Source organism: Lissotriton vulgaris, chromosome 5, assembly GCF_964263255.1.
Source record: "Lissotriton vulgaris chromosome 5, aLisVul1.2, whole genome shotgun sequence".
Lineage (NCBI taxonomy): Eukaryota > Metazoa > Chordata > Amphibia > Caudata > Salamandridae > Lissotriton > Lissotriton vulgaris.
Genome location: NC_141693.1, coordinates 386891182 through 387035360, shown reverse-complemented (window position 1 = coordinate 387035360; position 144179 = coordinate 386891182).

The following is a 144179-nucleotide window of genomic DNA, read 5'->3' as shown; positions in this document are numbered from 1 at the left end:
TACTAAAGGTACACCTCACAGGTGAAGTAGTGCCGTGGCAGATTCTTTCTGGAGGTTAACTAGTCACTCTTCGGTTGCAGATGCCCGTTTTCAGGTATTAAAGTAGTACTGAAGAGGTGAATTGTTTGTCCATACATTGCTATTTTCACCATCTGAAAGAGTAGGTTATGGTCTATTGATGGTGACATGAAAAAATCCTGACATGTTTAATGGTGATTCTAACATTAGTCAAACCAATTCATGTAAATCCTCAAGCGCTATTCTTTGTGAAATGGAGTAGAGTGCATGGTGTAGCGTAGAGTGAAGAAAAGTGTCATGGAATGTAGTGGTGTCTCATGTAGTAGAGTGGCACTGAGTGTGGTAATGTGGAGTGGCATAGCAAACATTTGAGTAAAGTGGCATGCCGTACAGTAGAGTGGAATGTTGTTTCGTATAGCGTTGAAATGTGTCACACATAAAGTGTTGTGGAGTGGCATACAGTGGAGTAGAGTGTTGTAGATTGGAGTGGCACGCAGTAGAGTAGAGTGTCATAGAGTGTAGTACAGTGGAGTGGCATAGACTGTCATAGAGATGAATGGCTTCCACAGAGTGGCGTGTAGTGGAGTATATAAACCAATGACATAAAATATCTTTTACAAAACATTTAAAATAAATTAAAAAAGTAAACAGCATACATTTCTTACAATTTTATAACAATATTTGACACATTGAAAACATTAATGATAAATATTAGAAATATTACAATTTCAAACAAAAAAACATAATTATATAAAGTGCAACAATATAAAATAAGCTATATAATTTTACATCTAATACATACACTATTCCCACTACAATTTAAATACAAGTAAACACATTTTTCAACTAAAGATGTATAAACTTTACTAATTCCTCTTCATGCAACACAACATTAGGAAAACTGTTACATCACACAGGGGTAAAATGTACTGTGCCCGCTCCAGTCAAGGGAAAATGGTGGATTGCGTATAGGTCAAATTTTCTATTCCCATTACTGTCAGTACAACACTAGGGAAATATGTTGGATTGCGGAGGGGTCAAATTTACTATTGCCACTCCAGTCAATGCAACAGTAGGGAAAGTGTTGGATAGAAGAGGGGTAAAATGTACTATTGCTACTCCAATCAGTGCAACAGTTGGGAAAGTATTGGATTGCATAGGGGTCAAATTTACTATACCCACACAAATGTATGTAAAAGTAGGGAAAGTCTTCGATTGTGGAGGGGTAAAATATACTATTCCCACTTCCGTCAGTGCAACAGTAGGGAAAGTGTTAGATTGTGGAGGGGTGAAGTTTACTATTGCCACTCCAGTCAGTGCAACAGTAGGGAAAGAGTTGCATTGTGGAGGGATAAGGTTTACTATACCAAATGCAATACCTTCAACAGTAGGGAAAATGTTGGATCATAGATGGGGTAACATTAACTATTCCTACTCCAGTCAGTGGAACAGTAGGATAATTGTTGGATTGCAGAGGGGTTACATTTTCTATTCCCACTGCATTGAGTGTAACAGTAAGGAAGGTGTTGGATTGTGGAGAGGAAACATTTACTATTACCACTCCAGTCAGTGGAACAGTAAGGAAAGTGTTGGATTGCAGTGGGGTAAAATGTACTATTCCCACTCCAGTCAGTGCAACAGTAGGAAATTTGTTGGATTGCGGAGGGGGGAAATGTACCATTCCCACTCCAGTCAGTGCAACATTAGAAACGAACAAATTCTCTTCAACGCAATATAATAATAATTACAAAAACATGGTAAACAAATAGTACATATGACAATGATAAATACATATAATAAATAGCTACAAATAGTATAATAAGTATAATAAAAAATAATTTCAAAAATAATTGCATTTAAAAAATATTTATTAACAAAAAAGATGTATTAAATAATTATCTTTTATTTACTTCCCACCCTATACCCCTCCAAAAACTCACAAACCACATCTAAAACACGACTTTAAAAAACAAATTATTTACACTAATAACATAAATGTATATCAATAAACTCATTATCATTAATTCAAAAATAATTATGCTTGTCTTCACTTCACCTCTGCTTAAGCAGCTTTAGAGTATGAATCGGGGGCCCCTTCCCCTAATTTTGTACTATATGGCAGCTGGTAAGACTTTCAATATGGAGGTCCGTCTTCAACAGTATGACTTGGCTAGCCTCATTTGAAAGATTTTGATTGATGAGGGTGTCCTGCCATCCTTTGCAACTGCACATCCAGGTCCAACAAGGAAATATTTGGTGCAATGAATAGTGACGATGATTGGAGAGAATTGATCCCTTGCACTTTCCCTTGCTAATCTAAAGGGGCCCATATTAAGGTTTTCCCATGAAATTGGAAGAAACCTTTCTACTTTGCTTGTGAGGATCCTATTGCCAGACTGAAAAACTGTTTAGTACCAAGCCCAGCTGAGTTCCTTGGGTGCTGTGGATGACAACCTGGGGGGCTTGCTGCTGTGCTTCTTTGGCACGAGATGTTGCACCAGTCTAGATTTATAAGTGAGGCAAGGCTTTGAGGAGGAGGGAAAAGGGCAGCTTTTTTACATACCACAATCGACCTGGTTTCAGCCAAGAATGGCATGTAAGTGTATTCAACACACCCTAACTAAGAAATATCTAGTGGATAGTCTCCTTACATTGAAGGTAACATTACGGGACAAATTTGCAACTTATTCAAAACCGCATTACATTTCTCGATATCGAGTTATTTGTGGATGACAACAGACTATGTAGTAAGATGTTTAGAAAAGTGACAAGTTGTAATGCACTACTACATGCGACAAGTTGCCATCCAAACAGTCAAATCAATGTCATACCATACGTTGAAATGGTACATGCCAGGAGAAATTGCACGCATGATCATGATTTTAAAAATTATTTGACAGATATGTCACGTAGATTTATGGCGAGGGGTTACGAGAAGAGTGTGATTAATAAGGCTGTGACACGAGCGACAAACTTGAAGCGTGAGAAAACTGTAGAAATTAAGACACCTGGTACAAAGGGTTGAGAGGAGGGTACTGTATGACTACTTACCAACTACAGTTCTGACAGCGAGAAATTGTACTCTATTCTTAAGAAACACTGGTGTTTGTTGAGAACAGACAATGACCTTTTGCCTTGCATTACTGAAAATCCCAGTTTGACATTCAGGAGGGGTATGACACTGGCGAACTATGTTAGCCCTAGCTATCCGACCAAACCAGAGCAAGTAACATGGTTAATGAATACATTGAAGGGCTTTTATAAATGTGGGAGATGTAGTGCATGCAGATGGGCTATGAATAAGGTGACTACTTTTAATTATAATGACACAGGAAATCATGCTATCAACATGTTTATTAATTGTGATACAATGTATGTTATATATGTAATAGTTTGTTCCTGTAAGATTATCTATGTAGGAAGTACGATCAGAAGACTTAAAGACAGAATGTTGGAACATTTTAGAGGTCTTAAAAATGGGGATACACGATATCCTATTGCGTACCATGCTATACGGAATCATGAGGACCGTAATCAACATGTATTTAGTTTTCATGGCATTGATCATGTGAAGCAAGACTCCAGAGGAGGCAATAGGCAACTTAGATTGAGGAGGAGGGAAGTACCCTGGCTGATGAAACTTAAAGCTGTGGAACTCGGAATGAATATGGATAACGAATTTCAGTACTTTTTAGGTCAGGACTGAAATTAATCTCGTGGTTATTCACTGATTTGCTGTATTCTGTACTATGTGTGAGCAACTGTTGTCACTACGCCCTGAAATGAATTGTGTATGTGTATAGAAGTGTTAAATAGATATGTATAGGACAGTTTAAGTTGTCTATGCGATTTATTAACCCCTTCCATGCTGGGCCGATTTTCCTCGTGTGCTAGGCTTTTAAAGAATCAATGGCTTTATGACGGCCCCCAGCCGTCATCAGCACACGAGCACTGTAATGCATGACGGATGGGGGCCGTCATCAGCATGGAAGGGGTTAAATGTGAGAATGTGAATCTGTATAACAATGTTTGATCACAATGAGTACTTGTAACTGAAGGTATAAATAGGCAGGTAGTAATATTAACAGGTATTGAAACTGACCAACTTTTACCTTCTCATAATCCTTTTCCTTTCTTTTTGTTGGCTGTCCTTTCCGTATCACCCTCTCAATCTGGACTACTCTTTTAACTTAGATACAACTGATATGGGATTGGTTGTATTATTGTTTAGGTAAGAATATGGAAGGATTCATAGTTAAATACATGATACATTATATACATGTGACCCAACTGAATACGTCTCGAAAAGTGTATAAGATCGCATTATGATGTGATGGTTGTGTGTACGTGATTGTAACTATTACCCACCTCAATAACGTCTTTAAGAGATTATTTTTATTGTAATTAATTTTGTGAGTTTTTGTGACTTGAGAATCGTTTACTGTATTCGCAATTTATTATTATTGACTTTGATTTAAGAACAGATCGATTAAGGGAATATGTGGTTTAATTTGGGCGTCTTTACCTTATTGCGAAAATACGGGAGTATCGGGGCAATTTGACATAATTAGCCAGACTGGATGGCTAGGTTTAGGTCGCGTCTTGTGCAATCCGAGACTCACTTTAGTTTACTTTGAATTTGCATAAGGGAAACTTATGAGGTTAATCAATATTTAGTAGTTCAGTGAATGAACTACAGGATGAGACGTGATTTGAGGCAACACTGGGCATTGCGATATCTCGTCAGACGAACAGTAATTTTCGTTATATAGAAGATTACTGTTGGCTGCGGGTATTACTTGAGAATAGATTTAGTTATTATATATTTAGATTGTGAGAGCTATCGAGGGACAGTTTATGTAACTTGTTTTATATTTGTACAGTAAGGAACTAGGTTAAGATGGCGCCCATGGTTTGACTCTGTAAAAAGTGGGTCTAAGATGGTGCGAGAGGAGCACCCCGGTGCCAGTATGCAGGGAAGGTGCTAAGGATACTTGGTAAGTCAAGCGAACTCGGGACGTACAAGAATACAGATTAATAGAAAGGGTTTGGTAGACTGAACCTAATACAAATCATTTGTAAATTTCAGATAACGTACTTGTGCTTCTCTTGTTGCTTGTTGTGGATAAAGATTGTTACATGGATAATAAGAAGGTACTGCATAGCGGACATTACTGAAGGTGAGTGGGGTAATTGACTTTGTTGGTATAGATGTGTATGTTTTACAGTAGTGTGCAATAGATATAATATTGTCGCACTTTTGGTTTATTATAGGAGACGTGTTATTTCAGACTAGACGGGGATTGTGGAGATTTTACGATTTATGCTATTGAATGGGACAATAAACAGGTGAGCAAACAATGTATCTGTGGAATATTGCTCTTTGGTCCCAAGTCATGATGAACTGTGCCAGACATTAATATGACTGGCAAATAGTTGGCTCATATATTAAGGATTGGATGAGAGTATGTAACAGATGGTGGCACATGATTAATATGTTTATAGACTGATGTGGTGTTACTTTGGATTTATGAGGATGGATTACCTATGGTGATATGAGGAGAATTATTTTATTTTTTATTATTTTATTTTTTACAGGGACCTCTCTATTTACTTTGTATGGGAGGAATTAATTCTGGACTTGGATTGAGTACATAATGTCAAGGAAAATAGTATTGATGATCAGTAACTAAATAAGGTTGGTAGTAGCCCGTGTTATTAGAGGTCTACTAATGATGACCAGAGATGCTTTGGATGACACATACTTTGGGTGATATCTTGTTGGGAACTTGGTTCTATCTTTCTTTCCTTTCTGTAACACGGTTTTGTGGCTTGAGGTTGCTTTACTTTATGGAGTTCTGATTTGTAAAAGTATTTACAGAAATGTGCTAATGGAAAAGTTTTAGTTATTCTTATGCATTGTTATTTTGGGTTGCAGCCCTGAAGAAGTCAAATGCTTAATTTAAGCAAGACGAAACACGTGTTGGCTGCCATAATTTTGAATTGAAGCAGTTTTCTTTGGATTATCAAATTGGAACTATTAATAAATTACTTTGGAAGAATAATAAGTACCTGACTGTGGCGACTGAACTTTTACATATGAAACAGAAAGAATCATTTGGACAATCCATTACAGATAATTGAGTGCTCGGAGGAACCCATTTGTAACTTGCACAAGTTATTGACAAAAGCCTAGCTGATCTGAGAGCTGACCGGGGCTTCAAAAGGCAAGACTTACCTACAGACGTAGATTCTGTTGGGCAATGCATCCTGGATGCTAAGGCCAGACTGGATACCTTGGATAGCAGCAAGTGGCTTCCTCTTCAAGTACTGCCTTGATAGATCAACAACTAAAGTCCACTTTGGACAAGCTAGAAGGCCTGGAAAATCATTTCCGCAGGGAAAATATGAGGGTTCCCTGCTGAAGGGAATAGGTTCCATACACCAATCTAGATACAATTGCGACCCCCATATTCTCAGAGTTTTTGGGAGATGGTCACACACCAAGGTGCGCCTTAAGAGGATCCATAGGGCTACACCTTACAGGCCTGGTCAAGAGACCTCCTAGTCAAATTTCACAAATGCTCAGAAAATGAAGTGGTTCTGAAAAAAGTAAGAGAATCGGGAAACATCTATTTCAAGATCATATATGCTCTATTTATCAAGACGTTGCACAGGTGACCCTCCATCTAAGAGCAGAATTCTGAATGATCAATCATTTGTTGAGAGTGGATGGCATCAAATATTGCTGGATATACTCATTAGGTCTTAAATTTGAAGTAAGTGGCAAATGTCATCATGTTACAGAGCAGGCACAAGCACTTTCTGATCTCGATAACCCTTTGGAGACTTACGGCCAAATGAAGATCATGGTCAGTTATCGGGGAGGTCTGATGAAGATGGCCGGAGTTGTCTGACAGGCAAAGCACATTTTGTACGGGGCTCAGGGGATCAAGAACAACTCTGGACAGTGATATGCAATGGCCCAGACTGCTTCACGGAGGAGTAGCCTCTTGTTTGGACTGAAGATCATCTCCTTTTAGCCATGCTTCACCTCCCCTCATGCTCCCAATCCTAACAATGGGGATATCAGGAGTTGCTTTGTAGTGAATGGCTTATCATCGTATTGGGAAGTCAGTGACTGTGACAAAAGGCATAATATGCATATTTGACTTTTATTCCATCTTTTTGAGGGAGCCATTTATTTGTGATGACATTGGCCAACATATCGATGAGAACATTCAACAAACGAGAGTTGGGGGAACCCATGAGGAGTGTTTGGGATGCTTTTAGCTGATTATAAATAAGTGATTCACAGCCACCTCATATCTGCTGCTATAAACAATCAGCATCACCTCAAATTGGAAGTCCAGAAATTTGAGCAGGAGGTTCAAGAGCTGGAACTGAAGACATAGGGCAGTTGCATAGGCACTATACTAATAAAGCTGAGTTTGCCAACCTACCTGTATGGAAGAGTTCCTTCAATAGCGAGGATAATGATGGCATGCAACTAGCCAGGCAATTATGAGTGAGGCAAATGGAAAGGGGCGACCACTCGGTCCCCCCGAACGTATGGTCGGGTGCCCCGATCCCCCCGGGAAGCCGTTTTGGGCGGGAGGCGTGTCACGGCTGGTATGCCCGAAGCGGCGTAGCCGGGGCGTGCCTTTTCCCGCCCAAGAGGGGTTGTCCTAGACACCTACACCGTTGGCCATGCCCTGTAGGCGGTCGGAGGAGGGTCCACGCCCTCCCGGAGAAGAATAAAAGGAGCAGCAATCCAAGGAAGCATCCTCTTGTTCCTGTGCTTGGAAGCTGCACCTCTTCGTCGCACTTGAGCCCTTGACGGAACAAGAGACAATTTTGAGAACTTTTAATTTTGTGTTTCTTCTTTCAGCGATTTCGAAGCTTCTTGACCTAGGACCTCGAGGAATATCCGTGAACGATGCCTGGCAAGAAGGTCGGAAAGAAGGTTGGAACCGACCAGATGCTTCGTATGCTGGTGAAGGACATGGCGGACATGAAGAAGCAGATGGCGGCAATGAATGGTGCGGGTGGACCAAAGAGAGTCATCGGACCAGCATTGCCGGGAGTAATCCCTAAAGGGAGAGGTAGAAGGGCCAGGAAGGGGGCATCAGGTGGGGAGGCTCCGGTTCCCGAATCACCTCCAGCGAGCCCGGTCACTCCGATCGAGGCCCCAGTTCCGGTCCCGAACGCGGGACAACCGATCCCTGTGGTGGTCACTCCTGTGAACGAGGGGGATATGCCTCCTGAGCTGGCTGCCCAGTTGGCGGCATGGTTGGGCAGAGAGAACGAGGGGGCCACGGCTGATGAAGCCAGGTCGATAATGAAGCAGTTGCGGCAATCGAAAGATGCTGCGAAGGCACCTTGTCCTCTTGTTTCCCCGCAGAGCAACCAGTATCGGGCGTTGGTTCGGCAGCGACAACGGTCACAGCTACTGGTTCGGGTAAGCAGCCATTGCCGATGGCGGGGGAGGGGTCGTTACCCTCAAGGAGGGAAAAAGTTGTGCGACATATCCCGATGGATGTGAAAGAAAGGATTTGGGCAGATAAATATGTGAACATGTTTTCCTTGTTGACCGATCACTATGAGATTGAGCATGTGAAAAATCAGAAAGAGTTGTTGCATCCTAGTGTATGGCGTGCAAAGATGGCGGGTTTCAGAGTAGATGAAACGATCGCCAATTGGGCCAGGGCATTTGGAATGTTCACTGCAATTATGGGGGAACGTAGGCCCGAATTATTGTTGGAACTAGCCGTTTATCAGACACGTATCATGGAATTCTATGAATCGTACGGGGACAATAAATGGTGTTGTTATGATAGCACATTTCGTAAGTCCAAGGAGCACGACTCATCCCTGACGTGGGATTGTTTCGACTCCCTTTCCTGGCAGAAACTTGAGAGGTCGAACATAGCGAAGTCGCCTTCTTTGGGCGGGAACAAGGTTGAGCCTTCTCGCCATTCTTTGGGGGCGCCCTTTCGAGCGGGCACAAGCAGTGATCAGAACGCGAAGAACAATGGGAACTCGGGTAGGAAAGGGGTCTGTTGGAACTTTAACAGAGGCAATTGCACTAGGCCACAGTGGACATGCAAGTTCAGGCATGAGTGTGCAGGGTGCGGACAGTCCTCACACCCCGAGAGTTCGTGCAGAGCCAAGAATGCTGATACAGGAGGTAGAGGAGGCGCCAAACAGGTCTAAAATCGACCGAGGGGCACCATTACCTACTCCTGTTGATATTATGGCACTGATCCCTTGGCTGAACGAATACCCTGATCATATCTCCGCCGGGGTGCTGCGAGACGGTTTTTCATATGGTTTCCGCATCCCGGCGGGGGATTTTCGGGGGGAGGCACAATGTAAGAACCAACTATCGGTTCAACAAAATACGGCGGTGGTGGAGGCAAAGATTGGGAAGGAAGTGGCCCGTGGTCGAGTTGCTGGACCACATGGCATGCCACCAGTTGGCGATTTTGTTTGTTCACCGTTGGGAGTGGTCCCCAAGAAGGACCCAGGTGAGTTCAGGTTAATACACAATTTGTCAGCTCCTAGGGGTCTTTCGGTGAACGATGCGATTGACCCGGGAGTTTGTTCGGTGCGGTACGCATCCTTTGATGAGGCCGTCGCCATTTTGAATCGCCTGGGGCCTGGGGCCCGGAGCGCTGATGGCTAAATCAGACATCGAGTCAGCGTTCCGGTTGCTCCCGGTACACCCAGATGATCAGCGTCTCCTAGGTTTTATGTTTCAAGGACGCTATTACATGGATAAATGTATGCCAATGGGTTGCTCCATCTCTTGTGCGTATTTTGAGAAATTCAGTAGTTTTTTACAATGGGCTTTCACAAGAGCCACGGGCTTTACACAGGTTATGCATTACCTTGATGATTTTCTGTTTCTGGGGGCAGCCGGGGACACCGAATGTGCACAGGCTTTGAGGGAATTCTGTACTCTTATGAAGAAATTTGGCGTGCCACTGGCACCAGGTAAGACGGTAGGGCCATCTACTACACTCGAGTTTCAGGGAATTGAGCTCGATTCTGTAGAGGGGTGCTTCCGCTTGCCCAAAGAGAAGGTAATGAAATTCAGGGCCTCGCTCGAAATGTGTCTCGGTGAGAGAAAAGTAACTCTCCATCAGTTACAACAGGCTGTGGGTCAGCTTAACTTTGCCCTGAGAGTAATACCGATGGCTCGCCCCTTTTCCCGTTCTATCGCACAAGCCATGGTGGGCCTCAAGGAAGGGCACCACCGCATAAGACTGTCAGCAGAGGTTCGCCAGGATATGCGCATATGGCTGGCATTTCTGGCGGATTTCAACGGTCGTGTCGTGTGGACCGAGCCACCAGTTTCCTCTGAAGAACTGGGGTTGTGGACCGACTCGGCAGGGAGTGTAGGTTTTGGTGCCATATTTGGCAATCAATGGTCGGCACGAACCTGGCCTGTGTGGTGGCACGATAATGGACTCACTGGGAACATTGGGTTTCTGGAGCTGTTCCCCATTCTAGTGGCCTTGAAAACTTGGCCAGAGAGGTTTCGTGATCGCTCTGTGGTGTTCTGGTCTGATAATATGACCGTGGTTGAGTGTATCAATAATCAGGCAGCACGCTGCAAATGGATTTTGAGATTGCTGAAGGAAATTGTCCTGCTATGTATGAGACTAAACGTCCACTTTAGGGCAAGACACGTGCCAGGGGTACTAAACCAGGCAGTTGATGCACTCTTTCGTTCCCATATGCAGGCCTTCCGGGGTTTTCTGCCCTCAGCGGACTCAGTGGCGGCACCATTTCCCGAAGCTCTCTGGTCTCTCGGTGCCCCGGATTACAAAACCTCGTGGGAGAGATTCTAGCACCCAGGACAAGGAAGGCATATGAAGGGGCGTTCCGTTCCTATTGGTCCTTTTTGGGTTCAGCTAGGGGGGAGCACTGGGGGCAGGAGGAGTATGTCCTGAAATTTCTGGTATCACTACATCAGGCAGGCAGATCAGTGGCTACGGCCAATAGGCACCGGGCCGCCATTTCCTTCATGGCGCGGGCTCATGGCATCCAGGACCCCACATCGTCCTTTCTGGTACAGAAGGCGCTGCGTGGGTGGCAACGCCATGAGGGTCGTAGAGTGGATGAGAGGCACCCGATAGGTTTGGAAAGATTGTCCCTTTTAATGTCCTTACTTCCTGCGACATGTTCATCTCAATCCGAGACGGTGCTGTTCCGGGCCGCTTTTGCATTAGCATTCCATGGGGCTATGCGGGTAAGCGAACTGGTAGCGAGGAACAAGCAGGACACGGGGGGAGGATTGTGTCGAGAACACATTCAAATTAAGGGCGAGACAATGGTGATCTCGATAGCCAGGTCCAAAACCGATCAGGGAGCAATCGGGGACAGTGTGGTAGTCCAGCGGATTCCGGGATCTCCCATGTGCCCGGTTAAATGCGTTGAAGAGTACTTAGCGCTGAGGTCGGCAGCATGGGGGGGAAGCTTGCTGAGGCACACCGATGCCACCCCACTGACGAGGTTTCAGTTTCAGCGGGTGTTAACAATGGCAATCGCGGCGGCGGGCTTGAACCCGAGCGATTTTGGGACCCATTCCTTCCGGATAGGGGCTGCTACAGAGGCTACAGCCAGGGGTCTGAGTGTTGAAAAAGTGAAGCGGTTGGGGCGTTGGTCCTCAAACTGTTATAAAAGGTATGTGCGTTTGCACATGTTGTGAAGCTAATGTCATGCACTCACGCTTCTTGTTTTCTGTTTGGTTTACAGTTTCGCGAGCAGGCTTTGCGGGGCGGACTGTGCAGTTGACCCGACACCTGGGGACCAGCGGTCAAAGATCACCGGCTGAGGAAAGAGTAGTGTGGGTCGTTGGCCACTCATACGTGAGGCGCGCCGCAGACGTATTCAAAGCAGGTGACATGATTCACGTGGCTGGGGAATACGGGTACAGGGTGACCTTCCACGGAAGGGGCGGGCTCTGTATTGACCAGTTTCAAAGCTTCATTGAGGGACTGTTAGGGCGGACGAGGTCACCGCCATCTGTAATCATAGTGCATCTTGGGGGCAATGATTTGGTGACCATTGGTCGACGAGTGCTTCTCGAGTTAATATTGTCCACAGTAAGTTGGTTGGCAAGAAGGGTTTCGGGGTGCACAATCGCATGGTCACACATGATTCCTCGGAAGGTGTGGCGGGAGGGCCTCTCTGTGCCAGCTTTGAACCAGTCAGTAAAGAAGGTTAATAACAAATTGAGTAGGTTGTTCCGTACAGGTAAATTGCAGTGTATTCCACACGGGTGTATCCGGGGGGACCATATGTATTTGGCGGATGGGGTCCATTTGTCCCGGGAGGGGAATGTCTTACTCATAGGAGACTTCTTAGCTTGGTTAAAGAGTTTACGTAATCATGACCTTTAGTAGGAGCTTTGTGGGGGGTCCGGATAGCCGGTCAACTATCCGGCCTGTGGCGGTAAGGTCATGATCGGTGAGCAGTAATTGGAAGATCCCTAGAGGTGGGGCGCCACCCATTATGGATGGGAGCGCCCGGGGGGAGGCGGCCATTGGCCCCTCACACGGGGAGGCGGTACCCTTCTAAGGATGGGACCGCCGAAAGGGAAGGCGGTCAAGACCCCTCCCTGGGGAGGAGGGGCTACGGGTCCCCTCCTTGGAATTTCCCGGGGCCAGGACATCCACGACGGCGGATGTGGTAAGCAGTGTGGGGTGGGAGGGGGGTCTACGCTACCTTCTAGACACCTCACACGAGTCCTCGGACGACCACCAAGATGGCGTCGAGTAAATTTGGGCCCCCGTTAAGACAAGGGAAATTGGAAGTTGGCACAGAGGTACAGTCCTCTGTGCGCCCGCCCCTCACAAGTAAGGGGGGGAGTTCTGGTATTAGGGATCTGACACCGGTTACGACCTTGCCGTTGGCCCGTAATGTTAGGATGTACAATCTGAATTTTTAGAAATGCATTTACAGGATGTTTTAGAATCGGCTAGGAGAACCTTTGTATTAGAGATATGTTAAGGTTAGCCAATAAACATCGTAATGTATAAATGAAATTGTACATGATATGAAACTGTTATTTTAATGTTTTAGTTTTGTTTCATATTTTTAATAAATACGGCCGGGAGGGTAACTCCCTCCCGCCTTCCAAAAGCTCAAGAACTGTATCCGTCTTCCCATTCTTGGGGATTGTGTTGGGAGGGGGTGACGGGTATCCAGGCCATATGGAAAGGGGCGACCACTCGGTCCCCCCGAACGTATGGTCGGGTGCCCCGATCCCCCCGGGAAGCCATTTTGGGCGGGAGGCGTGTCACGGCTGGTATGCCCGAAGCGGCGTAGCCGGGGCGCGCCTTTTCCCGCCCAAGAGGGGTTGTCCTAGACACCTACACTGTTGGCCACGCCCTGTAGGCGGTCGGAGGAGGGTCCACGCCCTCCCGGAGAAGAATAAAAGGAGCAGCAATCCAAGGAAGCATCCTCTTGTTCCTGTGCTTGGAAGCTGCACCTCTTCGTCGCACGTGAGCCCTTGACGGAACAAGAGCCAATTTTGACCCACAGACCAGCCCCTGATGACAGCGTTTTGTTTTGCAATAAAGTCGATTGATGATGATATTATCTCTTTTTCAGGTTGTTTTTTAATAAAGTTTGATGTTTTGATATACAATAAATGGTTGCTCTTTTAGCATGAACTCAGGCGAGTATCGCAGCTGTGATGAAAGAAGTGTATTGTAGAGATAAAAGTTTATACTTGAAATGCTAGTATAACTGTTTATTTCGTTCTCATTAGATTAAACAATGTCGTATTTATTTTTTGGTCGGGCGGTAAGGTCATGATCGGTGAGCAGTAATTGGAAGGTCCCTAGAGGTGGGGCGCCACCCATTATGGATGGGAGCGCCCGGGGGGAGGCGGCCATTGGCCCCTCACACGGGGAGGCGGTACCCTTCTAAGGATGGGACCGCCGAAAGGGAAGGCGGTCAAGACCCCTCCCTGGGGAGGAGGGGCTACGGGTCCCCTCCTTGAAATTTCCCGGGGCCAGGACATCCACGACGGCGGATGTGGTAAGCAGTGTGGGGTGGGAGGGGGGTCTACGCTACCTTCTAGACACCTCACACGAGTCCTCGGACGACCACCAAGATGGCGTCGAGTAAATATGGGCCCCCGTTAAGACAAGGGAAATTGGAAGTTGGCACAGAGGTACAGTCCTCTGTGCGCCCGCCCCTCACAAATAAGGGGGGGAGTTCTGGTATTAGGGATCTGACACCGGTTACGACCTTGCCGTTGGCCCGTAATGTTAGGATGTACAATTTGAATTTTGAGAAATGCATTTACAGGATGTTTTAGAATCGGCTAGGAGAACCTTTGTATTAGAGATATGTTAAGGTTAGCCAATAAACATCGTAATGTATAAATGAAATTGTACATGATATGAAACTGTTATTTTAATGTTTTAATTTTGTTTCATATTTTTAATAAATACGGCCGGGAGGGTAACTCCCTCCTGCCTTCCAAAAGCTCAAGAACTGTATCCGTCTTCCCATTCTTGGGGATTGTGTTGGGAGGGGGTGACGGGTATCCAGGCCATACAGGGAAAATAATGTTAGGAATATACTTACGCCTTCTAGTTATAGGTTACTGGAAGACACAGAGAAATTGGAACGAATTTGACTTTCTTTACTTCTTTACTCAGACTCGAGGGATGTTGGTTTAGAGTACCAGTATGTAGTTTACCTTAAATATTTCTGCTCCCCAGAATAACTATTGCCCAGAGGGAGGCCTTTGACTTCCCCATACAGATTGAAAAAGTGAAGCGTGCGATAAAGGCACTTAAGTTTAACAGAGCCTCCATTCCAGATGTTTTCACCACCCTATTTATGAGACATTTTCAAGCAGGCTGGCACCTAAGTTAGTGTTGTTGCTCAATCATTGTGCAGAGTCTGTTTCCACAACCCCTGCAAAGCCGGGCAAGAACATGCAGAATCTTGTGATTTAAAACACCATTACGCTCGTGAACATTTATTCAAAATCGTATATAAAAGTTTGGCGACCCATTTAAACAAAATTCTCCCCTTCCTGGTGTCCCCAGACCAGAACAAAGTAATCTAGGGCTGTCAGACACATTATACTATCAGAACTACCATCTACATGGATGAAAAAACATCACTTAAAATAATTCTCAGAGATTCTGCTGTCACTAGAGACGGAAAAAGCTTTCGACCAGGTGGACTGGTCCTTCCTGTGCATTGTACTCCAGTGAATAGGAATCTTCCCTCTTTTTTTAGATAGGATTTTCTCTAAACATACGAGCCCCATGTCTAGGGTAACACTCAATGGCAGAATTTGACAAACCTTTAAGCAGTACAGGGTCACCAGGCAAGGCTGCCCCTTGTTCCCTGTTTATTTGTACTTTTCATAAAAACCTTTGTCTGCCGGATCTGCTAATTGGAAGAAATAGTAGGAGTTAAACGTAGATGACATGCTGCTGTTCCTCTGACCCTGCGATATTGACTTTTCCCTATTTTTTTAAATCATTTTGCAGCTACAAAATTAGTGATGAAAAATGTAAAGACCTGAACTCGACCTTACAGATGTCGAGGAGTCTTCCTTATGCCGCAATTTCTCCTTCATATGGGTGAAGAAATCCATTGGCAGCTTGGTTGTGCAAGTCCAGGAGATCTATTTCCATCTAATTTTCGTCCACTAATGTCTGCAATTCAACGGGACTTGGAATCCTAGGGAAACCTAATATTATCATGCATGGGAAGGATCAATGTTACCAAAATGAGCGTTCTTTCCTACCTGTTATATTTGTTCTGGGTTCTTCCTTTACATGCTTCTAGACGTTATTTACAACAAATACAACAACAACTAATGTGGTTTATCTGGTGGGGGAAAACACCCAGGACCTCATTTACAAGCCCATTGTACCGCTGGTGCGTCTCTTTTTCTGACAAACCAGTGGCGGATTGGGCTTGCCCATATTTACTAGGCCATGTAAAGTCACCCTGCATGACTTTCCATGGCCTTGTAAATCTGGCCCCCTTTCATGCATTACTGTGCATGAATGGGATGTTCAATGGGTGTTGCTGTGGGTGTTCCCACAAACCATCCATGGAACCTAACACATTCCCAGATTCACAATGTTTTGTAAAGCTGGGAACATATTAGAATCCCACTTCTCCCCAGGGGAGGTAAGATTGGCACGACAAGGAGAAATACATTTCTTTCTCCTCGTTTTTTCCTCTTTCTATGCTTGCTGCATTCTGCAGTATGCATAGAAAGTGGGAAATGCCATCAATTATTTTTTTTGTTCAGGATGGTGGCCCTTCATACACATTAACAATATGCACCACAACGCAGACACCCTTCCAACTTGACAAACGGGTATCTGTTGGCACATAGCTGCGTTTGTGCACCCGTGCAGGGGAGAAACACAGGAATGTTTAGTATCTTGTAGATACAGCGCATTCCTGCCCTTTTATTTTTATCCACAGCAGTGCAGTAGGAAGGCTTTCTCTGCTTCTGTGACCTAAAATATAGGAACTTAGGCCCGAGGGTATAATAGAAGCTCCTTGTGCAAAGCAGTTGGGCGTTTAACTTGGCATTGCCTAACATCCCCATATATATTGCAGCATCCCAATTTCAGTGGAATGGTACATGGAGGATGGTGAGAAAATTGGAGACTTATGAATCATGCCATCGTCTACAGACCCCTATAGGCCTTGGTTAACCTAACTAAGCACCCCAATGAGTATGGCGCTGTGAATTTGAGGCACCTTTGTGGACGCTCATTGGCTGGTATTTTGCCCTTCACCTTACACTTCAAGTTACTATAATAAAGATATCACTCCTGCTGCAGCGGGTCAAGCATTTCAGGAATGGAGGGATGAGGGTTGCAAGATAAATTCATATATGTTCAGCTCCTCTATTGTTAAGACATCTTTGCAATGTAGAGTTCCATCTCTCAGAGAGGGAGCAATTACATTTAGAGCAACGTTGGCACTGGCTCACCTGTAATGTGCTCTGCGGTCATCAGAGACAAGCACACCAGAGTCTCACTTCCCTCTGCTTTTGGAAAATACAGGGGCCTCATTTATGAGGCCTTGCGTCAGTTTTGCGCTGCGGATGCGTCACTTTTTGTGACGCATCGGCAGCGTAAAACATGCGCCTTGTTGCGCCATATTTAAAAAGTGACGCATCTAGGTAGATGCGTCACTTTTTAAACCCCTGCGCCACATTATACCTGCGTCAGGTATAATGTATGCAGAGGGGGCGTTCCCCCGCAAAAAGCCTCGTAATAGTGACGCAGTGAAATCTATGAGATTTCACTGCGTCACTTTTAGGATGCGGTTGCGTCAAAATCTTGCGCCTGCCTCACAGCAGGCGTAAGACTGACGCAAGACCTTTCACATGGGGCTTTTCCCATGTGAAAGGACGCATTGCTGGAGTTGCGTCACTTTTGTGACACACTCCAGCAATGCGTCACTTTTGCGCTTACAGATGCGTCAGAAATACTGACGTATCTGTAAGTCCTTGCGACATGATGCGTCATACATTAAATATGACGCATCATTGGTGTCGCAAGGAGTGCGCAGTGAAAAGTGACGCATCGCTGTTTTCACGCAGCGATACGTCACTTTTCATAAATGAGGCCCCCTGTATCTTATCTTATATAGTTGTGGTGCTACTGGCAACGTGACCACATAACGAGAAATGGGAAAAGGCCCTAGATGTGCAGATCTCATAGAAATAATGGTATTGGCTGGGCAGAGATGTACATGCTTCTCCGAGGTACGTCCTGGGCAGGGAAATTCAGTAAAAAGTATGTGATTCAGCAAAGAGCTTCACTTATGCCTGTCATAGCGCGATAAATGCTTCAGCACATGTTTTAAACTCACCACTTGATTTTAAAATACTTTTTCTGAATCACGCAGCACCGCATTATTTGCTGTTTAAATTGAACTTACCCTGCCTGCCACCACTAGGTTACCCGCGTTCTCCCCGGTCCACCACAGATGCTTCCGGTTGTGTGGAGAGAGGCATATGCAAAGCGGGAAGTGGCTCCCAGGCGCCAGTACTACGGGCAGCAGTCTAGTTGCGTGCCGGCCAGTACTAAAGCCATGCATTTTCTAACGCGCAGCGTATTTGCGCAGCAGGCGCGCCACAGGCGTGCTAAAGATAAGCCCGTCTGGGCCCATCCGCGCTGGGACCCGGCCCAGGGCCGAGAACCCTGGCCAAAACCTCTTAGGCAATTCCAGGAATTCATACTCCAGCAACCAACTAAAAACGATCGGCCTCGACCCATCCTTCTAAAGTTGCACTCAGCCTCACTCACTCTCATTAGATAACCACGCCACTATCAGCTGCACCTCATGCCACTTCACAGTAACCATTCCCATTAAAGAGTGCCTATTTAGACATCGACTGCCCAACCCTAAGAAGGTTATCACCCACATAGCTCTCTTAAACACCAGGTCACTCCCTAAGCACAGAGATGAAATAGCGGACTTCATCACTTCATACAAACTAGACCTGATGTTCACTATGGAAACATGGGGCGACCCAGCCTTCAGCCTGGATTTTGGCATCGCCACCCCGAAGGGTACTCTGTAGTGAGACAAGACCGAGTCCTCAAACGAGGAGGCGGACTGGCCATTATACATTGCGACAACTACCTTGTAAGGACAGAACCCATCCTCACATCCACATGCGAAGCCTTTGCTTTTACAATAAAACTAAGTCACTTGCATTCCTTTAAAGGAATCCTCTTATATCGCCGCCCCCCCCAGGTTCACACTCAGAGTTCACTTCCTCTCTAGGCAGCCTACTAGAACTGGCGGCCGGTGAATCGGACTATACAATTCTGGGACACTTCAATTTCCGTCTGGAGAACTCCCAAGACTCTGACACTGCCACGCTGACATCAGAACTCGAATCCATTAATTTCCACCAAATGGTCGTCGGTCCCTCACATAAAGCTGCCACACCCTAGACGGACTTTTCACGAACAATGCTAAGCTAACACTAAGCAATACCCTACCCCTCACCTGGACAGACCACCAGGCAGTCCTCTTCACCCTTCAAGCCACCACGGCCCCCTCTCCACCTCCCAGCAACTGCACCTCCCAATTCAAACACTGGGGCTCAATAGATCAGGAGAATCTTAAATCTCAGTTACAAGCATCTACCTACCCCCCTAACCCAGATCCATTGCTAGCCTCTGCCAACTACACAGAGTGGCTAAGCAATGCTTTAGACTCATTGGTGCCCATATTAAATCTCTCCAAGAACAGAACCACAGCATCAGCCCCTTGGTTTGCAGAATTCTTAAGGTTGGAAAAGCAACGATGCAGAAACATCGAGAGACAATGGCGCAGAAACTATCTTCCAAATGACAAAGCTCGTTATAAATCGGCACTGTTACAATACAAACTCCTCATCACATCAGAAAAAAGTAAATACTACACAAATCAAATCAAACAAGCTCAAGACTCTGTGTAACTCTTTAGCCAGGGCATTTCAATTCAATTCAATTCAATTACTATTTATTATGATTCAGAATTCCGAAAAATTCCACATAAAATACATACATAAAACATCATTCATTATATACAAGAATGCAAAATAAACTACAGGTACAATTTTATACTAAGATACCAAATATTAAAAGAGAACACATTTTCCTTCAGTAGACTAAGCTATATGCTGGGCAACATCATAACAATGCAAAAAGACTTCTTTCAGTTAAAACACACTATGGGCTGTCAGGAAAACCTAATTTAGAAAAAAGGTACACAGGAGAGTTAATAACAGTTAAGATCGGGATTTAGGGAAAAGGGAAAAATTTAACAAGAGCTCCCCTAAGTGCAAGTGCTCTATGCAATTTTTTGAGGCAAATGCTTCCAACCCTCCCCTAGCAGCAGTATAGATGACTTAACATCGAGATATCATAAATTCTTGAGTCAAACAAAGGTACACAGATGAATAATTACCAATTGAAATCTGGATTTAGGGAAAATGAAGGCACTACCTTATCATACAAAAGTGCAAGTGCTCTGTGCAATCTTTGGAGGAGTCTTTACCAGAACTCCCCTAGCAACTATAATCTAACCCAAAAGTATTAAAAAGACCATTTACATGTCATACAAAAAGTGCAAGTGCTCTGTGCAATTTCTTAAAACAAATATTTCCCACCCTCCCCTAGCAGCAGTATAGATAATTTATCATCGAGATAATATAAGTTCTTGAGTCACTTAAAAATGTTCCAATCCTAATAAATATTTAAAAACTATTTGAAATACCAAAAATATTTAAAACACATCTGTTCGGATGGGGGGGACAGTAGACAATTACATGCCTGTTCAGCTGTTGCGAAATTATATTTAAAAAAAGCAGTCCTTAAATAGCTTCGTCGTATTGAGTGGAGTGCAGGACATACAATCAAAACATGGTTCAGATCTTGTATACCACCATTACACAGAGGACAGTATCTTTCATTTTTGGGAATACCCTCCCAGGCACCTGTTACAATTCTTAGGGGTAATACATTTATTCTTAACAACAAAATCACCCTACGAACTCCGTGTTCCAGGTTCCAAAGAACATACTGCTGGGGGTTTTTAACAATAGAGCTCTCAACAATCCAGTCCATCCTTCCATTCAATGAACATAGTGTCAGATCTCTTTTGCGAGAAACCAAATATATTGACTTCTTATTTATATGCTTTAACGAGGTTTTACATAAAGCTGCTGCCCCTTCCTTATCTCAACCGAACATACTTAAGGCCTTTATGTAATTTCTAAAAATACCACTTTCCCCCATCATATTTACAAATATTTCCCTGTGTAATGCAGCCCTCAATAAATTATCGGGGCCATTTATCAAAGCATTACACCACCTTAAGCAGGCCGCCATTGATAGCACGTGTGTTGAGGGAAGACCAAATTCGAGCCTAAGTGCCGCGATAGGCGCAGTATAATTCAAATTACATATTTGGCGCCAAATCTTTCCTTCCACCTTCTCAAATTTGGCCCATTCACACTCATCTACTGTTTCACTAGCATAATTCAAAGCCGGCGGGATTTTTATTTTATAAACCGAAATGATGTGGGAAAGGTGTCTTTTCCCACATTGCAAATACAGGCGATTAATAACCGAGGCTTGTGAAATTGCTTTCCCTTTACAATGGTCCATATGTCTGCTAGCAGAACACCTGTTTGAGAATATTTTTCCTAAATATGGATAAAATTTCACAACTTCCAGTTTTTCCCTTTCCAGAAACAATCTAACCTTGCACCCTTGATAACAAAAAAAAACATAACTTTGCTCTTCAAAATGTTTATTTTTAAAAACATGTTCTTCTGTGTACCAAACCAACTCTCTCAGTCTTCTTTGCAGCCCAATTGGTGTTAAATCCATTATTATTGCATCATTTGCATACAACAGACAACTTAGTTTAAGAGTACCTAATTGGGGAGGGTCGCCTTTACTCCGTCCTACCCGACTCAACAGATCATTAATATAGATAGAAAAGAGTAATGGGGCCAAAAGGCATCCCTGCTTCAGCCCGTTGTGTGTACATATTTTCCTTGATAGGCCTTGCGATCCCCCCAACAAATCTTTTGTCCACGTCAAGGAATGGAGTGCGATTATTAATCTTAAAAGGTTCCCTGGGATCCCCATTGTAACCAATTTCCTCCACAGCGTCCCCCTATCAACCCTATCGAACGCTGTGGAGAAATCTATAAAGGCAGTATACAACGGGACCCCACGGCCCACAGGATATTTTTCAATTAACGTTTGTAGGATGTAACTGTTATCCAGAGTGCCACTATTCTTACGGAATCCTGTTTGTTCCAGAGGTATGTGATTATTTCTGAATGCCCGCTCTTGCAGGTGGCCAAGGATACTCTTTGCAAACAGTTTCCCCGTTGCGTCTAAAAGGGAGATTTGTCTGAAACTGGCCGGGGAATTTCTTGGGCCCTTCTTATATAACGGGACCAATATACTTCCCTTCCAGGAATACGGGATGTTCCCAGTGTCATAACAGTGAGCAAACAACGGATATAAAAATGTTGCCCAACATCTGGTCCCACTGCCCCAGAGGATCTTGACCCCTTAAAATAACCTACAATTTCCGATTCTGTTGATTCTCCTACGTCAACCCCCAATTCTGAGTTCTAAGGAACCCCCTCAAACTGATTTGCTAATTGATTAGGAGCATACAGTTCAGAAATATAAGTGGACCATTCAGATTTGGAGATTAAAGTGGGTTGTAATTTTTCTCTACCATCGCAAAACTTCGCTATCAATGCCCAATACTTTCTAGTATCCCCGGATAAGGCCACTTCGCGAAGGGTTGCCCATTTTTCATCTTCAGCTTTCCTCCGCTCTGATACTATTTTTCTTTTTCGTACCTGTTTTAGTCTATATATCTCTCTGATTTTTTAAACTAGGAACTCTAAATTGGAGTCTGATCAATCTATTAATCTCCATATTCAGTTTTTTGATTTCCCATGGAATTAATGCTATAGGGAGGTTCTCATAACTTGTTTATTTCTTCCCAATTTTCTAATGGCTGCCAAAACTCTCTCGTACCTCACAACCGCCATCTCCGGACTTGGCCTAAATGCGATGTTCTTAAAAATCCTCTGGAAGTTCGGAAGTGCCTTATATGACCAACAAGTACGGCCATTATTTCGAGAATAGGTGACATTTTCCTTCCTCTGATTCCAGAGTTCAGGCTTCTCGATATTTATAACCATCGTTACTAAGCATGGGCGGAAAATCCGTTCCGCTCGCGCATTTTGCAGATTTTCGGCAAAAACGCAATCCGCGAGATTCGCGAATTTCCCGCAAAATCCGCGAGCGGAACGGATCGGGTCAGAAGGTGAAGCTGACTTGTGTAACTATTTTAGAATGGCGCCGGCAAGCTGCCAGCAAGCTGCCAGAGCCATTCTAAAATAGTTACAAAAGTCAGCTTCAACAGGAAGCACTAATAGATAAAGTAAAGCAGGTGCTCGAGTTGAAGCTCAAATTCAGTTACACAATTATTAATCACCACAAACTTGGGGTGATTAATGATTGTGTAACTTAATTTGACCTGGGGCAGAGGGCAGAAGAGCACAAAAATGAGTGGGACAGAAGGCAGAAACGAGTGAAGCAGAGGGCAGAAGACCACAAAAATGAGTTGGGCAGAGGGCAGAAGAGCACAAAAACGAGTGGGGCAGAGGCAAAAGGGCACAAACACGAGTGGGGCAGAAAAAATAAAAAAAATCCGCAAATTCGCACAAATTCGCGAATTTCGCGGATCGCGAATTCCCAATCTGCAAATTCACGAATTGCAAATTCGCAAAATTCGCCCATGCTTAATCGTTACCACTAAAATGTCATGGTTACTCATCTTAGAAGGGAGTACCTTAAACTGTGTACACGCACTGAACAATTGAATGGAAACTGCCATGTAATCAATAAGGGTCTGACCATAAGTTCCGTTAAAAGTACAAGATGCATGTGAGTCCTCAGGAAATCTACTATTTAAAAGTACTAGGTCAAGATTCCTAAGATTTTGCAAGAGGGAAAGGCCGCTTTTATCAGATTTTAGCTGAGCCGGAAGTACAGACTCTGGAATAGCCAACACCTGCTCCAGATCCATATTAGAGAAGGACATAACAGCACTAATATTTAACTTAGCGTTAAAATCCCCTACCATCAATATATACGTGCATTACCACATTCCGAATCCAACCGTTCCCACCACGTTTTAGTTCTTATTGGTTCCTACTACGCCTGTGCTTTTTAGCGGTTTTCACCTGCTCCCGTGCCTGTGATTCAGTGGCTTCGTGTCTCAAAAGGCTCCACAGGCTCCTCAGACGCCTGCCACACTTAGGTCACACTTAGGTCTTTCAAAGGCCCCCTGCTCTGAGCCACGGCTGCCACAACAGCCACGGCTTCCCGCACAATTATCAAACTGTAGTTCAATTGTAGTTCATTTGTTTATGAGCGCTGCTCCAGCTACAACCACAGCACATCTTTACCTTTAGTTCTTGGTTCTTGGTGGAGGGGCCCAAAACTCAAGACTCATGGATCACCCTCACTGCCCGCTTCCTCCTCGCCTCTTGCACGGGCTGGGACAGGGGGGCAGCACCTCTGCCACCTTGCTTCCTAGCTTCGCCGCCGACTCGTCCCACCTCAAGCACTCTTCGTATGCTGAGTGCACAACTAAGCAACTGAGCACCACACATGGCACCCTCGCTGCCCGCCGCCTCTTCTCCACAACTGAGGAAAGGCAGGTCTGGGGGAGCAGCCGCTTACTGCAGCTGCCGCCCGTTGCCGCCCGTTTTTCCAGGCGCCTCCAGCCTAATCGGACCTAGTCAGATTAGCCTGGGCCGCCCCCCGGGCTCTTTACTTGCCAGCTGCCTCTAACGGTGGCCGCGCTTGTGCTACCTTTCCGGGCCTCGCCCTGTACTCGGCCGGCCTCTTTCCCTTTGGTCCCCCCTGAAATCCCTGAGTAGTGAGGGAGAGGCAACAAGTATGAGAGGAGTGGGGAGCTATGATCAGCAGCAGTGGTGAATGATGGCTGAGTTGCTCTGCCGCTGCTTGCTCACCACTCGCCTGCCCCCTGCTAGACGCTGGACACTGGACACCGAGCACCAAACACCGCTCCTCCGCTCCACAACACTCCTTTGCGGCTCCAAGTAGGCAGGTAGGCAGGCAGGCACGTCCGTATGTTGAAGGTTCTCCGCCCGCTGGGGGGGGGGGGCTGTGTGGGCCATGTAGGGGGGCAACTCACAGCTCCTGCCGTGAATTGGGATTGAAAATTTTCGAAGAAAATGTTCGAGAGACACTGCCCACTGGGGGAGCTCTGCCCGCTGCAGGGGCTGTCCTGCTCCTGCTCCTCCCACGACGCGAGGGTTTGCTCGCGGCTCCTCCGCTGTTTAATTGATTATTTGTTTGAGGGCTGCATGCAGCTCTCGACTCTCTACTCTCTGTCGCGTCTCAAGCGATTTTACCGCTGTACCGCTGTGCCGCAGTGAGCTGTGCAGCTCCTTAGGGCGCCCTGCAGTGTTGGAGCTGTGTTGGAGCCTCACCGGGCTCACAGGGCTCGTGGGGCTCATGGGGCTTACAGGAAGGGGTCCCAGTACTCTGCCCAGTTCTCCAGTGCTCCGGACCCTGCCCGGTTCTCCGCCTGGATTGCTTCTGGCGTACTGGCCCCCGCGCCACCCTGCTGCTCTGCTCCATACTCTGCTCCGTACTCTGCTCCATGCTCAGGTGCAGCCGATCTCGATCATTGTCCTCTCTTACTCTCAGCAGTCTGTACAAGGGCATTTCGAACTAAGGTCAGGTCCATATACGATAATTTTGCTTCCCTACCAAAGCCCACCTCGCTCTCTCCGGTCATCACTGGGAACACTACCCCCTCCTTTACGCAGTTCAATCAAGTTGCTGTTTTGCAAGTTCACAACCTCATCCTCACCATCAAGTCAGGCTCCCCCACTAACCCTTGTCCCACTTCCAAACTCATCCCAAACCTCATAGTGCCCAAACTCACGGAAATTTGCAATACTATGTTTAACACAGGCTTATATCGAGAAATCTGGAAAAGGGCAATCATCAACCCCCTCCTAAAAAAACACCTCGACCCTTTAGATCCCAAAAATGTTGACCTATCACTGCCCTCCCTTTACCAGCTAAAATCTTCTAAAAATTAATGAACACACAACTAGCCTACTTTATTTAGGACAACAACCTCCTCGATGAATCACAATTCGGGTTCAGGACAGGTCACGGCACCGAAACGGCACTCCTCAAAGCCGCAGATGAGATCAGAGCCACAAGAGACCAAGGTGGGACAGCAGTCTTAGTCCTGCTGGACCTGTCGGCTGCCTTCAACGCGGTCGATCACGCAACATTGATCAGCCGTGTCGCGGAGATGGGCATCACACACAAGGCCTAAGAACTACTGTCCTCCTTCCTATCCAACCGATCCCAGCTTGTGAGCCTCAGAAAGTTCAACTCCCCCTCCTTCACTCTCCCATGTGGAGTCCCGCAGGGTTCCTCCCTCAGTCCGACACTATTTAACATCTATGTGTCAGACCTGGCCAAAACCATCAAAACACATAGGATGAGGCTAATCACACATGCCGACGACACACAACTGGTTCTAGCCATTAACAACAATGGAGGAGAAATAGCAGCTAGATTCCAAGCAGGCATGGTCACCATCAGCTCCTGGATGGCCAAAAACTGCCTAATATTAAACTCAGACAAAAGAGAGGTCATGATCTTCGGCATCCTATCCCCCACATGGTCCACATCATGGTGGCCCCCAGAACTTGCCCCCCCACCACCAGTACAGAAGGTAAGAAACCTCTGTGTCATCTTTGATCACAAACTCTCCTCATAGCCCATGCAAACGCCATCACTTCTGCAGCCTTCTACACACTAAAAGTAATCAAAAAGCTACTCGCATTCCTCCCCTCCAACACAGCAAAAACCTTGATAAGATCCCTGGTAATGACAAAAATATACTATTGCAATGGACTATTCCTGAATGCGCAGAAAAAGGTAATCAGCAAACTCCAGTTGATACAAAACGCTGCCGCCAGGATCATCACAGGCACTCCCAAGCACCAATCCATCTCAACTGAGGTGGAAAAGTTACACTGGCTCACAATCCCCAACCACATTAAATTCAAGGCACTCTGCAAAGCCTATAAAGCAATCTATCAATCAGGTCCCTTCTATCTAAGGAGAGCCTTGTCCACACACACACCATGCAGAACTCCACTTCCTCTTCAGCCAATCTCCTGACGGTTCCCCGCACCCACAAGGTTTCCTGGGGAGATAAAAGATTTACAGTAGCCACGGCCAAACTATGGAATTCCCTCCCCACAGAAATTAAATCTTGCCCTACGTTGCTCTCCTTCAGGTAGCTACTAAAGACTTGGTTATTCACTCAATAAACAACCTAGGGCCTTTACTCATCTATGTCCTCAGCGCCGAGACACCCACGGGTATTTGTTGCGCTCTACAAATTGCCTAAACAAATGGTTGGCACTGTACTTCCTCCATTCTTCACCAAATGTTTCTGAACACAATTGCTGTCTAGGCGGTAGGGCAAGAGGCGATGAGATACTCATTTGGTGGAAGTGTTCGCTAGTTTACCTTTTCTGGAACAGGTTCTCTAATCTGTTGGTCTTGGGCTACCAGATTCTGTTTGTTCATGCTGCAAGCTTGAAGCCCACGGAACTTGAAATGATGTCCCTAAACGATGGCACATAACACTTCAGTGTTTAGGGGTGACACATGAAAGCTGTTACAAAATATAGCCTAAACAAGTTTACACAGATCTGTAGTCCTGGCTAACAGTAAGAAAGGTTTAGAAACTCAACTTGTTCTATTTATACAAGCCTTTATAAAAAATAAAAAAAAACATGGAAAAACATATCTAGATTATAGAACATACGTAAAAAATATAGAGCTGATTTACTCTGGAAGAAATATATATGAATTAAGAACAGGAAATAAACATTGTTTTTGAAAGATTCATAGTGGTTACAAAAGAAACAAAGTGAACCAGGATCTTAAAGAAGTCTAATTACAAGGACAAATCAGTACAAATTCTTATGGGCCAAGAGGAAATCCAAGATGACTTCTTACGGTCCCCAGATACATTTTTGACAAGAGTAACCTTTCCAAAGGGTTCTTCACCTGGCTCAAATGCAGTTCAATGCCAGCAGTTGTTTGAAAGATCGAATAGTCCTGCAGAGGGGGTTTCTCCAGTTGTCACGATCTCTTTCTTTTTTGTTTTACACAAACATTATTGCATTGATAATGCAAAAGAAAAGGATACATAGGAGAATAATGTGTGCATTGTCTAAGCTGAGAAGCCAGACGTTATACAAGACATGACTCGTGTGACATTACATACATCCAGTAATGTGGAATGACGAAGATAATTGTTTCAACAGTTTTGTCGTCAAGGGAAGCAAAACAAATAGATACAAAAATAGTAACTACTACGGGTAGTAAGACCGTCTTACAGTAGGAAAAAAATCATATCCTTGCAAATGCTTCATAAAACCCTACACCCTCCCCTCAACTTGTCAACATACTACCGTCTCTTGTGGTTGTTCGTCATATATGCTAGTGATATTGGTGTGTGGGTAAGACACGTGATATGATACCTCTCAGTGTGTGCAGACTGCATATTAGGTGCTATATAAAGACATTTTGAACCAATGGTGAGTAAAGGAGTAGGGCAGGGAATGTCAGTGTGCCTCTTGCAAGAGCCGAGATGATAATGTCTCATTCCATGGCAATGAGGTGTTTTCACAGTCCCCCACTTTCTGCTCTATGCAGCGTACACCTCTCCGCTGTACCCCAACTTACCACGTTCTCTCTCCACTGATAGACGTATGGAGTTGTGGGGGACCTCCAACGCCTTGTCAAGAGGTGTTTCACCAACATAAGCTTCAGGTTGATGAAATGTGCCGTAATCTTGAAACCCGTGGACATCTGGTACAAGCCCAGAATACTGTGTTCGACAGTGCCCCAGGGCCCGATTCACAAAAGTAATCTGAGACAAAATCCTAACTTTATGACTTTCAATATTCACAAAAGGCATTTAGGATTAGTAAAGTTAGGATTCCTAACTTTACTACTCATAAACTGAGACAAAATCTACATTTTACAACTTTCGGGGTTCACAAAAGGCATTTAGGAGTCGTAAAGTTAGGATTCCTAACTTTACTACTCCTAAATACCTTTTGTGAATACCGAAAGTCATAAAGTTAGGATTTTCCTCAGTTTAGGTCCTCCTCCACCTTAGCGCACAGAGCGGTCAATGAGACGGCAAGTTGGGTGTATAGGCCCAGGCACAACCATTTAACCAGTCGCCAACTGTGGCTCATGGTATGCATCGCCTGGAAAAACTCATGAGTCTCTGATTCAGAGCAAGTGACGCCAAGTATTTGCAAACATATCAAAGTATGCTGATGCTAGCATGTCTCAAAAAAGGGTCTCTTGTAGACCGTGAGCCTGAATAAAGTCTGGTTGATTCATCAGCTGATGATCCACAAAGAGATCTCCAACCTGTTAATGCTCCCAGAGAGGTGGGGAGGCCTCTGAGTACGATACTTAGAGCATAGTGTGGGAGCGAGGCAGTATAATGTAGAGTGGTTTTCCAGTATATGAAAGCTGTACAGAGTAACCCGGGCTGCAGTAAGTCTTTCCCCCAACGAGTAGGTGGTGCAATTTACCCCGTTTAAGCATGTGTGGTGTATGGTAACTGGACATAATATCGACTACATAATATCGAATGGACAAAATATCGATGTAAAAATATCGACATTACCAAAATATCGACTTTAGAAATATCGTTGGACAAAATATCGACTTAAAAAATGACAATAAAATATCGTTAACAAAAATATCGACTCAAAAATATAGACCAGACAAAATATCGATAAATAGTCAAAGTAAAAAATATCGAGAATAAGTAGAAAAAATGTTCAAAAAAAAAAAACAATTATTAATAAAAATATAAATTGTAGTTAATGTTTAGGAGCGGGTTGTGGGTTTATAGGGGAATAGGGTGGGAAGTAATTTAATAAAAATTAATTAATTAATATATGTTTGTTAATTTTTTTAATTAGTTTTTAATTGGTAATTAACTAATATTAATTAGTTAAGTATTTTAATATTTTTTTGCATATTTTTTAATTAATTAATTGGTAAATAATTATTATTAATTAGTTAATTATTTTATTATTTTTTGTGCATATTTTTTTGATTAATTAATTGGTAATTAATTAATTCAATTTAGTTAATTACATTAATTGGAGTAATTTTATTATTATATATAATTTTTTGTTAATGTTAATTAATTAATTGGAAATAAACAATATTAATTAATAAATTATATTAATTACAGCTAATGTGCTAATATATTTACTTTTTTATTGTTAATTATTATTTATTTGTTAATTAAATATTAATCTTTAATGTTGTGTAAAGGAGTATTTTTCAGGGTTCAGGGTCAGTTTTAAAATCTTTGTTAAAGGGGTATTTTTTTGGGTTCAGGGTCAGTTTTCAGATTTTGGGTAAAGGAGTATTTTGGGGTTCTGGGTCAGTTTGTGGCTTAAGGGGTTTTTTAAGCGTTCAGGGTCAGTTTTTATTTATTGGGTAAAGGTGTATTTTTTGGGTTCAGGGTCAGTTTTCATTTTGTGGGTTAAGGGGTTTTTAAAGAGTTCAGGGTCAGTTTTCAGTTCTTGGGTCAAGGTGTATTTTTTGGGTTTAGGGTCAGTTTTATGTTTGTGGGTAAAGGGGTTTTTAAAGGGTTCAGGGTCAGTTTTCAGTTTGTGGGTAAAGGGGTATTTAGAGGGTTCAGGATCAGTTTTCAGTTCTTGGGTGAAGGGGTATTTTTTGGGTTGAGGGTCAGTTTTCAGTTTGTGGGTAAAGGGGTATTTATAGGGTTCAGGGTCAGTTTTCAGTTTGTGGGTAAAGTATTTGTAGGGTTCAGGGTCAGTTTACAGTTGTTGGGTAAAGGGGTATTTTTTGGGTTGAGGGTCAGTTTTCAGTTTGTGGGTTAAGGGTTTTTTTAAGGGTTCAGGTCAGTTTTCAGTTCTTGGGTAAAGGTGTATTTTTTGGGATCAGGGTCAGTTTTCAGTTTGTGGGTAAAGGGGTATTTAGAGGGTTCAGGGTCAGTTTTCAGTTCTTGGGTGGAGGGGTATTTTTGGGTTGAGGGTTAGTTTTCAGTTTGTGGGTAAAGGGGTATTTATAGGGTTCAGGGTCAGTTTTCAGTTTGTGGGTAAAGGGGTATTTATAGGGTTCAGGGTCAGTTTTCAGTTGTTGGGTAAAGGGGTATTTTTGGGGTTGAGGGTCAGTTTTCAGTTTGTGGGTTAAGGGGTTTTTTAAGGGTTCAGGGTCAGTTTTCAGTTCTTGGGTAAAGGTGTATTTTTTGGGATCAGGGTCAGTTTTCAGTTTGTGGGTAAAGGGTTATTTGTAGGGTTCAGGGTCAGTTTTCAGTTTGTGGATGAAGGGGTATTTTGAGTAAGTTTTCTGTTCTTGTGTAAAGGGGGATGCTTTGGGGTTCAGGGTCAGTTTTTAGTTTTGGGGTTAAGGGGTATTTTTATGGTTCTGGGTCAGTTTTCAGTTTTTGAGTAAAGGGGTATTTTTTGGGTTCAGGGTCAGTTTTGGGTTTTTGGGTGAAGGGGTATTTTTAGTGTTCAGGGACAGTTTTGGATCTTTGGGGTACAGGCGTACAGGGTAAAAAAAAAAACATTAAAGCTATTACATGAAATTACAAAAAAATATTACATTACATTATTAAGTTTTAAATTTATCTACAAAATATAAGTATTAGCACCTTCCCAGAAAGTAGCTAGATTGGAGTTGGAATAGTAATTATTAATTGGTTAGTGTCCAGAACCATCACTGATATTAGCTACACTGGAGTTGGATTAGTAATTAATCATTGGTCAGTGTCCACCACATTTACTGATATTAGCTTGACTGGAGTAGGAATAGTAAATAATTATTGGTCAGTGTCCCGCACCTTCAATGATATTAGCTTGACTGGAGTAGCAATAGGACATATTAAATTGGTCAGTGTCCAGCACATTTGCATACATTTTTACATTACTGTCTTATAATATTACCAAAAAATGCAACATGGATGTTTTCAAAAAACTTTATTAACCATTTTTGAAATTTTTATTGTGTACTACTATACAATCACAAACAAAAATAACATAACATTATTTTGACTTTTAGTATTCGCAGAATAACACATTATCATTTATATACATGTTGTCAATTATAAAAAAAATTAGTTAACAACATTATTTCAGTAAATATAAAATATTCCCATCATTAACTTTGAGTTACAAGTATTTATATTGAAATAAATAAAAAACACTTTTTTGTTTAAATTTCTTCCATTAATATTTAATAATGTTAATATTAAATATTAATATTATTAAATATATATTTTTAACATTTATAATTTTATCAAGTAACATGACTATTATTACATTTGTTCAAGAAATTGAAATATAAATTAAAATATTTGTTGTTACATATTTCAGATAATGTTGTTTTTAAATGAAACATATAAATATATTATGTTGTAAACTTTATAACAGTATAGGGGAACAATATGTTTAATAATAATATCTGGTATTGCCAAAATATTATTTATGCAATTATATACTTTTTTTAAAGTTAGAAATTATTATAAAACATTTTGTAATAATTAATAAAAATAATAACACATTTATTTATTATTATTAGTATTAACTAATAAACATAATCATTCTTTTATTATTTTCAGAAAAACATACATTCAGAGATAAAAAATACATTATTTCTGGGCATTGTTTATATATTAAATGGTTATATTTTTGATATTAATAACAATAAATAAGTTATATTATTTATTATTATTAATTATTACCATAAACAATTATAATGTTTACTTAAAAAGAAACACAAGCTTATTCCTATAAATGTACACAATAACAAAATATTTACATCTTTTATCCCGTCTTACTTAATTTTTTTATATTATTAATATATAATAATTATTATATATTAATTTATATTAAATATATTTCTATTTCTTAAATATGTTAAATTATAATGAGTATAGTGTATTAATTTGAAAAATTTAAAATGTGTATGTATTATATTTTTTAACTATAACATTGTATTGTCTATGATACTTTTACAAAAATGGTTTAAGGGGACTACTTTTTTACCGCGTAAGGTTATTGCGCTCCATTCTGGACTGGAGAAGCTCGCGGTTGGGAGTTGCTTCGCGTGGAGAGAGGTAAGGTTATTTTTACATACAAATTATAAGTAAGTGGTCATGTTTGAGGGTATAATCGAACTTTGTAGTGTTTTTTGGTGTATGTATGAATTGTTTAAGTAGCGTTTTGGTGAAATGTCTTCGTTATAGATGCGTCGCGAATTTTTTAGTTCTAGTGTTATTTTAAGTGTTCGGAAATGTCTTCTTACATGTTTACTGTTAATTGTGAGTGTATTTACAAATGTTATGGCCTATTTGTGGGTGGGTTTCGTTATGTCTGTTATTTTACAGGTTCCGGTTCCTCGCATGAAAACTACATGGAAGGAAGCGTGTTTTTTTCCGGAGAAACTAATGCTTGACTTATTATGGTTATATTTTGACATTTATCTCCTATTTTTCGTGTTTGCCAGGAGCTGTTTTTACTCATTTTCAAAATTTTTCGGGCTTTTGGAGGGTTTCGAATTGGATTGATACATTGATATGCGTGACCGTTTTTTAAAAGTTGTGTGTATATCACTTTAAATACTAAAGTGTCCACACTACTGTTTTCGGGATTTCCTGGAGCGTTTTTTTATTTTTTTTACTTTATTTTCGGGTTTTTGAGGGTTTCCCATATTGGAATTGTCCTATATTGGATTGGATTGTATGGATTGCATTTTGCTTGATTGCGTCTTTTTCATCTACAAAAATAGTAAGTATTTAAATTACAATTTTTCTTGGGTGGGAAATGTCGATTTGTATGTAATGTGTATGTGTGAAGTAATTATAAACATTGCATATTTGTTAAGAATTTTTTTTCCAAATTTTGATAAGTTTGATAAACAAATATGTATTATTTATAATTGATTACAAATGTTTATGAAATGTAATTTTACCATTATTGTAAGAAGACATTAGTATATTTTGTTGACATTTTTATAGTAGACTTTTAGCTATTATTGACAGGTATTCTAATCCTCTAGTTGTAGGGTATAGTGTGACTTGACTTTGCAGTAGTCTGAACATTTGTTTAGTTTGTTTAGTGAGTTTTGGACCAATTTGGGACACAGATTGTTCCATTCTTAGTTCCTGATAGCTTTGTTTTTTTTTCAAAGCTTCTAGAAGGTTATGGAATGTGGGTTTGCCTCTGCTTGTGGTTGCTTGGAAAGCATTATGCCACCCTTCTACACTGTTGTTTGTTTTAGCCTCTTGGTTTAAAGTACTAAGATAGACATTCCACCAAGGGATTTGGAATTTGGGTTGGCGTCGATGTCCAGATCTGTGCAACCTTCCCACCCAAGTATCTTCGAAATAGTCCAGTAATGGGGTTAGTTTATCTTCATTCCTCTTGTAATATGTGCTGTCAATTAATAAATTGTAGTGTTCCGCTACATCTGTAACAGGAACGTAGGCCAGGGCTATCAATTTTTTTACTTGATAGGCAAAGGTACTATCTGTTGAGTATAGTATACTTAAAGTTGATTTTTGGAGATGCCTCCATATGCTCTGATTAAAATGATAATAGCAACCCTGGATTGCTGTGTGGGGAAATGTTCTCAAAATGCTATTAATCATAGCTAATTCGAAATCAATAATTATTTTTTCAGGAAAATAATTATTGATTTCAGTTTTGAGAACATTTAATAATTCGGTATAAGTGTTTTGCTGTTTGTTGGGTAGCAAACAGTAAATGAAAGGTATGTTAGAGTTATGGTATAAACCGTGGATGGAATACAGTTGATAAAAAGGTTTTGGGCATGGTTTAAATGTTCCATCCATCATCCATTGGGGACACTGTTGGATTTTTCTTAAATTACTTACAGTTGCAAATATAATGATTCTGTTTGTACTGCTTCCATTGTCAAAAAGGATAAATTTGTCTTTATTGTGTGTGATGGCCATTTCTGGTGAAATAATAATTTCCTCAAAAGTAGTTGGGTTGGGTTGGGTTGTGCTAGTGAGTCTTTTAGTGAGTGCAATTGTGCGTTTCAGGGAGTCAATAGAGGGTAGTTGACCTGAAGCATGGGCTGGGACTTTTACCAGTTCTTCTTTAAGGATTTGTGTTGTTGGTTTATCACTTTGTGTGCTAGCAGTTTTAATACTTTCTAAAGCATCTCTTATTTCAATTTTTGTGACATTTGGGGGATGATTGTGTTCCCTGGTAAATAACACATTAGTTTCCTCAGTAGTAGCCCTCCCATAACATTTGTTGGAGTAATATTTGGTACACTTCCAAAAAACTTTTCTACCACTTTGTCTTTCCTGATTATACACATAACCCATATAACATAATAGTAATTTATTTTTCTGTGACATAACAAATTCTGCACCTTCAGTCATTTTGATTTACTTGTTCTAGAAAAGAGTAGAAAAAAACAAAATCAAAACACATATATTTCACTTTGTGGTGCAAACATCATTAATGATGTATTTATACTTACAGTTACTAAAAGTAGTAATCACAAATGCAGAACTGTATTTTGAAGGATTTTCTTGTATGTATTTCTTTATTTACTGTTGGTATGAAAATATAGAAATGTCAAGTTAATGTTTACACATAACAAACGTTTTTCCTACAAAAAAGCTGTTGTCAATTTTGCTTAGTTGTACATTTTGATGTAAACATTACATATACTTACTTGTTTAAATAGTAGACTTGTAGTAATTGGTGGAGTACATCAAGGTAGTAAAGTTCAGATCTGTAGAGAAGATAGAAGAAATAAATGAAAATTATTACAATTAATATTTTGAACCGTTGGGAAATGGGAAATATTTAAAAGTATACTAACTTCTAAATAAGTCGTTTTCTTTGCTGTAGGCAGAATAGCTGTATGATGTATTCAGAATATCTGTAGAGAAAATATAAAATATATAACATGTTGTTAAGAACATAGTTTGCGTGATTTTCAGCAGTTTTAGACAAATTACAAGTATACTTACATTTTTTACAAGGGTAGTCTTGTCTTTTGGTATAGTTTGTGTTTGATGTTTTTATAGGATCTGTAGAATAGATGTATGATGTATTCAGAATATCTGTAGAGGAAATTAAAAATATATGACATGGTGTTAAGAATATAGTTAGCGTTTTTTTCAGCAGTTTTAGACAAATTACAAGTATACTTACATTTTTTACAAGGGTAGTCTTGTCTTTTGGTATAGTTGATGTTGGATGTTTTATATGATCTGTAGGGAAGATGTAATATGCAAGATATGTTGCTTAGAAATTTGCAATTATAAAATTGGGTGTTTAATAACAAAAACATCTATACTTACATGTTTAATTAGTGTAGTTTTATCCTTTTTTTGTGTAGAAATAGGAAAATCTCAGTATATCTGTAAATATAATGTTTAAAATACAGAAATAATCTTGTGAAATAGTGGTGTATAACAGAGCATTAATATATACTTACAATCTGATTTTCCAATTGAAGAAATATGACCATGTAATAGGAATTGTTTTGGAGTAGTTTCTATTAGAAATGTAGGAAGAGATTGAAATAAAATAAGTGCAAGAGTTAGGAGATGTAAGTAAAATAGTACACTTCTAATTTAGATTTCTAAATAATGCAGTGTTACATACTTGAATAATTAGCTAGTGAGCTGGATCTTTAAAGATGTTTCTTCAGGAACAAAATCTTCAGAGTGTTGGCATCTACTTTCCATAGAGTTAGCAGCAACAAATGGTAGAATGCATGTATCCCTTTTATAGTATGTGTATTTTGTGTGCTTTGATTTGATTGGTTGTAGGATGTAATGAAGCATTGTATAGGCTAGTTTGAATTTTTTTTGTTAATTGGTGTGTTTGTTGATGTGAGAATGGTGGTATGTGGTGATTGCCGCATTAAAGCAGGTTAGTTGTTAAATGAAATGGATTTTTAAGTGAAAATAAGTAATGAAAAAGTTTGTTAAATGCAAAGAATATTTAGAAAATGATATAACGCATGTAATAGAATGTATAGCAAATGTTGATAAATAGGACTTTTATAAAAGTAACAGGTATTATATGTAAAATGTATTTTGTATAGAGCAATGACTTTTATTGATGATTAATATGGTATTTTAGACATGAAAGGGTACAAAAATGAACTCGATATTTTTTTTAAACGATATTTTAGTACTCTATATTTTTTTATTTGATATTTTTGTAGTGTTAGGGCTAATTTCATGTACAACGATATATTTGTAGTCGATATTTATTAAAGCGATATTTATGTACTTGATATTGTAAATACTCAATATTTTTTACTCAATATTTTTGTACTTTGTGTAATAAGTATAGAAAGTCGATATTTTTGTTGTCGATAATTTGTCAACGATATTTTAGCAAGTCGATAATTTGACCGTCGATAATATTTCAGTGATCCGTGGTGTATGACCTATTTCAGTCAAGCTATGGCTTGCCAGCCAGTAAGACAGCCATTGCAACTGTCCCTCTAAGTAATAGGCTTTAGAATCCGGAGCCCCATCCCACAATCCCCCATACTCTCAATAGCAGGCAGTAATTGCATCTTAAGCAGACCAATTCTACTTCTCCCTGAACATCACATAAGATCTGTCAGTAAGGAGTTGAGTTTCTGAAGACCGATATGGGGATATCTGCCAGCAGATTGCCAGAATCGTAGAACAGTTGGGGTAGCATGACCATTTTAGCAAGGGTCAGTCCACCTGTGACCGATAGGGGCAGGGTAACCCATAGGTTTATTTGAGATTTCAACAAAGTAATGGTTCTCATTGAATTGCCATTAATGCGGTCTGTAGGATAGCAGTATATCTGTATACCCAAATATCAAAACATTTGGTGGGCTATATGTATATTATCAGAACCAAGAAGAAGATTATCCTCATCGGTGGCGTCCACGAAGGAAATAGCTTGGGACTTTCCATAAGTTCACCCATAGGCCAGACAAATTGCCAAACCAACGGAGCACCCTGGATATAGGCGCCAGGTCCGCCCGGAAATCACGGTGATATATCATGTCATCAGCATATAGCGATATAACGTGCAACATAGGACCCTCCAGGATCCCCCATACTGATGTAGAGTGCTGTGGCAGTGGTTCCAGCACACAAAGTAATGGCGAGAACAGGAATCCCTGTCTGGTGCTATGGGACACAGGATATGGCTCTGAGACATGCAAATGTAAACATATATGAGAGAGACCCCTTATCCAGACCAGGGGATTAGAATACTTTTAACCAGAAGAAGAAAGGAATCCCTTGGTGGAAGAAACAATCTTAAAACCGAGATGACTGTCCACATAGATTACAGCCCATGTGTTAGAATTTACAAACACCTGATTCAAACACCATTAGTTCCAAGGTTAGTAAACACTGTGATTTTTTTTTTTACATCAACGTCCTAAACATTATAACAATCAATACTAAAAGTTCATTTGCAATAAAAACATATAAAATATTATTGCATTTACATATGAAAATATCATATCAGACAAAAGAAAAAATATTTTTAAAAAGGGGAACACAGAGAGAGACAGAAGACAGACACTATTTGTTGTCATAAGGTCACACATCAGGGTTAACACTGATTCTTAGCTGCTCCTAGATATACTCAATATTTCATATCTAAAGGATGAGCTGTTTCCCTCGATTGTGTGCAATGAAGCATCAACGCGTTTCGATGGTTAGATATGATAGTCCATCTTTAGCAAGACAATTATATACGTCTCTCTATTTAAGGGCACTGGTTGGTTGCCACTTTCGTTTGGTTCCTGTGGACAGATAGAATTAAATAATTGTTTTAAAACAAAGAGCAATCTAAAACTATCCCATACACAACAATTCCACAACAATTCCAATTTAACCTAGTGCCAACTGCAACTTAACCTTGGTACAAGCAATCATAGACCAAAAACACTCTTGAGGGACCATATCTCCTTTTATGTTTTATACAATTTTATCAACAACACTTCTAATCCTTTTATTCTGACACATGGGCTATGCTTCATATCTCGTGTGCATGCCTCCCAGTACCTTGTCCCAAAAATATATATATATGGTCTCTGTCAAAGTAATAAAAGGAGAGAAAAGGTAAGCCAGGTGGTAAGGGTAAAGAAAAGCCTAACTCTGCTCTTGACTCCCATCTTTTAAATTATACTAGAATATATTTTGAATGGAACTACACTTCTAAAATGAGTTACCTTATCTCATGTTAATCCGTCCTCTCATAAGTTTCCACAATGTCTTAGTTCTTGTGACCATGACCTGCGGGTTTCTGAAAATCAGTTATATTTTGTTGTCATTATCTTCCTTTCTAGAGTTAGCTATGCAATGTTCTGTAGTCAAACTGAGATCTTTACCTTAAATGTGCAGACACCTTGTATAATTATTGTTGTTGTCCTACTTCTTTAGGTACAGAGGTATGTTCGGCGTATTAAAATCATTAAAAATCTGTCTCTCATCTAGGAGGAAACAATTTCTTTAATTCTATTTCTTAACATACAAACAATATGTTTTACACAGTTATCTATTGCTATCGATCCTATACCTGCTCTGAGGCCACGTTTGCATAGATTATTTCTTGGTCTTTTAATCTTGCAATACGGGGTAATCCTTTGAAGAGCAGTTTCTCCGCCGACTTCCACCTATTTATGTTAATGGAACTTGATTATAGTTTACTATTTTTATTTATAAAATGTTATTACACAACTCAAAACTTATTACCATGCAAATGGGAGAACAATGCCTCACCTGTAAAAGTAGCCTGAATGGGCCGTGCAATCACTGCCCTTCTCTTTCAATTCTATCCTGCTCTCACAGCATCAAGGTAACGTTCGTGATTATTCTACGGGGTGAGATTACAGCATAAAATACCCTTGTTAGAGCGTTTGTTCTTATTCACATTGTCTAACTATTCGTGCTATCCTTCTTATAATCCTCCCCTTCTTACCATAATTCTTGTTCTGACACTCGAGGATTCCTCCCATGCGGTCGTTTTTCAAAACCGATGGTATTAAGATAACACATGAACCACTGTTCATGCATTTTCCTCATCACCTCTAAATTGCCTCCTCTTCTACTTACATTAACTTTTTCCACCAAGGGATTCCTTTCTTCTTCTGAGACATGCAAGCCTGTCTCAACCCATGCTGTGGGGGTCGCTTACAATAGTCAAACCCAGCGTATGTAGGAGGGAGGATGTTGAACCGTGCTAGGGCTGTGAACATAAAATCCCTCCCAAGTGTATTAAATGTCTGTTGGAGATCTATGGATAAGCATCTGCTCTCTGGATGTTTACCCCGTGCAATGCCCATGATTTGGTAAAGGCTTGAATGTTGAGTGAGGTGTACCGGCGTGGGATGAATCTGCACTGGTCTATATTTATCAATTGCAGAAGCTGTGGGAGGCGGCATCGCACCTCTACCTGGCTCAAGATTTCATATTCAGTGGTTAACAAGGATAACAGCCTGTAATAGGTCATATCTTCGGGATTGTGGCCTGGCTTCAGCAAAGAGGTGAGTATCGACTGGTTCATAGTGGGGGGCAACTATCCTGCTTCTAGTTCATCTTTATAGAGTTGATCCAATTCACTAAATTAGATTCTAATGTGGCACAAAATTCAACTGGCAGTCCATCTAATCCTGGCGTCTTATTACGAGCGAGATCATCAAAGAGCTGGGCTATGTCACCCATCATGAGTGGAGCTCCTAGCACACTCACAGTAACTAGCGGATGTCCTAGGTAGCCATAGTCCTTCTCGGAATGCATTGTTATTAGCTGGGTCTGGAGAGGGGAATGTATAAGGTGGTGTAGAAATCATTAAAGTTAAAGGCTTTGTTAATGTCCAGTTGGGTTTTTATGTGAGTAGGGGGGTATATGGACACTGACAGGATACCGTTAGAAGACGATGTCGATCTAACCCCCCTTAGTACCTCTTTGAATGCTTCCAACTCTACTCTCGGGAAATAAGCTGTATTGGGGTTTTCAGCAAAGTATGTCCTGAACGTGGTAGCTAATCATCCCTAAACACTGTCTTCTAAGAACTGAGGCTGCAGCTGCCAAGTTGGAATGGATGTGCGAAGACAGTGTAAAATCCATGGGTTGTGTTCGAAAAGCATCTTGCCCGGGTATGTTGTATAGGTGACATCAGTCCATAGGAGTGCAGTAAAAATGACAGTGTCTAGGTGTGCATGTAAGAATGAGGGGGTGAGTAGAAGGAGTACTCGTGCAGCCCAATGTTTCTGTCCTGCCTGGCATTAGACAAGGACCAACTCGTGAGCCATTGCTGCAGGGCCTTAGTCTGTTTCATGGAGCCCGTACTGGGGAGGGGGGATGATCTAAATTAAAAATTGATAGCTGCATTTAAGTACCCCCCATGTACTCAAGGATGTTGTGCCTAGTCAGTTAAAACAGTGGATAAATGCGCCAGAAATACATCCCGTTCAGTATTTGGCCTTTAAACGCTGTCCGAGACCACATGTTTTTATCAAGTGTGCCCCCCTGAAAAAGACATAGGGACCATTAGTGTCAATTTTGTTATCTAAGACTGCAAAAGGCACGCAGCCATATCCATGCATCTTGGTCAAATGCAGAATAGGATGTAGCAAACATTTGTCCTCTCCACCTCTTGCGTCATTTCACAGCCTCAGTTATAGAAAGGTGTGTCCCCTTCAGGTAAACAATTTGGGTTTTGCACCGATTGACCTTCACCAGGATGCAGTGTCGCTTCTGAATGGACTCAATGCCCTTGACAATCCATGTTAATATATTATAGCTGCATGTGATCTCCAAAATCGTAGTAAGTAACATGCTATTGACAAACAAGTCCCACACATAGCATTAAAATAACCCATAGACAACAGGTGAGTGATGATGACAGTAACACTTGAACAAGTTCCCGCTGCTAGGTCCAGCAAGAAGTAATCGCTCAACCTAAACAGCTGAACTATTATAATAGTTTTATGGAGTGTCCAATTCATTCATTATATTCTTTATTTCGGTTGTGAGACAACATTTCATGTCCACAATTAAAACATTTTTTAAAAAGTTTTAAAAGAATAAAATACATTAAAAAAGAAAAAGATCTTTCATAATTTATGAATAACCACAGATAAGAAATACATTCTATTAAAGTTTTAAAAATTGCAGACGGGCCCACCACAAGGCAGCAAGAAATCGTGAGGTAGCAAATACTATATGCATACTAGTGTCAAGTTTTAGGAGCCTATTCGCATCTGTACCATGAGCAGCACCAAGATTCTTACATAATTGCTGTAGCTCTCTTTTTCTAATCTTGGAGTACACTTGGCAGACAAAAAAAACATGCAGTTCGGTTTCCTTGGCTAGAACACAGGTGGGGCAGGCCACGGAAACATCCTTGGGCCATTTTTGAACAAAAGAATACAGGGGGAGACAACCATGTCGAAACTGCAGGTAAAGTTTCCTGGCTATGGTTGGACGTATAAAATCCAAGCACTGCTCGAGCTGATAAATGTCTTTTACATCCATAAACTGGCAGGTCACAGAGCCGATATTAGGGTCCTCTGAGATGTTATCAAATTTCGTCTCCCAATACCTGGTGCATAAATGTGTGCACGTAACCCTGGTAAGGGCCTTTAGAGGACTCACCCATAGCTCGAAACAGCCTATCTCATTTCGGCTTTTCTTGATGTGCATAAGCCAGGGTAACTTCCCTGTACCCGGTAGGCTGAGCACCTCTTGCAATTCGGCTCTTTACTCCGTCAGCTCATTTGTTGCCCACAGACGTTGCCAATACAGGAGCGGACGCCTTGCAATTTCTTGTGCAATACGTCTCACCCCCAGGTCCATGTTCAGGGGCAACAGGGGGAGCTTCGCAGGAGCCCTATCAATTGCCTCGGAATTTTTTTTTCCGTGTTGGTAATTGGCCTAAGATGCGAATGCCCCCAAAGTTCAGCCCCATAAAAAGCTGAGCTTCTGGACTGTGTCTTGTAGATCTCTATAACCGGGCTGAGGGGTTTATGGTAGGACTTCCTAAAATGTTTATCCGGACCCCCGGCTGTCTGTATTAATTTCAGATTAGATCTGACCACCTGCGGTTTCCAAGACATGTTTTCATTTAGAGTGAGACCCAGATAGTCAAATTCTGATACCCTTTCATGTAGTACACCATTCATACAGAGATTAGAACGGACATTCTTACTGGGGTTAAAAACCATGAATTTGTTTTTTGTATGTTGATTTCTAAACCCCTACCCCTACAGAATTCGCAAAAGGCATCCAACATTTTTTGCAATCCCATTGGGGATTTTGAGAGGAGAAAGGTGTCATCTGTAAACATCATTGCAGGTACACTCTTGCTTGCTAGCTTAGGGGCATTAATATTGTGACATTTGTTTATAGCATTCACTAAGCTTTTAATGAAGATGCAAAACGGTGTGGGAGCTAACACGCATCCTTGCCTCACTTCCCTATTAACCGGTATGCGATTAGCATGTTCCCCGTTCTTACAAAATCTAATTTAATCCAAATTGCTGTTGTGTAGTTTCCTAAGTAGGGATGAAAGATAACACGGAAGCCCAAACTCCCTGAGCACTTTCCAGAGTGCCTCCCAAGGGACCAGGTCGAAGGCACTTTTAAGGTCAACGAAGACCAGATACAGGCTACCGCCCCCATCATCACTATCTTCCAATAGAGGAGCTGCAGCCTGAAAATCTGGTCTATTGTTGACATTTTGGCCCTGAACCCCGCCTGGAGGGGGGAAAGGATGTTTTTATTCTCCATCCATATTTGTAGGCGATCCAAGATGATCCTAGCAAACACCTTCTGGGCGACGTCGATCAGACTGATAAGTCTATAGTTAGTTGGGAGAAGAGCTGAGCCCTTTTTGAATATTGGTATCACCTCTGCACCCAGCCAAGTTTCAGGGGGGTCCGTCTCTTCCAGAATGGCATTAAAGACTACCCACAAATAAGGGCCCCAGATCTTTGGTTCTGCCCGGTACAGGTCGCCAGGAACCTTATCAAGGCCAGGTGCCTTCCCTGGCACTATTATTTCTAGGGATTTGTACACTTCCTTCAGGGTGATCTTTGGGGTGTCTGAATCTTTTTCTAAAAGGGCTAAACTTTCCTGCCCCTGCTCAGTACATTCGTCAGGACTTTGGGCATATAGGAGTTTGTAATGGGCTTCCCATTTTTCTGCTGCTACATTGGGTTTGACAGCCCTCTGTCCTCTTGCAGTTCCTGAGCTCACTATATTCTAAAAAGATTTGGGGTCTTTACTTTCCAGAGCCTGTTTAAGATCGGCCCACTGTTCCTCTCCCCAGGAAATTTTGGCAGCGTGAATGGCGTTTTTGTAAGCAAGCCTTGCCATTTTTATAGTGGGACTACACTTTGATTTTATGGCCTCTATCAAGGCACTTTTCAGAATCAAACCAAGATTGCCATGATTTAAGGGCACTGGTCCTACGACATTCTTTCCAAAAGACATCTTTTAGTCTTAGGAAAGCTTGGCGGTTAATCTCAGTTACCTTGGTCACATTGGTTACTAAGTTATCATAGTTCAAATACTCTAGCATAGCCTCAAGGTCTGGAATGAACTCCCTATATAATATTGCCATTTTTTCCTGGGAATTCACTAGCCATGACCATTTCACTCTCCTTCTGTTATTACTGAAGAGAAGCCCATCGTCTTGGTTAGTATGACCCGGGCTATGTTTGGCCCTAGAGGATATTGCAAAGCTAACCATCAGTGCAATGTGGTCACTGTCCTCACGTGGTATGGCTCTAAAGTCAGAGGCTAACAACCATATTATAGATTCCAAGAGTATGTAGTCTAGAATTGAGGAGTGCCCCAACCTATTATAGGTAAAACTACCTGGGGAATCTAGTGGAAACCGCCCATTTCAGGCTCCCAATGAATATTAGATGAATTATAGAGCTAAGGGGGCCCATGCCCTAATCTGAGGGATGTTGGACTTAGGAATAGCCCATAGCTCATCCTGTTCTGCACTAACCGAATCCTCAGATTCCAGTAGGGGCTCAAACTGAAAATTCAGATCGCCTCCCAGAATTATCGCAGCATCCACGGGAATGTCCGTAGGGAGATCTTCTAAATGTGCAAGTACAGGGAACTCCTTGCCCATCTTAAGTGGCCTAGAGTAAATATTAATTAAGGAAAATTTAAGATTGTTGGGAAAAGATAATATTAGGCAAAGGATATCTGGACTGTGTGAATTCACTTGCCTAATATCGCAACTCAGATGACAACCCACCCAGGTGCCAAGACCACCTGAGGGCCTGCCCCTAGTTCCAGCAATGGCAGGGATATTGAAGGATGCAAAGCCTCTATGAACGGGGTGGTGTACTGCCCATGTTTCCTGAAATAAACATATATCACAGGAATCTACAAAATCTCCCCATTCTGGACAAAGTAATTTATTTTTAAGACCAGCCCCATTCCAAGATAATATCTTGTAATTATATGAAGGGTGGACTGTTTATCGGCTGAAGCCTTCATGACTAATTCCCTCGTTGGTGGAACTACAAGATAATTCACAGAATCTTGGGTGATAGAAGGACCAAAGTGCACTGCGTTTTCTACAAGACTTTCAGCTAAGTTTAACGAGCTTGTAAAAATCTGCCGAGAAATAGGTGAAATGTTGCACCCTGCCTTTACACTACCAGTAACGGTCTTTGATTTTCCCACTGCCCTCCCTGTATTGCCTTCGAGCATTGCTGGCCCAGCGCTACTGCAAGGGGACCCTGGGATAAAAAGTCAGTCCACCTCCTCCAGACTTTCAAATCTGTTAAAGAGGGGTAGGTTGAATGGTTGGGGCCATTGCATACCTTCCACCTGGCCTCTCCCGGGTCGATGTGAATGCCACTCCCTAGTGCTGTACCATAGCCTGACCCCTGGACCACAAGCAAAACCATGGTTATAGAAATAAGTGAGGGGAAGGAGTCGGATGGTAGTACCCCCATTACTCAGATATAAGACTTGTTGTGCCAAATGGGGGTTCCTAAAGTTAACAATTACACAGTCCCCACTAATGTCTTTAGCCCAGTTGCCAATCCACTTCACCCTTCAGGTCATCAAAATGTCAGCTGCATTGGCATAAGAGAATTGATATTGTCCGGCAAGCAAATGAAGACTTTTATTTTTAAGTTCCAGGTGATTTTCTGTTTCATCTTCACCCAGGGAGGGCACACAAGCAAGGACTAGTACATAGGGTATGCTTGCGGTGGCAGGTTGATAGAAGGAAGCTCTTGGCCTCGGTGACCTTGGGGAGTGGGGGCTGCTCCGGAGGCTGCAGATATCTCCTGTCTGCCAATGAAACTGTCTGCCTTGGCTGCTGTAGTGGAAGCTGTTGCGTTACTAAGGGTTGCTTTCCCCGTGTCTGTAGTGTGGGCTGTGGAACCTTCCCCTCTACTTTTCTCAGCAGATTTATTTCTCAGACTGGTACATGAGGCTGGACCCGTAGTTCTCCCTTGTATGTTATCTGGGAGTGGTGGATTTGGTTGTGCCATGCCTGTGCATGTGCAATTCTTGGTCATACTGTCCAGACGGGCATGGATTAAGGCAAGTTCTTCTTTTAGAAGCCCTCTGATTTGGTTAAATAATGTGTGGGAAAATGAAGCAGCCCAGGCAGGAGGCGTCAGATCCATTTGGATTGGAGGCTCCCAAACACTGATTGGCTCCTACCGATATAGCGGTCCCATTGTTTATTTTCCTCTTTTTGCCCCCCACGTTCTTAGGTTGAGGATGATGATGGTCCACACCAGAATTAGCGGGGGTTTTGGTGTGCCCTCTATTTCTGGTGATTGCCTTACATGTTGCTGCTATGGTTGGGGCAGGTGACATAATCGGTGAGGCGTGGATTTGTATGCTGTCACCCCTTTCACGAGGAAGGGATAGTTTAGATGGTGACAAGACTAGGGGAAGGTCCGGGATTGTAGACAATTTGCACTACGTCCGCTGGATTTCTGTAGCCACCACTCCTATCGCCCTTTGTAACATCCGATTAATTGATGTCTGGGGGAGAAATGGGGGAGTAGAACAAGGTGGCGCATGGCATATTGCTTTTACAATTTGTTTGCCCATGCTCAAATCTATAATGTCAGATAAATTTGTGGGGGGTTTCTTGGCGCTGAATGTCACAACAAGCCCAGAGAGATAACTTGAATATGCAGATTAGAAATGACACTTACGGTTGTGGTGGAAATTCGCTCCTGCCTCTTCTCTGCCTGGCCCCTGTTCAGGAGCCCTCAGCTCCTGTTACTATCCTCTGTGCGCGATTGACAAGCCAATGGAGATGGCACAGCCCAGCCTCTTTAAGCCACTGACGGCCTAGGGCGGCCCCGCCCTTGGCCCGGGCTTCGCCCGGTGCGCCTTCCGCGGGGCAGAAGCTGCTCTACACTTTTTAAGCGCCTCCTCGCGCTTGCTGGCGACATCTGTGGTGGGCACTGCAGGGGAAGTGCTGGGACTTGTAGTCCTTTGTCCCCTGGTTGCGGCGGTTGTGGGCGTGGGAGCAGGAACTAGAACAGCAAAGCCCCCGGGTATAAATTAGCAGCACGTTGCAGTCTCCCAGACCGAGTTATGGCGCAGTAAGTGTCCTCCTTGGCCTGAAAGCAACCCGCCAAGCTCCAGCCGTTCACAGCTTTTCAAGCGCCTTCTGGCGCTTGCTGCTGGCGTCGGTGGTGGGCGCCACAGGGGGAGAGCTGGAACTTGTAGTACTTTATTCCCTGGTTGCGGCGGTTGTGGGGGCGGGAGTAGGAACTAGAACAGCAAAGCTCCCGGGTAGAAATTAGCAGCATGTTGCGGTCTCCCAGACCGAGTTATGCCGCGGTAAGTGTCCTCCTTGGCCTTTCAATGCAAATGCGAGAGCCTTGGCCTAGTTCAGTCTCTGTCAATCTTGCCCCAGTCTTTGCCTGCGCGCGTCCCGCTCTGCCGGACCGGCTCTGGGTTCTTGTGGTGTCTTCCAGGTGGCGGGGATAAAGTTCTGCGTGCCCGGCAAGAGTCGGGGTCCAGAAGAAAGTGCAGGATGCAGGAAGGATGCAGAGTGGTCCAGTCTTTTTGAAGCCGCTTGTCAAGATGTGGTGAGTTGACAAAAATCAAGGATAAAGTACTTTAAAAGGCGAGACTTACTGCCTATGCAAAATCCATCCTTCCCAGCACTGGAAATGGCCAATCGTAAATGTGACTCATGATTTGCTTGCAGGCTGATAACTTGGCCACAGCTTTGCAATCTGGGTCAATAATGGACTTTCTGAAAGTACCATTTGGTACCAATTGCTATAGGGGCATATTGGCCAGAACACTTAACCAAAGGAGAAGCAAAACAGTCACAAGCAACTGCAGCGCCCCGGCTGTGAAGCCCCGGAATCCAGGTTGTGAGGATTTGCGGCTGTGAAGACCTGGAATCCAGGTTGTGAGGATTGATTACTTCCCTCCCGTGACTGCTGCGGAGAGGGGGCATCACCCGTGGGGTACATGGGGAACAGCCTCATAATGAAGTCGTTGGGGAGTGTGTCGAGGTTTTGGCACCAGATGACCAGATGTGGCAGCCCCAAAGAAGTATAGAAATTTCCACTCCTGTCAGATCTGCACAGATTCCGGCATTTCAAAGAAGAAGGAGCATTGGTTTTGGATTATTTTCAACCTGGCAGGAAACATGAGTGTATATTCCAGCCCCTCCACTCTCAACTGTTTTTAGATCACCTGAAAGAAGGCACGTTAGTGCTGAACCTCTGGTGTGTAATCCAGGAACAGAAGGATAAGAGCATTGTCTGTTGTGATGAGCGAGTTCTCCCTGGCACCCCGTAAGAAGGCATCCTGGTCATTATAGTTGAGTATGCGTCCAACGATGGGGCAAGGGGGCACACCTGGGGGCCGGAGCCACAGTTGCCTCAATTTCAGGCATCGTTTGACAATTGCATAAATAATGTTTTCTCCCATGTGGACTAAATCTTGGCAATCAATTGAGGAAACGTGTATAAATGTGGTCTGCCAATGGCTTCAGAAATGTTCTTAATATATCTGAGCCAGGGAATGTAGGGGCATATTATCAACAACTAGAGATATTTATCGCTAAATAAGCTTAGCAACATTTTTTTTATCGCTGCACATCGCCGGATTTTACCGCAGAGATAACGTGCTATTAGCAACGTTTATCTCCAATGCAATAACATTTCCGGCGATAGCGGCGAAATGCGTGAATATCACTAGAAATCCAGCGATGTTCAGGCATTATCGCTACTAGGGTCTTAACCTGAATATCCACCTCCCAATAGGATATACAGGCTAAGAAGCGGTCTGAGCAGGCGTTAGGTTATTGCGATATTTTCGTGCCTAGCGCACATTTTTTCATCGCTACGCCTGCGTTGATAATAGGCGATAGTGATGTTAGCGACTGCTTTCAGTCGCTTACAGGTTGGGTACGCTCACTTTGCATGTCATTAGCGATAAATATCGCTAACAGGCATAGCGGTACCTAAACCCCTTGCTATCGCCTACAAGCTGTCGCTAACTGCTGTTAGCGACAGCTGGCTGTTAGGGCGATAAAATTATCGCCGCTTTTCGGCCGAAAACGGCTGCTAAAGCTGCGATAATCTCATGTCTCCCGCCTTGATAATATTCCCCGTAGTGCCCCTGGTCCCATGATAGACAGTTGGTTATAATTTAAGTTTGTAACGTTTCTTTCCCGTATTGATACCCAAAGTAACAATGGGGTGAGCATCATTCGGTCTTCTGCCTGTGTTACGCCTAGTTCCTTATGTAAAAAGTAATGAGGACTAGAGGGGGGTCGGCCTAATTGGAGCCTGCAGAACCTGTTGTCCTTTCCTGTAATTTCGTAGTATCCTGAGAAGCAGCTACATAGGTCAGCGCTACTAAGCATTTGCATTTAAAATATTTCGATTAACAGGTGAAATGCTGTACTCCTAATGGTTCTGGCAAAGTCAAACAAGTCACGTAGAGAGTGTTTATGTTGGAGACATCAATTTGAAAGACAGGGACAACTATGCGGTACGTGAATCAAATATAACCCCATGATACGGGAAATGGCTTACCGTCTCAATTATCTTCCCCTTGATAAAAATGAGACTAATTCTGCTTGTTCTACAGTGCTTACCACATAATGAGAATTCTAACTATTTCTCTCCAGGTCAAATTAACCATAAATGTACAAATGATTCTATTAAACCTCTCATACCGTTGGGTGTACATGACCGCAGAACTGCATTGTCTGCATAAGTAGGGCTCGGACAGGTGTTGAGTTCATTTTTGGCATGTCTTTCACTGAGGTGAGCAAGCAGGAGTTCAGCTTATTAATGTATAAAAGAAACAGTATTGGGGCCAGAATTCACCCTTGCTGTTCCCTTCATGCAAGCCCGATAGAATCAGTACATCCCATACCTTATTGAAGCTGTAAACCCTCACTGTAGTGCTTCTAAGAAGTCTATCAGGCCGCGAGCAATTCCTATCCGGGTAAGGATATTCCATTATTTTGACCGGGTAACACTGTCAAAGACACTACCCAGATCCATAAAGGAGAGATGTAGTGCACCCCTCTTAGCAACCCAGTATTTACCTATTACATATAAGTTTAAACACTATTATTGATCTTGGGTGGCAAGATCGTCTCTAATACCTTATTGAACTGGGGATATAACCATAATCTGTTCTGTTCAGGCTTCTATCATATGAAAGACGATTCCCCCTACCATCTTCAGCCTATAACACCAGGGACCCTGTCGACTGCCCTTTTTGAATCCACATTACAATTCATGCACTTTAGCATCTGAGTGCTCATTGTATTAGTCATGTTACAGAAATACTTGCTATATAGTGCTTGCATTTTAGTACCTGACCACCCACTAATAAACCTGCTCTGTATGAACACTGTATCCAATCACTTAAAATAACAACCCACCCGAAAGGATAGCCCAAACCCACCAGGACGTCTCCCCTGTCCCTAAGATGTTAAACCCATGTCAACCAAAGAGTCAATGTAGTAGGAAGACAAAAAGCAGGATAGGAGAATGTAAAGGGCAAGTCCTAGAGAAGGGTCAACAAAGACAACAATAGCAATATCGTCTTGGGAGCATCGTGAGTGCAGGTGTAGGCCCTCTGGTAACATGACAAGGGGGAGCAGAGGAACATGGCAAGGAGCAACAATGTATTAAGACCAGGGAAATGGTCGGGGGTAGGGGCCAAATGTATACAATGCCGCCGCTAAACCACGCAATGTTGCCAAACAGCAAGTACCAAACCTGAACAGCATCTGTAGCATCAGCATTTCGGGTGAGACTACTGTAATGATGCATTATAGAAGCTAATCCATGCATTTCAGATGGCATCAGATGTATTGCTTGAGACAGCTAATAGTAGAAATCCTTGTGAGGAGGGGATATATGCCCCCCCCACCCCCCCCCCCCCCGAACTCCATGTTCAGGGCCCTCATATATGATCTGCTTCAGGAATTCTGATGCTTCTTGAGGCACCTGAAAGATTTGATGTTCATCCCGATTGGTAACTTTCAGACACATACTGGATGCTCACTGTGAAGAGCTGCTACTTGAGGGGAACAAACGTGCACCAAGCCTCCTGCACCTCAATGGTGAAATCGGGGAACTAAATGCTCGATCTTCACCAGTTCAATCCTGGTTCTCTCTGGCCAACCAGAAGATTGGATCCTGGTCACGATAATTGAGGAGGTGTGGAATTATGGGGTTTGAGCGGGCATTCAACGGGTTCCTTGCAGTTGCAACCAGTGATCTGTTTGCTCTCTGCACCACCAAGAGGTGTAAGAAAAAATATTAGCGACAATGGTGTGCAGTAGTTTCTACATGTTCAGTTTCATCTCACTTTTGACAGACAGTTTGTCCTTTGTTTTATATAGGCATTTCTCTGCCTCAGCTAGTCTGCTGTTATGTTCCCCTAGCTTGCATGAAGTGGAATCCATCGTAAAGTGCAGGTTATACGTTTTATTGTCTATCAAACCCAGGCTCACCAGAATAGATATGAACCATGTTTTCTTGTATGTGTCCTTCCTTTTCCTCCGATTCCTGCGAGACAACCTGCTGTTCTGTGGTTTTTGTTACAGTAGCTGCTCTCCTCAAACCCCTTCAGTGATCAAAGGACATTTTTTTTTCTGACAAGCATATCATTTCCTCTTAGCAGCAGATTATAAATGTAGGGAATCCCATTGGGGCACTGTGCAGATAGTAGGTATGCGCCCAGATGTATAATTTTCCAAGCAAGGGGGCTCTATGGTCTGGTACACCACCACCTGAGTCAGTCTTCACTATGTAGCACTAATGGCTTTGCTTCGAGCTGTCTAACTTCCTCCAGCGGGCACCAGGCTGAGCACCAGCACGACTATTCAGTGGGTGTGCACATTCAGCCGAAGTGGGGGGCATATTATCAAGGGGGTTTATCTCCGCTTTTTTGGCTTTAAAAGCCAAGAAAGCGGAGATAAAATTATCTCCCTATTACCTAGCTGTCGCTAACACCAGTTAGCGACAGCTAGTAGGAGATAGCGACCATCTTGGGCCCCACTTTGCATGTCAGTGATATTTATCACTAATGACATGCAAAGTGGGCGTCCCAAGTTCTTAGCGACTGAAAACAGTCGCTAACATCGCTATCTCCTAATACCAATTTTTGGAGATATTCGTGCTAAGCGCGAATATCTCCAAAAGCTAACACCTGCCCTGAGCAGTTCTTAGCCATGTTATCCAATGGGAGGTGGATATCATGGCTAAGAGCATTAGCTCGGTAATGCATGAATATCGCTGACTTTTCAGCGATATTCATGCATTGCGGCGAGTTTTATCGCATTTGCGATAAACCTTGGTAATACCAAGGTTTATTTGCGGTAAAAGTCGCTGCAGCTCAGCGGTAAATTTTTCCCGCTAACCAAGCAATAGAGATAATTATTGCTATTGCTTGGTAATATGCCCCTGGGACTTCTAAATCATCCGAAGTCTGCAAGGTCTCTCCTCACCCCCAACCAGGCAGTCAGAGCAAATGAGGGGGTATAAGCAGACCCAATAGATCAGCAGGCACCATCAGCCGAGAAGATCAAGATGCCTGTTTGATCGCCTTGAAGGGCTTCATGGGGCAGGAATGATGCATGTCAATTCAGGTGCTCCAGCAAGGTCAAAACCAGCTTGGCACCCCACATACCTACAAGGTGGGCACGAGAGACTTTAAATGGAGGCCTCATCAGCGAATCACAGTCCTGTGGGACCATCGCATGCACCTACCTCTCTTTACCGCCTATCATTCCACCGATGGGATTGATTTCCAGCACAGCCCCTCCACTTAATCCACTAAGCATCTCACACGCAGTCTCAAGGATAGTCTGGGCCCCACCCTCAAAGATACATACCACAACACCAGTCGTGCAGTCCCACAGCCTCCTGTCCATTGGAAGGGCTGCTCCAGATCCAGACTTTCTTGCTTTCTCTATATCAGCCATCTCTCAAGAAGATGCTGCATACCTCTTAGATCGGCAAACCACTGCCTTTTTGATAAACCTGCAATCTGGTCACACGCACTCAGCCCATAAAATCTGCTTTTCTCTCTTAGGAGCAGGCCAGCCAGCAGCATGGAGAGGGTCTTGTGGTCCCTCTCAAGTCCATCTGCCGCTAATTTGTTGCCCAAACAGTTGAATGATGTTGAATTATTACCTCCGATGGCAGGAGCTAAAGTGCAGGAACCTTGAGCACCAGCACACCCCAAGAAAAAGGTATATATATATATATATATATATATATATATATATCTCTATATATATACCTTTGTATATTGTAGTAAACAAGGCGGACTTGTCCACTGAAACGCGTCTGATCGTTGATATTGGTGAATAAAAGCCTTTGATCTTCATCCACGGAGTCGGTGCCTGTTCTTTCTCATGCCAAGCCAGGATTGGAACCATATATATATATATATATATATATATATATATATATATATATATATATATATATATATATATATATATATATATATATATCAGCAACAGCTCGCACTATCCACCGCTTTACACGGACTCACAGGCGCAGACCAACTTGTGTGTTAGCATTATTTTATTTCTGCCATCTAAGCGGCCTTGATCACCTGACCATGCGTACTGACAAGCCCAAATTCAAAGTGCAAGTGCATCACATTTACCAATTGACATGGAAAAAATACTTATATCTGTATAATACATTGCTAAATCATTTTTTTAACACGTATTTAAAACACTAGTTTGTACTTTTGTAAAAAGAACAGCTTACAAAAATAAATAATCCATTGCATTTTACATATTATATAAAATGGTTACAATTTTGAACCTAATTCTCTGCATGAATGCTTTCCAGTATTATCTCCTCAATTGGTCTGATGCAATATATACATTCCTATTCTTGAGTGCTCACCTAAACGTGAAAGGGTTTTCACCCTGTTATGTGAAATTCAATGAAATTAAAAATAAACATCCTGCCGTCTCTTTACAATTATTATCCAATATTAATACATTTAAGTTGTCTCTCATAATTAATACATTAATGCTTATATATAATTTTGTCAACAGGCAATTATTTTCACGTTAAACAATCTAGGAAAGATCAACTTTTGTGCATCTTGCCCCATTATTAAATCTGTCTATTAAAGATAGACAAACAAATGGTAATTCAATTCATACAAGTGACTATGGGCCTCAGTGCTAGTACTGAAAGTGACTAGTGCCTATCTAGTGCAAATAGCAAGTTGATACCTGAAAGGAGATTCTCAGAGATTGATACTATACAAGTACTATTTATTTTATTTTATTTCAGGATACTCTTTGATTTTCAGTGGAATGTGCAATAAGACAAAGAGGAAAAAGGGGGCAAGGAGTACTTAAAACCAATATAAATAAGCACCACCCACGACATACCTAAAACAACCGATTAAAAAGACACATAGATAAAAAACTACCCAATATGTCTTAAAACCAATCATAAAAGGCAGCACACTGGAAATACCCACACATAGAGGGTTTCAAATAGATCTCGTCTAATTTACCCTTTAAGAACTAATCTCTCTATCTATTTAACAAATTAATTAATATATACATGGTTTACAATGTTCTAAGCATGGACAAAATAAGGTTCCTTATTGTATAGGGGAAGGGGCTGAACTACACACTAGCAGAGGCAACCTCCATATATAAACTTATTCACAAATATGTATGAAGATCGTCCATTGTATTTAAACCTCCCGGCCATTTACAATCGATCTCCAATATGTAGTATGTTTCTAGTTGACGTCCACTGGCCTCTCTATCTCCTCCTCTCTTTGTTAGAGGGATTGCATCAATTGCAAAATATCAGAGGAATTGGGGGTCACTGTTATGCACAGTTTGAAAATGTCTTGCAACTGGGTAGTTCTGAACCTTATTGATGATCGCCCTTAGGTGTTGTAAAATACGCTTGTGTACTCCCAGTTTGGTACTACCTACATACTTTAGACAGCATTCACATTTCAGGACATACACACAATATTCTGTCTTGCATGTAAGATGTTGTTTAATTTCCCTGGAAATATCAGAGAATGCCGTCTTGAAGGTTTTGGTAGTAGTACCAAACTGGCAGGCCCTACAGGTTAAACATTTATAAAAGCCCTTTCTGGAGGACAGCCAGGTTTCCTTTCTAAAACTTAACTGACTGTTCCTAGCCAACATGTTGCCCATACTCTTGGCTTTACGGAAAGTGATTGCTGGATTTGGGGGTATTAGGTCAACAATCACAGGTTCCTCCGGGAAGAAGTGCCAATTTCGTCTTAAAATGCTTCTCAAATCCTTTTCCTGTTTAGAGTATGTCAGAATCAGTCTAGTCGGCTCCGCCTTAACATTTTTCACTTCTTGTTCCTTTTTGGTATCATATTGAAGGAGATCATCCCGCCGGGGTTTTAATTGGGATTTTTTCATGGCGGTCGTTACAACTTTATGGCTGTACCCTCTATCTAAAAACCTAGCAAGGCTTTCCATTTGCTTTTTCTTCGCATCCAATGGGTCACTACAAATACGTTGGATGCGAAGCATCTCCCCATATGGTATACTTTTTATTAGATGTGGGGGATGAGCACTTGTAGCGTGTAATAATGTGAAAAGGGTAGTTGTTAAAACATTATTTTGTATTAAAACCTGTACATCTAAAAATGTCACTAAGTGCCTGCTGAAATCAAAAGTAAAATTAAGATTTAAATCATAACAATGAATATCCTCCATAAATCTTAGCACACTTTCTTCCGCTCCACGCCAAATAATAAATAAATCATCGATAAAACGCATCCAGGAGACTATGTTTTGTGTGCAGATGTCTTCATAATTGCGCCTGAGGATCAGTTCCTCCCACCAGCCCATAACAAGACAGGCATAGCTGGGGGAGAAACTGGCCCCCATAGCTACACCTTGCACTTGTTGATAAAGCTGGCCATTGAACAGAAAATATTTATTTTCTAAGCAAAATGACAACATTTCTAGTAACATCCTAGTATGTTCTGCATATTCAATTGGTCTTTTACTAAGAAAATATTCCACAGCCCTTAGCTCATCTCTATGTCTAATACATGTTTAGAGTGAGCTGACGCCCATCGTTACTAGCAATAGATCAGTACTCCATGGCAAATCCTTAATTTTAACAAGGAAATCACTAGTGTCTTGTACTTAAGAGTTTAACTCTTTCAAATGGGCCTTTAAAAAGTAATCAATATATTTGGGGAGATTTTCCAATGTCCCATCACAGGCCGCAATAATGGGTTTTCCCGGTGGAACAGTCAAACTCTTGTGGACCTTAGGTATAAAATAAATATAAGGTACCAAGGGATGTTCCTTCCTTACAAATGTATATTCATCCCAACTTAGGAGGCCCAAACCTTTCCAAGCTAACAGGCTTCTAAACAATGTCTCTTGGGTTGCTTTGTATTTCAATGGAGTATTTTTTCTATAACAGGTGACATCATTTAATTGGCGGTATGCTTCTCTTAAATAATCCGTTACTGGCCATAGGAGAATGTTACCACCTCTGACCGAATTTCGTATTATCAGGTCTGCCTTCTGTAATTTGCAAATCAATTGATTATATTTTCTTTCTTGATGAGTATATTTTTTCTTTGTTTAATCGTTGGCGTGTGTACATTTTTTGATTTGTCTCACCACATGTTCACTAAAAGTATCCAGACCATCATGTGAAGACAAAGGGATACATTTTGACTTTGGCTTAAAAGGGGTTTCTTGTTTTTGTTGCCCCAACACATTTGATGCTTCCTGCGTACTGGTCTCTTCTCCTGAGGCTAGTTGACACAAATCTTTATACAGATGTAAGTCAGAAACCCTAAGTCCTGGAGCATCATTGATGTTAGGAAAATTTGTTTTCTGTTCCACTAAGGATTTTTGCAGGTGTAGTTTTTTAAGTTTTAGCTTTCGGATAAATTGATATACGTCAGCTCTTGTTCTTGTATATTGGAAATTTGATTCTGGACAAAAACTTAAGCCCAAGCTGAGCAGCTGTCTTTTTGCTTCTGATAAATCAATATTACCCAGGTTGATAATTGATCTAGTTTCCTGTGTTTCTGATACACACTTGGGACTTCATTTTGCATTGCCATAGGTTGTTAGTTCCTCCGGGGACGACCCCGACCCCGCTTTTTTTGCTCTCCATTGTTTGCGGGCCTTGCGTCTACCCCTTCTCCTTTGGCATTTTGTTTTGCCACTGTTCCTTGAAGACGTGGTCTCAGCGTATCCCTCCTGCTTTGTTTTAATGTGTCCAGTTCTTCCCCCAAGGTCAATTTGATTCCTGTATTTTTTCTGGCACCTTCATTGTCCGACTCATTTTCTGCAGCCGAACTCGAAATTGAAGAAAGTTCTGTATGTGCTGCATTTTGTTTATTTACCCCTTTGTTTCCTTCAATTCTTTTGTTTGTTGAAGCCCCCCTCAATGAATCATACCGGCGTGCAAACATGAAGATATGACCATTAGTGTAGTCATCTGTATCTCTTTTGAACTTGTAGATCTTACGTGCTTTGATCTTTTCTTCCTCCTGGGCCAATCTACTGGTCATGTATTCCCTCATTTTTGCTTCCTGGAGGGACTCTCCACCCTGTTGTTTTATACTTGCTTCCAGGGCATCAATTTTTACTTGTAATTCCGCCCCATCTATATAGATATATATATATATATATACGAGCAGAGGTCCGTCTTCAAAGCATCCAATCTTGAGGCAAAGACGAAGATGGACCCAAGAAGTTAGTGCATGAAATTATTTATTTTCCATAGACACCATGCACCGCCATGACTCGCTTCGGCCTCCCAAGATATATATATATATTACCTACTGGCGGTCGCCAGTAGGTAGTTATAGTTAGGACCTAGTTTCCATAGGAAATCCGCAACATTCTATTTGGATTAACTTTGGCGCCGGCGGACGAATCTTCGCAAATTTCTCAAAGAAAATGGCCCGCTCCGCTCTGCTCCGTCCCTGAAAGTTTGGGGGGGATTCGTGAAGCAGGAGCCGAGAAAAAAGGGGGTCCCAAAACGTGTTTTCCCCATGCAATTTTCCATAGGACCTTTAGCCGGGGCTACAGCCCAAACGGCTGAACGGAATTACACCAAATTTGGCAAAAAGGTAGAGTTTGGTTCAGGGATCAAGCTTTTTGTTAAATGGTGTAAATCCGTTCAGTAGTTCCTGAGAAAATCATAAGTAAAATCATAAGTATATCTATAGGCGCTTACTGTACGCGTACCCTACGCGTAGAGGTCCGCCTAGCGTACGCATAAATACATGTACTTTTCCGAGCACAAGCTGCATGCTCTTTGGCTGTTAACACTCCAAACCAAGAAGTGTTGGCAGCCATCTTGTGCTCGGTAGACCGAGGCACAAGAAAGCAGAAAAACAAACTTGTAGAACACAAAAAGTGGGCAGGGTAGAAGCACCCTGACTCCCTAGGCCTGCTCAGGTGGTCCCACAAGGACCCTCAAGGCCCCCTATTTTTTATTTAAAAAACGGTCTGCTTTTTTCAAATTACCCCCCCGGGGGGAACAAATCCTGGGGGCATAGTGAAAAAGAAGTGTGGGGGGCCCAATCCCCCCACTCTGCCCCGGGGACTGCCACCACAGGGGCAAAGCAACGCAGCCCCCTGGCGCATACTGGAGGTTCCTGGTGGGCTAGTTGGCCCTCAGGGATCTCCAGTATTCAAGGGGAATTAGTTCCCCCTCTGAAAAAGCGCCAGGGGGCTGCATTGCAGAGAGGTGTATAAATAGGGGCATGGCCTCATTACACATCTCTGCAACACAGCCCCCTGGCGCATAATGGAGATTTCTGGTGGGCTAGTTGGCCCCCAGGGACCACCAGTATGCAAGGGGAATTAGTTCCCCCTCTTCAAACGTGCCTGTAGGCTGCGTTGCAGAGAGGTGTAAAAAGGGGCATGGCCTCATTACACCTCACTGCAAAGCAGCCCCTGGCGCATACTGGAGGTTCTAGGTGGGCTAGTTGGCCCCCATGGACCCCCAGTATGCAAGGGGAATTAGTTTCCCCTCTGCAAACGCGCCAGGGGGCTGCATTGCAGAGAGGTGTAAAAAGGGGTGTGGCCACATTACACCTCTCGGCAATGCAGCCCCCTGGCGCATATTGGAGGTTCTTGGTCGGCTAGTTGGCCCACATGGACCCCCAATTGCAAGGGGAATTAGTTTCCCCTCTGCAAACGCGCCGGGGGGCTGCTTTGCAAGGAGGTGTAAAGAGGGGAGTGGCCTCATTACACCTCTCTGCAATGCAGCCCCCTGATGCATATTGGAGGTTCTTGGAGGGCTAGTTGGCCCCCATGGACCCCCAGTATGCAAGGGGAATTAGTTCCCCCTCTGCAAACGTGCCTGGGGGCTGCTTTGCAGAGAGGTGTAAAAAGGGGCGTGGCCTCATTACACCTCTCTGCAATGCAGCACCCTGGTGCATACTGGAGATTCCGGGTGGGCTAGTTGGCCCCAGGGACTCCCAGTATGCAAGGGGACTTAGTTATCCCTCTGCAAACGCGCCCGAGGGCTGCGTTGCAGAGAGGTGTAAAAAGGGGCGTGACCTCACTACACCTTTCTGCAACGCAGCCTCCTGGCGCATACTGGAGGTTCCCGGTGGGCTAGGTAGCCTCCAGGGACCCCAGTATGCAAGGGGACTTAATCCCTCAATTTAGAACAATCTACAGGGCGCGTTTGCACAGTGGTGAAGGTAGGGGGTGAGGCTTGAGGTGATGTGAGTGCAAACATGCCCTGAGGCGCATTTTAAGTTGAGGAATAAATTCCTGTTCAATCCAGAGGTCCCCTAGGCGGCAACTAGTCTAACAGGTATCTCCAGTAAGCACCACAGAGCTGTATTGCAGAGTGTTGTAAAAAGGGGGCGTTCCCTTTGAACACCTCTCTGCAACACAGTTGCCTGGTGCATACTGGAGGTACCTGGTGGGCTAGTTGGCTCACAGGGGACCTCAGGATTGAACAGGAATTCATTCCCTAATCTAGCTCACTACTATTCCTGAAAAGTATATTTAACTGTAATTGCCAGTAACTTGAATTTCCTTCCATAGGATATAATTGCCTGATATATAAAATATATATTAATTAAAAAAAATATTAAATAAAAAATATATATTACAATTTCAATATTTTTAAAAACATTTTTTTTCAATTTATATTAAAAATATGTAATGTAATTTAAAAAATAAAATATCTAAAAATAAATAATTTAAAATAACGTAGTAAATCAGAATAAAAAAATATAACAATTAATACATTTCAAAATTATCAGTTACAAAACCTTTGAATTTCACAGAAAAAAACCATAGGTTTCAGCCACGTTATAGTTAGGAATTAGCATTTAAAAACCTTAGAAATTCACTGAAAAAACTATAGGTTTTAGGGGTGTTATAGTTAGTTAGACATTTCACTCGTACAAAACCATTGAAATTCCCCCGTTATAGTTAGTTGTACTAACTATAACTCACGCGTCCGCAATCCACTGCTGATGATGTCACATATAACATCACTGATGACATCTCAAATGACATCACTGATTACATCACTGTTGACATCATCCAGTGAATGTGGTTTGGTTCGATATTTAAATAAGTATTATATATACATATAAATAGCAATCTGCCTTGAAGACTAGGTGCATGTATAAGTGTCTGAATGGAGGATTTAGTAGCAATGTGATTGACTGTCTAAGTGCCCAATTTAAGTATCTCCCTAAATATATAGGATAGTGAGTAAACTTTGTGAATACCTGTATCACTCTTTCTCTTGTTGTGTAATCTACTACATAAGTTGGTTACACGCTATGTGAAAGTCTATATTAGTTATTAATTAATTAAGTGAGTATTTGTATGGGATAGTGAATGAATGCATATGTGGTTGGGTGGTAGGTGTGTGACTGTCCAAAGATGTGTAAATAGTTGATTTAATAGGTATATAAGGGTAAGACTGTATGTGGAAACAGTTGTTTGGGTGAGTGACTTTCCTTATGGGTGTGGAGTGAATCTCTTTATGGGTGTGGTGATGAGTAAATATATTTCTCAATGATACATGTCCAAGAAACTAGAAATATAAAAAGCAGTGTATGTGACAGTTGTTGTATATAAATATCTATACATAAGACTCAGTGATTGTATGAGGGACGTATGGATAACTGTATGCTTGTAATAGTGATTTTATAACATACTAAGTATGAGTTACTATCTAAATAACAACATAAAGTGGTGTTTGTATAAGTGTGTAGCTTAGTAAATATAGGTATGATCAACTGTTTGCATAAGTGAGTAGAATGACCCCATAAGTATATAGGATGTGTGCTGGTGTGTAATGTTGATGTAGGTGTATAAGTATATTTAATAGTGTTCTATTGATCTTTGTTAGCATGTATGAGTGAACCTAAAGGTAAGTGTTTAGATGTTTGTGTAGATGTAGGAATCACTGAGTGCATTTTTAGAACCTTGTATTGGTGTGTCAATGGTTTCAAATATGGTACTCCATATTTAATAATGAGTGTTGAAAGGTTATGCTAGTGTATGATAAGATGTATCAGATTGTCACATGGATGATGTCAAAAGTGATGCAATCAGTGATGTCATTTGAGATTTCATCAGTGATGTCATCAGTGATGTCGCTGACCATGTCATGAATGATGTAATATGTGACATCATCAGCAGTGGATTGCGGGCGCACGAGTTATTGTTAGTACAACTAAATATAACGCGGCAATTTCAATGGTTTTGTATGAGATAAATGTCCAACTAACTATAACACCCCTAAAACCTATGGTTTTTTTCAGTGAATTTCAAAAGTTTTTTAAATGCTAATTCCTAACTATAACATGTCTGAAACCTATGGTTTTTTTCAGTGAATTTCCTAAGTTTGGTAAATGACAATTTATAAATGTATTAATTCCTATATTTATTTTTTTTATACTGATTTACTACATTTTTTTAAACTATTTAATTTGAGATATTTTATTTTTTAAATTACATTATAATTACATTATACATTACATTACAAAATATACTTTCTCAGAATGAAATACCTTAGTTTAAATACTTTGCAAATAGGCAATAGACTTTTAAGTACAGTAGTTACAGTTGTGGTAATGTGCAACACAATTTCAGACACAATTCAAAATTGAGCTCAAAGTGATTTTCTAGTTAAATGCAATTAGTTACTTTTTGGATTACTTTCAAACCACAAGACTAGGTCCTAGATTCAGTCCTGGGATATCTCCTGTAAACAGTTGAGTAAAAATGTTTTGGTTCCTGTAGTGATTTTTAAGGAATATTATTGTATTTTAAAAGTTGACAAACTTTTTCACATAGAATCACCAATGTTATCCTATGGGAGGAAATTTACTTATGAGGTAAGTAGTGTTAACGTTACTTTTTCTTACTCAGTGGTGGATCCTGGATCCAGCACGGGTGCGTCTCCTGCAAACAGTTGAAAGAATGTGTTTAAGTCATACAGGCAATTTTTAAGGAATATTTTTTACGTTGTGAAAATAGACAAAATCTTTTCTGGTGAAAACCACACAATGGATTTCTATGGAAGGAAATACAAGTTACTGGTAGGTATGGTTAGAATTACTTTTCAGGATCAGTACTGGGCTCAAAGAAGCAGCACTGAGGTCACTCTTGATAACAGGTGATTAGATCGCAATTCGTAGTTCTGCTGATTTTATTGGAATTTTTGTACTTTTTCAAAAATCATCCCAGAAACTTTTCTGGTGAAAACCACACAATAGATTTCTATGTAAGGAAATACAAATTACTGGTAAGTACGTTTAGAATTACTTTTCAGGGTCAGTGCTTGGCTCGAAGATGCAGCACTGGGTTCTCTCCTGATAGCAGGTGACTAAATTAGAATTCGTAGTTCATTTGATTTTAGGTTTAAAGTATTTTATTGAAGCAGGGTAAGATAGGAAACAACAGGGCAAGAAAAAGATAAACCACAGGAGCCGCACAATCACTGCGTACGATACAGTAGATACAGCAAAGCAGTTACATCTCCTCAATAGGCACCATTCGACTCGGGAACACAGCTTGCGCGCCTGTGGTCACAAACAAATAACGGTGGGGGGGAGGGAAAGAGGGATGGGGGAAGGGAGAGGAAGAGAAGGGGGGGAAAGAAAAAGGGGGGGGGAAAGGGGAAGGGTGGGGAATCATCCCGCTCCAAAAACCTACTTAACCATCCAAAACCCCCCAAACTACCACACCCCAACCCACCCCCTGTACTGTGCCATAACCATCTGCTCTCCCCTCATATCGACCCTCCAGTAATCCCCGCTATGCAATGCCAACCCCGACCAATCAGACAGGCGGATCCGGTGGCGGCGTCAGCCGTAACAACTTAAGATATCTGGGACAGGTGATCTCCCGAAACTCAGAACACAACAGGCTATGGAAGGGCACCCACAGTTCCTCAAAAGCCTCAGTATCCCCCAGGGCCACTAAGGACATCTTCTCCATGCCAAGGACATGCCACAATCTATGCAGCCAGCTGACAACAGTGGGGAGTGTGGTGGAGCGCCAGTGTATGAGAATGTTTTGCACCGCTGACCCCAGAGCAATCGCAATCTGTCTGCCCTTCCTAGACCTGAGGGGATACATCAACCCATTCGGCAAACCCAGTAAAACATAGGCAGGGAACCTCGGCAGTTCTATCTCAAAACATTTGTCCACCTCACCCAGGACCTCCTCCCAATAAGAAGCCAAAAGGGGGCATTCCCACAGTATGTGTGTAAGCGTGCCATTATTGCCACAGTTGCGCCAGCACGTCCCTGGTATTGCCCTATCCATCTTGTGTAACTTCTCCGGAGTGCGGTACCAGTATGTCGAGATTTTGGTGAAGGTCTCCGTGAGCCCCGTGTGATAGGCCGAGTGGCGTGAGCGGTAGGAGATATGGTCCCATTCCGTGTGGCTCAACACTCGTCCGAGCTCCCGTTCCCATCGCTCCTGACCGGGGTTGTGAATGTGAAAGGGGGGGGCTGCAGCATTTTATACAAATCTGAGATTAGTTTAGCGTCCGACGTGCGAGTGATTAACCAACGCTCTTACACCGTGATCTCCCGGTCTGCCTTATCGCGCACTTGGGGTTGTAATGCCCAGTGGTGCGCCTGCATATATCTCATACGCTCCGCCTCTGGGAGGCCGTAGTCCCGCTGCAAGTCCTGGAAGGGGACGACTCCCTCGGGCCGTATAGATGATACAAAGTGCAGCAGCGGGCCGCCCGCCAGCGCTCGTAAGCACCGTGCTCCGTTCCGGGACCGAAGTCCGGATTGCCAATGAACGGCGTAAAGGGAGAGGGAAAAGTAGTAAGCTCATGCCTAACAGCCACTGAGTCCCACGCCCGAAGCGGGACACGCGTCACGAAAGATGCGTAAAGGTTAGGGGGTCGATGAGCCCGCTTCAAGAATGGGACCTCCTGTAACGTCCTGCCCGCCACCGCTTGATCCTGGAACAGCCAGTGTTTGTCTGACTCCCACCGGCTCCATTCCACCAGATAGCGGAGTTGGGCGGCCTGGAAATATTTCCGTAAGTCCGGTATCCCCAGCCCTCCAGATTCGGGCACCAGCGTAGCGATGCTCCTCTTGATCCGCGGTCTACGGCCCTGCCACACGAACCGTGCAATGGCCGATTGGGTCTCCGCGAGCCACCCTGTGGGGGGCTGGAGCGGCAACACCCTAAACAGGTATAGCACCTGAGGCAGGAGGGTCATCTTCACTGCGGCCACCCTACCTAGCAGCGACAACGTGCCCTTATCCCACCGACCTAGTTCCTCTCTGATTTTCGTGCTCAAAGCCGCATAATTGGCCGTGACCATCGCCGGAAGGGAGGGCGCCAACAGGATCCCTAAATATGGAATCCGGTCCTTGGACCAGCTCAGAGGGTAAAGTCTCTGTAGTTCCGCTCTGGTGGCGCTAGTGAGCGAAATGTCGAGGGCGGCTGATTTCCCGAGGTTCACCTTGAAGCCCGCCACCTCGGCGAAGAGGTCCAATTCCGCAATGCAAGCCGGCAGTGACCTCCGCGGTCATCTGCGTACAGGCTAATCGCATGATGAAATTCACCCATCTTGACTCCAACGATGTCGGGGTTCTGCCGAACCCTTTGAGCGAACGGCTCCATGTAAAGGGCAAAGAGCAAAGGGGACAGTGGGCACCTCTGTCGCGTACCCCATTCTATGGGAAAGGGCCGGGAGCTGCCTCCGTTCACTCGGACCACCGCGGACGGGAACCGGTAGCAGTTGAAGATCAGATGACGGAACTTCTCGCCTATCCCGAACTTGCCCAAGACCTTCTCTAGGTAGGGCCAGTGTACCCTGTCGAAAGCTTTCTCCGCGTCTATGGAGAGGAGCATGCTCTCCCCGGGGATCCTGGAGGCCTTCTCAAGAATATGAGTCACCCTCTTTGTGTTGTCCACTGTTTGCCTGCCAGGCACGAAGCCCGCTTGATCCGAGTCAACCATGCCCAGGAGATGAAGTGCCAGGCGTGCTGCTAATATGCTGGTGAACACTTTCAAGTCCGTGTTCAGCAACGAGATAGGACGGTAGGATCCACAGGCAGTCCTGTCCTTGCCCGGTTTCGGGATCACTGAGACCGTGGCCTGAAGAAATTCGGGGGGAATGGCACCCGGCTCCGCGAAGGTGTTGAAAAGGCGGGTCAGCAAAGGCGCCAGCTCCTGACAGAAGGTCTTATAAAACAGAGGGATAAAGCCATCCGGTCCCGGGGCCCTGCCCGGTTTGAGCCGGGATATCGGCGTGACCACCTCCTCGATACGGATTTCACGTTCCAGATACTGAGCCTGATCCGACGTTAACGACGGGAGCGGTACCGACTCTAGATATTCCGCCTCCGCTTGGGCGGAGGGGGCCTCACCAGTGTAGAGGTCTGCGTAGAAGCCACGGAAGACGTCCGCTATTTGCTCATCCGCCGTGACAGAACCTCCGGTCGAGTCAGCCAGCTCCTTCACTCGGTGCTGTTGGTGCTGCACCCTAAGCTTGTTGGCCAAGAGCCGCCCGCATCGATCGCCACCAGTGTAATACTTGTGCTTCAGACGAAGCATCGCGTACTCCGCCCGGTCCATGTCCAGGGCAGCCAAGAGTTTCCTGGCAGCTTTCAGCTGTCTCCAGACTCTGGGGGCCCCCGTTCTATGATGAACCTGCTCCAGCTCCCGCACCTGCCGGGTAAGCTCATCCGTCTTGAGCTGTCGATCCTTGTTCTCCGCCGAGGAGATAGCTATGAATTCGCCTCGGAGCACAGCCTTCAGGGCTGCCCACTGCGTCGCGCGAGAGGTATCGTCATTATCGTTCACGCGTTGAAAGTCCACAATGGCCGCGCGGATCTGGTCCACTGTCGACCGTCTGTGCAATAGCGTGTCTCGAAGCCGCCAGACCCCTCTCGGCCGAGCCACCGGGGGCAGATTGAAAGTACCCTCCACCGGCGCGTGGACGGAAAGAGAAAGGACCCCCATATCAGCGTTCGAGGCTAAAACGAGCATCGGACCCGACACAAGTAGATGGTCCAGTCGCGCATAGGACTTGTGTGCATGTGAAAAGTAGGAGTGTGCGCGGGTGGTGGGGTGGAGGTGGCGCCACATGTCATGCAAGTCCAGCTCCTCAAGTCGAGTGCGAACTGAGCCCGAGAGCTCACCCGACTGGTGGCGCCGCTGCACAGACCTGTCCATTGCCGCGTCGAAAACGAGATTCAAATCGCCCCCAGCACTATGTGCCTATCAGAGGTGGACGCTACGTCTTCCAGTGCCCTGTGCAAGAATTGATCCTGGTGGTCATTGGGGCCGTAGATAGAGCCGACAGTCAGTACTAAACCCCCCACCCTGATCCTATATGCCAAAAGCCTCCCTTTCTGCTCCGCCACTTTGTGTAAGATCTCCCCCCTGAACCCCTTGGAGAACAGGAGCGCCACCCCTGCCGTTTTAGAGGCGCTAGAGGAGAAAAGCTGCGTGGGGAATTTGGGCGTACGCATTCTAGAACAGTCTTTAGCCAGCAGATGGGTCTCTTGCAGCAGGCAAACATCAGCCTGGGAGTTCTCCAACAGAGACAATACCGCCCGCCTTTTAACCGGATTATTCAACCCTTTCACATTTAGAGTGACCACTTTAAGAGCCATCAAGGAGGGGAATCATTGAAGCACACACAGATAGGCAAAGCCCAGGCAAAGCCCAGCAAGCAAACATGGAGGCCACCTCACGAAGCCTCAGCGCACAGCAACCACGGATATCTCTATGGCACAGTACAGTCCCCAAACCCCAACACCCCACAACTAGAAGAACCCCCCCTCCCCTTGGAACCCCACACACCCGAATCCGTACCACTCCCAACTACCAACCCCCTCACTAGCCCCCAAACTCAAAACATCCCCCTGCCATTCCCGTTCCCACTCCCCGCTTCTCAAACTTTGCAAAGAAGTCATTGTCCCAGTCCGGTCCGTATCGGACAAGGCCGTGGAAAGTCACTCTAGTCGACGTCCAGCCACCACCTCCTGCACTCGCCATCCTGCCCCGCCCTCCCCCAGAACCCCCGCACCTGCAATAAGAAGAGGCTAGTGCAGACTCCCCCCGGAGTAAATTCAGGCCGTCATGGCCACTTCGCCAGTCGCCGCTACTCTGGAGGCCTCCTGGATGGCGGCCGCCATGTCCACCCGAATCGTGGGCGATCCTGGTCGCTCCGGCGGTGGGGAGCGCCTCTCCCCTGCTTGCTGCCAGCCGTCTCGAGTGCTTCGTCTGCGGCGCGGTGATGCAGTGAGGCCCAACACCGCGCAAACGTCCTGGAGGGACCGGAGCTGGTGCACTGTTCCGTTCCATCTAAAAATCAGGCGGAAAGGGTGTCCCCAAGAGTACTGCGTCCCTTGCTCCCGGAGGAAATCCGTGGCGATTTTGAAGGATTTTCTCTTCTGCAGCGTGACCGTAGATAAATCCTGATACAGGGCCACCGGGTGGTCTCGGAATCGGAAAGGCTGCTGTCTCCGCGCCTCGCGGAGGATCTGCTCCTTCAGGGTGAAGTCCGGCAGGAAGGCCAGGATGTCCGGGGGGGGTGCTGTGGCTCTGCGGGGGCGACACACCCGGTGCGCCCTGTCGATGCGGATCTGAAAGTCTTCCGACTCCCCTAAAATTGCACGGAAGAGGGCCACCAGGTATGCAGTCACGTCTTCACCCTCCTCGCCGGACGGGACGCCACGGACCCTGATGTTATTCCGCCTGGATCGATTTTCGAGGTCCTCTGCGTGGGCCTGCAGCTCAATCTGTTGTTCCCGCAGCCGCAGGACCTCCTGCTGCAGATGGGTGATCTCCTCGTCTCTGGAGTGACCAGCCTCCTCCACAGTGTTGACCCGCTCCCCCAGGGAGTCCACCTCTCTCCGTACCTCGCAGACCTCCCCGGCCACCTCATGCTTCAACGTTTGAAAGTCCTCTCGCAAGGAGCTGAAGAGCGACTCGAGGAATGATCGTGTCACTGGGGGTTCTCCGCCTTCAGCGCCCCTGGTCGGGGCCGGGGAGGTCGTGGTGGGTTGATTCCCTCCGCTACGCAGAGCACCGCGCCCCAACATGTCCGGCAAAGTCCGATCACCCCTTCTCTGTCCCCTAGCGTTCGACATCTTGGCTGCGCAGGGGGCGTCGGTGGCCGTCGCTCGGTAAAGAGATCAACAGGGCCAGAGCAGCTACACACCGGTCAGGAAGCACCGCCACACAAAGATCCCGAGCAAGGCCGAGCAGCCAGGCCAGAGTCCACAAAATGGCCGCCCATTACTATCAATAGGCCAACGCCCAAGGAGTGAGGCCTACCCTCGTCTCAGGTCCAGTGGCGAGAAACACAGCCGGAGGGCAGACTCGCGGGGCAGGGGCCGTCGGGGCCGGCAATCCTGGGGGAATATCTGCTCCGGGGGCACAACACCATTCCTCCACAACCAGTGTCGGGCCGGAGCGGCCTCACGGGGCGAGCACCCTCAAGCCTCGGACCAGCGTAGCAGCTCGATGCCGGCTCCGCCTCTGTCTCTCTCCTCCGTGCAGCTCCACTCTCGTCATCCACCTCCGGTCGGCTCCGCTCGCGAAGTCCCCTTCGACTCCTACTCCGACACCGCGGCACAGGTACTTCAGCGGGCCACTCACAGGCGCAGGGCACATGTCAGGATCCCAGGCCCGGAGGTCTCACGGCTCCCGGCTCACACACAGGCCGCCCAGCGGGCTCCGCCCCAGGCTGTTTCGGTCAGAATCGCACCTCCGAAGGGGCAATCAAGGCTCAACAATCGCTCCGCACCGCCACCGGGGTCTCCAGGCTCAGTCACCGCATGATCCGGGGGGGAATCAGCGGTTACGAGCGGTGCAGGGTTTCAGGGGCCCGGGAGCTCTCGGCAAGTGCGACCTCTCAGCCCGCCATCTTGGCCACGCCCCGTTCGGATGATTTTAGAGGAATATTTGTACGTATCAAAAATCAACACATAGAAACTTTTCTTCTGAAAACCACACAATGGATTCCTATTGAAGGAAATACAAGTTACTGGTAACTTCGCTTAGAATTACTTTTCAGGGTCAGCGCTGGGCTAAAACATGCAGCACTGTCTTCTCGCGTGATAACAGGTGAGTAAATTAGAATTCATATTTTAGCTGATTTGAGAGGAATATTTGTATGTTTCAAAAATCGACACTTAGAAACTTTTCTGCTGAAAACCACAGAATGGATTCCTATGGAAGGATATACAAGTTACTGGTAAGTACGCTTAGAATTACTTTTTAGGGTCAGTACTGGGCTAAAATATGCAGCACTGAGTTCTCTCCTGATAACAGGTGAGTAAATCGGAATTCGTAGTTCGATTGATTTTAGAGGAATATTTGTACAATGGTGACGGAGGGGGCGTGGTGTTCGGTGACATGTGTGCAAACATGCCCTGTGGTGCGTTTTAAGTTGGGGAATTAATTCATCTTCAATCCAGAGGTCCCCTGGGGGCCAACTAGCCCACCAGGTACCTCCAGTATACACCAGAGAGCTGCGTTGCAGAGAGGTATTCAGAGGCCACACCCCTTTTTACAACACTTTGCAACACAGCTCTGTGGCGCTTACTGGAGGTACCTGGTGGGCTAGTTGACTCCTAGGGGACCTCTGGATTGAAGAGGAATTAATTTCCTGGTGGGCTAGATGGCCCCCAGGGACCCCCAGTAATCAATGGAAGTTTGTTCCCCCTCTGAAGACGGCTGGAATGCCAGAAACCGGTCCTCGGAAGCTTGTTTCCGGTCCAGGGAAGACATGGCTTGGCAGTTCGGGCTGGACTGTTCCCATGAGGCACAGGGTCAGACTGATTTGCATATAGCCATGTATGGGCTGGGGTGGCAGAGTGGGCTAAAGAACGGTGATGGATAAAAACCCAGATCTTTTGACTGGGTGTGAGTGTTTGATTGATTCAGATGCTCCGTCCATTACCACCCCCTTTTGTACCGCTTTTGGCCGCCATAAGTGTGGCAGGGTATGCTCAGACGTGAGTTCCTTGCTCACTTTGCCACTGGATTCAAGCAAGCCGGGCTGAAGACGTCTGGAATGCCAGAAACCGGTCCTCGAAGCTTGTTTCCGGTCCAGGGAAGACATGGCTTGGCAGTTCGGGCTGGACTGTTCCCATGAGGCACAGGGTCAGACTGATTTGCATATAGCCGTGACTGAACTGGGGTGGCAGAAAGGGCTAAAGAACGGTGATGGATTAAACCCAGATCTTTTGACTGGGTGTGAGTGTTTGATTGATTCAGATGCTCCGTCCATTACCACCCCCTTTTGTACCGCAACAGCTTTGCAGGGCAGGGCTGCTCTGACGACAGGAGGAGGGGGAGTGATGAGCACACTTCGGAGGTGCACATGAGTGTTTGGCCAGCTGTCTTGAGCTGGCCAAACAATCATGCACACTTTACATGTTCTCCATCCAGGCTGTACTTCCGCCTGAGTGGAGACCATGCCCAGGCTCCCACTGCTTGTCTGAGCACCTAACCCCAGAGCTCAGACCAATCACAACACTGCATTGCAGCGTTGTAATTGGATATGGGGAGCCTGGGTGTGCTCCCTATTCCAGGCCGGATTGAAGGACTATGGAGAAGAAACACAGCGAGGAAGTGGTGAGAAGGTACGTTTTTTTACAAACGCTTCCTGCATCCCGCCATACCTCTGCCCCACCACCCCCGATCCATACTGGCTGAATTAATTGGAATACTGAGTGAATCAAACATTCACCCCAGTCAAGAGATCTGGGTTAACTCCATTGTTCTTTTGCTCACTACACCACCCCAGTTTGGACTTAGACAAGTGCAAATCAGTCTTGAGCCTGCTCCTCAAGGAAACAGTCCAGCCCGAACTTCCAAGCAGGGTCCTCACTGGCCTTGAAACAAGCGTTTGTGGACTGGTTTTGGGGTTTAACCCCTCATCAGCAAGGCTAGCTTGAATCCAGTAGCACAGCAAGCATGGGACTCACATCTGGGCATACCCATCCTACTTCGGGCGAAAAAGCGCTACAGCAACAAATTTTGGACGGAATGCTGAGCAAATCAAACTGACCGCCAGTCAAGAGATTTGTGTTCAATCCATTGTTTTTTGCTCTCCAGCCATTTGGCTTTTGGAGCACCAGGAAGGGACTGCCCTCTATAATTCTTACAGGTGTTTTTTGTAAATTGTGCTCACACCCTCATCACACTATGTCCTCATCTGGGGACCATGATTACTCCTCTTTAGAGGAAGAGTGGCCCGCCAGGTTTTCCGCCTTTGGTAGACCAGGCTCTGTCGTAGGCTATATCACGGGTTGTGGCCCAAGAGCATCCTGGGGGTTGTTCAGTGACCCCACTAAGGTGGCGGCAGGACCTAGTGGCTACCAGGTGGGGATTAAACTGACTGCAAAGCGTAATGTGGGGCATTTGGAAGGATTTGATAGACTCAGCAAAGCCTTCCATAAAAGTGTGTGAGATCGTTTAAGCATGTACCTTGCCAGGATGAAGGCAAACCCAGAGTAAACTGTGGCACAGTCTTCTCAAACCTCAATCCCAATGGTGGGCTTAACTTTGGAGGGAAGTGTGTGTCAGATGAAGATTTCTCCTCCGACGATTACAGGGGCTAGGGTCACCCCTGGCACCTGGGATCCTACTCCTCAGAGTCCCCAGAGGGGGATGGGGAACAGTTGGATATATTCCCCCTGCTCAGATATGCCATTCCAGGTTGGCACAATTGACCCCTTATGCCAAAGTGGCGGAATATGTGGTGGGAAAGAGGGAAGGAGGTTAGGACTAGGCTCTGGGGGGAATGCCCCAGACCTTCGCTAAAGGGCAAAGTGGCAAACACATCAGTGATTGGTGAAAAGCTGTGCACCTTTTTATGTAAATACATGAGAGATCCCAAGAAGGGAATTGATCAGTTCTGAAGAAATTGCTGTAACAAATTCCTCAATGTACTAGTTTGAGTTTGAGTTTAAAACATTTATAGAGCGCGCGTACACCTGGTGGTTTCATGGCGCTGTAGTGTGCAGAACCCAGAGAACAAAGAGATCAGGTGAGAAGCAGAACAAAACAATTACAGTGGAAAGGCTTGTGCAAAGAGAAAAGTTTTTAACGCCTTTCGGAAATGTAAATATTGAGTGGAAGATCTGAGATGGGCAGGGAGAGAGTTCCAGAAAGCGGGGGCAAGTGTGGAAAATGTTGTGCCCCCCCACTTTTTACGCCTAAAGCGGGGAACTGCCAACAGATATTGGGAGGAAGAGCGCAGCTCCCTGACAGGGGCATAGACTTTGATTTCCGAAGAAATGAAAGCAGGGGCTGCGCCAACCCGTGCCTAAAAAGTAATGCAGCCCATCTTGAACTGAGCTCGTTCTCGGATAGGGAGCCAGTGCAAGGACTTAAGGAGAGGGGTGACATAGTGGGTCTTGGCCAGATTGTAAACCAGGCGAGCGGCCTGGTTTTGAACCAGCTGTAATTGCCGCATACTGTAAGCGGGCATGCCACAATATAGTGCATTACCATAATCGAGGCGAGAAATTACCATTGCCAGGACTATGAGTTTTAAAGCAGAAAAGGAAAAAAAACGGGAAACTTTACGGATAGTGCGGAGTGAAAGAAAGGAGGAGGACACCACTAGACTGACCTGGGAGTGCAAAGTGAGTTGGTCGTTCAACTTAATCCCAAGGGTTTTCACAGAAGAGGATGGAGAAGGGGAGGGACCCATGGAGGGGGGCCAAAAAAGGAGGTTCAGGTACTGGAGCAACCACCTGTCAAAACCAGCTCAGTTTTGTCTGGGTTTAACTTCAGGTGGTTGTAATTCATCCAGTCCCGGATAAAAATCATAACAGACTGGAACTTAAGCATGGAGTCAGGGGATGGGGACAAATAAAAAATAAGCTGATGGTCGTCCGCATAATTGTAGATGGAGACCTCCATTTAATGAAGGGCAAAAATAAGAGGGGCGATATACAAGTTATATAAAAGGGGGAAAAGGGAGGAGCCTTGAGGAACGCCGCATTGTACCTTCCAGAAGTCCGCCGAAAAGTCACCCAGGCTCACTGCCTGGGTGCGGTCCCTCAGGAAGGAGGACAGCCAGACCAGGGCCGAACCTCCAACCCCGCCGCCCTGACACGGGAGAGTAAGATGGAATAATCAACCGTGTCAAAGGCGGCGGAGAGGTCAAGGAAGACCAGGGCCTGGGGATGGTTAGTGTCCATACCCTCCCCGAGGTTGTCGAGGACCGATAACACCACGGACTCCGTAGAGTGTGTGGGGCGAAAGCCAGTCTGACGGGAGGCTAAAACGCCGTTCTCCTCCACAAAAGTACTAAGCGCTCATGGTCACATGGCGCTCCAGTACCTTCCCCAGAAAAGGCAACAAAGAAATGGGGTGGTAGTTGACAAGAGTGGAGGGGTCCGCGCCAGGCTTTTTAAGGATGGGGACAATGATGGCCGATTTAGGTGGTTGAATAACAATGCCCTGAGACAGTGAGCTGTTAAGAAAATTGAGAGGGGGCTGAACACAAACCGAGTAAATGTGCTTGAGGATGTGGGCAGGGCAGATGTTTAAAGGGGAACCTGATTTGACCATAGGGAGGAGGGAGAGAAAATACTCTTCCGTCAAGAGGGGGAACGAATCCAGGCGTGCCCCGACTGACGGACACTGGGGGTCAACAAAGGAAACCCAAAACTAGGAGACCTAAATACTGCTGATGCAGGACCCATAGGCAAGGTATGGTCTTTGGCAATCATTTTGTCAACAAACTTAACATATTTGTCGCTACCTTTTACGCCTTGGATAAGGCCTAATTCTCTATCAATAAGTTATTCCCAGGGCAGGTTTTTGCTGGGGCTATAAGAGGCAGGGGTTGCTCCTTCGGCTGCGCTTACCATCAAGGTCCCTCCAGATGCCGGCAATGAATGCTGGTCTGATGGCCCACATGGGACCTTCTACCCCAGCAGAGGTTCCGGCAGAAGTAAATGCAACTGGCAATCAGTCTTCCAATTTCTTCCCCACAAGGTTTAGATGGAGGGTTCTGCACTTTACTCACAACTGGGGTAGGAACACAATGGACCCTTCGGTTCGTCGGAATGTAAGGGGTTTCCACATAGAATTCTATGATGTTTCTGTCCAGGAGTTGAGCCTCAAATCCTTGTCTTCTTGGCAGAAGAAGAACGCCTCATAGATTCTGAGGTTTTGGAACTACTGAGGAAGAGAGCCATTTGCAGGCCAATACTCCACCCAGGCAGGTTTCTAAGTAATATTCTTAAGGACAACAGCTAAAATAGTTCAACAAGTGGCTTGTCTATCGCCACTGCAAGAAGGAGGGGATCCACCTGCTCCAAGATATTCTGATAGCATTGATTTGGATGGTCAGGTTGGACTTGAAGGATGCTTATCTAGCAGTCGCCATCTTCTCTCCTCATCGGAGGTGGGAAAGATGATTTTCTAGCACTTTCCTTTGGCCTCTCCTCAACTACTTCACCCAGTGGTGAAAATGCACTGAATGAGGAGATTGAGAATGATTATCTACCTGGACAATATCCTGATCATGAATCAGTTTCTGGTGCAGCTTACCCGCAATATTAACATAATTATTGCGTTGCTCTAGGAACTGGGCTTTGTCATCAACGAGCAAAAGTCAGAGCTGAGTACAGCTCAGCAGATTACTTTTCTTGGATTCCTCACCGATTCAGTCTCAGCCTCCCTCAGCTTTCCACCTTTGAAGGTGCCCAAGAATAAGATACAGAAGGAACTCAAGCAAGACCTCTGGGAAACAGGATATCACTGCCTCAGGGGATGGGGTCCACAAACCCAATATCAATCCAGTTAGGGGGCCGCGTGCCTCTCATCACTTTTTTTTATGTGGTCAGGGCCCAGGGGACGGGGTTCCCAGGGCCAAAATTGGACTGCGGAGGGGTGTCAAGTGCACCCACCTCCCACAAAATATAAAAATGTGTTCCCACCGGGATCTGGACCACCCAAGGGGCTTAAACAAATTAAATGAGGAAGTGTGCACTTGTTTTTTTTTTATTTTCCTAAGACTTTTGGATCCTCTGTGAATTTGTGGTTACATTAAAAAATATATATTTAACCTCACCCAGGGTCTGGGACCCCATCACCAGGTCTAGAGGGGGTCAGAGTGTTCCTACCCTGCCACCTTGTGTCTTGTTAAAATGTATTTTTAGGACTTGATACAGAGTCCCAAGTCCGAAGATGGCTGCCACCACTTCCTGGGTGAGGTGGTGCCAGCCAATCAAATCTCTGTTTGAGATCTGGTGGGATACTTGGAGCCTCCGCATCCCTAGATATACAACTTTTTAAGCATTATTTGCTCAAAAAACAACGGAAATGATTCACAACAAATCATAAAAATCACTCTTTCTGGCACATTCTGCCAAATATTGTGTAAATCCATTAACAAGTTTAAGCTGCAGCTGTGTCTAAAGTTACTATAGGAAAATGATTAAGGAAAACGTGTTTTAGGACCCCGTCACTTTTTTCTCAACCCCTGCTTGAAAGATCATCCTGAAACTTTGCATGTACAAACTAGACAAAAAAGAGCACTTATTGGAAAATTTCATGGAGATGTGTTAAACAGCGCCAAAGTTATATGAAACACACAAAAAATGCATTTCTTCTGGAAACTCAATCCTAACTGTAACTACCCAGTGGCGAGTGATTTAGAGATAGATAGATAGATAGATAGATAGATAGATAGATAGATAGATAGATAGATAGATAGATAGATAGATAGATAGATAGATAGATAGATAGATAGATAGATTAGGAATCGCAGGGATAGGAGTTCCACAGATATTTGTAACTTTGCCACCGTTTGATAAACCTGTATATTTGCAGACCTATTCCTTTTCCTACTTGGGCTGATGATGCAAAGTTTCATGGTAATTAGTTAAGGGGGTGCAAAGGAAAAAAAGTAGTCCAATTTTTTTTTTCTACCAATGCATTTTCCACAGAGTTTTTCAACAGACGTGGTGGCAAAATTGCAGAAGGGATTTTTATGTATTTTGACAGGAACATAGATAATGGCGTGGAAAGAGTCCTTTTTGTTATCTGATCTAAATTGGTTCAGTAGTTTTTAATAAATAAGGGACTAAAATGTAGTGATTTAGATTGGGCTGGGGTATACCATGATACCTTTGCTATATACTGCAGTACTTGGCAATGATGAAACATAATTATTTGTTAATGAAAGCCCTTTCAGAATGAAAAGGCAGCCATATTTTTTAGATTACATGTGGTCTTTGTTCTGTGTGTTCATGTGAAATATAGTAAATTAATTTTTTGTGATGTATAGGAACATGTGAGTCAGTTCAGGAACTCTGTAGAGCTAGAGAAAACAATTTTTATTGATTTATATGTTTAAAAAAAGTCTAGGATGTACTGCAGTACTTTTGCAAAATTACCTAGAAAGTACAGTTGTACCTATTGAAATAGAAAACTTGCTTATAACAAAAGACACTTTATGACATGCCACTCAACTCCATTCTATAACATGCCACTCTACGACATTCCACTCTATGACACTCCACTCCACTTCACCCTAGGACACTCTAGTCCACTCTATGCCATGCTACTACATTCTATGACACTCTATTACACGCCAATCCACTCTATAACACTCCATGCCACTCCACTCTGTGACATGCAATCTCCACTCTATGATAGGCCAATTTACACAACGACATGCCACTCCCCTTAACGACATGTCATTCAGCTCTATGAAACTCCACTCTACACTCCTTCACTCTAAGACACTCCGCGATACATCAATCTATGACACGCCAGTCCACTCCACTCAATGGCACGCCGCTCCATTGTCCGTCACTTCACTCTATAACACTCTACTCCAATGTATGGCCCTCTTCTCTAGGCCACTCTACTCCACTCTACAACTTGCCACTCCACTCCATGACACACACTGTACTCATATTCCAATTAACAAGAGCACAACCCAAATGTCCATCTCATTTTTTTAAAACAAGAGATCCTGGGTTGACGTAATCTAGCAACAAAACAATAATATTTCTACAGAAAGTAGATTCTGTTACTGTTTAATTCCAAATGAGAAAAAAACCCTGCACTCAATTTTGATCTATTCAGGTAAATACAAATAATCTCGTATATTTCACATTTTATCTCTTCTGTCATCACCTTGTATCACCAGGTTATACATGTACAAATAGCTTATGCTCTGATTATAGGTAACTATATACTATACATTCCAGTCGTGCCTGTGAGTATACCCCTGTTTGTGACGTCATCGCCCACCTATCACCTCATTATGTAAGTAGTCTATGCTGCTCTTTAATAACTGCATAGTATCTTCTTTATAGCAAGGCATATAATACACCCTCCCTTTTGTATCTATGTAATCCAGTTTAGGAGGTGTCTTCCCCATGTACACTGACTACATATGGTCCGGTCGTCCTATCGTAGCGCCACACTTACGGTTTAACCCTTGAAAGTATCTTTATCTAGTAAGTGTTTTAAAAAGTCTTTCTCAGTTATGCATTGTCAGTAAAGTATAAATAGCAAACTTTGAACCAATACATATCATATTTACCAGCACTCCATATTATGCCCTCTGTTCTACAACCTTGAATTAGCTTATATATGACGTAATTACTTAGAGTCACTATATACGGTATATGAATCGCTGGTATATATAGATAGAGAGATAGTTTGCATCTATTTTAATATAGACAGATATTAGTCAACAGGTCGCATTTTACGGAAAGTGACTGAGAGGGTACTTGTCTTCTTAAATCAGTTACAATATAGATGTCATATGTGATCGAGACGCACTATATCTCAGTATCTACTCTATTATATGCATGCTGTAATATTATCATGCATAAGCCTCTTATCCCAATTGCAGTCTTACTGAGATCTGAACCTAACATAAGGCTCTTATCATCCTTAGACGACATATCCCTGCACGTATACATAGTTCTGTTGTATCCTCTCTGAAGTGGAGATCTATTTGAAGCCACAGTACATCATTGTCTACCACCAGAATCAGCTCTATGGTAAGAGCATTCATGTTTTTATATATAAACATCTTAGCTGCCCTTTGGATCCCATATTAATAAGTGTATCATAATGTATGCTTTGACACCTATATAGGCACTGAGATATACATAAGGAATATGGTACCAGAAAGAGGTCATTTCAGAAACCGATGTAAATACATGTATATAGGAATGTATTTTTCTACTAAGTGTGTATATAGTTGTTTATATGGCTAAACTTTCTTAGTCACTGTGTGAAGCATTGTATAAATGTACAGATAGCTATGTGAATAGACGACTTTTTAATTTAATTTTCTAGGTTACTTTCTGTGCAAGAAGATATATATGACATTGTTCTCAACTGAATACCTTAAATCACTATTTTGCTATGTAATATAGAGGCACCCTTATTATATAATTGATATTTATATTGTATATTTTATAGTGCAATGGACGGCTACCTGATGAAGGCATGTATGTCGAAATGCGTGTTGTAGACATCTGCCGCACTGCCTGATTCAACGTTTTCGTCTATCATACAGATTTGTATATGTTTATGATGGCTGTTTAAATTAATTCTCTGGAATGATCAATTTGATTCCTATGTGCCTAATGAAATCATTGTTTTGTCAATTGAAGTATGAATCATATAAATCTAAAAAATAAATAAATCAATCATGTTAATTTTCTGCATGTGTACACCATGTTCTTATAGGGTGCTTATTAAGTACATGTTTATATCCCAGACATAGAAAGGTATTCCTTTGTATAGAAATTGTTGATATCGCTTTCTAGCTATAATTTTCCTATACTAGCTCTACTCACGACACGCCACTCCACTCCACTCCACTCTATGGGACCCCACTCCACTCTATGACACACCACTCCACGCTATAACATTACTGTCTACTACACGCATAAGCACTCTGTGACATGCCACTCCACTTTACGCCCCTCCACACTGACACTGTACGACATGCCACTCTGTAATACACCACTCCATTCTACTCTATGAAATCTTCACTCCACTCTATTTCATTCCAGTGTACTGTACTGCATGCCACTCAACGCTACGCCTATCCGCTGTACTCCACTTCACTCTCCACCTCTACACTCTACGTCACAACACGCTATGGTACAACACTCTATGACACACCACTCTATGCCACTCCACTGTACGACAAACTATTCCACTTTTTGACACTCCAGTCTATGATACACTACTCCACGCTTTCCCTTCTACCCCACTCCACTCTATGATACTCTACTCCACTTTTTGCCACTCTACCCCACTCCACTCTATGATACTCTACTCCACTCTTTGCCACTTGACTCTACAACACTTTACTTCCGTGTCTGAAGGATACAAATTGTGATACATGTTGCTGTTCCATTCCAAACATAAAGACTTCAAAGAAGTCTGTTTCAAGAGGATACTGTTACATTGTATTTTAGCTAATCAACGAGTTGTCTATAAGTTATAGGAAGGAAGTAGTATTGCATACGGCAATAGGTTCATAACATAGAATTCAGTCCAAGTGGCCATATTCAAAGTACCATGTCAATTGATATTTTGGAGAATAAAATTTAATGAAAATAAATATGAACAAAGCATCCTAGATCCTGTGAATGAAGACACGTTAATGAAAACACTGCACCATGGCATGATGGGTAGATGTAAATTAAAAAGCTCTCAAAGTCAGCTGTCGACAATAGTCATACAGAGGTTTCAAAGCACCAAATAAAGCATTGGGTAAGTTAAGAGCAACTTCTTGGTCCAAAAACTGGGGAGATGTAGCACTGCACCCACACACAACTCTGCCTTACATGTCTATTTAAATTTCTTTGACTTTCTGCAATGCACTGACATGTGTATATCACGTCTATGTCCATTGTTTGTTAAACTCTTTTTAAGGGTGCTGGGCCACTTAATTGCACAGACCGTGAGGAAACCAGTATGGTTGAAATGCATAGCCACCATTACATTATTTTGGAAACTATTACCGGAGTGCGAGTATTTGTGTCGTGACATAGACATATTGGGACATATTTACAAGGCATGAGCCACTGGAACATCCATTTTTCTGATGTCCTTGTGGCGCAATGTCTTGCTCCCTATTTTCAAAGCGGAGTTAGGTGTATGTATGTCTGGTGTCTGTATACAAACACACATATATATAAATATATATCATGGTCCATCTTACTGGCCAAGCCCACTAGCCGTACAAGCCAAGCATCCAAAAAAGCAATATGATCACTCCCTCAGGAAGAAATATACATTTATTGAGAAAACAACTTCTGATGAGTTTTAGCCAAGGAGTAGCCTTGTTCACATAACAAACATGGCAAGACAGTACAACGTATAGTCTACCAAAACAAAAAGTGGGCTGGGTGAGAAGCAAAGTGTAAAACTGGCGTCATAATGGAATGATGACAATGGTTACGCATGGATCATTATGAGAATACTGATGTGGTGAATAAATCAATGCAACTCTAAATCAAAGAATAAAAATTAAAGCATACATTTCATCAGTGATAGTACACTTGAATGCTGGAAAAATGCATCCTCAAATGTAAATGAACAAAATGCTCATAGCAATAAAGTTATACTGCACATACTCCTTGCGGTGCAAAATGAGTGCGGTACATGTACGAGTGCATAGGAGGGATTTGTGAAAAGTGATGTGAAAGAGGGACGGTAGTGTGCATATATACCTCAGCAATCAGTAAGAAAAGCCTATCCAGCCAGATGTCTGGCATATATATAAATGATCAATCATAACACAATTGGGTAGATGCAGATGTACACGCTCTGTCATCTAGGTTTGACAATAAAGCAAAACAAAAACCCTCTTTCACATCACTTTCCACAAATCCCCCCTATGTGCCTGCCTCATGAAAATTTAAATGTGTAATACATGTACTGTATAATTTGATTTATCTCAATAGTGTGATGAAATAAATTCACAATCATTGGTGCAATGAATTAATGGTGGTGTTTGACTTTGATTGAATACATAGATCATTTGTTGTTTTTTTTATTTATTGTGACTGTTCTCCACTGTGACTTTACCTTTTGTACTACATTTTACCAGAGTCCAGTGACCTATTGGGTTGTCCCATTGTTCCATAACTCTATTGAAAAATCATGGCACCAAAGTCCACCACCTGTGTTGACAACATACATTAATTACGAAGGTGCGGACTAATATATATACATATTTTAAAACACAAAGATCAAAGCGACATATAATTATGTAGGGTAATAGGATTTTAGCTTGCGTTAAAAAAAACAATACATTTACTGAAAAAAACAAAGGTTAAAGTGACGTTAAAGTTAGGTGTTGAAATAACACACAAACTAATTCTTACAAAAGAAAAAAACAATGAAATTCACCACTTAAAATTTACTGAGATACCTAAGACTTGCACCCCCTGTATGCACCGTTTACTGCTTCTGACCTCACATATTAGATCACTTATAATATGTTAAATGAAATATATGATAACATCATTGAATACATCTTAAATTACATCATTCATGGCATCACTGACGACATCACTGACAACTCCATCGTCATATACACCATAGAGTTACTGAGTGTACACATGCGGGTCTGCAGCACAGAAATAGCATATGTCCTTGGGAGAGTGGCCTTCTCTTTTTGAATTCCATTTGGATAGACCAGGACCCAGGGTGCTTGCAGCATTATAATTTAATGGACAGGGGTTCTGCGCCCCATTCCTGATGGATTAAATGGCCCCAGGGACCCCACATGCCAGGACCTCACAAAAAGTACTTTTTATATAAAGGGGATAAAAGGGGTGTTCAGACCCCTCCCTCAGCCATGCGTGGGGGACCCCCTCCCCGAGTCATGGTTAGACCATGGTATTATCATTGTACTGCGATCACTTAACCTTACATATGGCTCTTTCTAGAGCTGGACCTCAATTGATACTGTGCTGTGTAGAAGCACTGTAATTTCTCAGAAATTAATTACTATTGTTGAAGGATGGATAAACATCACAAGGTGCTCGAGGTTGTGCCTTTCTCCAGCCATAGCTCCTCCCCCACCCAACAATTCTAACTTATATACATGGTCCATGTATGTATTCAGTAAATGTTTCAGTTTTATGTACAGAAAAGCAGGGCTGGACTGGCCATAGTGGGCATCAGGTGTTTCCCTGGAAGGCTGGGGGCAGATTTTTCATGGTGGGGGCCGGTTTTGGGCTGGGGGCCGGTTTTGCAACGGCGGCGCAATATTGGCGCCAGTAACAAAAGCAGCAGTGCTTCACACTTGCTGGTCCGACAAAACTACCGGGGCTGCTTTGAGTTTCGAGTCTGGCCCTGCAGAAAAGATAATTTTGGTTTGTTTCCCATTGCTAGAACAATATTGATCATAATTTCTTCTTGTTCCTGTTGTCCTGCAGAGCTATGCTGCACGTTTTCCTGTACTGAAAGATGGCCAGCCTTCAACATTATTTGTCAACAACCCAGCAGGCCGTAGATAGAAAACTGAGTCACTGTAAGCATTGATGCGTGTCTCAGTTTGTGGACTGCATTAAATAACCATGACCTCCCCTCCATCACAAACAGTTCATTTACCCCTCCAGTTATGCTAATAAAGAGCGCTGTTGAGTAATATTTTCATCAGAAACAAACTGGGGGAAAATAAAAGCTCATTTATTGGGCCCAAGTTATCAAAAATGGAAAATCATTGCTTATTCATGCTCTGTGGCAGATGCTGATTAATGTATGTGCAGCTCAGTGTAGCTGTTGGCATGGCCTACAGCCATAAAATCCACTGCCTATTCGAGTGCCTCGAATTTTCTCAGAGCTTGAAATGTATTCGTTCAGGGAATAGGCTTAGTTTTGGCTGATTCGTTCTTTCACTTTTTTTTATACATCATGAGCCCTAGATTTGCTTCCTTATTATTTGTACTCACACTTTCTGATCAATTTCAAATTATTCACTAACACATGGGACCCTGCTCTATCTGTTCTGCTGACGGCAGTGGAAGAAAAAGCTTTTTTTCGAAATTGTTTTGCCAGTTTGCCTCAGTCACAGACTCACTTACAAGAGGCAACTTCAGAAATAAACACACAACACACTCTGCTTTCCTATCAATACAGTGCAAACATTCTTGCATGAACAAGTTTATTTTCAGAGCATTCAGTATGCATAGTTTTCAGTCTTTAAATTCTTGGCAAATTGTTTTTCCCGGAATTCATTTATGCAATTTTCCGTCCTCCTTTTTCCCATTAGTCTTTGCAAATATTTCATATTACAAAAGGTCAGAACACTGCCACACTTAGTGCTCTGGGAATCATTTTATAAAATAATGGAACTGAAAAATAAGGTAGTTGTTACATTACAAATGTGCAGGTAACCTATTATCTTTCCAGACAAATAGCAAAGATCTCTTACCAGTATGGTGGTGAAGCATTACTTTAATGCACTTCAGAATACCACAAGGGCGCTGTAGGTTATGCTTGTGTTTATTCAATATAGGAGTCACAGAAGTGGATTTTTTTCTCCATTTGGGGTCAGCAGTATGCATCTTTGGCCATAAGGCAGATATGTAAATAGGCACCGAACCTTTGTAGAAAAGATTAAAAACGAATTACAAAGGTCACCCTTGAAATAATTCAAGTCGAGGTAAAGGCTGTCACAAATGCATACAAATAATGGAGAATTGTAGATGGGTAACAGTGAATTACGGAATGTCTTTAACTCGGAGAGTCTGAGTGATATTAAATAGATGAGAGCAAAACGTGTCATTCATTTGTTACCCATCTCTAATTTTATGCTTTCCATCCCCCTCCCCCACCGAAATCATTTGTCACAGCGAAGAAGGGGCTGAGGAGAACCGGGAACAATACATAACATGGCCTCTTTTCCTGTCGCGGCGTCCACATACTTTTCAATAAATAAAAACATGTCCCGGTTTTCAGCAACATTTCAGCTGGGTGCTTCACTTCTCTTAAATGCTACTGTGCTGCATAATGAGGTGCGAGTGCATCAGCAGAGCTAACTTCTCAATGTAGTGTTCAGCAATGGAGTGTCTGTGGAAATGTGCGCATACACAACATTTTAACTAATCACTGATCCCATCTTGCACAATCAGACTGTAAATAGAAGTTAACCTCATGGATGCACAGTCGGGGTCATTATGCAATACAGGAATATTTAAGATGTGTGAAGGAGCGCAGGTGGAGACTCTCAGCCAAAACCCAGGCTCAGTAGCCTTTCTCTGTGCTTCATGACAGCATCGATGTGCTATATTAATATAAGGCAGTCTCAGCAAGTCTGGGACTCCTGCGACATAAGAGCATTCGATTGACGTACTCAACATTCCAGTGTTTGAGGAGGCGACAGTTGATTGTAAGTAACTGCACCTGGCTGTAATACAGTTGGGTGTTTCTTGTATCCATCAAACAAACTTCTTCTAGAAAGAAATTTTGGCGATATACAACTATTTTACCACCTTTTGGCGACGATCTTCGCTGCCAGGTGTAGGTGGATGCAGAGAGAGAGGGCCAGATTTTCAAGCCCCTTGCGCCACTTTTACGTCACTTTTCACACGTTATAGATGACGCAAAAGTGGCACAAAGGCCTTGTAAATAAGCCCCATAGATTCCCTTGGAGGAACCTACAAGGGCAGAGCATCGAGGTGCCACTGTCAGTTCAAATCAGAAAGCGCGTTTAATCCTGAAGTGCGATCATCGCCACCAGTTCCATGGTGAACCCAGAATCAGTGCCAGGCAAGTTTAAAGCACTAGTAACCAAGGAAGAAATTGAGAGACAGTGAATATAATGAAACTCAAGGTAACACAGAGGTTTCACTGGGGCGAAGAGAGTGTGAGTGAAGTCTAAGAACTCAGCATGAAGGGAAAGAGAAGTAAGACCAAAAATGACTCCTAGTAGTTTGAGGGATTATACTTGTGATTAATGCATAATTATTATCTGTGTTATTGGAGGGATTATATTTGTGATTAATGCATTATTATTTTCTGTAGTTTTTGTACATGTTTTCAAGGAAATTAGTAGAGTTGCAAAGCTTGTATTTGGTTTGTGATATATGTATTTCAACTGCTTTAAAATTGGGTCTTTTAATCCTTTGTGTGTGTTCGTGTATGTTCAAGTTTTGTGCTTGTGTGTTTGTTTCCCAGTCTCACTTACCAGTCCACAAGTTCTACGCACATTAACTCTCTCCATATGTGCTGTGTCTGGTTGTGTGTTGTCAAATCCAAGCCATTGTGGAGTGAACATTTGATTACATTGATCTTATTCTTTCATTTTCATATAGAGGTTAGAACCATATTATGTTGTTAGTTACACGGGGGCGCTAGAGGGCGCACTGCGGGATGGCTGACTCCTGAGGCAGGTCCGCCGGACGGGAGACTGTTGCTGCAGATACCGCAGTGCTGCTAGAGGTATAATGCACTGACTTTGTGGAATGAGACGTCGGAATACTTGCACCATGACCAGCGGATGTTAATAGAGCCCAAAACTGCCTAACATCGGTATAACGGGGTTGAAAAGTGAGAACTGTGGGCGGAATTTCAAAATGGCGGCGCCCGCGAAGTGAAACTGGAACGGACACGAGCATCCAGGGAACTCCGGACCATGCCCTCACAGGCTCCCTCAAGAATCACAAGGGATCGGAGGAGCTGCGGAAGTGAGCAACTTGCTTCAAACAGCGTATGCTGGGGTCTGTGAGTAGTATATGCATTGCGTTCCATGGAGCACTGATAATGCACAAAATGGAGGCTCTGGTGAAACGCAAACTGCCTCAGCGCGCGATCTGCCTGTAACGGACACTAAACTTATGTTTTTATGCTGTCCGATCGATGTGTGAGGTGGCCGCTACCCTTATCACAACCCTGCACCGGCATCTAGTCTCCCAATGTGCTGACTAAGGCTGTGAGGAACATATGTGCACAGCGTTACGATCCGATGGCTACTGCTTCGCATACAAGTTTGGCGGAGACAGGAGCCTCGCAGAGTACGAGTCTACACAGCGCTCCAGACTCCTGAAAGATTGTAGATCTTCCGGTAGTAGCAACGTCTAAATGCGCACACAGTGAGCTACACTGAGGTCTGCTAAATGCGCATCTGCTGAAGGTGAGGAGGCGATCTGCGAGCAGAATGACACAGGCCTAGACCAACACGTATGGAGAGGCTGCCTAGCGTGCACAAAGCAGGGAAGGGAATCCCCACCGACAATTACATAATACCTGGGTTTGCCTGCTGGCTCGTGCATTACAGCAAGCTGCTATGCACCCAGTGGTTGTAATGCCCATGAAAGGGGGTGTTTGGAAGCACACTGCCTGCGACGTGCTCTGTGATTGTGCTGCCTGAAACTGCCAACAACGCTACCGGTGTGGCTGCAACAGTGCGAGCTGCTAATTGTCTGAAATACCTCCGAGGGATGTACTGCTGAGAAGGGCTGCCTAGTATCCCATTGACCCTGACATTAATGCCAATATAACTACGATTCAGTTCCTGGAACCCTACTGCCACCGGATGACCACGGTGACTAGAAGGGGGCCACACTGTTCACACTGTCCCACGCGTAAGCTGGGGCACACCAAGCACAGCAGGCAAGATGGGCAAACCGGAGAAGCAACAAACAAAACTACAATTCGAAGCGAAAAAGCAGAACAAGGGAACTAGTAGTGTGTCAGAGGCGGAAGGGGAATTTGACACCGACGAGGCTGCTGGCATGGAAGGTGTGCTACGTGCCATACAGCGCAGCCTGCAAGAAATGAACGGGAAGCTGGATACTCTAGCGCAAAGAGTTGACCATATGGCCACAAAAATGGACAAACATGGAGAACGGCTAGTAGAAGCAGAAACGAGAATATCGGTGGTGGAAGACGCCTCCAGTACCAACACCAAGAACTGCGCCACCATGGAGAAAACGTTGGAAGTGCTACGTAACAAGACGGAGGATTTGGAAGCGAGGTCCCGCCGCAACAATGTTCGCATAGCAGGTCTTCTGGAATCAACGAACACTGGAAAAATGGAGCAATATGTGGAAGATCTCCTTAAAGAACTATTTGGAGCAGAGGAGTTCTCGTCGGTGTTCCTGGTGGAGCGTGCTCATTGCTCCCTTGCGCCACGCCCAAAGCCGCAGGCTCCCCCACGCATCATCATAGCTCGTCTGCTGAATTACAGAGACAGAGATATGGTCCTCAGGCGGGCACGGGAAAAGGGGGACATCACTCACCAGGGAAACAAACTTGAATTCTACCCGGATCACACCATGGCTGTCCAATTGGCCCGCAAAGAATAACAATCGGCGAAAAAGAAGCTGTGGGATTTGGGAGTAGAATATTCCATGCTCTACCCGGCAAAACTCAAGGTAACTCATGCAGGACGTTCCACAGTTCTTCCCACGCCGCAGGCGGCTCATGAATCTATATCAAAAAGCTAGGCAGGCGGAGGTGAGCGTCAGGACGAGAGGAGCAGCAAGAAGACAAGGACTGAGCGGCCCTGATCAGGTAATGATGTCTCATCGGCAGGGTCTGAGACTTTGACAAATATTCTTTTGTATGGACCCCATAACAGATCGTATACTACCTTAAACTGTATGTTGTACGCAGGGGTAATGATTAGGCAATTTGCACTAAGGACGATTGTCACAGAGTTCCAGCACCCACAGGACAGCCGAAAAGTGGACTATTTGATCTTATGGCTGGTGGAATGCTTTGAAAATTAAGCAGGCTATAATGCACTGTCCCGCGGCCACTTAACTATAGCCATAAACGCAGTGGAGACATAGCCACTATATGAACTGTCTTAGGTTAATGGGCAGACAGGGTGTGACTCTATACTGGAATTGCTTCACCATAGACTGTGGGGGGTGGGATGACTCCCTGATGATATTGCCAGTTAAGACTACACTACTGAAAGTTGCGAGGTCTCGCGATCTGTTGATCAGTGACAAAAGAACTGAAGGCACTTACATTTGCAGCACTATGTACACGTTTGTTGATTGTGACAGAGCGCCCGTCCACATCCACAATGTGGGTGGTGATGTGCACACCTAGTGGACCCCCTAGATGGGTGTTCCCCAACACAAGTTTGTTCTACAGTTTATTTGACTCAGGGATATGGCTTTGGCAGGGTTGGGTTGCTGAAGTGGGAGGTGGGAGGGTGGGTATCTTTGGGAATGTTATTTATAGATCACTGTACCTGGGACGCATTGCAAACTCCAGTTCACATAGGAATTGCGACGTAGTTGATTTCCTTGTCCTAGCTACTCTGACAACTCACAGGATGTTTAAGCTATGGGGCTTCAAGATGATGCGATATAAACATGTAACTTTCTGATGTGGTGAAGGCTATCACCTGGAACGTCAGGGGTCTGAATAACCCCAAAAAAATCCGCCAAATATTCGCATACTTCACTAGACTCCAGGTAGACATTGCATTTCTGCAAGAGACACACATTGCACCTAACGCGCCAGCCACACTAGGTAAGAGATGGGCTGAGGCAGTTTACACCTCAAATTATTCCTCATATGCACGTGGTGTTAGTATTCTTATATGCAAGGATGTTAACTTCAAGATCTCAAAGGTGCTAAAGGACACGGAGGGCAGATTTGCTATAGTGATTGGCCTTCTTTGGAATCAAAATATAGCACTAATAAACAATTATAGTCCAAACACGGACGACCCGGTGTTTTACACTAAACTATGGCACGCTATCTCTGAAATCCACATAGGGAACCTAATATGGGGAGGCAACTTTAATATTGCACTGAGAGATGGACTAGACCGCTCTCCAAAAACTGCGGAACCACACAAAAGGGCATTAGCAGAGCCGCAGGATGCTATAACTGATCTACGACTAATCGACCTTTGGAGAACACGTTATCCAGGCCAATTAGAAGCCACACTCATAACCCCAGCGCACAACATCTGGTCGAGAATTGACTACTGGCTGGGGCCAAGCAAGGTCTCGCTTTGGACTTCCTCCATTAAGCACTAACCACACGCACACTGTCTGACCATAGCCCAGTGTTACTCTGCTTCCAACTGCCACACTACACCGCCCGGTCTTCACCTGGAGGTTCAATGCCACAGCACTTCTGGACTCTGCATACACTGACACCATTCACACAGCAATAGTGGAATATTTCGAACTTAATGCTCCCACTACGGAGGATCAGGGGCTACTTTGGGACGCATTCAAGGCAACAATAAGGGGTAAATGCATTAGTACCACAGCGGGAATCCTTAAAGATATCAGACAACAATTGAATATACTGGAAGCTAAATTAAAGGAACTGGAGAGACGTATGCACAAACAAGGGACTCCACCATATTAGGGGAGATAAAAACGACCCTGTCAGAGCACCAGGAGTATGCCGCTGATGAACTTAACTATGTTTCGAAGCGTGGGATAGCGAGGGCATATGGAGAGGGAGGCAGACCAGGGAGGGCCCTAGCTCAAAAGATATGCTCTGGGCATGACCCACAACACATTCACATGATAAAGGATTCGGTAGGCACGGTCAGATATGACATGAAGGGCATATTGCACGAATTCCGAATAACATATGGCCAACTGTACGAATCCCGCCTAAATGTGTTGACAGCCGATATTCTGGACTATATGGTGGACGTGGAAATAGCATGGTTTCAGATGCACATAGAGCATACCTGTCCCGCCCCGTCACGGTTGAGGAAGTTACCAACACCATTAAAGCCCTACCTAACGGCAAAGCACCAGGCCCAGACGGCTTTACGGGCAAATTTTATAAGGCATTCGCAGACATATTAGCACCACACTTAGTAAGAATGTACGGAGAGGCCCATGAAAAGCAGATACTCCCAGCGTCTCTATGAGAGGCGATGCTTGTTGCTCTGCTGAAACCGGGTAAGGATCAAGAATACTGTGATTCGTACAGACCATTATCACTTATCAACGTCGACACCAAGATCATGGCGAGTGTCCTCACGGCATGGCTCAAGCCTTTGATGCGGTTGCTGATTAGACCGGATCAATCTGGCTTCATACCGGACAGATCCATGACGCACAATACAAAAATGCTTTTCGCATTATCTCATTACCTAAAGCCTGAGACCAGGGCAGCGGCGGTCTAATTAGATGCCGCCAAGGCCTTTGACACGATTGAATGGGCATATCTACACGCAGTTCTTCAGCGTATGGGCTTTCCAATAATATTTATGCAATGGATAAAAATGCTATACACTGACCTCACGGCCTGCATAAAAGTGAATGGCTATGTCTCGGACCCGATCAAGATAGGCAGAGGAACCAGGCAGGGATGCCCATTGTCCCCACTGCTATTTGCACTGGTACTAGAGCCACTTGCATGCAAAATTAGGCAACATCATCATTATTCTGCTCTCCAATTCCCTACGCGACCCTTACACATATCCCTCTATGCGGATGACATGGTACTGTATGTAAAAGACCCAGACCAAAATCTTAACCCCCTGCTGCGTGAGTACATGAAATTTGGGCAACACTCAGGCCTGCAAATTAACTGGTCAAAATCACAAATACTAGCGCTGACAGACAGCACCGCCCCATTTGCACTGGATTACCCGCTAGAATGGCGAGAAGAACCCACGCGCTATTTGGGCATCTGGCACCACAGAGACCCTGAACTGGTCATCCGCACAAATTATGGGAGATTACATCAGATTTAGAGGAGAAAATAAATCGCTGGAACAAGTTACCACTCTCACTAGCGGATAGAGCTGCCATAGTAAAAATGGTGCTGCTGCCCACATATGTTTATCTATTCAATAACATTCCTGTTAAGCCGCCGACGGACGTCTTCCACAATATAAACAAATTGGTACTCCGTCTCATTTGGGCGGGCAAACAAGCTAGACTGGAATTGCAAACGCTAACGTTGCCCTACGTGCAGGGAGGGTTTAAGGTACCAGATTTCTTCCTTTACTATCTATGTGCACAAGCACAATTTGCACATTACTGGTATCATGAAGTGCCGTTCATGTCGCATGTGGCAGTTGAAACAGGTAATGCTCAACCTATTCCCCTATCGGCCATACTACCACACAAAAGACCGCCGTTATACTCTCGCGACATAAACACTATTGATGCAACGAACATGGCCTGGTATCTGATGGGCAAGAAAGCAGGAAAGCTGCCATTGTATGCGCCGGCTCTACCATTGGCACATCACCCGGAGCTTTCGGTCACGCAAGAGGAAGTAGGCATGGGACTACTGCAACAAGCCGGGATAGATACAATGGGCAATCTATATGAGGAGGGCCAATTTAAATCGCTGGAGAAGTTGAGCTATATTAGTAACCCAATACTGCTATTTAATTTCACATACTACAGGCTGCAAAGGGCACTGAAAGAGCTGTACACAACATACCCAGCAGAACCCCAACAAATGACCTCATTGCAATTCATAATAACGGCACCTACTGCAGCTCACATGGTATCTAGGCTATACACTAGACTACAGGAGGATATAGCAGGGAACACGGATAAAATGAGACACAAATGGAACTATATCATGATTGAACAGATAACCACAGATGAATGGTCCACAACATGCATGCTAACTAACATTCTAACTCCGAATGGTAATCTACGAATAATCCATTATAAATACCTGCACCAAATGTATTACACACCACAAAGACTCTATAAATACAATCTGTGTGCAGACTCTAGATGCAAAGGTGTAAAGTAGAAGGTGCAGATTTCATCCATCTTGCCTGGCACTGCCCAAAAATTGCGAACTACTGGGTCTAGGTGATGGAGGCATTGAGTGTTATGTTAGAGACACCCATTGAATGTACTATACGAGTATGCTTGCTGGGCCTTTTCTCTCAAATCATAGCGAGGAAACGAAAGTTCTGTGTGATAGCACCGTTGATGGCAAAACGTAGAATCTCGCTCTACTGGAATAGCTCGAGGTGTCCAACACTGCGACACTGGTTGGAAGATCTAACATACTGTAAGGACACACTGGCAACCTATGAAGAAGTACTCCCAGCTAGTTCAAGGTCCAAAGACTATTGGTTTTATTTAATTGAGTATCTACAAACGAGACCGCTGGAAGATCCTGAGTAAATGGTTGTAAACGGTTGCGCCCCACTGTACAAGGTCACATAGTATTTATATAAGGGACGGGAGGGAGAGCGCCGTGGTGCAGTGATCAATGTTTGTGTTTTTGTTGTTTTTTTAGGTTTACTACAACAAAATGTGTTCCACCAAAATGCTTTATCACTTATATTCTTCACAAGTGTGATATACTTACTATAGACACCATAAACTTGCCGCCGGACACCTGGGTTGCCGGACACAGGGCTGTGTTAAACTGTTAATGATTTCCTAGTTCTAATTTAAATGCTGAACATGCCGCCGGCCCCAGGGTTGTAGGCGTAAGGCTGTGTAACTTGTGTAAGATCAAATAAAGATAGTTGAACTACAAAAAAAAATAAATGTTGTTAGTTACAAACTGTAAAGAAAGGAGATATGATACATTATTATTGTGCAGTCTCAGCTAGGCTGGGAATGTTGTGACATAAGACATAAGAGCATTCTTGTGTTTGAGGAGGCGACAGTTGTTTGTAACTGTGCCTGGCTGTGAGACAGTTAAGTGTTTCTTCTATCTGTCAAATAAACTTCTTCAAGAGAGATATAGTGGCGATATAGTACAATTATTTTGCCAACAGTGCGATAAAGGAGTGAAGGTAGATATAGGTGTTATTTATTCTTAAAGAAATTTTTTGGTTTTAGCCTAATAGCCTTAATCATACTTTTCACAATCATAATAGTTATTATGGTACAGAAAAGAGATCCCTAAATGGGGTTTCTTTTGTTATATACTTAGAAAATTAGAATAATTGCAATTTCTGATTTATGTGCTTCTGAACCTGATTGACATCTCACTGAATCACATAAGTTTGCCTATCCAGTTTGTATTTTATTATTTGCTTATAGGCACTACAAGCTTTCATTTTAATCAATAAACATGAAAAACTACAATTTCCAAGGTTCAAAGAAAATCAAAGAATGTTCTACTCCTGTGAAATAGAACAACTTGCAATACTACCAACACCTAGAGAAAACTTTGTGATGTGAAACAAAACACACAACCTTTGATTATTGTCCATCTTGTCCGTGTAGCCCTTCTGTGTCACTGAATGCTGTCACTAAAGCACAATCCACAAGCACAACAATACTCGCAGAGCTGGACCAACAGCCAACTGGTACACTGAAGAAGTGGGGGATATTCACAAGGACTTACCTCCGATTTATCCCCACCTTACTGCATCAAAAGTGGAGATAGATTTTACACCTCATTCACAAGCTGGTGCAAACGGCAGACATCGCCAGTATTCCCGCTTTAAGTGTCCCAAAATTTATCTCCATGGTGGACACCACTAACTAACCCTAATGAGATGCAGAGTAGGCGTTCCCATGCAAAGATACACGAAAAACAACACAACACCACTTTCACAATGAACTGCCAGATCTACAATGTAAACCAAAAACAGGCGATAAGCTGCAGTAGCAGCAGGGAATTAACACCTGCCTTTTGCTGGTGTTAAGCAGGACGACTACCTCCAGCATAAAAGGGAGCCCAGCCAAGAGCCACACCTGAAGACCCACAGATGCCATGGAGACAAGGATCATGCAACGCGGATACCCATGAAGGCCACAACACCCACTGCAACCACCCCGGGACCTCCACCACCCCCAGGACCCGTTCCGCCACCGCAGACCACTACCGAGCCAGCGTACACAAAGACAGCGATCCACTTGAAATGCACCTGCCGCCCAGACCTAACGCTGGAGCAGGACATTGCCCACTACAGGCCCAAAAGGAAAACCATCCCCCGCATCCTGACCCACATCCCCCACCTGCTGACAGTACAAACCCAGTGGACAAGCAACATCCCTCAGCAGACAAAGCTGCCAGCCTCTGGTGCCATCCAACCCACAACTGCCAGAGTCGGAGGAGTCACACAGCCAGCCCCATCCAAGGTCATCACACCTATCCTGGATGCCAACATGAGCCTTTTACCCCAGCACCCCCAAGTCACCCACACTGTGCAAGAGGAGCTGGAGACCAAGCACGGCCCATACGCCAAAGCTGGATTCCCTCATGTGTCATGGACAATCAACTGCACACATGTACCTCTCGTGCCCCCACCGACACTGCACACAACTACTACAACAGAAAGCACACGCATACCATGAATGTGCAGGCAACAGTGGACCGCCTGGGACTCCTCAGCAATGTCATGACCAACTCCCCAGGCAGAGTGCATGATACTCACATCTCTCGACAGTCCATCATCAACCAGCTCTCCTAGGATGGCACTCATGGAAATGCAGTGCCCGTTGCTAAGTCCAAAATAAACACACCACACACCTCCAGCTCACAGTCATGCAACTCACGACACTGCCAATGGGTATGCAGCACAACTACATTCAACATGACACACAACATGCCAACCGACCAGACACGACAACACAACTCCATTGGGAATCCGGCCTTGCCATGACCAGAGCCCAGCCACGGCATGGCATCACAGACACACAGTAGCAGGATGTGAAGAGAGGCATGGAGCAGGGATGTGCGTGAGCAGCAAGTGACTAAGGAATGTGAACCTATCCAATCCTAGGTGTGACATGGAGGTCCCCGACAGACCACAGAGTGTAAACCACGGAAATAGCCATATGGAGATCAATTGTTGGTGCATGGAGTGTAGTGGCCAGTGGACCCCACCATTTCCATACAGGCTGTGGGGCAGAACACAGAAATGTCACACGTTACGTCCCCCTCTGCATGCGCATGCGTAGTGGTTTGGACCTGCATATGCCAGGCCTGCATAGGGGTGTGTACAAAAAGCCTGTCGTACTTGTCAAGGTACTCATTCGGAATGGACAACGCGTCTGCCAGGGCGGCTCCTCTCAGCCCGCCATGAGTCCTGCGCCAAGCGTGGCGGGGCATGCATCCCTGTGTGCCTGCTGCACCCTTGGCCGCTGGTCCACCTACCTGTCATGCCTGCTCCAGCACACCAGCTCACCTGCATGCGTGTGTCAAAGAGGGCCCACCACATGCTGGTGCAAGCTTCAAGCACTAGTCTCACGACTTCTGCAGCCTCCGCAGATCATCTCTGGCCCCCCTGATGCTGGCCCACATTACTCCTCTCTCATTGACATACTCCAACGGTGTCTTCTTCGGCCCTGTAGGTCCCACATGTGGAATTGTGTCCTGAGTCCTGAATGGCAGTGACCCAGAGTCTCTGGCAACGGCCACAGCACCAGACTCCCTTCAATCAGTGAAGCATAATTCCATATCTCAGGCCTGCGACATGTGGTGCCACTAACCATGTTCAACACAAGCCGGTGACATGTGGTGCCACTAACCCTATTCAATGCAAGCTGGTGACACGTGGTGCCACTAACCCTAATGTAGATAAGGGCTCAGGCCTACCCAGCGGAGCACTAGGTCTCACATCCAGCACTTCGTTGCGAACCATGAATTGCAGAGTGCACACCACTGAATGCACGGAGGAGAGTAAGAGGAAGATGTGGCTCAGTCCGGATGAAAGCCGGATCAGAGTCACAGAGGTGATCACACACTATAAACAACTGATCTGGTGCCATCAACCCTGTTCACTGCAAGTCAGCAGCCCGTGGCGGTAGGCCCATGCAGGACGCTGTGCATCCGGGGCCACTAACTCTGTGCAGCACAAGTCATGGGGCCTTTATGGTTGAATGGTTGTGTCCTTTACGATGTACACTGTGTCGATTTCTGACAGTACCAGGCAGCCCTTTTCAGCTGGTGTGCACACACCCAACACACATCCAACACAGGTGTCACTCGGTATGTGTGCCTGCTAATAAATGTGGCTATGCGCACGTGCCCGTAGCCATTCACACCATCTGAGCAAATGTGTGTGTGGGGTCATTGTATCAACATGATGTGCACGGGCCCAGCAACATCACAGTGTGCTGTCTTCAGCGGACTTTACCATGTCACCTCAGCATTGGCATTGACCCTGGACATGGAGCTTCGCAAGCACCCCCCTGCATTCACAAGCGGTGTGTGCTGGTCCAGCGTATGTCAGGTCAGTGCAGGGGTGTGCTAATTTGGCAGGGGGAGCAGGGCATGGCTCAGACCTGGCCTTGGGCAGGAAGTGTGGTAAGTGTGTCTCTGTGTTGGGGTGTAGTCGCCACCAGGGCCACAGTAGTCGATGTTGCAATGTAGCATGCACCAGGAGGGCGGGCCTGCACGGACATTGATATGTAGGAGTGCAGGACCATTCGGGGTCTTGGCACATGCATGCCAAGTATTATATGTATCAGTCCTGCGGATGCATGAGTCGGTTGCCTGGTCTCATTCACAGTGCGATCACAGCCAGCTATGGGCTGTACACCTGTGTCTGCCGTGTCTGGACCATTGGCCTACACTCACGTGGCCCCACACCTTCAAAAGCCAGCATAACGGTGTTGTTGGCATGCCGCTGGACATGCACGGACAGGCATTACAATGGTGTGTCATATGAGTGCATGTTATGCAACCGCGCAGCGCACACAAGTGTGTGGGCTCCTGGGAGGGAGGAGCAGCTGTGTGCCAACGTAACACACAGTGAGGCCGCTCATGTGCCAAGTGCTGGGCATATCATCAATGATTCCCAGGGTCGCAGACATCCCACCACATCCACGACAGGCCTCTGTACATCTCCTGTATGCATGCAGATGGTGAGGTTACTGTAGGGATGAAAGGTCCTTTGTCTGAACTATCAGGCAGCAGCGCATGTGCAGCTCTGAGCAGCAACTTGCATGTGGCCAGCACCCCCTGACAGATATGATACCATTTGCTTGTGACTCCCACACTACGCATTGCTTTACGTGAGACCAACGTGTACATATCCCACACGCAGAAGTCCTTGGTCGTAGTTAGCGTGCATGAAATGGACTTCACACATACTCCCACCCCACCACAGGCCTGCACCCGCTGCACACAGGCACTGCTCATTGCACTGAGCTGTGCCATTTCATCCACAGGACTGGTGCAGGGCAAGCCAGTACCGCTTCAAGCAGAGCCACTGGCGCAATGGCAGACCATCTCAGACACATGCTCGACTCTAGTCTTGTGGACCTGTACAGTGCACGTCTGCTGCATGTACTGGGGGCTCTGCCGTTGCAGTGCTGTGGATCAGTTACCGGCTGAGCTTCCACCTTGCAGACGTCAGCTGCTTTCAGCCTGTGTTGCATTGTTGCTCGTGTATATTCGAGAGGTCCATGGATGTCTGCCACTCCAACGTAACGGTAGATGACCTGGATTTCGACTTGTGTGTGCGCCCCCAGTTGGCCCATGACTAGGAGTGTCACTGTGATGCCCGTTTATGGCATGCATGGATGTTTGGCATACAGGCTGGAAACTGGACTGGTGAGATTGCACGAGTCGACGTGCGCAGTGAGCACATTGAACCACTACCCGATTTGGCTTTGGTGCACATTGGGTCCAGTGGTTGGAGTCAGCACATCTGTCGGGGTCAGCTGATTGATTATGTTGATGACATGTCAGATGTGGTGGACAACGATCGTTCATTGGAAATGTTGGCCTATGCTGCTGCACTCACGTTCATGGACGAGTGACAAGGTACCTGCAGCCACAACTGGATGTGACCCATTGCACGTGTCCCGACGCCTGGTTGCATGTTGGGAATCTGGTCACATGTCCCAAGACGACAGTGGACATGGCTGCATTGACCTGGACTCATTATCAAGGGGCGGACAACCAACGTGGGTTAGCACTGATTTGTGTTGGTGATGGACTCTCCAGAGGTGGACATGGGTGCTTACCAAAGTTCCTCATTCAAGCATGCTGCTGCATTGGTCTGCATATTGTGGCACTTCTCTTGGCCATACTGACACACACTTGTTGATAAAGTTTCCGCACTTTCACTTGTCTCCAACTGTGTTGTGTCTTGATTTATATGTCAATGTGTGTCTGCCGGACTCTCTGGCTCCCTGCCATATGTGCATTGCTACCCCATCAGGACTGTGGGTTTGTACTTGTGTATTATCATGTTCCTGTTTCCTGCTTTGCCAGGGGCGTATGACCATTTACTGGCCACAGGCAGGTGCCCTTGTGTCCTGTGTTCGGTCGTGCAAATGTTGGTGTTTGTACCACATTGTGTTTGATTTTGGGGTCCTCTGCTTCCTATGTGTGTGTGCTGCATTGTGTGTGAGATGTCCCTTCAGCTGTGATTTGGCTCACCCTTCTCCCTTTCACTTTTGTGCTTGTTCAGTGGTGTGATATTACCGGGTTGTGTGACTTGTGCTCTTGGCTGGTGTTGGTACTCTTGGGCATGGTTTGTCTGCAGTTGTGCTATGCTTAATTGTGCATGTGTTGAAATGTGTCCATCTCCCATGTCCCCCAGTCCCTGCTGGTTCCACTCCCTGTTGCTGTTGTGTCTGTTGTTTTGGGCAGCTTCCGGTCCCCGAGTCCTGCCATCATCTCCAGACTTATGTGGTGGACACCATTTCCTCCATGTCATCCAGCTCCTGGTGTGGCGTTGGACTCCCATGTGCATTGGGGCCTTCTTGTTGTTGGCGTGTTTCTGCTTGTTTGTTCATTTTGCATCATTCCCGATGTTCTGGCTTTCTTCCATTTTCCTCCTCCGTTCTCAGGCTGCGTTCACCTTGTCCAAGATGGCCTGCCATGTACAATGTTTTGTTGCCAATGGGGCTTGTGGGGTTGTATACTGGCTCTGGTTGCCTCATTTGTGCTTGGCTGTTGTTTTCTGTTTGGTTTGTCTTTCCCTTTCAGGTTATGTTGTGCTTATTCCTGAGTGCCATGTGTGTCTAGGGCCTGGCGGTGCTTATCCCTGCTTTCCTCATCGCGAATGGGCTATTCACACTTTTTTTGTGTTGTGGTTTGTGTTTTTATCTCCATTAAGGTGGCTGTATCGCGGACATTGGCCGCGGTTTCGGAAGACTATTGCATGGTACTGCCTTGTTGTGAATTCCATGTTGACACAGGGTTATTTTCCCGTAATAGGCTGCGATGCGTAAAGTTGTGTTAGCATTTTTTGGTGATGTTTAGCACACGTTCTTGTTTTATTTATTTATTTGAAAGGTTTTATATATCGCTTGCTAGACCGGGGGGATCAGAGCGCTTTACAAGAATATCAGACCATAGTTGAAGGTTACATTGTTACAAAGTTTAAACACAGTTTTAGAGCATAGCTACGTAGTTAAGTATTGGGTCGAGACAAACAATAAGGACATATACGTAAGGGAAAAAGCAGGCAAAGGGAGAGATTCAGAGGAGGGGGTAGGAGTAGGGGAAGCAGACAGAGAGCAACAGAGGGAAAGAGGAGGGGGAAGGAGAGAGACAGAGCATGAAGGAGGAGGGGGAGGGTGAAGGGGGCATAAACCGGTAGATGAGTAAAAGCTGTGTCCAAGGTCTGGTACGCTGTGATCCCGGTGGAAGTGGTATGATTCCCACATCTCTGCTGCCTGAGGCTCCCTTTGCACAGTTGACTCTCTCAGAGGGTCTCTGAGACTCCAAGGCCTACCTACTGGATCCTTCCCCAACAAGTGGAGAGGGAGTGCTTTGGTAAGGAGTGCATACCATGTCTCAGCTGTGCATGGTTCCCTTGACACTGTGGACTCCCTCCGAGGGGTCACTGAGACTCCAGAGTATGAATATTAGATCTTTCCCCAACAAGGGGAGAAAGAGTGCTTAGTCAAAGGGTAAAAAAGGACAGGGGGCTAGGAGGCGGGTTGGAATTGGCAGGTCAACAGAGGGGGAACAAACGGCAAAAGAAAAAAAGTTGCATTCATTGCAGAAAGAAAAACACATTCAATACCAGTGTAAATTAGCGATACAGAAATATACAGGTTCCACAAAAGGAAGGGGTTAGGGAGAACAAAGGAAGGGAGTCAGTGAGTTGAAGAGTCCCACAAGGAAGAGATACCGATAGCAGAAAAGGAAATGTATACGTTGTAGAGTCAGTCAGGGGAGAGATGCAAACAGGAAAACTCAGAATCAAAAAAATAGTGATATTAAGTACAAAGAACTACTACATATACTAGTGGTTAGAGTTGTAACAATGCAAATAGTAAATTCACTCTGGATTCCATTTACACAACGATTAGACTAAAAACGATTGAATATTACTTATCTACAGAGTGAACGGAGAAATAAGACATCCAAGGGGGTAGAGAGAGGGGGGGAGATGAGATAGGAGATAGGAGAGACGGGAGCCTGGGGGGGGGAGAAAGAGATAGGGCAGTCCAGCCTAGGAGCAATGTCTGAGGGTCAGCAGGATGAAGTCCAATGGACCGAGGACAAGAAACAAAAAAAATGGTGTCTCATGGGTATGTAACTGTTACCACGCAACTTTTAGCACAAAATACTTTTACAACGAGCCTATTACCACGCAGGACCCTTTACCACGAATACCTTTACAACGCATTACACTACAACGCAGATACTATTACAACGCATACCGTTACAACGTAAGTATAGGTAAGTTTATCTTTTTTTAAAAACATTTATTAGGGGTATTGGGTTTGGGTTTTGGGGTACAGGGGTATTTTTAGGTTTCAGGGCTGGGTTTGGGTTTTGGGGTACAGGGGTATTTTTAGGTTTCAGGGCTGGGTTTGGGTTTTGGGGTACAGGGGTATTTTTAGGTTTCAGGGTTGGGTTTGGGTTTTGGGGTACAGGGGTATTTTTAGGTTTCAGGGTTGGGTTTGGGTTTTGGGGTACAGGGGTATTTTTAGGTTTCAGGGCTGGGTTTGGGTTTTGGGGTACAGGGGTATTTTTAGGTTTCAGGGCTGGGTTTGGGTTTTGGGGTACAGGGGTACTTTTAGGTTTCAGGGCTGGGTTTGGGTTTGGGGTACAGGGGTATTTTTAGGTTTCAAGGTTGGGTTTGGGTTATGGGGTACAGGGGTATTTTTAGGTTTCAGGGCTGGGTTTGGGTTTTGGGGTACAGGGGTATTTTTAGGTTTCAGGGCTGGGTTTGGGTTTTGGGGTACAGGGGTATTTTTAGGTTTCAGGGTTGGGTTTGGGTTTTGGGGTACAGGGGTATTTTTAGGTTTCAGGGCTGGGTTTGGGTTTTGGGGTACAGGGGTATTTTTAGGTTTCAGGGCTGGGTTTGGGTTTTGGGGTACAGGGGTATTTTTAGGTTTCAGGTTTGGGTTTTGGGGTACAGGGGTATTTTTAGGTTTGAGGGCTGGGTTTGGGTTTTGGGGTTCAGGGGTATTTTTAGGTTTCAGGGTTGGGTTTGGGTTTTGGGGTACAGGGGTATGTTTAGGTTTCAGGGTTGGGTTTGGTTTAGGGGAACAGCGGTATTTTTAGGTTTCAGGGCTGGGTTTGGGTTTTGGGGTACAGGGGTATTTTTAGGTTTCAGGGCTGGGTTTGGGTTTTGGGGTACAGGGTATTTTTAGGTTTCAGGTTTGGGTTTTGGGGTACAGGGGTATTTTTAGGTTTCAGGGCTGGGTTTGGGTTTTGGGGTACAGGGGTATTTTTAGGTTTCAGGGCTGGGTTTGGGTTTTGGGGTACAGGGGTATTTTTAGGTTTCAGGGCTGGGTTTGGGTTTTGGGGTACAGGGGTATTTTTAGGTTTCAGGTTTGGGTTTTGGGGTACAGGGGTATTTTTAGGTTTCAGGGCTGGGTTTGGGTTTTGGGGTACAGGGGTATTTTAAGGTTTCAGGGCTGGGTTTGGGTTTTGGGGTACAGGGGCATTTTTAGGTTTCCGGGCTGGGTTTGGGTTTTGGGGTACGGGGGTATTTTTAGGTTTCAGGGCTGGGTTTGGGTTTTGGGGTACAGGGATATTTTTAACATATTTATTTACAAATTAATAAATAAAATTCAATATAATTAATTAAAATATTTAATAATAAAATAATTATAAATTAATTAAAATATTTAAATCAATATTAATTACATTATTTTAAAATATTATATACTTACCTATACTTACGTTGTAATGGTATGCGTTGTAATAGTACCTGCGTTGTAGTGTAATGCGTTGTTAAGGTATTCGTGGTAAAGGGTCCTGCGTTGTAAAAAATGCGTGGTAATGGTATGCGTGCTAAAAGTATGCGTGGTATCAACATATATCCATCTCATGTCGTGTGTATCGAAGGACAGCCATGATAGGAAACTCGGACGAGCATCGAAGTTCTTCGCATGTAGAGCATGTTGAGTCTTCCCAAATGTCCAGCTGGGTAGGTGACAGCTTAAGGGGAAGTCAACAGCTCATCTCCTCTATAGCTAACAAAGTAGCTCCACCAGTCATTGGCCAAAAAAAGTTACGTTTCTACGGTTATTGGCAAGATTCACAGGTTCCATGTCCTGATGGGTGAGCCGGTTGAGGGTGGTGGGTTGGGGAAATGAGCGTGGTCTGGTCTGTGTCCACTATGGGAGCTGTCGTACTGATACAATCCTGGAGTTTACAAATTCAGCAGGTAAGGAGTTCAGGCTGGCTGTTTCTTGAAAGCCCATAGAGGATGTAGCCCTTTCCCACTCTGCGGTGATGGGGCAAACTGAGAGAGCCACTGTGTGGGATACATGAGGAAGAAGCCACTCCAAGATGGCCGCCACCAGCTGGGAATGGAGCAGTCCCATTTTTCATTCCATGGCATGCCGTACCTAGTGCTCAAGGAAGAGGGAACCCTTCATGAACTTCCGAGGGAGGGGGCCAACATGGATGATAGCCTCACCAAGATGCTAATAGAGGTGCACAAAAAGGGTGCCCATCTTGTAGTCAACTGAACTCAGGGGCAACTAGCATGCTAGGGCAGGAAAGTGGAAAGAAATTGGTTGAGGGGGTATGTGAGGGGGTTCGTGCATACATACAGTGCTACTTCATTGTGAGTTAGCAGAGAGGGCAGGCATTCTTAGACAGTAGCGTTATTCTATATTAGGCCAGTATGAATATTGCGATTTGAGTATGGCCTGCAGCGTGTCAGGGCTTTCTAAGATGGTCGCATAGTGTGAGCAGTGTGAGGAATGTGGGAGTAGAAAGAAAAGCAGTGTGTAGTGTGTTAGGTCGTTCGCAGATGTCCACAGCAATGGGAGATTGCGGTGTTGGGGGAGGGTCTAGAATGGTTGCAGTATGAGAGGGCAATGTAAGGAGATTAGGGAGTAGGAATCTGAACAAATCTCTAGGATGATCATATAATGCAATAAGTGTGAGGGGCTGAAGGAGAAAGTTGAGATGAGAAAGCTGAGATGAGTAGATGACCACCTCGTGAAAGCAGTGTGAGGTACGTATGGAGCAAGAAGCTAAGCAGTTTGCAGTGAGGCTGGCAGTTCTAAGATGACCGCCGCAAAGAGAGATTCAGTGAGAGAGGGACAGATCTAAAATGGCCGCAGTGTGAGGGCCATATGAGGGAATGTGGGAGTAAGGAGTGGAAACCTAATCCGAGATCTAAAATGGCCATGTAGAGTGAGCAAAGTTAGGAGAAGTAGTGAGCACTGTCAGGCATTGGTTAAAAACAAGGAGCACAGCGCCTCCAGTTAGATTGGATAAATCCCATGATGATATGAGTGGGGTTATTTGCCGCCATTGGCAGTGATGGATTGGCTCTGGAGGCGGGTTAGGTCCGCCCGGCCAAGCTTTCTGTGAGGCGATGGTAGGGCTGAACTTTGCCCTAAGAGTGGCCGGGCCTCTTCTAGAGGCAACGCGTTCCGGTGAGCTTAGCCCACGAGAAACCCATCTGAGGTGCTTTAGTGGTAGCTGGTGGGGGTGCGGGCATGCCCTTACCTTTGAAACCTTGCCGTGACCAAGAGGATCATGGCGGTCCCCACCGGGAGGCGGCTCAGCAGCACAGACGTGTTGTGCACAGTGGGAGACCTCCCAGGGCCAGATCTGATGCCACTGGCAAGACAGAAAGGCTCCACCACCCAGACCCGGAGTCGGACATTGCGCAAGCGTGGGGTGGAGGCCAGAGGGCAGAGGACGTCCCCGTGAAGGTCATCATCCTTCGATTCAGGCAGGATGAGCGGCACCTCCAATGTGAGGTGGTCTCCGGAGGTCTGGAGAAGTTGTCACCTCAAGTTGAGGCAGGGCCTAGCAGTAAAACTTTGGGCCTGATGGTGGCGTGCGCCTGATGAGGAGGCATCAGGCGCCAGGCCCTTAGTCAGTGAATCCCACGCAAGATGAGGAGGGCAGCCCATAGACCTCGGCAGGTCAAAAGCGATCGGAACAACCTTCGGGGCAAGAACCAACTCAGCCTCGGCACAGATGGCAGAGGGTGTCTTCCTGGGCGGAAACCCTCCTATGGGGTCCGCTTTCATGGGCGATGGTGACCCGGCCTGCAGGAGAAAGAGTAGCCTCGGGGAACCTCGCAGAGACAGTTCACTAGAGCAGGATCAGAAGTGGTGACCTCCCGGATCATCATCGGATGCGATGGCAGAGGGTGCTGGGTGCGTCTCTAGGGCCTATCGCCTCCTTGGGGCCTGCTATCATGGTACACAGTGACGGACAGTGACCCAGCTCACAGGAGAAAGAGTCACCCCTGGGAGCCCTTCATAGGAAGTCTACCACAGGACCGGGTGTTGAGAAATCAAGGATCGTCATCGTAGTATGTCCAGAGATGGGAAGTAATTGCATAAATCCTCCGCAGTGTAGGTCCGGCGAATCCAGGTTGCAAGTAAAGATCAATTATATTAATTTGTTTGTCTCCATTAGTTAGTGGCTTGTTTTTTTTGGTTCGATAGATAGGATGGCTTTCCCAGGGATTTACGCCGATGGCGATCCCTTACTCTAGGAGCCCCCAAGAAGAGCTCATATGTGAATATACCCCAAAGATTGGTGAAGAACCACTGCATGCACCTGCTGCAAAATGGAGAATGAGCCAGGACACCAAAAAAACAGAACACCTACTAATCTGCTCTGAGATGTTTCCACCAACAGATCCGGATCACCAAGTACACAGCTCTTGTACAGTTCTACAGACTGCATCAGCACATCTGCAGCATATCCCCCCATATTCTGAAACTTCAACTCCCAATTAGTCCCTGCTATCCTTGCAGCTCAACTTCCTATCATAGCTGCAGAAATGATCCTGACCTAGTGGCTTAGCACCACCACTTATGAGACCACCACTACCATGAAGTCCATCCACTCCTGGGCCCACGTCTGTTCTTTACAACAACCACACCTTCGCCAAAGACCTCAAACCAATCAGAGAACCTCTTGCACTTATCCTCAATGCCTCCGTCAGTTCAGCTATCTTCCTACACACAAAGGTTTTCCCACTGATAAAGAAGACCTCTGTGGACCCAACCACAATCACCAACTACAAACCAATCTCCCTGCGACCTGCAAGTAATTGAGAAACCCATGTATTTATGAATCATAATCCTCCTCAGCAGCTGTCAACTGCTCAACACCATGCATTCTGGTATCAGACTTAACCACAACACAGAAATAGCTTCATCACTGTCTCAGATGGCATGTACTTGATTCTGAACAGATAATAAATAGCTGCCCTCATTCTTCTTGAACGCTCTCCAGCATTTGACAAAGTCTCCCACTCCATCCTCAAACGAAGCCTACATGGATCCGCTGTCCACAGAATCTATTCTTTCTTTATGGACAGAACTCAAGCTGTTACCCTGGCCCCAATCTCCTCATCTTCCCTCAGCCCAACACTGTTGAATGTCTCAATCAACTGCAAACATTACATCAACATCCTCTCTTTTGCCGATGACACACAGCTTATCCTCTCCCTATTGGACAAGACTCCTAACATCAGGAACAAATTCACCAATTGCATGACCAAAGTCACCAGCTGGGTGAAGTACACTGCCTCAAGCACAACACTGACAAAGCGGAAGTTGTAACTTTCAGCACCTCCCCATGTAATTATACCTGTTCGCCACAAAACCACACCTAAGCCCAGCACCCAGGTCAGGATCTCCAGGCTCATCAATGACAACTAGCTGGGCATAACTGCCCATTAATGTCATCACAGCATCATGTTTCCACACCCTAAAGATGCTCAGGAAAATCTTCAGATGGCCCCCAAACAACTCCCACATTACAGTCACTTATACCCTAATCACCAGCAGGCTGGACTACGGAGACACCCTATAAGATGAAATTAGGAAACAAATCATCAGAATACTATAAAACAATCCAGACGACACAAGCCACCAGACTCATCCTTCAACTCCTATGCAGAACACTCATCAAACCTCATCTCAGAGAGCTCTGGTGGCTCCCGATACAGAATCAAGCATAGTTTCAACTCCTCACCGGACACCTCAGTTGGACTCCTATTCGTACACACCTCAAGCATTCACCAAAAAATGTCAACGTTTTATTCTTCTCCTACATCGCTCCTAAAGTCTGGAATAATTACTTTCTACACATCAAAGCCTCCTCCACTCTTCTTGAGTTCATCAATAAGCTGAAGACCTTGTTCTTCGAATAGCCACCATGCACTAGGAGGAGCTACGATACCCCCTTAGGTGATGGTGTGCTCTTCAAATACACTTGACATAAAACTCATCACACAACACACATGTGTGGTCATGAGCAAGTCTCCAAATGGTGTTGGTATAAATATTCAGCGGCATATGGAGTGTGGTTGTTTCACAGGACATGATTTGGAAAGTCTTGCTAAAGTATTGCAAGTCTCCACAACCATTATTAGTGGTACACTATAAAAGGAAAGTCACATCAGACTGAGATCTCTTGCTACTTTCCTGTTTTGAGGCAATTGGTTTGCCATCTGACTACGTCATGTTCAGCAATGTTTCTTTGTACATACAAACAATAAATCCTGTATAGAGTTAGCAGAGCTGTAAAATAACAATTATGGTTACATCTGCAAGGTGTGCTTCACTTGTGATACAACAAATGTAAGAGAAAACATAATACAGATGCCGTGATTTTCAAAACAAATAAGATTCAATGAGGTGGCAGAAGAGATAAAATAGGCAAGATAATGTTGCATGTATATGCAGTCACTGTAGATTGTTGGATTTTAGATTGTACTGATATTAATTACCACCAGTGACAACTGGCACCTTCAAATTTTCTGTTCCGTTGGTGGGCCTTATGTAAGAAGTTGGGGTATTAGTTAAGAGAGGTAAGTACCATAACTTGCATAATAATCACAATCCTTGTCAGAGTGAACCTCTAAAGTTACAAAATCAACCTGAGCTCACCCCCTGCTACCTATGGCACAGAGCATAGAGGCCTAACTTAGAAGCAATATGATAAGCATCTATGCAGCACTAAAACAGCAATAAAGTCAAAATGGAAAACAATACTTTTAAAAAATACTGTCAAATTTAAGAAACAAAATGGAACGAAGATGACAAAAATCCAATAATTTTTTAGTAGAAATAGGACCAAGAAGCAGAAAGTGCCAATGATAGCGATAGATCACAGTAGAATAGGACATAGGCACAGTTTAATTGTGACTGCAATAGAGCGAGGGTCAGATACACAAGGTTCAACCGATTCAAAGATTTGACCTTTCTACTTTAGTCCTTTTAGTCCTGAACCTCCACAGAAGTACACTTATAAAGCTCCAAGGACCCCTGGGAGGCCACTTAGAGACTCACAGGGAGACAGGCAGGAACCAATAGGAGGTTCCAGTTCAGGTTCAGCTGGGCAGTTGGAGGAAAAGGCCTATTGTAGCTTCTTGTTTCCCTTTAGCTATAAAAGGATGCCTACCTTATGACCCTTGGCGTACACTTCTTTGTTTTTGGTGCAAGCGGGAGAGCAGGACCAGTCCTTCTGGGCTCTTCTCTGATTGCAGACAGCAGGTTCCTCTGACCCAAGAGTGTTCTGAAATGGGTGCTGCAAGGTGTCACATTTACACCTGCCACAAACTAGTGGATGGGAATGATCCCTGGGAATGCCCTACCCAATGGGGTAAAGGTTACTGGGGCTAACCGTACATGGTTTGGGCATTTGTTTTTAAATGGCCAAAATCTTTAGCCGCACTAAATGTGGCTTCTGAGGGCTGGGTGTGCATGTGTGGAGAGTGTACTACGGTAACCCCAGTGTCCTCACACATCAAACATAAAAACCCAGTCTTATATAGTCCCTGTACCCACAACAATCTCAGGGACAGAATTCTAGTATAAAAATGCTAGGTTTTCAGCAACCAGACAGACAATACACACAAATTGTTTTGGCATTCTGTTTCCATCCTTTGACGCGTCTCCAAAATATTATATGGGAACCTAGCAGGCCTTTCCAATTTTTGTGATACTATAATGTCAAAGAGGCCCACTATGATTGGGGCTTGACTGACTTGGAAGACAACGGATTGGCCTTACCTAGGTGCCAGCTAACATTTGCGTGTAACAGGGGAGATCTCTTTGACGAGCGCTCTAACTGTCATATGAAAAGCCTCAGCAGACTTGTCAAGCAGGATGGATATTCAGCAGGACTAAACATGTAATTTTCAAAAAGAATCTTTCTAGCCTCCATGCATATTCTGTCAGGCTCAGAAGGGTTACCTCTGCCCTTTCAGTACAGCCTATTATTTTGCTCCATGGAGCAAGATCACACCTCATTCTCACCTGTTTAAGTGCTAATTACTGCATGACTGAAATGGGAGAACAGAATACACAGTGAGCTTCCAGGGGCATCAGAAAGGGCAAAGGTAACATTTTAAATACTTTTCGCAAACATAGAACAAATGTGACTTCATCATTGAATTGGATTTTTAGCTTCTATAAAAAAGCTGTTTAAAGATATTTCTAGCTGGCCCTATTCCCAAGATGCAAGATTAGTATTTAATAGTGCTACCTGCTGTTTTCCTCTGGAACAGGCAAGTCTGCTGCAGTGAAAATATCCTTTTGGGCATCTTCACTGTACTAAAATATTTAAAAACAATCTTTTACATGTCTTACTTTTAAAAACCATGAACCTTGCTTTTGTATGCTATAAGGCTAATTAACAGTGACTTATAAATATTTAAAAGGAGGTGTTAGGCCTCTCACAAGGGGTTATATTGACAGATTGAATTTCCAGTTAAAAACTGCATAGCCTGGCTAATGGTGGCAGCCCTGCAGTCATGTTTACATTATCATAGTAGTGGATGGCACAATGGGCGCTACAGTTTACTTGTGAAATTTACCTTGGAGGCCCTTAGTACACTTGGTACCATAAACTAGGGACTTATAGGTAAGGTAAATATACCAATCAGGAGTATTTCAATTTTACCATGCTGAATCTAAAAGAACAAGCACTTTACTGTTAGTTAGCAGGGGTAAAGTACAGCCAGAAAAAAATGAGGTCAGCAAAAAGGCCCAAAAATCAGGGTGACTCTGAAATAAGGGCAATTGTTTCTCATGTGTGAGTTAGAATTTGCACTCATCGTATGAAATTCTCATTCTTCACTACATTTGTCTAATTCCCATCCACTCATCTCAGTGCCCTTAGATGGTGAGTGTGAGAAATTGGGTTATTGGTTGACTGGGATTTGAGCCCTGGTCAAGCTAATGTCACAGTACCCTGCCGGGTGTACCACTAAAAGTCACTCATTTAATCTGTTCTTAAACCTGGGTGATTGACACGCATGCAGTCAGGCTTCACTTATAGGCAATGTGTAATGAAATTATTCGGAACACAAACAGTAATAAAGTGAAAACACAACACAAGAACGTCCAAAACCAAAGTTAGAAAAATATACTATATTTCATTACATTATTTTACATCAAAACAACAAAAAACGAAGGCTGGGCGTAGTAGGCATAGTGGGGCTACGCGAAGCTTTGCGAAGTGGGACAGAAACTACGTCCACCCACGCACTTCGCGTAGCCCCACTACGCGCCACCCGCCTCCCTCCCGCCCTCAATAAATACTACCCGCCCTCCCTACCGCCCTCCCTAAATACTTAAATAATGTTTTAAAAAGGAATAAACACCACTTACCGTGTCGGCTGCGTCTTCGGGGCTCCCTCTGGTAACCACTCCGCCATGTTGGATACTAATGCGCTTGCGCGGCCGCCCGCGCATGCGCATTTTGTGTGGGGACAGGACACAGTCTATTTAAATGTGAGTTTGAGATGGAGCCCAGCTACTCCCTCCCATCCTCCCAGGATGGCCCATCAAGTCACACATAAGCTCCCATTGTGTGTGGCTGTCGTGAGAGAATATACAAATCACAGCTGCAGCCCAACCCAGACATGCAATCAAAGACAGGCTGCAGGCACCGTGGGCTAAGAGCAGGCACATCATAACTTTATAAAAGTGGCATTTTCAAAATTGTAACCATAAATCTGACTCCACCATTAAAGAGGATGTATCACTACAGTTCCATAGCTACTAAGCATGACAGATCTATCTCCCCTCAGTTAGGTATTACAGATTATTAAATGTAATAGGGAATCCCCAATGTCATCTTTGTCATCTTATGAGGGGGTAGGCCTCACAGTAGTGAGTTTTTCACTATCAGGGCATATAAAATTTAAAATCACATGTCCTAGCTTTGAGTTCCACAGCACCCTGCCCTATGGGCTACCTAGGGCCTACATTCCGAATATCTTACATATCATAAAAGGGGAGTTTAAGACTTGGCAAGGGGTTTTATATGCACAGTTCACATGGCAGTGTATTACTGCATTCAGGCTGTAATGGCAAACCTGGGACAAGTTTTAGAGTGCTACTTAGGTGGGTGGCACAATAAGTGCTGTCGACCCAAAGGTTTATCCAGAAAACAGTGGTTCCTGTGGCATATTACTTATCTGCTACTTAATGAATATAACAGGCTTAATAGCAATCCAAGCATTGGAGGGAGGGTGGCAAAAAGAAAGAAACACAATCGTACCAGTTTTAAAACATTTTTTTGTATTTCAAATGACAAACGAATAATACTATGATTTAGCTGCAACCTTCAAATAGTGTACCAAGTGCAAGGTGTCCCAAGTGATTGTGAGCAAACCAAAAGGTGTATACAGTTGAGTGAACTATACAGGTTTCAGCTGTGACTATTTACAAAGGGAGGAAACTTGACCCAAGGCAAATATTTCAACCAATTGTTAGACAGTGGCTATACAATCATAGGCACTGTGTGAGTCTGATTCGTTTCCTAGTGCGTCGACGGCGTTTCGACCCTTAGAGTGAGGGTCTCGTCAGGACTGGGCAGTGAGGGACGTCTACAAAGAAAATAATGTGAAATTGTAATTCTATGTGTAGTCGCCATGAATATTACGTATTCACAGGAAGAAAATGAGAGTTTACCTTGTAATGGGGTGTTCCTGAGTATAACCCATGCGTGACAAAGTAAAGTAAATTTATTTACAGTGAACCCAGCCGGGCACTGTCGAGAAGTGAGCAAAAAAAGAGGCAAAGGATTAGCCACATACAAGAAAATGTACATTGTACAAGGCACGATGGGACTAAGCCAGTCGCACGACTTGACAACTGTCTGTGACCACTTGGTAACGCGTTCTATTTGAGTTGCCGGTCAGTGCCGTCAGTGCACAGGATGTACAGGGATTGCCTATGGTAAGAAACGCTGTTTCAGTAAAATATTCTAAAATATGCCATACGGTCATGTGTGCCAAAATACGCCAAACGATGGTGGCGATCATATTCATACCTGTGCGCTTTCTCGATCCAGCTCATTCGCTGCCTCCGATCGTTTGTTTAGTACAAGGTTTGTGTTTGGCAATCTTACGTCACCACGGTTATAACGTGAGGCATGACGTGCGTAATCGCCATAGAGGAGGGACTAAGGGGTGTTGTTTACAAGTTCGAGTTTCCTGAGATTGTGAACTGAACTTAGGTGGTGTGTCACAGTGGGGGAATGTACGGGCACCCAAAGGTAGCATTACATTCATATGCCCTGGGTGTATGGTATACCACTCTACAAGGGGCTTACAAGTAAATTGAATATCCCAATTAGGTATATGTCAATCAAACCATGTTTAGGGGAGTGAGCACTAGCACTTTAGCACTAGTTAGCGGTGCTCAAGTACACAAAGTCCTAAGGGCAACAGAAATTAATTCAGTGAAAATGGTGGCACGCAGGCAAAAGATTTGGGGTAGCACCATCCTTAGGCTGGCAGATCTAACACATGTCTCCCATCGGAAAGTAGGGAGCACTACCCCGCCTCCCACTAAGGCAAAAGAACCTGGAGAGACCATCAGTATTCGTGTGGTCTGACCCAGGTCTGTGCTTCACAGTAAAATCCATTCCCTGTAGGGAGCAGGACCACCAAAACAATTTTGGATTCTCACTCCTTATTTACATTAACCACTGGAGGGCCTGCGGTCTGACTGAATCCGGGAGTGAGTCCCAAACAAGTATGGACTTTCCTTCTTCAGTGCCCAGACCACAGTGGAGGCTTCCCTTTTAGCAGCACTCCACCTCTGTTTCCTGGGAAGTACCCTCTTAGAAATTAAAGCTACAGGTTTGTCTAGTCCCTCATAAATAAGATGTGAAAGAACTGCCCCTATGCCATGCTCCGAGGTATTAGTTTTTACAATGGGAGTAGCAACACCCTTGTCCCATGCAACCGGGCACAAAAGCAACGCAACTCTTAAGTTTGATTTATCAGGCCACACAAAGCCACCTTCCATGGAATTGATACATCCAGAATAACGCAACACAGTGCAAATCACTGTGCTGCGTTGTTTTTCTCCAGGGAGGCATTGCATGAGTCCAGCATGCGTGTTCCCATGCATCCATAAATGGATTTCGGCGTATTCCCAGTTTCATCATCAGGGGGAATGCGTCAAAGTCCTACACTTCTCCAGTTGAGGTATGATGATGAGAAATATCTTAATTTCTACTTGTTACTTCCCCTTTCTACATGTGCTGCATTCTCAAGCACACATAGAAAGAAGGAAATGTTTCTCAAGAATGTTTTTGCACAGGAAGATGCCAGTTCCTGCACAAAGACAATCCTGCTTACAAAAAGGGTACCAGTGCAAGGAAAGGACAGGAATATGTTGTATAATGTTAAATATGGTGCATTACTGTCCTTTTCCTTTCAAGCAGTGAAGCACAGGAGGATGGTTTGTTACTCTACATGAAAGCTATTTAAATATGCCCCAGAAATACCTGGGAAAAGCCAGGGGATCTGAATATAGGGACTGTGCACATGGCACATTTTAGGGAGTCAAATGCTTTTTAGCAAGCCTCCATTCAAATCACATTTCTTGTTTTTTTATAGGGGGATCAGCTCATTCAAGGGGAAATAATGCTACCTTATCCCTTGACAAACCTCCTGCAATATCCTATAAGGTCTAGGAAGGCCCTTACGTCAGTTTGAGTTTTTAGGGGCACCCAGGCCATAATGGTTTCTGTCTTGGCCTAAAGGGGCTGCAACGTACCTCCATCCACCAGGTGGCCTAAATACACCACCCCTGCCCTACCTGGCCCTTACTGGCTTTGATAGTCAGGCCTGTACTCTGCAGGGCCTGAAGCACTTCCTTCAGGTAAAAAAGGTTGTCCCTCCAGCTGCTACTAAAGAAAGATAGGTCATCCAAGTGAGAAGCACTAAAGGCCTTGATACCAGCCAAAACCTAGTTCACCAGCCTCTGGAAGGGGACAGGGCCATTCTTTATCTGGTCGCCATGCTGAGGACAGAACGGCTCCATCCCCAGCCACAGTGGTTATCTGCTGAGGATGGAACCGTTCTGTCCTCAGCACAAGACCAGGAAATCCCTCTGCTTTTTTATTTTTCATCCTACGGAGCTGGGGAAGAGCTTCCCCAGCCATCCAAGGCACTTTTATTTATTCAGTGCAATGACGATGTGTGCGCGTGGCGCACTGATGTCTTTACATTGTAAGTGAAATTAGCCACATTGCACTTTCACAGCTTTAGTGCTTGTGGGGCTTTCTCAGCCCCCCACACACTGAAACACACAGGAGAAGTAACATTGGAAAGGGAAAGTCCAGGGAGGTGTGGCTTGTCTGCACCCACAATGTTTTCTTACCCAGAATCCCCCGCAAACCTCATATTTTGCTAAAACGATCACATTTTTCGCACATTTCTAAGTGGGAAAGCAGTTGGATCACCATGCCGGCACAAATGTTCTGCCACCCAGTGTTCCTACAGGTCAACCAATAAAAATGGTACCTCTCTTCTGTGGGTGGGCCAATTTCCCGCAGCTGGAAATGGCTCAAAATATATTGTTGAGGCATCAAAATTATCAATCAGAAAACAATCTGGCTTTGCAAGGGGGCACCTGCGTTTTTGGTGCCGGGCTCGGTGGCCATGTAGGGAAACCTAACAAACAGAGACATTTCTGAAAACTAGACACCCGGAGGAGTCTAGGGAGGGGTGGCTTGCATGGATACCCCAACATTTTCTTACTCAGAATCCCCTGCAAACCTCAAATCTAGCTGACAGAAATCACATTTCTGTGTTGGATCACCATTCCAGGACAAATTTCCTTCCACCCAGAGTTCCCCTCAGTCTCCCGAGTAAAATGATACCTCACATGTGTGGGTGGGCTATGTGTCTGCAATAGGGAAGGGATTCAAAAAAGGGGGTGGTGATGAACAGAGTGTCTGAATTAAGCAGACCACTCTTACCCAGTCCAAAGATCAGGGCTTGATCCATCACTGTTATTTAGCTCACTGCACCATCCCTGATCAGAACCTGGCTATATGCAAATTAGTCTGTCCCTGGCCCAGTGCATCATGGGAACAGGGCAGACCAAACTACCAAGCCAATTATTCACCGGAAAGGAGACAAGCTTCCGGGGACCGGTTTCTGGCATTTCAGCCGTCGTCGGCCCGGCTTGCTTGAATCCTGATGGTGCAGTGAGCAAGGGACTCATGTCTGAGTATACCCTGCCACACCTATAGTGGCCAAAAACGATTCTAAAAAGGGGGTGGTGATGAACAGAGTGTCTGAATTAAGCAGACTACTCTTACCCAGTCCAAAGATCAGGGCTTGATCCATCACCGTTATTTAGCTCACTGCACCATCCCAGATCAGAACCTGGCCATATGCAAATTAGTCTGTCCCTGGCCCAGTGCATCATGGGAACAGGGCAGACCAAACTACCAAGCCAATTCTTCCCTGGAAAGGAGACAAGCTTCCGGGGACCGGTTTCTGGCATTTCAGCCGTCGTCGGCCCGGCTTGCTTGAATCCTGATGGTGCAGTGAGCAAGGGACTCATGTCTGAGTATACCCTGCCACACCTATAGTGGCCAAAAACGATTCAAAAAAGGGGGTGGTGATGAACAGAGTGTCTGAATTAAGCAGACCACTCTTACCCAGTCCAAAGATCAGGGCTTGATCCATCACCGTTATTTAGCTCACTGCACCATCCCAGATCAGAACCTGGCTATATACAAATTAGTCTGTCCCTGGCCCAGTGCATCATGGGAACAGGGCAGACCTAACTACCAAGCCAATTCTTCACCGGAAAGGAGACATGCTTCCGGGGACAGGAACAGACTAATTTGCATATAGCCAGGTCCTGAGCTGGGATGGTGCAGTGAGCTAAAAAACGGTGTTGGATCTAGCACTGATCTCTTGACTGGGTGAGAGTATTCTGCTTAATTCAGAAACTTTGTCCATCACCACCCCTTGTTGTTAAATATTTTGTCCACCCCAAGCGTGGAAGGGTATACTCAGATGTGAGTCCCTTGCTCATTGCACCATCAGGATTCAAGCAAGCCGGGCCGACGACAGCTGAAATGCCAGAAACCGGTCCCCGGAAGCTTGTTTCCTTCCCAGTGTAAGAATTGGCTTGGTAGTTTGGTTTGCCCTGTTCCCATCATGCAGTGGGACTGGAACAGACTCATTTGCATATAGCCAGGTTCTGAGCTGGGATGGTGCTGTGAGCTAAAAAACGGTGTTGGATCTAGCCTTATCTCTTGACTGGGTGAGAGTATTCTGCTTAATTCAGAAACTCTGTCCATCACACCCCTTGTTGTTAAATATGCAATAGGGAAGGGAAAAAATTTGTAATGATTGAGGGGATATCACAGCATGTTAATTTATTTAGGCTGTCTCTGCTTCGGGCACCCACACAAGTGAGATATCATTTGTAGGAGGACAAGGGGAACACTGAGTGGTAGGCAATTTGTGCTGGCGTGGTGATCCCACACACAAATGTAAGGAACATGTGGTTGTTTAGCAAAATTTGAGGTATGCAGGAGATTTTGGGTAAGAAATAGTTGAGGGATCCACACAAGCCACACCTCTCTGAACTCCGCCGGGTGTCTAGTTTTCAGATATATCTAGGTATGGTAGGTTTCCCTAGATGGCCGCCAAGCCAGGGACCAAAAATGCAGGTTACCCCCTTGCAAAAGCAGGTTGTTTTGAGACAGATAATTCATATGATTCAACAATACATTTGGGCTGTTTCCGGTCATGGCCACTAGCTCTACCAACACAAGTGAAGTGCCAATTTTATCGAGGGACTTGGGGGAAAGCTGGGTGAGTGGAAGTTTGTGGCTTCGCACAGATTCCAGAATTTTCCAACACAGAAATGTGGGGGAAAAGTGTCTTTTTAACAAATGTTTAGGTTTGCAAGGGAGTCTGGGTACCAGAACGTGGAGAGAGCCACACAAGACACCCCATACTGGATTTTCATGGGTGTCTATTTTTCGGAAATGTACAGGTTTGCTAGGTTTTCCTTGGTGCAAGCTGAGCTAGGTCCTGAAATCCACAGCTAGGCACATTGCAAAAAAGGGTTAGTTTTCAGTGGAAAAATGTGATGTGTCCATGTTGAGTTTTGCGCCATGTCCTGTCGTGGGCACTAGGCCTACCCACACAAGTGAGGTACCATTTTTATCGGGCGACTGGGTGAAATGTTGGGTGGGTGGCTCCCCACAGATACATGAACTTCAGATGTACAACCCTAAATAGTGGTCACAAACAGCCAATCAGCCTGTTTGCAATTGCAATTTAGGGTATGGTCATGTATAAGCCTCATTTTGCGAATTGGTAAATTCTGCCAAATTACAAAAGGAGGTTTGCGACTCGCTATAAGGAAGAGGAGTGAAAAAGGCGTCCCTTCCTAATGGCGACTCATATTAGTATGTATGAATGTTTTGCGGCTGCAATTTGGTGACCCCTTCCCCTTTGCGAATGGATCCAAAATACTTTTTTAGAGCAGGCAGTTGCCCCAGGGGGTAGGCAGACAAAATATCGATATTTTAATATCGACCTACAATAATATCGATGTTTTACTATCAAAGGGACAGAATATAGAAGGTAAGTAATATCGATTTTTTTAACACCGAAGGGACAGAATTTCGAAGGTAAGTAATATCGATTTTGTTAATATCGATGTAAGTAATATCGATGTAACTAATATCAATGTTAGTAATATCAATGTTACTAATATCGATTTTCATATGATTTTTATGTATATTATTATGAATTTATTATGTTTTTTTCAAAGTAATTTAAGTACATTTTGTATTTTAGTACCGTAGCGGGTTGTGGTTTTATAGGGGAATAGGGTGGGAAGTAATTTATTTTTACTAAATTAATTATTAATTTTTAGGAATTATAAATTAATTTTAATTAATTATTAATTATTTTTTATTAATTGGTGATTAATTTTCATTAATTGATTAATTGATAATTATGTTCTGTAGCGAGTAATGGGTTTATAGGGGAATAAGATGGGAAGTAATTTAAATGTAATTAGGTAATAATTGATTTTCATTAATTGTTTTTGCTAATTATATTATTGTTAATTAATTATTAATTGGTAATTAATTTTTATTAATTTGTCATTCATTTTAATTAATTGATTAACTGATAATTATATTGTGTATTATTTTATTATTGGAGTTTGTTGTGCGTTTATAGGGCAATAGTGTGTAAAGTAATTGATATGTAATTAAGTAGTTATTAAATTAATAGTTGGGTATTGATAATTAATTTATTGGATATTAATATTTAATTGGTAATTATTTAACAGTATATTTTTTGTTAGGAAAATTAATTTATTGTTGTTTAAACACTAATTGGTAATGAGATATTACAAAATAATATTTATTGGTATTTTTAATTTATATATTAATAAGTCATCATTATTTGGCAATTAAAGTTTGAAAATTTATATTTTTTGGTTTAACAAAATATTTAATTGTTCAATATTAGTTAATTGGTAATTACTTTTTAATAATTGAAAAGCTTTTGTTATAAGAAATATTTTACTGTTCAAGTTTTATTAATTGGAAATTAATATTTAATAATCATTATTAATTGGTATTCATTATTAATTTATTGTTACTTAATTAGTCATTGGTAATTATGTTTTAAATAATTATTTATTGGTATTTGTAAATAGTTTGGATTTATTTAATAATTCATTTTCTTAATATTTTAAAATATTAATTTATTTATAAGTATGCTATTTTTAACTTCTACGCTATCCAACACTTTCCCTACTGTTGCACTCTCTGGAGTGGGAATAGTAATTTGTACCCCTATGCAATCCAACACTTTACCTACTGTTGCACTCTTTTGAGTTGGAATAGTAATTTTTACCCCTACGCTATCCAAAACTTTTCCTACTTTTGCACTCTTTGGATTTGGAATAATAATTTTTACCCCTACGCTATCCAACACTTTCCCTACTGTTGCACTTTCTGGAGTTGGAATAGTAATTTTTACCCCTACGCTATCCAACACTATCCCTAATGTTTCACTCTCGTGAGCTGGAATAGTAATTTTTACAACTACGCTCTCCAACACCTTCCGTACTGTTGCACTCTCTGGAGTTGGAATAGTAATTTTTACCCCTACGCTACCCAACACTTTTCCTACTGTTGCTCTCTCTGGAGTTGAAATTGTAATTGTTACCCTTCCCTATCCAACACTTTTCCTACTGTTGCACTCTTTGGAGTGGGAATAGTAATTTTTACCCCTCTACTATCCAACATTTTACTTACTGTTATTTTCTTTGGAGTTGTAATAGTATTTTATTCTCTCTGTTATTCAATATTTTTTATTGCTTCAGCTAATGTTGTATATAATAAATGTTAAAATATTAAAAAGTAAATGTAATTTTTTTAGTTTGTTTTGCATAGTTATTTAATTTGTATTCATGTTAATATTTTATATGTATAGATGAATTTGTAATTTATAATATTTTTAATTATTTATATAATTAACATAATTAATAAAACTGATTATTAAGTAAGGGTATATATTATATATTATATGTATGTGTGTAATTTGTTTAATTAAATAATGTATATTACTTATTAATTTTAAATATTACAAAATATTTTTAGCTATGTCTATTATATGTTTAAGTATTATTTAATTTATTTTCGATATTTTTTTATTGAAAAAAACGTTTTTTTGTATACAATATTTTTGACATTGATAATTTTTTTCCGATATTTTTGATCTTACCTTGTTGTAGATAGGATGTCGATATTATTGACATCAATATTATTGCTCCGATACTTTTATACCTTGATTATTTGTCTTTCGATATTTTGTAAGACATTCATCCCAGGGTTCACTGCCTGCCCTTAAAAAATGAAACTGAAAGGTTTCATTTTTTTATCCCGTTTTCCTTTAAGGAAAATGGTCTGCATTAAGAAAAAACAACTGCTTTATTTAAAAGCCATCTTAGACATGGTGGTTGACCCGAGCAGGCCACCATCCCAGTGAGTGCTAGCCATTCCTAATAGGGTTGCAAATTGCACCTGCCTCATTAATATTAATGATTAATGCAATTTGCGGCCCCATTAGGAATTGCAAACAGTGTCTGAGACAGTGTTGTACATCCCAATTTGTGAGTCGCAAATGTGACGCAATTTGCGAGTCGTAAATTGGTGTGTCGTACACCTGGTCCAATATGTTTTGTTGACAAATTTTGAGGTTTACAAGGGATTTTGCATAGCAGAACCTGGTGAGAGCCACGCAAGTCACCCCATCCTGGATTCCCCTGGTGTCTAGTTATGTACAGGTTTGCTAGGTTTCCTAAGGTGCCAGCTGAGCTAGGGTGGGAAAACCGCAACTAGGAACATTGCACAAAAAGAGTCCATTTTCAGTGGAAAAATGTGATGTGTCTACGTTGTTTTTAACACTGGGCGTAGTTCACTAAGTAGCACTACGCGTAGCTATGCAAAGTGCACTTCGCACTACACAAGCTACGCATAGTGCTATGCGAATTATGTAGTGCGCTGTTCACAAGGATTGCACAGTCCTGGATGCTTGTCCGCACTGTGCAATCATTGAAAACAGCATCTTGCACAGTGTGAGCTGTCGTTTTCTGCCGCTCAAGTACATTTTTACTCGAGCAGCAGCTTTCTCAACACAGACTGATAGTTTCTCATCACGAGCGTCCGTAAGCATACCCGACCACTCGCAATGAGAAACCTGACCTCCCTGCATTGAGAATCTCGCCAGGAGATTTATTTTCCATGCTCGCAATCGCCAACCTGATGTTGCTGATCGCGAATGAGGAAAAGGTGTTGCCGGGGTGTCATTTTGCTCGCTCGCGGTCGCCAACTTGACGTTGAGGACTGCGAGCAAGCAAACAATTACCGCTACTCATGTTCGCAATGTGCTACGTGCAATACACATAGTGCAAAGTAGAGCAAACTTCGAAAACTACGAGAGGGTAGCATAGTTGTCCGCCCAGGGTTAGTTGTGTTTTTGGCCATTTCCTGTTGAGGACACTAGGCCATCTCAGACAAGTGAGCTCCATTTTTATCAGGAGAACTGGGGAAATGCTGGGTGAGTGGACGTTAGTGGCTCTCCACAGACTCCATAACTTTCCAAATACAGAAATGTGAGGAAAATCTGTTTGTTTTGACAAAGGTTGAGGTTTGCAAGGGGTTCTGAGTAACAGAACCTGGTGGGAGCATGACAGTCACCCAATTTTGGATTCCCCTGGGTGCCTAGTTTACAAAACATTTACAGGTTTGCAAGGGTTTCCCAGGTGCCGGCTGAGCTAGGGCCCAAAATCCACAGCTAGGCACATTGCATAAAAAAGTTCAGGTTTCAGTGGAAAAATGTGATGTGTTCACTTTGCGTTTTGGGGCATTTCCTGTAGTGGACACTAGTCCTAAGCACAGAGGTGAGGTTTGGGGAAATGCTGGCTGATTGAAAGTTTGTGACTTTCCGCAGATTTCAGAACTTTCCATCACAGAAATGTGAGGACAATGTGTTTTTTCTGAAACATTTTGAGGTATGCAAGGGGTTCTGGTGACCAGGACCTGCTGAGAGCCACACAGATCACCCCATCCTTGATTTCCCTGGGTGAGTAATTTTAAAAAATGTACAGGTTTGCTAGGTTTCCCTAGCTGCCGGCTGAGCAAGGGCACAAAATCCACAACTAGGCACAGTACAAAAAAGGGGCAGTTTTTTGTGGAAACGTGATGTGTACATGTTGCATTTTGAGCCATTTCCTGTTGTGGACACTAGGGGGCCGATTCCGATCCTGGAAAAAAAACGTCCGTACGATTTTTATCCGGAGCCATCGCCGTACGATCCATACCAGTCCGTCCGAGTCGTGTAGTACGATCCGTATTCCGTCAATCAGTCTGAATCATCGCGATCGGTACGTATTGCAAGGCTGAAACAGTGAACCGTACGACTCGTACACATGCCGTATGACCTGACGAGTACGATCCGGACCGGGGTATCAGGATGCGAGTCGTACGGTCCATGTCAGGTAAGGGCGATTCATATGGAAAAGCGCACAATCACATACACACCGTACGGCGCGTACCCCCATGATTGAACTCTGCTTTTACGGCTGTTTTCAGCTCCCGTAAAAAAAGGGTCATACGGCGTATACCAAACACGTATCGTCCTTGTTGGGACGTATAAACCAGCCGCGAACCATACAGATGTCGCGTACAGCGGGTTCCGTGTGAGACTCGTACGGAGATTAGAGTTGTACGGTGTCTCTACGATTCGTACGGAGTCCGGCTCCTGGTACGAATCGCACTTCGTCGTACGTACAGGGGACGTTGCAGGGTATGAATCGTACGGGAAAAACACTCCGAAAGGCTATTCGGAGCGCTTTTTACCGGATCGGAATCGGCCCCGAGGCCTACCCACACAAGTGAGGTACCAATTTTTATGGGAGACTTATGGGAAGAAAGAATACTGGAACAAGTGTTGCTACCAACTCTCTTTTTATGCATTCTACCTTCCAAACGTAAGACGGTGTGTAAAACAGAAGTCATTTTGAAAGGTGCCCTCTAATTCACAAGCTAGTATGGGTACTCACAAATTCAGATATTTGCAAATAACCACTGCCCCTAAACTAAGGGTGGGCGGCCAGCTACGCTCCGTCTGCGGAGTGTGCGTAGTGCCGCCTACTCCGCATTTTGCGGAGCCGGCGGAGCCAGGCGGCACTACGCACGCTCCGCAGACGGAGCGTAGCTGGCCGCCACCCGCCTCCCTCCCGCCCTCCCTAAATACATTAAATTAAAGGAATAAATTAATTTAAAACACACTTACCTTGCCGGCCGCTGCCCGCCGCGTCCCCGGGGCTCGCTATCTTCAGTCTTCCGTCTTCTTTCGTAATGCGCATGCGCGGCCGCCCGCGCATGCGCATTTTCTCGTGAGAAATGCGCATGCGCGGCCGCCCGCGCATGCGCATTACGAAAGAAGACGGAAGATAGCGAGCCCCGGGGACGCGGCGGGCAGCGGCCGGCAAGGTAAGTGCGTTTTAAATTAATGTATTCCTTTAATTTAATGTATTTAGGGAGGGCGGGAGGGAGGCGGGAGGCGGGTGGCGGGGCTGGCGGCCGGGTGGTGTTTGCGGAGTGGGGCTACGCGGAGTGCGGAGGTGGGCGTAGTTTCTCGCCCACTTCGCGTAGCTCCGCGAAGCCCCACTCCGCCAACTCCGCCCAGGGTTACCCTAAACTCCATATCTTGTTCTCATTTTGAAAATAAATAGGTTTCCTTGATACCTTTTTTTCAGTCTTATATTTTACCAAATGAATTGTTGTATACCCACACAATGAAAAACCATTGCAAGGTACAGCTCAATTATTGGCTTTAAGTACCTCAGGTTCTTGGTGAACCTACAGGCCTGGCCTATATATAGCCCCACAACCAAAATGGTTCCACAATTGTAACAGTGGATCGTTTTAAAAGATCTACCATAGTTAGAAGAAGTTACAGGTGAAAAAGTATGTACAAATGGTTGTTTTTTTCAACTCAATTTCAATATTTTTCAAACTCAACTGTTACTTTCTATAGGAAAACCTTTAAGGATCTACAAAAATGGCCCCTTAATGAAATTAGAATTGTGTCTACTTTTCAGAAATGTATACCTTTATGAGACCCATTTTTGGTTTCGCACCTACTCTACCACTAACTAGATGGAGGTTGAAAGCACAAAAAATAGGCTGTGTCCCATTAAAATGCCAAAACTGTGTAGAAAAATGTGGTTTTCTTACAAACTTCTGTCTGTTCCTGAAATCTAGGAAGATGATGATTTTAGCACAACAAACCCTTTGTTGATACCATTTGCAGAGAAAAAGCCAGACACTTTTTTCTGCACCACCAAATTTCTTAGTTCCCTCCTGGGGAATCCACAAACCCTGGGTTCCTTTTGAATTGTCATGATTTGGAGAAAAAAAGGACATACATTTGGCATGTATGTTATGTTATTTTATGTTAATAACTTTTATTAGGCGCACAGCTGCCCCAGCGAAGGGGCGTCCCGGCGCCTGATCAAGTGCCACAACACAACAAATCGATGCTGGAAAGAGAGGGGATCAGTCAGCAGTAGCGAACAGATGAGTTTTTATGGCGCGTCTGAAGAGAGTCAGGCTGTTCAGGGCACGAATATGGACAGGGAGAGAGTTCCACAATCCTGCCGCCAGAACTCGAAAGGAACGACCTCCCATCCTACTCAGTCTGAACCTGGTCTTAATCGCCAGATAAAGAGATTCCGACCTGAGAGCCCACGTGGGAACATAGGGGGAAACAAGACCCGCAAGGGCTGGAGGAGAGGAGAGTTTCAAGATCTTAAATGTTAGACAAAGAGCCTTGAATTTAATTCTCTGTCTGACCGGCAGCCAGTGAAGAGAGGTCAAGACTGCAGAGACAGAACAACGTCTCGGAAGGCCAACAATGGCCCGCGCCGCGGCATTCTGCACCCTTTGCAGCCTAGTAGCCTCCGCCTGATTCACTCCAAGCAGCAGTGCGCTCCCATAGTCCGAGAAAGAATGGAGGCTTGGACCACCAGTTGCCGAGTAGGGGGGTCGAAGAATTTGAGGACAGGTCTCAGTCCTCGCAGAATACCATGACAGGTAGCTGCAATCTTCTTAGTGTGGCTGGTAAAGGAGAGTGTAGGATCCAGCCAAACCCCCAAGTTCTTAACTTCGGCAGCTGGGATGGGAGTCACCCCCAATTCTGGAGGCCACCACTGATCTCCCCAGAGTTCCGCCTGCTTCCCTAGAATCAGGACCTCGGTTTTTTTGGCATTTAACTGTAAACAGTTAATGCGCATCCAGTTTGCCACGGCTAAGAGTCCTGCGCGGAATCTGGGAGCAGTCACCTCAGGGTCCCCACTGAGTGTCACTGCCAGCTGCGTGTCGTTGGCATACAATGTCATGGTTAAGCCACATTGTCTAACGACTGCAGCCAGCGGTTTCACATATAAGTTGAACTAAGTGGGGCTCAGCGCAGAGCCCTGAGGGACTCCCAGTCCCAAAGGATGGAAGGAGGACTGACCAGGTGGAATGGCCACTTTAAAAAACCGGTCCGAAAGGAAAGAGCGAAACCATTGGAGAGCCGTCCCCTCAATTCCCACTTCCTCCAGACGTCGCACCAAAATGTCATGAGACACCGTATCAAACGCGGCGCTCAGGTCTAACAAGAGGAGCGCCGCTGTCTGCCCCGCATCCAGCACCGAGCGCAGATGCTCAGTCATAAAGAGCAGAGCAGTTTCGGTGCTGTGTTGTGCACGAAAACCATTCTGGCTCTCGTCTAGAATATTATTTCGAGAGAGGTGGGCAGACAAGATGGAGTTCACGTGTGCCTCAGTGACCTTGGCGGTCCAGGGCAGGAGGGAGATGGGACGATAGTTCTCAGGTAGCAGGGGATCAAGATTAGGCTTCTTCAAAATGGGGCTGACCACTGCTTGCTTCCAGGAGGAAGGGACCACGCCCTCAGTGAGAGAAAGATTAATCAAATCCAGTATAGGCTCACGACAAAGGGGCGGGAGAAGTGTAAATAGCTCTGGCTTCAGCGGATCTAAGGGAGAGCCAGATTTAATTTTGAGGCTCAGAGTGTCAAAAGCCTCGACAGACATAGCAGGCAGGGAGGACAGAGTTTCGTGGACCGTAGCCATCACACCACTAGGCTCAACCCCGGGTACAGATGGCATAAATCCTCGGTAGATTGCCTGCACCTTCTCCACGAAAAAGGATGCCAAACTTTCACAGTGAGAGTCCGTGCAGATTTCTAGCGAGGTAGCCCGTTTTCCCATCAGGTCTTTGAGAACCTTAAAGATTAATTTTGATGGGTTAGGGCTGCTCAGGAACTCAGAAGCATAGTATGCGGCCCGGGTTTGGCAGATTGCCCTATGGTAGATCTTAAGCTGGGCAAAATACAGCGATTTTAACGTGGGATCAAAGGATTTCCTCCAAGCCCTCTCAGCTTGCCGGCATGTTCTTTTGAGTTCGGCAAGAGTATCATTATACCATGGGCTGCGCGTTTTGGCGTGACATTTCGACCAGCGCATTGGTATAAGAGAGTCAAGGGCGGTTAGGACCCAGTTACAAAACTGCTCACATCCCTGTTCCACATTCGGCAGATTGCCCAAGGGCTGCGCCTCCAAGATCCTAACAAACTCCTCCAGTTTGAGCATACGCCAGTTTCTTTTAAGGATCAGTCTGTCCACTGGTTTAAATTGTGGGTCATCTAAAGGGCATGACACTTTAACCAACAGATGATCTGTCCAACCTACCACCATCGGGTCAGATGCCCTAGCCCGAACCAGGGTGGTAAAGAAGGGGTCAAGGATGTGACCTCCTATGTGGGTGGGGGAGGTAACTAGTTGGTTCAGTTGCATGGCTTCAAGGTCCGCTAGCAAAGAACTGATGGGTGAGGATGACATCTGGTCAAGATGTATATTAAGGTCACCTACGATGTTAAAGTTAGCACAGCTAGGAGCTAACGAGCTAACCACATCAGCAAGGGCGGCCTTGAATTTCCCAGGTGGGCGGTAAATAAGCAGGCCGCTAAGAGTGAACTGATGACTGAAAGTGACCTTAAAAGAAGCGCTCCCGCTTAAGTAGACAAAACGTTATGGGGGCCTAAGCAGGAACTACCCCAAATAGCCCAAAAAAAGGCATAGCAGTAAAGGGGTTAATCCAAAGGGCATCACTTTTAATTAGTTGTGGCACTCTGGAGTGGAGACGGCTGATCTCTCTTTGGCTCCTTCGATTAGGGCAATCTGCCAGTACCCTGAAGTCAGATCAAAGGTGTTCAAGAACTGGGCAGTCTCCAACCTATCAATCAGCTCATCAGCCCAGGGAAGAGGATGAGCATTCATTTCGGTAACTGAGTTGAGCTCCCTATAATCCACACAGAAGCAGAGTTCTGGGGTGATGCCCAGTGGGGAAGCTTTTGGTACCCGCAACACTGTGTATGACCAGAGGATACTAGAAGATTGAATCACCCCAGCTCCAGCATCCTAGAGACCTCTTCCTTGATGCCAGCCTTCACTTTGTCAAACAGCCTGTATATTTTATTTTTGACAGGGAGGCTGTCTCCTGTTTCAACATCATGGGAACACAAGTGAGTAATTCCAGGAGTGAGGGGAAACAGAGATGAGAACTGTCCCAGCAAGTGGTGACTGTCCCTCTACTGTTCTGATTTCAGGCTAGGGGCGAGGTTCACAACTTCCACTGAACCATTCTTTGCTTTTGAGGCTATGATGTCAGAAAAAGGTTCACTCTTTTTTCCTCCCTACTATCTGTAACCAACAACATGGTGACCTCAGACCTCTCAAAGCGGAGTTTTAGATAGTTGATATGGAGAAATCTTTGGGGGTGTCTGGGGGCATTAAGGTCCATCAAGTAGTTGGCCTCCCCTTCCTCTTAACAATCTCATAAGGGTACGTCCAATGGACCTTGATGGCTTTAGGCTCCACAGGTTGCATCACCAACACTTTTTGACCAGGCTGGAATTCCACAGGAGTAGACAGCTAGTCATATCACTTCTTTATTACTTCATGACTGGCCTTTAGGTGTTTAGAAGTCTTCTTCCAAAACTTGGCCATCTGGCTCCGGAGTTCCATTATGTAGCTAATCACATCATGAGGAAGATTCCTGGGAGCTTCCCCATCCCTCCCTAACCAAACGGATAGATCCCCTTACAGGATGACAATACAGAAGCTCAAAGGGGTTACAACCAACCACCTTATTCGGTACCTCCATGTAAGCCAAGAGCAGGCATGGTAAAAGATGTCCCTCTTATGTTTCATGGGCTTAGGCAGGCCCTTGATCATGCCCCTTAGGGTTGTGCTGAATCTCTCGACTATTCCTTGCGGTGTGGATGGTAGGGGCTGGAAAACTTATTATTAGCTGCACATTCCTTCCAAATTGACTGCATATAAGCAGACATAAAGTTGGTGTCCCTGTCAGACAGCACTTCCTTAGGGAATCCCACTTTGGTAAAAATCCCCATTTGTGCCCTAGCCACTTAAGGTGCGGTCCTCAGAGGCATGGCTTATGAGTATCTTGTGGCATAGTACACCAAGACCAGGATAAACCTGTTGCAAGAGGCTATCTGGGGATCTATGGGCCCTACAATGCTGATGCCTACCTTTTCAAAGGGGTGCTAACAACAGGCAAGGGATTAAGGGGAAGTAAAAGCTTCTGCCATTTCTTCCCACTGGCCAGGCAGGTCAAGCAAGTCCTACATATTGTATCTGAGAAAATATAGATACGAGCCAGTAATAGTGAGGAACAAGCCAGGAAAAAGTATTGTCTTACCCCAGATGTTCTGGGGAAAGATCGGTGCCCTTGATGCCCCATTTGCAGATGCCTTCGGCTCACTATATAGGGGGCCATCCCAATAGATGGAGTGATTTCTATAGGCATCACCAGCTGTTTAGGCTTCAGCTTGTTGCCTTATGCCCTCCAGGGTTGAGCACTCCTTTTGTGTTTTACAGAACTCCTCCCTTGTAGGTCCTCCTTCTGCTTGCCATCCGACAAGTACAGACAGGTCGCCAAGGGAGACAATGTCCTCTTTAGTGGGCTCCAGGGCAATTTCATATGGCGCTCCATCCTCCTTATTTGGGAGACATTCAGGGGCTGGTTTTCTACACCTCTTCCCTATTTTTGCAGCTGTCTGGGCCAGTTTTTTATGTTCCACACTTCCTTGACTCCTTTCCTAAGTAGCCGTGGACCTGGTGCTTCCATAAATCCACTGAGGAAACCCTAAAAATTCCAGGTGTAACCTGATCTCCACTTCATTCTAGGTTGTGTGCTCAAGATCCTTTCCTAGCAAACAACCCAAAGGCATGGCAGGCCCCATAGCAACTTTTAAAAGACCTGAACAACCCCCCACTCAAATGCAACAAGAACCACACGTTGGTGATCCACCTTTGTAATGCCCACACTCATAGCATTGATAGCACTTGGGAGCTTTTTTCTGATTTTTATCAGGGAAGCTCTTCTTCTGGTAGCCAGATTGGGAATGAGACCATTTCACTTGAGAACCATTTTAGGGGTCTTGCCATAACTCCCTCTTTTTATCTCCCCTCCTTCTTCTGGTGGGAACCCAAACCAAATTTATAGTGCCCCAGATGCCTTTTTGGCACTCTGGTGCTGACCCAGAGGTCCACCTCTTCAGCAGTCTTCATGTGGTCAGTCAGCTTGCTATCAACCAGGTGTTGGCACAGCTCTGTAAAGCAAAAATCAAGCATGTGCTCCCTAAGAATTAGGTTGTATAGCCCAGTATAATCTTCTACCATACTGGCCCTCTCAGGATCCAGACCAAATTTATTAACAAGAATGGTTTTCATGAGAGTGTACTGTATCTGGACCTCCATCTCTAATTTTAGGAGTAAGTCCCTCCCCACCGGGAAGGGTATGTACCTCTACATGCTACCGTCAGTACTCCTCAAGAAACTTGTGGACCCTTAACACTACTTCATATGCTGAGAACCACTTGTCATTAGTATCTCAAACCACAAAATTCGCCACCAGATCCTTGGGTATGAGGACCTTTGCTCCTAGATTGCAAGTATGTTGCCACCATTACTGCTGAGTTCCACCTGGTTGGCTTTGATGTCCAGCTCCTAGGCACGAGAGAGAAGGTGTGACTACAGAGTCAGCTCTGAGCCGAGTGGGCTGGAGTGGCTGGAGCAGAGCTGAAGGCCGGAGTTACGCTGCAACTGGGAGAGCTGGAGCCTGGAGAGGCTTACAGCACTGAGACAGCTCTGGTTGAAATGACGGAGGCAATCCGGGAGTGTTTGGACGGTGGCGGCAGAGCGGTCCTGATTCTTCTGGACCTCTCTGCCGCGTTTGACACCGTTCCTCATGAGCTCCTCCTCGCCAGGCTGTCTGCGATAGGCATTGGTGGTTGCGCCCTGGCCTGGCTAACATCGTTCCTATTCAATAGGACGCAACAGGTCTGGATGCCGCCCCATGCATCAGAGCCTAAGCCACTTTTCACCGGGGTCCCTCAAGGCTCCACTCTTAGTCCCCTACTGTTCAACGTTTACATCACTCCCCTGGTTTACCTGGCGGAACAGTACGGGGCTAAGATAATTGGTTATGCCGATGACACACAATTGTTGATTACCTGGCCGGATGATCGTTTGGATACCATGCCAGTCCAGCTCTGTTTGTCCTCAGTCTTCCGCTGGTTGACTATGGCCCAGCTGAAATGCAATGAGGACAAATCGGAGGTCCTCTTCTATGGCTTCTATTCTATGGCTCTTCTATGGCTCTTTTCCTCCCAGCTTCAAAGATTCGCTGTGGCCCCCGAATATTTCCAGCCCTAAGGTGATGGGTGGCCCGCTAAAAATCTTGGGATATGGTTCGGGGGGGATCTAAGATTTGAAGACCACATAAAGTAACTATCAGGGACGTGTTTTGCTACCCTGAGAGCGCTGCGAAGATTCTTCCCACTGCTCCCGAGAGAAGCAAAAGAGACTGTTGCCCGAGCTCTCATTTTATCAAGACTGGATTATGCAAACGTTCTGTTCAGCGGTATCCCTGCGTATCTGGTCAAACGCCTACAGGTTATCCAGAATGCTGCTGTCCGTCTAATGTTCCGAGGTGGAAGAGCGTTCGCCTCCACATGAGCAGCCTTCATTGGCTGCCAGTGGCTCAGCGCATTCTATTTAAATCCCTAGTGCTCTCCTTTCGAGCAACTCACGATCAAGGGCCAGCCTACCTGAAGAAACGGTTCATCTTTTATGCCCCTTCTCGTGCCCTTAGATCAGCCTCCCTGTTTAAGATGACTCTTCCTCGCTTTAAGCAGGCCAGACTAGGGGGTCAGTCCATAGCTGTGGTGGCTGCCAGGGCATGGAATGCCCTTCCCCTTCACCTGCGCTCAATTCAGTGTTGGTCAGTTTAAGAAGAGTCTGAAAACTCATCTGTTTTCTGGTGTGGCTTAAGTTGGTTCCCTCTCTGTCTCTTTTCTGCCTTTCTTCACCGCGCCAGGATACTCCCCAGTAAAAGAGCGCGCTATAAAATGGTTTATACATATACATAGCATTTTGCATTTTACAGCACGCTTGCCTGTACTATGGTTGGTCTGGGCCATATAAAGCCCTCCCTTTCTGCCACCCTGCTGATCTTCACCATTGGGGGAGAGAAACGCCGTAGGACTGCAGCAGTGGGTGTGGCAGAATCCTGCAGCAACCGCAGGCAAATACACAATGGTAAGGCTCTTGAGATTTCAACCCCACTGCAAAACAGAAGTGACTGGCATTAGGCCAGGCAGCTTGTTAAGCAGAGTGTGACCTCCTGCCCGGCATATCCCTGCCTCGCCAGATGCACCTGATCCTGTTGCAACTCCAACCTTGCCTCCTCGCTCCATGTATTACCTCTTTGCCTGCACTGCTGTTGTATCAGCCCTATTTAAGCTACTGCATAGGCAGCTGTGCATGGACTGTCGGCCTTGGTCTATAGGTCCCTGCCACCAATTCCTGTCCTCTAGAGCTCTTGTACCCTGCAACACCAGGGGTTCCTGGGACCACATTGTACCCCCTGGCATCTTGCTAGCTAAATGGGGTGGTGTAGTAGGAGCTAGTGGTGTGCAGCCCACCAAGAGGCATGAGAGGTATGTATGACATTACTACGCATGCTTTTACCACGCATGCTTTTACAACGTAAGTATTACAACGCAAACCTTTACAACGCATAGTGCTTTGGGGTGCTGGATAGTGAATAGTTTAATTTACTATTCCAACTCCAGTCCCCGTGGACACTAGGGAAGGTGTTGGATAGTAAATTAAATCTATTCCCTATCCTAGAGCGCCCCCCAGCGCAATGCGTTGTAATAGTTTGTGTTGTAATAGTTGCGTCGTAAAGGCACTGCGTGGTAAAAGTTGCGTTGTAAAGGATGTTTCCCTCTGAGTGGCCGGGTGCGGCTTTTGGGGCGAGACTTCTCCACTTCCTCCCTTGCCCAGACTTCTGGTCTGCTGGCTGCCATTTCTTTATGGATTGATCCCTGTGGCTCTCCAACTGACCAGCTGCGCCTACATCCTGACATAAGCGGAAGCGAAATTTCAGTGCAGGCAAAAAAAATAATCTAGCATCAAGACTGACAGGGATTTTGTGCCCCACATCTTCCTCCACTGACAGAAGATCTTACAGAGTGGACGACTCAGCACAGCCAAATTGAACTATAAAGCAAATTTGATCATAGATAATGAAGACTCATTAAGGCACAGGGTGGTGTGGAGTGCAAAAAAAACAATGGATTTAGGCCCAGATCTCTGTACTGGGGTGAATGTATGACATTGTTCTGCATTCTGTCCATCAATTTTTGTTTTTGCATTTGTCGCCCGAGTGGGATGGGTATGCTCAGACGTGAGTCCCATGCTCTCCACACCACGAGTCAATTTATCCTGGCTGAAGACGGCTGATAGCCAGAAACCAGTCCTAGGATGCTTGATTCCGGTCCTGGAAAGACATGGTTTGGCAGTTCAGGCTGAACTGTTCCCATGAGGCACAGGGTCAAGGCTGATTTGCATATGGCCATGTCTGAACTGGGGTGGTGTGGAGTGCAAAAAAAAACCGATGGATTTAGGCCCAGATTGCTGTACTGGGGTGAATGTATGACATTGTTCTGCATTCTGTCCATCAATTGTTTTTGCATCCACCTGACTCACGGCATAACCTAACAGTTGTAACTGAAGGTGCTAATTGAATCATAATACCCAGTACAGACGCCAAGGGGCCCATTAGGATGATGGGCGGATCGCCCCCGCCAGGCCGGCGGCAGCCACCGCCGGCCTGGCAGGGGCGATCTGCCCGCCATCCGTCCCGGAATGACCCCCACCATATTAGTCTGGCTGGGGGGTCCGCTGCGGACGGGACGACCGTCCGCTGCTTTTTCGCCCCGGTCGCCTTGCGACCGAGGCGGAAAAGGGTTTCTATGGTGGCGGTGTCTATCAGACACCGCCAGCCATATTAGGATGGGCTTTTTTAAATGCCTTTCCGTGACGGGAATGCCTCCACAGAAAGGCATGTGAAGTCTGCATTGGGGGCCCGATGCTGGCCCCCATGGACTTGGGGGAGTGCACATAGGGGGTACCTATGGAATCCCCAGCAGAGTTCCATGCACAGCATGGCTTCCTGCGATTGTGGTGGACGGTGCTGAGTGCACCGCCCGCCACAATGGTAGGAATGCAGGACGCGCCCGCCACTGTGGCGGGCGCATCCCCATGCCAGGCACGGGACCCCCGTTCTTATGGCGGGCGGTCCCTTGTACAGGTTTCTTTGGTTTAAAAAAATGGACAGCCCCAAGGATACCAAGTGGGATTGCACTTTCAAACATCACTTTCGAACTAGGGCTGCAAACCTTGTAGTCCTAATTCAAAGTAAGCAGCGATTTCAAGCTGCTTAGATCACCACCCAATCATCAAATCAGGAAAGACTAGGGGCGAGTCTCCACTGACCATGAAAAAGAAGCCGGCCAAACAAAACAGTGAATACAGCACACCTGTCAAGGCAAACAACATGAAATGAATAAAACTCAAAGCCAAGTCCATGCTCCAAACAATAGACGGACCCTTAACCCCTTGTGCGCTAGCGGTTTCCCCGCTGTGCGCTGGATTTTTCAAAAACCCACGTTACATGACGAGCTCAGCTCGTCATCAGCATACGAGCGCCGTAGCTGATGACGAGTTGAGCTCGACATCAACATCGAAGGGGTTAATAGACTTTTCAAACCAAGCAGCAACAACAGCTCATCAAGGGGCAATAGTGACCCTCACAGATGCTATACATTCAAGTCAGCCCAAAATCTACACCAAATTAAACTTTCTGAATAAGTGCTCTTTTCCAGTAATGAAAAACTCACTGGTCTACAAACCCCTTTAATTTTTGACCTACTGCTGATCTGGGTCCACTACTTTTATTATTAAATTCTAACCCCTCCATCAATGAAAAACTTATGGGGCCACAAACTCCTTCAACTTCTGATTCCCCAACTGATCTGGAATTACCTGCTTCATCATTACCATCCACTCACTCACCAATTCTTGCAATCGCTCAATTGTCAACCTCAACCATAAACCCTGCATACTATTCCGATAAGGGAAACAGTAGACCTGCAGACCTACCTACAATTCTAAGGACTAGAGAACTACATTTAGGCTTCACACAAGACAGGCAAGGAGAACAGGAAGAGTGTAGGGGGATCATTCCCTGCTCACAAGTAACCAGCAAAAGACAATATTTTTACCATCCATACACGGCTCCCAAGGGAAGCACAATAACTACAAACAGCAGAGGGAACTTCAAGAATACCCTGATCGCTAGCCCCTTACAAGTAGGTACAGAACCCCCACCAAAAGCACCTCCTCTAACTCAAGAGGACATTTAAGAGAGAGATAGTGAACCACTCTCATATCTGAAAACACTGGAATGGGATGAAATACTTGCAGCATATACACAGGCTACAATCAAATCACCTCGGACCAGGGGCGATCGTACTCAGTACACAGCACCAAAAGCAGCAAAAGTGAGGGAAGTCCGGAACAACTAGCTCCCTTGAATGTTGCATAGGGTAACTCTTTTAAATAAGGTCCAGCTTTCAATGGAAGCCCAACAGTACCAGTCTAACAAGATGGACATCCAACTCTGAATACTTAATATGCTGGTAGTTTAAGTGGTGTAGTGTAGTTCCTATATTCCCAATAGGCTCTGCGCATTGGAATAATATAAACAGCAGTGTAGACGTAGGACTGAGGTTGACTAGGTCTCTTCTGACTATATTAGACTTAATTACTTTTGCCAGCTATCTCAGAGGTCACTAGAAACTTTCTCGAATGTTCAGGAAAGAGTTAACTCTCCGGATGTAGACAAGAAGGGATTAGCTTCTGACAACCATACAAACATGACAACTTTGCTCCCACAGAAAAGAGTGTATCTCTAGAGTCGTGTGAAAACAATAGGCAGCTATTTTACTCAGTCAACCGTGCATACTAAGTTTCATCAGAGTACAAAGAAATAGAGAGACGGGCGTTTTCAATAAAAGGTGGTATTTATTGAGCAGTCTTCTTTCTCATGCAAGAGAAATGAATTGCCACAATTGCAATACTTATCATAAAGTAAAGTGCGTACAGTAAAAGTAGTATTATGAAATAATACTGTAAAAGCATGGATATGGTTTCTTAGCCATATGATACTTTAAAATGGATAAAATATATACATGCATAAAAACATTGACTAACGTACTCAACTGTTGCTTCTAACTACGCCTACCCCGGTGTACCTGACCTAAGCCTAATACTTGGGAAGGAGTAAGTAAGTAGCAGTTTAAGTTAAGTTGGTTAAGTTGGTTTTGCCAAGAATCTGAATCAAGAATTCTCTTAAGGGTGTAGTCAGCTCCGTTCCTTGGTAATAGAATGTGGGAGGTCTGGTATCTCTTTCTTCAGGACTCGATCTCCCAGCAACCCGCAAGGGTGACTCGGGAACACCGGAGTTGGATTTTCTCAGCGTGAGAAAAAGCAGCTTCTCCAGCAAGTCAAAGGGGTGGGGCGGCTTCCGTGGGCTCTCACATCAGCTGGGCTCTCTGACAAGTAGATAGCCGCTCTGCTCCAAACCACTGTGTGTCTGCTAAAGGCAACTGTTGGTATATTTATACCTGAAAGGTGCCGGGTTTGACGTAAGGTTGGACATAAGACGTCACTAAGTTCTTGTTCCAATCAAAACAAAAGCAGGGGTATTCCCGGGCTGCTGGAGGCTGGAACGCGGTGTGCTTTCTAGGAGTCGATGGGAGTAGCCGTGCTGTGCTTTGGACTGCATGGGCTATTACTGAATGTGGAAATGATTTTTATGCCTCTATAAGGATATTATTAATTATAACCACATATGGGCTTGAATCGGGAATATCGAATTAGGGTCCTAGATAGAAACACAACAGTGGCAGGGATTGATGAAAAGCTAGGAGAGTTAAACTCCCTTATAAGAAGGGTACAGGACAGCACCTCCTTTACTCAAATAATTGTCCTTGTACAAACATCGTTGAAAAGGTGTCAACGCTCCCCAAAATTTTAAATGACCTACTATCTGATCTTACACAAAACCTAGGAACCCAGGAAGAAAATCAATCTGGGAATAAATGACCACAACTTCAAAGCCCATAGAAATGTGATGCTCGCTCATACACTGCCCCAGCCACTGAAGGCACTCTTCTATATTAAAACAGGATCTGCCATAAAGATGGGCCCAATTACTCATCTGGCTCACAGGGAGATGAACAAACTGCTGGACTACTCGGGCCGGACCTACCCCACATTGGGCTCAGATATCTGGGAGATTAACGACCTACTGGATGGCCCTTCCGAACCTTTTCCCACATTGGGCTCGGAAAACAGCAGGCCGAACCCAGCCAAATCCCACCATTAGCAAACTTGTTGGAAGGATTCCTTGCACAAACATACCTGTCAAATAATAATCTTAAATAGTCTGCCTCAACACAAACAGTGGTGGCAGCGAATTGTACTACCCCAATTCCAACTGACTGTCTTACTGACTTTAAGCAGATAAACCGATTTGGCACTGAAGAACCCTTGCCTCGATTAAGAATCGGAATTAACGCTACTTCACAGAAAAAGTGCAGAAGTCAAACTGGCAAACCTCCAACTTCCTCATTGACTTCAGACTTAGTCTAAATACCCCATCTCAGTATTCGGCACAAGACGGCACCCAAAGGCCCTAATGAAACCCTCATGCGTGGTGCTACACCAAAAGAAGGTGCCTTTAACACTTTAATACAGGACACACTGAGGACAGATCCTAGAAACTGTCAGTCTACCTCTGAAGGCCAGGAGGATAGCACTCAAGTACTGATCTTCATACTGGAATATGTCTCCAGAGATAGTCATAATATTTAAAATAGGGGTAACATTCTCAGATTACTAGTCACCATCTCAAGACTTAGGGCCACATGCATCAAAGTAAGGAATTGCGATTTCTAAATTGCTATTTTTACGGAATCGATATTTGGGAATTGCAATTTCTTATGAATGTAGGAATCGCAAAAAAATGGTGATTCCTACACAATTCCTAATTGTGACTTGAAAATTGAGATTCGCAATTAAGGAAAGGCCCATAGGAATAAATGGGATTGCATGCGCAATTTGCGAGTACCAAATAGGTACTCGCAAATTGTGCATGCAATTTGAAGGGTGCAAGGGGGCCAAAAGGCCACCCTGATGCACCCCTCAAAAAAGGTAGGTATTCACTTGTGGTGCACGCACATGCACTTTGATAGATCCATGTATTTGCATTTTTCAAAGGAATTACAAATTACCATCAATTGAAGTTGCATTGAAGCTACTACTTGTTTCTCATCATCTCCCACATCAGATCGCAATAAGGGTCCCATGCATTCTTTAAATTTCGTCCAGTCCCTATCCTGAAATCCGCGTGCCAGTATCCCACTAATTACTAATGTTGGAGGAAGAAAAAACCATAGTGGGAGTAGAAACAGAAGTAACAGGCACTATGGTCGCTGATAATTGTGTAGCACGAGAAAGAGCTGGCTAGAGGGACGTGGAGACAATAGGTGCGTCAGGGGTACTAACAGTCACAGTTACCACAGACATCAAAGACACAGAAGGCGGAGGGGAAGCCAAAGCCGCAGCCGTTGAAATGACAGTGGTAAATACAGGTACAGAGACAGTGGAAGCAATGGTAATGGCAGGCTGCGAAGACACAGGGAAGGTAAGGTATATCCTTTGTGGGACATATTGAGGTGAGGGTCGGGAGTCTAACAATTCTTACACAAAAGTATCATCTTCTTCCTGGACCAAATACGATTCATCAATGTGTAATCGAATCCTCCTATCTTCACATTCAAATCCCTTCTCCTGTTTTTCCCTGTCATAAGCTACATCTTTCTGAGTCAATACCTGCATTTTCCCTTTCCGGGACTCTTTGTCTGCCTTTAATCACCTCTGTCTAGCTGCTTTCCGCCATGTTCTGAGGGATTCTAACATGGACTGCCTACTGCGTCTCTTCAACAACTGTTCTTGTAAATACTCAAATGTTTGTTCATCGAAAGTGCCCGTTAACGGCCACTGCAACTCTGCATTGTCCCTCGTATATTTTTGCCATAATGTACTAAACATAATGGGGCCAGGACCATGCTTCACATAACTTCAAAATTGGGAGTGCCTTCTAGAGGCACAGGCTGAGTTTCTTCCAATCGAGAATCAACAGAACAACATTGCCAGCACAAGGAAAACATTTTACTGAACCCAGGCATTCTCTAAAGAAAACAAGTTCACCATTTATGCCTGGAAAGGCAATTGCAAATTCTTTTATCCCAAAAACGGTCTTCAGACCATATCAAATACAAACAAAAATGGTAACATATCCACAAAGAACCAAAAAAAACTCACCTGATATATGCAGGTCAAACAAAATAATTCTCCTCTGCCGACTCTTCAGACCAAACGGTTATATCCAAGTGTTTTGCCATTAAGGACTCCAGTTAGGATGACCACTGGGCGAGGCACCATCCGGCAGGACAGAAGGGGCAGCTGCGAGTACCAGGAACTCTTTGTGCAGGGATCCCTGAGCCGTCTGTCCAACCTGGCGATGGCCTCGACCTCCCACCATCCGCGGAAGGAGATGGGTCTCTCACCCGAAGAACTCCCTTTTCGGGTGCCAACTAAAAGAAATGGCACAAATAAGGTCACTTTGGTCACTCATGACCACCTCTCAGCCTTACATACCAAATAAAGAGTCAGTCAGACATTAAAGAATACATACCAATGTGTATTTATTTAGTTACACTCAGAGTGGAGCCCAGTCGCTTAGCCGTCCTGCAGAGGAACTGACTTCAGCAAGCATAATGATACATTATATACACTTCAAAAGCAATAAAGAGCACCCCCTTCATGGAATTTTCCAAGCAAATGCAGCTGAACAGTAAATTACAAAGGAGTAAGTTTTGATTCTGAGGCCGGGCACACATTATCTACTATTCAAGGTCACTCTGCCTGTGCCCACCACTGGACAAGTGGCAGAAGGCCTATATCTAAAAGGAAATGCATGCACCAATAAGAACTGTGAGGCAGAACTAATCTGAGATAAAATCCTAAAGTTACTACTTTTGGTATTCACAGAAGGCATTTAGTAGTAGTAAAGTTAGGACTCCTAACTTTACTACTACTAAACTGAGATAAAATCCTAAACTTACTACTTTTGGTAGTCACAGAAGGCACTTAGTAGTAGTAAAGTTAGAACTCCTGACTTTACTACTACTAAATGCCTTTTGTGAATACAGAAAGCCGTAAAGTTAGGATTTTGTCTCAGTTTAGTAGTAGTAAAGTTAGGAGTGCTAACTTTACAACTACTAAATGCTTTCTGGGAATATCAAAGGTAGTAAGTTTAGTTTTTTTCTCAGATTAGTTCTGTAAATTGGTCTCAGTGTATTCATTAGCAAAGCAGAACTTAGTCTTGAAGAAACAAAACCTAAGAGAGGCCTTTTCTCAGAAATATCAAAAGATTAATTTTGATTATGATTTAAAATGGCACCCATATAAAGAATGGTGCCGCGAAGGGGTGCAAGTGGGCTTGCCCTGCTTTTGCCATCTGGACTTTGTGAGTAGGATTGGAGTTGGGAAGAAAAGTAAAAAACAGGAGGCCAAACAGAGGACAGTCCAGGAAAAGAAAGCAGTAAACAGAGTACAAAAAAGTCACCGTAAAATTACCATGAAAAAAAACACACAGAAAGTAAGACAATAAGTACAAAAAAGTTGGGATTGGGAATAGGGAAGCGCAGATCGGGCTGGATTAAGTTGGATGGATGGAAAAGGGAGCCAGCAAGAAGAGAGGAACAGAAGTAGGCAAAGCAAAATGGCTGCACTCTTGCGCACTGTTTTGTGATGTTTGTGCAAATTTTTCAGTGCGGAATGTACTAATGGCCTGAATTACTTCTGTTCGCCAAATTATGCTGCTCTCGCAAGAGTAAAACTTTGCGAGTTCCGACCAGTCCCAAATACCACACATGATTCACAAGTAATATAAACAAACTCTGTACCAGTGAGTATTCCTATTGCTCTTCTGGTGTACAAAAACTGCAACAGAGTTTGGACTCCTCGAAAGACGACTCTAGTGATAACGTACAAATTAAAGTCTACATCCTTGATCCCTATTGTATCCAAAATACTTCTCTACATACAGTAAATCTCTGACAAATGCAGATGAATACACAGTGAGTTCCAATATCCAGGCAACAAGGTTTCAGCTCCATTAACTATGGAGCAGATTTACTCACACTTTGCACCTGGTTTGTTTCATGAAAAGATGCAGATATTGCAAAGGTTATGTTATGTTATTCTTTATAGCATGCTAATCAACCATAGGCATAATGAAGTGAACTGCAGCAGGTGTTTGAGGCCAGACTTTGGGGTCAACTCAAAAAGTCTTCAGCTTCTTTCAATTCAATTCAATTCAAATGATCTTTATTCGGAATTTGGTACATCCATAAAAGTACATACAGAATGAAACACTCTAAAAACACATAAAAACATGTATAAAAGTTAAAAGCAAAATTTCCAGTTGTGTTTGAGCATCATATATATCGTAAGGTGCATAATACATAATAAAGAGAAACATTAGTCTATTAGTATATTTTTACCATAGATTTCAATTTATCCACTCCCAAAATGATCATACAGATCCAAACACACATATAATTGATTCTGTATACAAATTATATCAGAATGGTAAAGTGCAATGTGCATTCAATAGCACAATACTATTGTCCGTTATGCATGTTCCATACTTGCACTTGATCTCACACAGACTTTTATGAAACAGCTTACAGTATATATAATCTCATCTGTTGACAACATTTGTAGGAATCTCAATGCCAGATTAAAGTCCCTTAGGTTATGTTTGCGGAGAATCGGCATTAAATAATGACGGGTATACAATTTGTAATGGCCACAGAAAAGAAAATAGTGCAGCAAACTTTGTTTCCCACCTTCGGAGCAGGAGCAATCCAGTTCTTCTAAGCTTTTGTTATAGCCAAGGGGAAAGCTTAGTAAATTGACGATACTTCCGTCCCGGAACCTAAACAAAAGGCTCCGGTTCCATCTTCCTATTGGGGTTGTCAGGTATCTGCAAGGCTTGTTTAAGTTGTCATTGCCTGATTCTGTAAGTGGCAAATATTTAATAACAACAGGTTTTACCAATTCGGATCTCATTCGTTCCTCCTTGTATAAGTCAAGTAATGCCCGTTTTACACTATTCTTGTGAGTGGGGGCAATGGTATTAGGAGAGCTAAACAAAGAACCATGTCCCACGTTCAACAGGCTATTCTTGACAGAATTTAACCAGGGTGTATGGTGGGATCTTTCGTATAATAAGCAATCAGATATTATGCTGCGTGTTAAGGATGCCGCTGGATTTGACCATATTTTTATCCAAAAAATCGCGGGCCTTGACCTAATAAAATCAACAATATATGGCAACCTGAGTTCGTTGTGACAAATAAATGTGGGGGCACAGGGAACTCCCCCCAGCACCTTTCTACAGAATCTATTTTCCTCCAACTGGAGAGACGTGCTGTTACAATAACCCCACACTTCTGCTCCATATGTCCCAGTAGGTTGGCATTGGGTGCGATAAATATTGAGCAGGGGGGTAATGACATCGGCCAGTTTGGGTTGTCGGAGGGATAAAATTGAATTGATTGACTTGCCAATTTTATTTCTCGCATAGGCAGCATGTGGCTGCCATGAGCCTGTGTTAGAAAATAGTAACCCTAAATAAGGGAAAGTGCTAGTGCATTTTAATATATTGTCGCCTGATTTAATTGAGGTAATATTGTACTTTTTAGGTCCACAGTTCATAATGAAAGATTTTTTAAAATTGGTATTTAGGCCCAGATCGGACATAAAAGCAACAAACCCAGTAATTAAAGTGCGTAAAGCATTCGGGGTGCGCCCCATTAATACTGCGTCATCCGCATAGAGTGGGGTAGTAATGGGGGAACCGTTTATAATTGGTACATCCTTAGTGGACTTGCTCAAAGTGCAGCTCAACCCATTGATATATAGGATAAAAAGCAGTGGGGCGAGTACGCAGCCCTGTCTAACTCCTCTGCTAATAAAAATATCATCAGATAATTCGCCATCATTATTAATACGTACTCTCGCCTTTAGATCTCTATGTAAATACAAAAGAAAATATACCAGTGAGTCATCCAAACCATAATCAAGCAAAAGTGACCACAACCTAGAACGATTAACAAAATCAAATGCGGAACTCAGATCCATGAAACCTAAATAAAGCGGGGACTTTTTAACAATTGTATATTTAGCCATAATCAGATTCAAATTAAGACATTGTTCGACAGTGCCCACATGGCTTCTAAATCCCAATTGACTGCAGTGTAGAACATTATTATCCTCAGCCCAATTCCTTATTCTTCAGCTTCTTGCAATAGTCCAGAAAAGAAAAGGAGGCTTTTATTTGTTGAGGAAAGGCGTTTCAAGCTTAAGGGTTAGGTACGAGAAGGCTCGGCTTCCTGTTCTGATTTTGTGCATGCTAGCGAAAGACCAGCATAGTGGATGTGTCTGGAAGGTTAGTTGTAGTGAATGCAGCTGTTTGGGTAGGTAGAAACAGTATTGTGGGGAGCTTTGCAGGTGTGAGTGAGCAGTTTAACTTGAGCGTGCCTATATGGTGTGATGTTATCTCAGCTTGGGAGGTTGAGGATTAACCTGGGGGCTGCATCTTGAACAGTTTGCAGTTTTGTGAGCGGGTTGGTTATCCCTGCATACAGGGTGTTTCAATAGTCAGGTCTGCTGGTGCTGGGATTTGAATGATCATTTTGCTAAGCTTGGGCGGGGTTTGTGGAGTTGCACAACGCTGAACTCCGCAAAGTGGCAAAAAAACTCTGCTGTGCTAAGTGGAGCTCTGCAACTTCCATGAAAAAAATGCAGTTTGCAGTGAATGCACAGTGCGCAAGCGATCTCTTCTTTACCTTTTCTGCTGCTCGAGTAGATTTTTATTCGAGCAACAGCTTTCTCAAAGCGAACAAGCAGTTCATCATTCCGAGCGGTCGTGAGCATACACGACCACTAGCAATGGGAAACCTGACCACACCGCGTTGAGAAATCTCGCCAGGATGTTTATTTTCCACGTTCGCCAACTTGATGTCGACGATCGAGAACGAGGAAAAATCTCGCCGGGAGATTGGTTTTCCACGCTCGCGGTTGCCAACTTGATGTTGACAATCGCGAGTGAGGAAAAAACTCTGCTAGGTTACGCAAAAGTGGTAGCCACTTAAATATTTTCTTCAGCATTCTTAGTGTGCTGAAGCAGGCCATGACTACTGCATTGACTTGGGTGGTTATGGCCAGTTTGTTGGCTACAATGAGTCTGGGGTTTCTTGCTTACAAGCAAGGCATGGGAGTGTTTCCAAGGTCTGTGGGCCACCATGTAGAGTTCCATGGCAAGGCATTCTTCAAGAAGACTACTACCTGGGTCTTTTCCCAATTGGATTTGTGGCTTCTTATGTCTTATATGTGGTGAACATGCTCCTGGCATTGGGTGCTTTGTACAAGGACAGTAGCCATTGTGTGTTGTCAGTGTGAGTGAGAATGTCAATGTTGTGAGCTCGTATGACATCAGGCGAGTCATGTATATGTTGAAGAGCATTGGGCTGTGTGAGGAGCCCTTTTGTTCCCCACAAATTAGATCTCATGCTTCAGAGCTGTAGAGGGTATATTGATGGTTTGGTTCTTCTGGTGAGAAAGTA